The following is a 144,179-nucleotide window of genomic DNA, read 5'->3' on the forward strand; positions in this document are numbered from 1 at the left end:
GATTCGAATTGCTAGTCCCACTAAGATGGGTAGCTACCTTAGAAACAAACAATCAAAGCAATTTGAGATTTCCTTTAAGTGTAATAGATAAGAGGGAAGAAAAGAGGACCAACCTGGATCTTCTGCTTGGATCCTTGCTTGATTTCTCTTTCCCTTGATAGAATTTTCCACTTCTCTCCTACTTGTCCCGCTTCAAAGAGTACCTGTAGAGTCAAAGTAACAGAAAACCATCAAAGCATATCTATCTAAAACATCATAAACAATGAAAAATCAGAAACACATTGACCATACAATTGCATTCATAAACAATAAGATTCACAAATACACGATTATATGGAGGAAAACTCAAAGAACTTTATTAATAGTAGAAGAGAGGATTACAACCCAGCTGTCTGATCTAGCATCATCCTCCCAGCATAGAAGCCCTCTTCACCTCATGAAAAGCAAGATCACCCAACAATACAATGTCTTTTCTCATATATAAACCAACAGCACTTCCTTACAAATTACAAAATTCTAGCCCCCAGAACTCTCAGATGAGGGATCCATTTATAGATGTCTTGCAAGGGTGTGAGTCAGCGCTAGGTTTTTTATTAGTGTCATTCCATTGATAGTTCTTGGTTTCACTTGGAGGTTTCATTGATCTCTTACTCATCCCTAGGCGAATTCAGAGAGGCAAGTGTCACAAGAGAAGTTTCTGGAAGATTCCATGATCATCCACTAAGCAAATTGTCTCTGCCATTTGTCTATTCTCGCTCATCGCACCCAAAAGAAGGTTCTTTCAGTATGCATCGCACCTGGCTAGTGTGGCAGCTAGTATGCATTGCACCTTGACCATGGAGCAGTCAGTATGGTCCAGTTTTGGCCAGTTCTGAGTGGTTTTTCAGGTGGAACTTCTGGGAAATGATGTAATCAGTTGACCATGATCCTTTAGGGTATGAAACAACACTTTTAGGGACCAAAGAGCCCTTGGTTTATGGACATATGAGTTTGGGGTTACAGTGCCCAAATATGTCTATAACACATGGCAAGAGATATTGACATGAATTTGAAGAAGGCTCAAGTTGAGTTTTCCCTTGGATGCATTAGGAGCCATGGGGATTGAGCCATGGTGCTTGTTGCTAGTCTAGCGCTTTTGGTCTGTTTGTAATATTTGTACTTGATTGTGGTTTTGTTTACGTCTTGTGTAAGGCCTTGCCACTTTGTTTGTGGTGTTGTATTGTTGTTGTTGTTCTGTGGTTTTCTTCTTGGTTGCTTTTGGTTCTTACCTTTTATGTTTTCAGTCTTGGGAATTGGTTGGGAAAGATGGAAGTTAATGGAGCTTGGGAGAGTTGTGTGGTACCCAATAGGTAATGTAAGACATAGATGAAGCTCTGTGCATGAGTAAGCACAACAGAAGGTAAGAATATGATAGTCGGTTGGACTAGCTGGGTCCATTCTAGTAAATGGACGGTGGGAGTAATGTCATGAGAAAGGTAAACAAAAAGGTAAAGTAAATGGGTCTGAGGCATCAGACTATGTTGGGAACAACTATTCTTAATGTTGGACATGTTTTACATGAATAAAGGAATTTCTCTTAACCCTTGACCTTGATATCTGCTAATTATGTTATGATCATGATTATGTTGATGTTTATATATTTATACATAAAGGTGTGTACGTATGTCATGTTTAAAATGGTCATTACGGATCATGATTATTAACGCTAACATTTATGTGTATACATATGTATGTATGCATATCATTATCTGACATGATCATGATTGTTTATGCTAATGTTTACGTATATGTATGTATGTCTCCATGTATCTATGTCACTGTTTGATAAATCATCAAGAATAGCTCTTGTGGCAGAATGATTTCTTATGAAGGAAAATGGCATGAAGAATTTTTTGTCTATGAGGAATCAAGTGGGAAGAGTAGTCGTGAGAAATGTACGAGGTTAGTATCATGTGGTTATGATTTGATATTATGTGATTATATTATGTCTATGTTATGGATAGGTTATATCAAGGGATACAGCCATGAAATGAAAGTAGTGTGGTCTCCAACATGCTGGGACAAACATAGATAAGACACTGGAAGCAAGGTTGTTTGGTAAATACAATTTGGTTTTGGACGTGTGGTACTATTGTTGTGCACATGTTGTATATGTTGTACATGTTGCATCTATGACATTGTGTGCATACGGTGTTGTGTATACATAATGTGTGTACATGTTGCTTATGCAACATTATGTACATGATGGTACATATAGTGTTGTGTGAATATTGCATATGCAGTGTTGGGTATAGATGGTGTTATGTAGATGTTGGATATTCGGTAATATGTACATATTGTACTATGCGCATGATGTGTCTACGACATTGTGTGCATATGGTGCTCTGTGCATGTTGGATATGCAGTGTTGTGTATAGATGATGCTATGTACATGTTGGATATGGAGTTCTATGTACATACAATGTTCTATGCATGTTTTACATGTGGTGCTATGTACATATGGTGTGGTGTGCATGATTGTACAAGTGGTGTTGTGTGCATGTTGTGTTGTGTACATGTTGTACAAGTGGAGTTGTGTTCAGGTGGTGTTGTGTACATGTGGTGTTGCATACATATCTTGCATGTGGTACTATGTAAATGTGGTATTGTGCACACATTGTAAAAGTGGTGCAGTGTACATGTGGCATTGTGTACATGTTGTGTAGGTGGTGCAGTGTATGGGTGGTACTGTGTACAAGTTGTACATATGGTACTGGTGTACATGTGGTATTATGTGCATGTCATACATGTTGTGTTATGGGCATGTGGTACTATTTATGTTCATTGTGTAGTCATGGTATCGTGACATGTGTATTCCTTGTGTTGTACGCCAGGTGTAAGTACATGTATTGTGTGGCATTGCACATCGGGTATATATGTATGAGTTGTATTTTATATCGGGTGTATGTGTATGCATTTTATGGTCTCGCATGTTGTGTGTAGATGTATGTCATGTGATGTACATTATGTACATATATGTGTTGTGTTTTGTCGTACACCAGACGTATGTATTGTGTTGTGTTGTACATTGGGTGTAGATGCATGTATTGCATGGTGTTGTATGTCATGTGCGGTGGTATGAGTGTTATGCACACATGGTTAAGGGGAAGCCTCCTATAAATCTTCCTCATTATTAGATTTAGATTAGGGTTATAGAACGAAAGATTCTTCCTATGTTCCACTTGATCCACGTAAGAATCGGAAAGTGATTGATGTTTGGCAACAAAAGGTTGAACATATACTTGATCCTGATACTTATGAAATGGAAAGGGTACTACACGGGTTGACTCTTTTGATTAAGAATAATATCTGTAGCTACTGTTGTCTTGCCGGTCTGTCTATCCCCAATAATTAATTCTCGCTGCAGCTCCTCCAGTAGATATTGATGGTATTCGTGAACCTGTTTCTGGTTCTCTTCTTTATGGAAACAATATTATCTCCGGTGCCATTATTCCTACCTCTGTAGCAGAATTGGGTGTTTTTCTAGTGTGGCAACCGATCCAGAGTGCATACGTAATAAAGACAAAGGCAAAAGTAAGAATCAATGAAGGTCAAGTATCGGTATTGTATTCTAATTTTATTATGCATGTGATTTATCATTTTGGTTTATGATGATTACATGTGATCTATGATTAAGGTTTATGATGGTTACATGTGATTTGTGATTCTAACCTATGATGGTTGTGTTTTGATCTAACCTGATGTGATATGTTTATACATGATGATCTGGTCAAATATGTTAGTTTTACTTGTTGTGAGAAGAAGCGAAAAAGATTGCAAATGCACCTTATTGACAAGCTACCAATGAGGTATGCTTTGAAGTTATTTCAATTTATTTTAAATCTAATGGAAGGTAGTGCTTTGTATAGGAAGCACATAAATTCTAGTTGGGTGATTGAAATAGACTATAAGAATTGGAACATGTAGCAATATGTTGGTAAACCACTTCAAGAACAGGGCTATTTTGGGACACTGGTACCCAGTAGTGTCCATTGATTACCATGAGAATGCTATGGCTGGTATGATGGTTTTGACACAGGTATATGCCTTGGTTGTTTGATCTTTCGATGCTATGAAGCCTTAGCAAGGGATGGATCGCCCAGGGTAGGGGATGTCGGGGAACTTGGAAGGTGAGTGACTGCATGAAAGGGATTGACCAGATTTCTCGAGGGACTCTGTAGCAGAGAAGGGAAGGTTGGGGATGGATTTGTTTTGAACATTGTCATTGCCGGATGGAATCAGATGCACATTGGGAGTGTACCCTGGAATAATGAGTCAGTAACTATTCACTGAGAGGACAAATGGTGCAGGATTATAGCTTTGGACACTAGATAGAGATTTGACATTGCAGTGGATTTTGAACTTCCTGGGAAGGAGGTGAATCTTGGTATTACTTTGAGGGTGGATGTGTGAACCTCTGGATTCCCTTGTTAATTGATACGGGCATCCTATTCTCTTATTTGTTGGTTTGGCAAATGTGCATATGTGTATATGTGGTTATTGTAAATACCATAATGAGTTGTGTTATAAAGCTCTAGTATGCGGTATTGTTGTTATCTAGTCATGATGTTTTTCTTTTGAGCAGGTCATTCAATATAAATATTGCAATGAGTTGTGTTATAAAGCTCCATGGTTAGTATTTTTTTGTTTTCAATAGTCTTGTTGGTTATAGGTGTCATTTAACATCAAGGATGGTGTCCCCCAAGGGGGAGGGTTCTGTAACAACCCTGGTGAAAATTCCATATAAAAATATATAAGACCACAGTTGATGGGACACTTATCCAAGATGAATGTTGGGTAGGACATCCTAGGGGGTGTTCATTTGGTTGTTATGGCTAAGTAAATTAGGAAAGGCTAAGGCTAATGCTTTGGAAAGGAAAAATGGCATTTTGGCACAATTAATTATGAAAATAAAGGAAATTAGGAGAAAATGAAGGTGAAATGTCATAGGTTGCATGTGAGGAGGCAATTGAAGGAAAATAATGAAAATTGAAGATAATAGAGGCCTCATTGATAAAAATGCTTCTAAGGATCAGTGGGCAAGCTTGGCCAATGTAACCTTTTGCCAGTTTAGCTTCAGAGATCTTTCATTATTCTCTCTCTCTCTCTCATACTCTTGGACACTTAGAGTTTTCTTGGAGAATTTTGGCATTGGAGAAATAAAGGAAAAGAAGGCAAGAGGAAACAAAGATCAAGCGGGGAAAGGAAGGATCAAGCAGTTATAACAGGCTTCATTGCACATATCAGCTTGCATGTGTATTTTCCTTGCTAGATTTGTCATTCATGGGATGGCATGTGTCTCTTTTCTACCATGGAATGGTTTTTTCTAGGTGTGACAGTATTTTCAGCCTAGCCTTGTCATTTCCTGATAGCTTTGATGAGATGGGTTCTCTCATTCAATTTATGTGGGATGGATGGATCAGACTCGAATTTGAGTGGGGTGGATCTCCGAATAGACAAACACATGGTGTAGTGGTCCCTAAACCAAACTGACGATGCACAAAGCCACTGGCCTAGTAACCCTTCAACCAGACTGTGGGTTGCAGTAAAGCCAGATTGTGTGCCTCGGTGGGCCTAGGAATCCTTACCGATGAATGGCGGGATATATAGTAAAGCCAAGAGGTGGATTTTCTCTACGTTGCACCTAGTGATTCCATGATGGAATGCGTAGTAAAGCCTAGAGATTATATCTCAGTGTAGGGCCTAGTGATCCTTGGATCAGACTGTGGATGCATGGTAAGGACTAAGAGACTAGGAGGCACTCAAACTCCTCACGATGTAGGCAGAGAAATCTGATGGCATCCACATTAATTGGGGTTTTTGATGTGTTCTATGAGTCCCACATTCATGCTTGGAATATGTCACAGGGGTGATTGGCTGAAGAGAGACTTGTCTCATCCAATATATAGTCGAGTGGAACGTGTTAGTCCCATCTCCAGTTGGTTCATTGCATTCATTAATGAGAAATTCATTGCCTTTATTTTCATGTGTAAATGTATCGATGTATATGTGGATTTTGATAGCTGATATGTTTATCATGTATTTTTATTCCTATTATGTTGGTTTTATGTACATTTTATGATAGCAGATGTGTATGGCTCTCAGCATGTTTTTACTTGTATATGAATGGATAATGTGTTTATGACCTGATAGAGGATATTGTAGTAAATGACATGAAGGAACAATGGTTCATAGTGATTCTCAGATAACTATGAGATCCCTACACTTAATTACGTTGTTTACACCTATAGGTTACATGTTGATGATATGTTTGACGAAATGCTTGTCATGGCTAGTAGGGGTTTGGTTATGGTTTTTTTCAGTTTATTTCTTTTGCTTCATTTTTTCCCTATATTTTAACTGATTCTAAGCTATCACTCCATTCTGGGCAGTGGCCTGGGCTCTAGGACTGAAAAAGTATCTTAAATCCTGGGGTCGTTGGCACATAATTGGAAATTTTGGCTTTGGTAGCTTGCAGGCAAGCCTATGAGAGTGACTTTAGGTTGTTGCTCACTCCCTTGCCCATAACATGAGAGTGACTATGGCCTAAGAGATCCAGAACAATAGTGACACCCAGGGACAGGTTATTTGAGTGGATGACATCTCTCCTAAGGGTTCTGTTGTGGATGTTGGATGATTTTGTGTGATGCTCAGTCAATTCCACTTCCTTAAGCTCACATAGGAGGTTGAATCTAATCATAGTAGCCTCTCGTCTCATGTTTACTCGAGTTGGCATGGTTACTTGGGTGGAAGTGGGAGGAGGGTGTTATAATCAAGCAGTTTGGGGACATCATAGAATAGTACCAAGCTTGGCATCAATACGTGACCAAGAAGCATCAAGTGGAGGTTTTCGAGTTGGTCTTGCCCCAAACTTCAGAGTCATAGTGTTTTGTATTTTTAGGTTGTATCTAGCATATTTTGTCTCACATCGATACATGTGGAAAATGTATATTATTTGTAAATATGTTGTAAGTGAAATTCCAAGTGTCATTAGTGGAATATCAACAATCACTATGTAATGTAAACAATTATTTGTAAAGAATTTGAAGTGTCATGAGGGAAGTCAAAGAGTCACAAAGGGGAATGTCAAGTGTCACCCCACCCCTTGTTATAAATAGAACTACATAACCCATAGTACGGGCTTTTGGGAGCCAAGCTTCTAGCTAAGCATTGTTTAGAGAAGGCTTGGAGAGTATTGTGACGAACCTTGGCTTCTCCACATCATAGAGCGAGTACATCTCTTTGGAGGAGTAGGTGATGTTGACTGTACTATTCCACTATTGGGGCTAGAGGTTGTTAATGGTGTATGTATGAATGGAAATTTCACTTAATAACATAACTGAGCCAAAATGTTTTCATGCATATGTTGTTATCGTAGTTCAATTATTCTGGTTACTTTAGTAATGTATCTTATTTAACTTATGCATTTGTGTATGAACTATTTTGAATGAAATTGTATGAGTCTTGTTGAAGATGTGTTGTTGTATTAACCTGTCACTTTGGATTGTGGACTATTCCGTTTCCAGCCTATAATGTCATTCTGCTCGTGTGTTCCTTTCAGGTTGCATACTATTACATGCTTCTATGGGACACACCTCATTTTTCCCTTTGTGTGTTAGAACCCCCATACATCTCATTTGACTCGCAGCAATGTCACACACTTTCTTCCGACAAAGTTATCATACTTACCTCTATCCGCTAGCGTGGTCAAGGCACTACATTACTACCCATTTTTGGGACTCCTACTCCAAATGGTCTGAGGTCTAGTTGGGACTTCTTACTAGGGATATCCCTTGACATGTTGGTGGTTACTGCACCATCAAAAACTTCTAACAAGTCTCCGAAGCACATTGCAGAACTTAAGACATTGGCATAGAGACTCAGATAGTGAGTGCAGGCAGAGGAGACGCTTGGAGTGGAAAGACTAGTAGAGCCTACACTTGCAGCGTGGATAGCATTGATACCTGCCAGAGCCCTATAGTTGGACTCCGTTGAGGTATAGTAGCAAGCCAAAGAGTGGAGGTACATGAAAGTGAACATCAAAATACTGCCACTTCAAAGATTACAAAAGCTACATCAAGAGATCATAGATGAGTGAAAGAAGTGAAAAAATCTCACTTCAAAGTTAAAAATTTAGGTAGAGAGAGAGCGATCTTCACTGAAGAAAAATCTCAACGAGGCAATCTAGGAGAGGGATTAGGTAGTACAACAACAATAGAAGCTGGAGGAGGTGGTCGAAGCAACATGATTCCAGACAGTGTGTTCCGAGAAGAGGAACTAGTGGAGGATAAGGTCGTAAAGCTCGACCTTGCAGTTAAAGGATATAAGGATAAGATCGCAGATGTGCAATTTACATATGAGATGAAGATCTTTGAGCTATAGATGAAGCTACAACCAACCACACTAAAGGAAGTATGAGAGCAGAGGGAGGCCGACCTGACGGATGTAGTGGTTGGAATCTCCGTAGTAGTGGAAGATTGTGGGAAGCTATTGGATAAGAGCTTACAGATTTGGACTTCACTGCAGGAAGATCCAAATGCATAGAAACTACATGAGGATATTTAGCAGAAGCAACAATAGTTGGAGGAGATTCGAGAAACTGTGAAGACCTTACCAATATAACAAAAGCTCGCAAAGTTCAATGAGGGGCATTCCTTCGTGAAGAAGATAGAGGAACTGAGGAAGGAAGAGTAGACTCTAATAGAGAGAACTAATCCATGGCAGGATGAGGCTCTCCAACTATCCCAAGTAGTGGATGAGAAGCTTCAAGATCTTCGACAAAGAGAGACAAAAATGATGTAGAAGGCTACGGAACCAGTGACAGAAGCATTATTGGGTTGTGTTAGGTTGGGCGGACCTACCTATGGTTTTTTGCATGGTTTTCGCACATGGTTTTGGATGCGATGGTTTTCAGTCCATGGTATTGGATGCTTCGGCATGTATAAATATGTATTGTAACATTGAAAGAAAATAATGAAAAATTAATCTGGTAGTCTTGGTTTTGGGATCCAAGGGAAAATCTCTGTGTATATGTGTTTTATGTGTTATGCTCTCACATTGTTTATTCTCTGTGTTTTAGAATTCATATGCAGGTAATTTCTGTACAGGGTTAAAACCTACAAGCATTGCTAGAGGAAGTGGGCAATGAAGAGAAGTGGGTCACAAACATTCTGCAGCAATTCAACAATGCCTACAATATCATTGTAGTGAATATTAAAGGCAAATTGGTTGGGTGACTTAGGACGAGTCACATGTGAGTGTTGGGGGTTTGTTGGGCGTAGTCCAACTTGGCCTAGATTTTCGCAAAGACTTTGCATTTTGTGGGGTGGAGTGCGCAATAGAGTGCATAGTGTATCAACAGAGCACATTTTGAGGAATTAAATATACTGCACAGTGTTGTAAGGGCTTCAGGGTGGGTTGAAGCCCCTCCTTTTTGTAAAAGCGTGCTATTTTGTAAGGGATCAATGGTTTTTGGGGCATAGTTACTTGTTTTAAGGAGTCCATGGTATTTGGACCATGGTATTTTGATGATGTAACCCTAGAATGTAATAATATATATAGGATAAAATAATAAGATGAGAATCAATCAGTGTTATGGATGAATTATTGTGATCTGTAATTTGGTAACAAAGGAGAGGCTCTGCAGTTGAGTACGCAAAGGTAGGGAAAGGAGTCTGCAGGTGAGTGTGCAAACAACCTGCAGCCAAGTGTGCAGGCCAAGAACTGTTTGGTTTTCAAAGATTCATTATATTAAGAAACAATTCTTGTGGATATAGCCCTACACTGGGGTGAACCATGGTACATTGGTGTTTTGATGTGTATATTTTCTTGTTATATGTTGTAGAGTAGTTACAATATTTACTTTAGCACAGTGATAGTTTATGATTTTGTATGGCATCTTTAAGTGATTAATCTAATGTGGCAAAGTGATTTATAGTGATAAGAATAAGATACCATAATAATAACACATCTCTTAATCCTTCAAGACTACATAAAGTTGGTTCTGCATCCTCCCATAATCACTTTAGGTGAGACTATGATCTGCTTGAAGGTCATTGCCGAAAGGGCCAGTGATCAAGGGTTTTGTTGGTGCACAACATAGATTAAACCTGGGTCAACCCAAGTCACACCAACATGTCTTGATATTTGGAACATGTGGTGGACATGTGTAAACAGTTGCAGGAAAAATGCTTCGTATTAGTGTGACAAGGTAACAATTGATGTGTTTATATAACTAACAGTTGGGTGATGTGACAGTACATAGTAAGCTTCGATTGCAACAAGGTAAAAATGTAAAATAAAGGAATTTGACAAGAATTCCTTTGGCTATGTTTGGAAACCCTAATTCCAACCGAATGAGTGCTTTGCATACCGAAAGTCTTCTCAACCTTGATTTTGTTGAATTGAGGGTTCTGTGATCCATATCAAGTTCATGAGAAAAAAAATTTCAGCATAAATCACATGATAAATCATTTTTTGTCGTGTTTCGAACCAACCAATGTGGTTCATCATCAGGACAAGTTGAAGAATCAGATCTAGGCTGCATGTTAAATAGTTAGAGTAGAACCTCCAACGGCTATATTTGACCAGGCAACGGTTATATTTAATTGGTAGGCTAGACCTGCTAACAGCTATATTTGACTAGGAAACGGCTAGTCGGACTGGATAAGGGACAGGGATAGGAAAGCATAACTATATTTAAATAATATATTTAAGTAAAATAAATAAATATTTAGTTAGTTAACTAGGTAAAATATTAAATAAATAATTAATTTTTTTTTTTTTTTTTTTGCTTGTTAAGACTAACCTACATACCCACGGGGATTTGAACCGATGACCTATCGCAAGGAGTGCCTTAACAAGGCACCCATTCACCGTCAATCCAAAGCCCCGTGGGCAAATAAATAATTAATTATTAAATTAATACCTTTATTAAATTAAAAAGGTTTAAATTTATATAATTAAATAGTTAATGAGAAGTTAGTTTGTAAATAAAGTAACATATGAACTATACATAAGAGTTATATAATTAAATATTTCATATTTATTTAAATATTTAGTTAATTAATAGTAAGTTTTATATTTAATTACCTGATTGTTGTTAGATCTATTTCTTAATAGAGTATAATAAGAATAATCTTTTTATGTTTTAATTTTTGAATAAATTATTAGGAATTTACTATCCAATATCATTATTATTAATATTATTTAATTTATTTATTTCTATTTTTATTTTTATTATTATTTTTTATATAAATTAATAAGCCATAGAACATATTATCATTTTAAATTTAATCCTAAATGTAGATTAAATTTCAATATCAAAATAATTATTATTTTTCTTTTCCATAATTAAGTTAAATTTTGTAAATACATAATTGTTTAAAATAAATTTAAATAATAAAGCCTTCAACTATATAAACTAACCCACTAGAAGAGGATTATCAAGGAAGAAAACCAAAGAGGATTAAATAACTATGGCAAAAGAGAGCAAGTTAAAGGATAACAAGGGGGGGAAACTATCACAAAGGAAAATATGATTAAGAAAATAAAAGAGGGAGGGGAGGAAGGGAAGGATACGGCTAGGATGTGACGGCAGGAACCCAATAGCTACTTATCTTCCAACCGTCCTCTCTATTGAGATTGGTAGGCCTTTTCTCAATTTCAAGGGTTTCCCTAAATTTTCGGTGATGGAACTGCGAAACTCTAGCAATAACATTGGCCTCTTCGATACAAACATGATGTTTGGTCTTCCGCACTAGCAGAGCATGCTGAGAAGACCAAACATCATGTTTGTATCGAAGAAGCCAATGTTATTGCTAGAGTTTCGCAGTTCCATCACTAAAAATTTAGGGAAGCCCTTGAAATTGAGAAAAGGCCTAGCAATCTCAATAGAGAGGATGGTTGGAAGATAAGTAGCTGTTGGGTTCCTACCCTCACATCCTAGCTGTATCCTTCCCTTCCTCCCCTCCCTCTTTTATTTGCTTGATCATATTTTCCTTTGAGAAAGTTTTTTTTTTTTTTGCCCCCTTGTTATCCTTTAACCTGCTCTCTTTTGCCATAGTTATTTAATCCTCTTTGGTTTTCTTCCTTGATAATCCTCTTCTAGTGGGTTAGTTTATATAGTTGAAGGCTTTATTATTTAAATTTATTTTAAACAATTATGTATTTACAAAATTTAGCTTAATTATGGAAAAGAAAAATAATAATTATTTTGATATTGAAATTCAATCTACATTTAGGCTTAAATTTAAAATGATAATTTGTTCTATGACTTATTAATTTTTATACTAAAAAATAATACAAATAGAAATAGAAATAAATTAATTAAATAATATTAATAATAATGATATTGGATAGTAAATTCCTAATAATTTATTCAAAAATTAGAACATAAAAAGATTATTCTTATTATACTCTATTAAGAAATAGATCTAACAACAATCAGGTAATTAAATATAAAACTTACTATTAATTAAATAAATATGAAATATTTAATTATATAACTCTTATGTATAGTTCATATGTTACCTTATTTACAAACTAACTTCCCATTAACTATTTAATTATATAAATTTAAACCTTTTTAATTTAATAAAGGTATTAATTTAATAATTATTTATTTATTTAATATTTTACCTAGTTAACTAACTAAATATTTATTTATTTTACTTAAATATATTATTTAAATATAGTTATGCTTTCCTATCCCTGTCCCTTATCTAGTCCGACTAGCCATTTCCCAGTCAAATATATCTGTTAGCAGGTCTAGCCTACCAATTAAATATAGTCGTTGCCTAGTCAAATATAGCCATTGGAGGTTCTGCTCTGACTATTTAACATGCAGCCTAGATCTGATTCTTAAACTTGTCCTGACGATGAACCACACTGGTTGGTTCAAAACATGTCGACAAATGATTTATCATGTGATTTACGCTGAAAAACTTTTTCTCATGAACCTTGATTTTGTCTAACATTAGGCAGATATGTGCTAGATTCATGAACATGTACTTGACAGGTATGCTAGCTAGTCTCTAGTTACAGGTGGATCTGTCAAGGGAATTGGAGTCCCTGGAGAGATGGCGTGGATGTGTTCAGTTGCAAGAAACGTGATTGGCACAACAAGGTAAGGTAACTAGTGTATTGTTATGTTTATTTATGCACTAATATTCATGTGTTGATGGAAGTATCATGCAAGGGATTGAATGGAAAAGAGGTTTCCATGAAATCTCGAAGAAGGCTCAGCTTGAGATTTCCCTTGGAAGCACTAGGAACCATGAGGATTGAGTCACGGTGTCTATTGTTAGTCTTATTCCTTTTGTCTTTTGTGATTTTTTATGCTTTATTGTGGCTTTGTTTATGTCTAGTGCAAGGCCTTGCCACTTTGTTTGTGGTGTCGTAGTGTTATTGTTTTCATGGTTTTCTTCTTGTTTGTTTCTTGTTCTTGCATTTTAAGTTTTGAGTCTTGGGAATTGGTAGGGAAAGAGGAAAGTTAATGGAGTTTGGTGAGAGCTATGTGGTACTTGATAGATAAGGTAAGACTTGGATGAATCTCGGTGCATGTATAAGGGAAGTTCAAGGCAAGAGTATGATAGCCAGTTGGACTCGTTAGGTCCATTGGTGTAAAAAGACGATGGCAAGAAAGTCATGGGAAAGGTAATCACGAAAGGTAAGGTGAATGGATTTGAGGCATCATATGCCTTGGCTATGTTGCGAAATGATGTTCTTAATGTTGTGCACGTGTTTCATGCATAAAGGGAGTTCTCTTAACGTTGACCTTATGATATCTAGTAATTATGTTGTGATCATGATTATGCTAATGATTATATATGTATACATCTATGTATGTATGTATGTATGTCATGTCTAATAGGGTCATCATGGATCCTGGTTGTTATTGCTAATATTTATATGTATATATATGTAACTATGTATGTCGTTGTCTGACAGGATCATGATTGGTTTATGCTAATGTTTATGTATATGTATTTGTGTATCTATGTGTCTATGTCACTGTGCAGCAGGGTTGTCAAGATCATTCTTGTGGAGGAAAGATTGCTTATGTAGTTGAATGACAAGATGAGGTTCCTGGTCTTATGGGGAATCAAGTGGGGAGAGTAGTCCTGAAAAATATATGAGGTTAGTATCATGTGGATATGAATTGATATTATATGCATGTATTATGCCTATGTTTATGTTATGATAAGTAACGCTGAAGGATACATCAGTGAAATGAAAGCAGTGTGGTCTGCGACATGCTAGGATAAGCATGGATGAGAGACAATGGAAGCAAGCTTGCTTAGTAGAGGCAATGTGGTTTGGATGTGTGGTACTATTTTGTGCATATGTTATATATGTTGTACATGTTGCACTTGTGATGTTGTGCGCATGCATTGATGTTATAGTGTGTTCTTTGTGCAATGTTATGTATAGGGTGGTGCAGATAGTGTTGTACAAATGTTGTATATGAAGTGCTGGGTATATATGGTGTTATGTACATGTTGGATATGCGGTGTTGTGTACATATTGTATTGTGTGCATGATGGATATGCAGTGTTGTGTGCATATGGTGTTGTGTGCACCTTGGATATGCAATGTTGTGCACATAGGGTGTTATGTACATGTTGTATATGAACTGTAATGTACATATCATGTTGTGTGCATTTTGTACATGTGGTGCTATGTACATATGGTGTTGTGTGCATGATTGTACAGGTGGTGTTGTAAGCATGTGGTGATGTCTGCGTGTTGTGCATTTGGTGCTATGTGAAAGTGGTGTTGTGTACATGTTGTGCATATGGTGTTCTATACATGTGGTGTTCTGTACATGCCGTGCATGTGGTCTTGTGTACATATGGAATTTTTTACACCTTGTATAGGTGGTATGATGTACATGTGGCATTGCGTACATGTTGTATAGGTGGCGTTGTGTACATGTGATGTTATGTACATGTCATGCAGGTGGTGCGGTGTATAGGTGATACTGTGTACATGTTGCACATGTGGTACTAGTGTACGTGTGATGTTGTGTACATGTCATGTAGGTGGTGCAGTGTATAGGTGATACTGTGTACATGTTGTACATGTGGTACTAGTGTACATTTGGTATTATGTGCATGTCATACATGTTGTGTTGTGTACATGTGGTACTACATATGTGCATTGTATTGTCGTGCTATCGTGACATGTGTATGCATTTTGTTGTAGTCTGTGTATGTATGTGTATTGTGTTGCACACCGAATGTAGAAGTATGTATGTGTTGTGTTGTACAGTGGATGTAGGTGTATGTATGTATTGTGTTTTTTCATACACCGGATGTAGGAATATGTATTGTGTTGTGTCGTACACTGGGTGTAGGTGTATGTGTTGCATGTCAGGTGTAGGTGCATTTATTGCATGGTGTGGTATGTTGTGTGTGGGTGTATGTGTGGGATGCACACTATGGGTATGTGCACATGGTTGAGTAGAAGGCATTGGATGTTGTCAAGTGTGTCAACTGATTCAGAGTGTGTACGGAATAAGGATAGATGTAGAAACTAAGTATTGATTAAAGGATAAGTATCAATATTTTACTTCAATTTTATTATGCATGTGATTTATGATTTTGGTATATGATGATTACATGTGATCTATGATTCTGCCTTATTATGGTTACATGTAATTTATGATTTTCATCTACGATGGTTGTGTTTTGAACTAACTGGATGTGATATGTTTATACATGATGATTTTATCAAAGATGCTAGTTGACTTGTTGTGGTAGGAAGTAAACATGATTGCAAGTGTACCTTATTGATGAACTACCAATGAGGCATGATGTGAATATATTTCAATTTATTTTAAAACTAATGGAAGTTATGTGCTTAGTACAGGAAGCACAATGCTCGGTTGGATGATTGAAACGGATTCCAAGGGTTAGCAACAACAACAAAAGAAATTAGAACAAGCAACAATATGCTAGTAAATCTTTCAGGAGTAGGGCCAGTGTGAAACACTGGTACCCAATTTTGTCCATTGATTTCCATAAGCATGATATGACAAGTACGATGGTTTGAAGGTAGGGATATGCCTTGATTTTTGTATCTTCCGATGTGAGGAAGAATTTCCAAGGGATGGACTACCTAGGATGGGGGTTCCAGTGGAACTTGGAAAGTGTGTGACTACACAGAAGGGGAGACCGATTTCTCGAGGGACTGTGTAGCAGAGAAGGGAAGGTCGAGAATATATTTTTTTTGGTCATCAGCATTACCAGATGGAATCAAATGCACATTGGACTGTGCCCTAGAATAATGGGTCAGTAACTGTTCACTAAAAGGAAAAGTGGCACTAGATTGTAGCACTGGACATTGGATGGTTTTGACTTTGACAGTAGATTCTGAACTTCTTGGGAAGGAGGTGGCTCTTGGTATTGCTTTTAGGATGGAGGTGTGAGCCTCTAGATTCCCTTATTGGGGATGCATGCATCATATCCTTCTGTTTTCTAGTTGAGAAAATGTGTATATGCGTATATGTGTATATTATTGTAAATATTGTATCAAGCTAGTTTATAAAGCTCCATAGATAGTATGGTTATTTTTGGTTGAAGAAAATGTGTATAAGTATATGTGGTTATTATAAATATTGTAATTATTTGTGTTATAAAGCTCCTGTAAACAGTATGTTTGTCATGTTTCAACATATGATCATTATAAATACTACAACGAGCTATGTTATAAAGCTCCATGGGAAGTATGTTTTATTTTCAGTAGTTTTGTTGGTTATAGGTGTTGTTGAACATTGAGGATAGTGTTCCTCCAAGGGGGAGGGTTCTGTAACAACCTTAGTTAAAAATCCATGTAAAAATATATAAGACCACAGTTGATGGGACACATATTCCAATCTTAAGGGTGGGCCCTAGTGGGTGCTCACTTCAGTTATTATGGATAAGGAAATTGGAAAGTTAAAATGGAAAAGGATTTGGAAAGGCATAAGGTATTAATTGTCATTTTATTTATGAAAATAACAGAAATTAGGAGAAAAGGGAGGTGAAATGTCACAAGTTGCATGTGAGGAGGAAAATGAAGGAAAATAATGGAAAATGAAGAAAATAGAGGCCTCCTTCATAAAAAGGCTTCTTAGGATCAGAGTGTAAGCTTGGTCAATTTAGTTTTGGAGCTCTCTCATTATTCTCTCTCTCTCTCTCTCTCTCTCTCTCTCTCTCTTGGACACTTAGAGTTTTCTTGGACCACTTTGGAATTGTAGAAAGAAAGGAAAAGAAGGCAAGAGGAAACAAAGATCAAGCAGGGAAAGGAAGGATCAAGCAGCTACATCAGGATTCTTTGCATGTATCTATTTGCATATTTTCCCTGCTAGATTTGGCATGCATGTTGTTTCATGTGGTTGTTTTCTGTCATGGCATGGGTTTTTCTAGGTGTAATAGTTTTATCAGCCTAGCCTTGCCATTTCCTAATAGCCTTGATGAGATGGGTTCTCATACTTTGGTTGAGCTAGATTTCCATGTGGATTCGAAGTTGAGTGGGGTGGATCTTTGAAACGAAAAACAAATGGCCTAGTGGTCCCTGAACTGGACTATGGATCATGGTAAATCCACTGGCCTAGTAACACCTGATCCAGACTGTGGGTTGCAGTAAATTCAATATTGTGTGCCTCGGTGGGCCTAGGCATCCTTTCCAGTGAATGGAAGGATATATGGTAAAGATAAGAGGAGGATTTCCCTTTGTTGGGCCTAGTAGTCCCAAGATGGGACGTACGGTAAAGTCTGGAGAGTCAATCTCTATGTAGGGATTAGTGATCCCTGGATCAAACTGTGGATTACGGTAAAGCCTAAGAGACTAGGAGGTGCTCAAATTCCTTACAGTGTAGGTGGAGAACTTTGGTAGCATCCATGCTTGTTTGGTTCTTTTCGGTTGGTTATTAGTCCCACATTCATGCTTGGAATATGGCACGAGGGTGATTGGCTGAAGAGATGTTTGGCTTAGCCAATCTATGGTAAGGTGGAACATGGTAATCCCATCCTCGATTGGTTTCTATATTCATTAATGAGAAATTAATTCCCTTGGTTTTCACGTGTAAATGTATTGGTTTATATGTGGATTTTACGGCTAATATATTTATGGTACTAATGTTGTTACTATGCTCGCTAAATGAATGTTTTATAACAACAACTATGTGTGGATCTTAGTATGTTTTTACTTGTAAATGAATGGACAATGTATCTATGACCTAATAGATGATAATGAAAGAAATGGAGTTAACAAAACAAGACCTTATAGACCTCCCTTGGGTGCTATAGGATCCCCAAGACCAACCCACCCCTCCAGGTGTTCGTCTCCTGAGATGACTCTCTTTTTGAATGACCTATAGCAACAGTCACTCCCTTTCCAAGGAATGTATTCGATTGTAATCCTCTAGTGGCACTGATAAGCCTACCTCCATGCGACTATGGACATTTCCAGTCAATTCTATGCCAGTGACCCTCAATTCTGAGCCACTTTTCTAGGCCATTACTCAGGCCTCTGCCTAGAACTCAGTGAAGCTTCTAGAGATGAAACATGACATAGAAACAAAGATTATGAACAAAAAATTGAACCAGGACTTGACCTAACCTCTCCCAACCGGGACTGACATTTTGTTAAACACATGGTGTACATGCAAACTACAGGTCATGGAATGCAAATCTAAACATAATGATATGAAAACTTATCTGAGGATAAATAAGAAGGAACAATGCATTCACCCAATAGTTGTCATAAAACCGATTAGGTCTTGGGTTCATTATCTAGACATTCATAAATATAATTTTGCTAAGATCCATACTTAGATGTGTCAATTAACCATGCTTATAACTAGCATATCACAAGATAAATAACAATGAGAGAATATCCATGAAAGCCACATAATAACAAGTACATTTACTCATCAAAAGAAACAAGAACTTATATCTTATTAACCATATGCAAAAGAAAACCAACTCAGGGACTTCCACGTACCTCTTGACCATAGATTTGGCTGATCCAAATCTTTCTTTTATCCAATCACCCCTATGCCATATTCCAAGCATGAATGTGGGATCCCATGGGATAAAACCATCCATAAACAACCAAGGGAATCAATAGGTTAAACCACCTCCACCATCACCATACCATGATCACACCTAAACTGATCCTAAGATCACAAAACCAAACCAAGATTGGATGCCTCAGAATTCCTTCACTATCCCTTGAGGAATTTTCCTGTGTCCAGCCACATGTTGAGGGCTTCCTAGAGAAAACCAACTCCATCCCCAACCCTTGGGATTTTCCTGAGACCACTTTACCCAGATCCAAAACCTTCTAGAAATCCAAAGCTTGTTGGCTATGTGGGGCTTGACCCAGGTTCAATAGTGAGTTTAGCCAAGCAAATCCCAGCGTTGTCTCAATGAAGGTTATGGAAGTGCACGATCCTAACCCAGGCACTGTACTACCCCGCACGGTGTTTGATTCTTCGCAACCCATGTGCTCCTTGATGAACACAATATTATCCCGATCCCAACCTTTTATGTGCTAATATATTAGTGCTTTAACTTAGTTTGTGTGAGCCCAATGTTATTATTACTTATTTACTTTCAGATAAGTGCGTGTAACCCAAAACACATATAATGCATAAAGATAAAAAACTTATAGAAATCTAGATCTACAAATAGATGCACAATGTTTTGAATCAACTTATCTTTATTAATCAACCTTTTTAAGTTTAGTACATTATAGACCCGACTTTGCCTTGTGCACTCAACTGTAGGGGTCCATGCACTCAACTGCGGACTCTACCAGGCCTTTGTGCACTCAGCTGAAGAGCCTCTACCTACTACTACGACCCAATACACTTCAGATTCACTATTATCTTCTAACCCTGCCTTTGCATCTCTCTATTACTTGTCTATCCAACCAAACTTGAGACTCTACACTTAGAGCCTCGATCTATTTATACAATCCCATGGTCCATGGACCATGGGTAGGCTAACACACTTTTCATTAAATTATATTATTTTAGGGCGGACAACCCTAGAATCTCACGCTTCGCGCCATATTTTGCGGGGTCTTTACATTACATTGACCAAAATTCGGGCTTTAAGACCGAAAAACTTGCTATGGGGGGATCCGTTGCCCAACAGGCCCCCAACACAATCATCGTGACTCGTCCTAAGTCACTCAACTAGTGTGATGATCTTCATGTGGAGTCCATCCAACATCTTCTGCACTTCGCTTATGTCCGCAGTAAATTCTTCCACTGTCCACTATACCAGTTGTACGCGTATCTCCGATGTGTCGTTGTCAAGGGAAATTCCTTGCTTTAGTGCATATATACCCTGCATTTGTGCCAGCTTTCCCCTGATCTTAGCAGTGATCGTGAATGCTTCCTCAAGCCAAGGTTGGATGTGTGCTTTAAGCACTGCTTCTTTCTTACGTGCGACATCCACCTGTTCCTTTAGAGCCTAGGCCTCCTTCATCTTGGCCAATCGCTGAGTAAGGGTGACCATCTGCGCAGTCCCCCAAACATTGTCATAGGCCTGCTGCAACTCCCACACTTCTGTCTCTAGATGTTGTATAGTTGGGTCTTCCTGCAGTGAAGTGAGCATGAAGAGTGACTGATCTAACAAGCCCGTGCAATCCTATATGGCATGCTCTATTACTTCCAACCCCGATTGAATGGCACGGTGGTGCTGCTCTCTGACTTCCGGGGGTGTAGGGGGTTGCGCCTTCAGCCACAGTTCCACAATCTGCAAGTTGAGGTCCAGCTGGATCCTCATTGCTTCCTCCTTTGCCTCGTAGACTCCACTGGCCAATTTGTGGATCCACATTCTCACTGGTAGGTCTGTCGCAATATCTAGCTCGGGAACACGATGACATGCTTCCTCGACTATCTACTCCAGCTGCTGATTTTGCGCTACTACTTCATCACATTGGAGTCTTAGTTGCTCGATGTTGATTCGTTATTCACTAGGCATCTGTACTTCACGTCCTTCCCTAGTGCCAAGCTCTCTTGTTGCTCCGTCCTATAGCTAGTATAATATCTCTCGCAGAAGGGCAGCCAAGTTTAGGGCAAGTCCCTTGATCCGGTCCATGTTGTCCACTGTCAATGCTCCTTGTTGTCTAAATGGGATATCTTATCATGAACAGTGACCCCAACGGTCACTTCCCAATCTACCTGCACGATAGCATGGCCTCCCATGCACGGGCACGACCTTTGGGACCGACTGACCCTGCGCGCAGTCCTCCTATCGTGTTGCTTCCATACAGACTCTTTTATAGTCCCGCACTCTCTTCCAACTGCTTGGAGCACTGAGACTATGCTTTCTATGGATAGTCAAGTGGTTACTCCACCCGTGCGAGGCTTCCTTACATCTTCCAGCCTATTCCGCGGGTACCTCGCAATTACCCTGACGTTAGTCAGCACTTCGCGTTCTTCTTTACACGGTGTGCTCCCCTGATTCCTTTGTCTAGTGAGGTGCGGCCACAGCCATGGTAGCAAAGCCACAAATTCTTCTAATGCAGTAGTATGGCTGCCTACCTTTTGTTCTGTCAGGCTTAGTTTCTCGGCGTGGCCTACCTGTGTGATTTCGGTTTCTAGTTTGTTGATTTCTTCATCCAAGATCCTACTTTTCTTCCTCAGTCATACTCAATCTTCTTCGAGTTCACGAATTTTCAAGTGCCCTTGCCGAATGGCTTCCTAAATTTGCATATGTTTGACCCCGCGCGGCTGCATAATTCCTTGTCTTGGTCCCTGTAAATTATTCCAATTATGTGAGGATTCCTTCCTCCCAAACCTATGGCCTCGACTCTGCCTGTCATCTTTAGGATCATCTCTGTGCTTAGATTCTTGTACATGGCCCTAGAGGCCCATCGAACCACTGGTACGTGTTGGTCCCAATCAGTCCGTCTGGCCTGGTGAACCTTGTTCAAGATCCCGCATACCCTCTTGAATGCTTCTATGTGGAACTTTTGCGGTGTGAGTCGCTTTTCCTGCTGCTGCAGCTAGTTCCGAGTGTCAATCCATAGTCTAGAGTGTGTGGTTGTGGACAGCACAGCCCACGTTTATACCCATCAACACAGGTGAACGCGCAAACTTCTCTATCCTAGCCGCCCGATTTTTGTTCGGCGCTGGGGGCTTCCAACTCATAATTGCATCTACCTTTTACCTTCGCGCCAGCTTACCATGGTCTCTTGACATGTACTCCATCCCTGTACAGGTGTCACGCACAGTATCCCTTCCAGTGCAGCGTACCGCTGCTGTTCTAGTACTACGCTTTCAACTTTGTCCAAGAATTTATCCATCATTGTCACTTCATCATGTGTTGGTACTTCCCTTGCCTCTATTGTCACACGACGGAGTGATCTAGTAATCATGTTGCAATTTAGCATTGCCACCTCATGCAACTGGTTCTGTCAGCATTCTACTTCCTCGTCTGAATCCGAAGTACAGGAACTGTCGCGCTCCCACGAGATTCTTCTATCTGTAGTCGGGTTCACCTAATCCTGGTCCTGCGCAGTTATCTGGTAAATGCAATCCAGCGGGGTTCAATGTAGCACACTCCTTCGAATGGTTCTAACAGGACTACTACGAGTAGTGATTTCTTCTCGAATATCATCTTCCTCTTCTTTAGGTTGATGATTTCATTCATATCATTTGCCCAGTCTATTCTTAACAACGCGGGATAAGGATTATTTTCATCGACAATCTCTATTAATTCAAAGTCCATTTGTGTGCTCGTGCCTTTGATATCAACTATTACGCCTTGCAATCTCCCCATGGGCATAATCTTATGTTAGTTCACCATGCGTAATTGAATAGGGGACAACTGCAACGCGGGCCTGCCCATGCATTCCTAGGTTTGCTTAGGTAGCACATTCGCGTCTAACCCTAGGTCCACGATTACCTGATCCATTTTGTATTCCCCAATCTACGTCATCAATCTCATTTCCCTCCCAGTGCACAATGTATTCTTTCCCAATTTTCGGACTACGCGTGGTTCTCCTAACCCCGCGCACCGAGTGATCAGTGCTTGTAGTCCTTTAAATACCTTATTGTTGCACAACAGCTTCATGCATGTCTCCAAAAAGGTAGTAAGCATGGAAGGATCCATTTCCGGCTCTGGTTGGTCCTTACTACCTGAAGTGGAGGCTTCTGTGAAGCTCTTCTTAGCTTCCATAAACATCTCCTTTGCGTGTTCCAAGTCAAACTTAGGTTCCTTTGTAGGAGCCTTGCGAACCCATGTATCTTCCTCAGGCTGCTTCCCCTTATCTTCCTCTTTGGTCGCGCCACTTTTGAGCATCATGTTCACATTGGGATCAACTTCGTGGGGTTCAAATTTCATCATTTGGATATTCTAAGTCGAGAGAGACTGGAGTACCCCTTTCTCGCGCATCTGTGTGATCAACGTAGGACAATCTAACATTTCATGATCAAAATGATCACAATATGAAAAATACATTCTCATCGAGTTAGTACAATCGTGGGCATAGGGCCCTAGTCCCCCATAATTGTAGCAAATCAACTATCTGTGGCCCCTTCCTAGTCCCATTCCTCCTCGTCCTCAACCTTGCCCCTAAAATCCAGCATGCAGCATCCCCACAGATGGGTCTAGGGCTCACGTTTCTATCTGCATCCTATAGGTTGGGGTCCAATCCATCATTATCTTGTATCTACGACAAGTGCGCTCGTTGTGTCCTACCAACCTACAAAAATTACAAAATAGTTGATGTGGAGTTTATGTATACTTCTGCAGCAAGTGACAGTTGTCTGTCGTGTGTTTCCCTCCTATCTGATAGATTGTGCACCATAACACTGGTGTCACACTCGACCCTACCTGTGCTTCTGGTCTCAATGTCATTGGTCCCCCTCCTACCAAGTAGTTCACGAATACTAGATAGTGATCCTTGTCATGACCCTGACCTTTACATTTTATACACCATACTTCTTCACGTGCCTCTGGCCATGGTGCCCTATCTTGCTTCAAACTCTGCATCTCCAAGCATAGATTTTGTAGTTGCGCATGGATTTATTGAACTCCCAACCCAGGGTCTTGTATCAGGGTCTCATGCAACCTCATCGCCATTTCCAATGCTTCGGCCTGGGTTGAAAGCTTCTGTTGTGACAGCGCCATCCTCAGGTGCAGTGTCAAGGATGCCACAAACCATGTGCGATGTTGCATGTCTGTGAGCGTCATATTAGCCTTGCGGATCATACTCTTCAGTCGTTGATCCAAATCCCAGGGGTTCTCACCGAGGAGCATCGCAATCTCTTTAAACCCAATGATTGACTGTGTCTTCGACTTCAGTTGGCTAAATTCTTTTTTCAATGCATTCTGGATCTTTGTTATCCCTGCATTTGGGTGGTCGTTAGAGTGCTTAATATACCATGTCAATGCGTGATCCTGCATCGCGCTCATCAGCGTAGCCTTCTTAATGTTGTCATCTGTGACCCCCTGCGCTTCCCATACTACTCTTACCACGAACCAGAATGGGTCTGGATCCTCATTCCCTACTCCTCTGAATACAAGTAGCTTGATCGCGTTTGCCATGCTGAATTGAGGGGTTAGTGGAGGTGGAGTGGGTGGAGATGGAGGGGAGGGAGGTGAAGCGGGTGGTGGTGTGGGTGGAGGTGGTAACTGCGGAATATGCTGCTTTATCAACCGGACCACACTTCTCGAAGAGAACCGAGCGAGCTCTTCCTCGCTCTCTCGCGACGGTGAAATTAATGGACTGTTTTCTAATTCCCCGCTACCTTTGTAGATTTTTCCACTCCACATCGTTCCAAACATTAATGTATTCACATGACCCGCTTTTCACATAACAACATCTTAATCCAGGTATTCAAAGATTTAATATACTTACCTTGCAGTCCTTTGAGAAAATGTCATTTTGCTTCGCTGTAGCTCATGGTTGTGTCTATCGCGAACTCAGTGATGAATCCCCCTATTATCCAGTCGAGCCAGTGGTCCACAGCTCTCGCAATCTTGTCTTCTGATGCCTCTAGTCTGCACACTAATTCCAGAGTCCACACTATGGGTTGGTCAAGCTTACACCTTCCCTGGCTATCAGCTAATCTTGCAATCCACTCATATAGCTCAGAAGGAAAGGATGCGAAGAAAATCTCGTGGATTTCTATATATACGTACCGATCCAACCACCTTTTCTCAGATACTTGCAGAGTTTTGTTTTCCTGTGTCACGAACTCGTGAACCTTTTTGTCCAACCACTCTTCAATTTCCTTCTTTGTTGGGTTCCACTGGCACGACATCAGACATCCCTTAGGTAGATCATGGTCCAGGAAATCGAACCATTTGTTGGCTATGTGGGGCTTGACCCAAGTTCAGCAGTGAGTTTAGCCAAGAAAATCCCGATACTACCTGCCCTTTCGGCAATAGTCCATAGAGCGCGGACTGACGTCTCACCCGAGGTAGTACGGGAGGGTGCTGGAACTAGGTTTCTGCACCCTAGGGATGTCTCGATGAGGGTTATGGAAGTGCATGATCCTAACCCATGCGCTATGATGCCCTGCACAGCTTTTGATTCTTCAAAACCCGTGCGCTCCTTGATGAACACAATATTATCTTGATCCTGACCTTTTCTGTGCTAATATATTAGTGCTTTAACTTAGTTTGTGTGAGCCCAATGTTCCTATTACTTATTTTCTTATGCGCATAACCAAAAACACATATAATGCATAAAGATAAACAACTTTTAGAAATCCACATCTACAAATAGATACACAATGTTCCGAATCAACTTATCTTTATTAATCAACCTTTTTAAGTTCTGTACATTACAAACCCGACTTCACCCTGTGCATTTAGCTACAAGGGTCTACGCACTTAGCTGCAAACTCCACCAGGCCTCTGCGCACTTAGCTGCAGAGCCTCTACCTACTACTATTACCCAATACACTTTAGAGTCACTACTATCTTCTAACCCTGCCTTCACATCTCTCTATTACTTGACTATCCAACCAAACTTGAGACTCTACACTTAGAGCCTCACTCTATTTATACAATCCCATGGTCCGTGGACCATGGGTAGGCTGACACACTTTACATTAAATTATATTATTTTAGGGCGGACAACCCTAGACTCTCGTGCTCTGTGCCCATATTTTATGGGGTCTTTACATTACATTGACAAAAACGCGGGCTTTAAGCCCCAAAAACTTGCTATGGGGGGATCCGCTGCCCAACAAATCTCAATCAATAAATAATCCCATCACACCATGGCTATCCGGAAATGGAAGGCAATGCTAAAACCACTGTCAAAACCCCACAATATCCATTCCAGTGACAACAAATAGACCAAACATACACATGCATATACCATGCATGCAAACCCAGCTAGAAAATCATACAGGCAACATGTTTCCTACAAGTATTCTTGTTGAAGCTACTTGATCCAAGATTTCCTTTCTTGGTCCTTGCTTTCCTTTGCCTTCCTTATCCTTCCTTTTCTTGATTGATCTCCTTCTCTTCTTGGTGCTCTTCTCCTCTTTGAGACTAACTCTAAAACTAAATTAAAAAAGGCTACCAATTGATGCAATGATGTCTTTTTATTCTTGACGCCTCTAATTTCTTCATTTTCCTTAATTTTCCTTCAATTTCCTCCTCACATGAAACGTGTACCTTTCACCTCCCTTTTCTCCTAATTTCCTTTATTTTCATAGAAATATGCCAATTAATGCCTCTTTTACTTTTCAAAGCCTTTAACCATGGCTTTGCCAATTTTCCTTAACCATAAAAAAAACAAGTTATTCCCAATAGATATTTTTCCCAACATTCAACTTGGAATACATGTCCCATGAAGTTGGTCTTATTTTTCCTTTAATTACCTTAATTATTGTTGGCTTAATTTGGGTTGACCCACGTTCAATTTTTACTGTGCACCAACAAAACCCTCAAACACTGGCCCCTTCAAAAATGACCTGCAAGCAAGTCGCAGTCTCACCCAAAGTGACTATGGAAGGTTGCAGAACTAGGTTTGTGTAGCCTTGAGGAATACTACGATGTGGAAATTTTGTATTTTCTTATGATTTAACAATTATGAACTACTTCGCACTTATATATTACTTTGCAAAATTACATTCATTACTTGAACATACCATAAAATCCATAAACTTCATAGTACTGAAATAAGGTGTAGATAATAAGAAAATTACCACATGAAGACACATATTTTACCGTGGTTCATCCAAATGTGGGACTACATCCACAAGAACCATTTCTTATAATAGATAATTTGGTACAACAAATAGTTCTTCACCTGCGCACAGAGTTGCAGGTTGTCTGTGCACTAAGCTGCAGACCCAGGCCTCCACGAAATCAACTTTGGAGCCTTTCCCTTTTCCCCGAAGTACAGATTGGAAAGATACAACCATACAACACAGACCATGATCTAACACGCCTTCCTTATTTATTATTCATTCCTATATATACTATTACATTCAGGGATTACATTGGTACATTACCATGGTACCAATATCATGGTTTCCAAAATACAAGGGACTATGGTCTAAAATCATTCAATTTTTACAATATTATATTCTTTTACAAAAAGGAAGGGGCTTTGCTATGAAGCCCCTATAATGTGCAGTGAATTTTTTGTGTGGTCCTCATTGTATTCCGTTGCTCTGCTGCGTGGTCCACTTCGTACTCTACGACATCCTTTCTACTGCGTGCTCCACAAAATTTAGATTCTTTGCCTAAAATATGGCCAAGTTGGGTTGTGCCCAACAAGCCCCCAACACTCACATGTGACTCATCCTGAGTCACACAGTTTCTTTGCCTATGATCTTGTCTACAATTTTATTGTATGCCTTGTTGAATTGTTGTGGAATCTCTTCCAACTACTTTTCCTCGATGCACACTTCTTATAATAGTGCTTCTGTGGCATGTTCTGCAGCCTTCTTTGCCAATTCTATCTCCCTTTGTTGAAGTTGTTGAAGCTTGTCATCCACTGCTTGTGATAGCTGTAGGTCCTCATATTTCCAAGGCTGAGTCCTTTCTATCAAACGTTTCTCCTCCTTCTTCAACTTTTCAATTTTCTTTTGTAGCTCCTTTGACTCATTAATTTTTGTGAGCCTATTTGATATTGGTAAATTCTTTGCAGTTGCTTGACTCTCCTCCAATTGATTCTGCTTTTTCTGCATCTCCTCTTGTAATTTCCAAAAATTTGGATCTTCCTGCAGCGAAGTTCAAATTTGCATGCTCTCATCCAATCATTTTCCATAGTCTGCCAATGTTGCGGAGATGTTTTCCATCCCACTCTTTAAGTTAATCTCCCTCTGTTCACTTACTTCTGATGGCATGGTTTGTTGCAACTTCATTTACAGCTCACTGATCTGCATCTCATACTTGAATTGTACTACGGAAATTTTATCCTTTTGCTCCTTAACTGCAAGGTCGAGCTTCACGACTGTTAGGGTCCTATAATAATAGGGTTCATAATTTTGAATTGACTATGTTAAGTCTTGTAATATTGTACATACCTTTTCTTTTCTGCAAATTTTTTCCATATTAAATTAAAAAATGTAAAGAGGTATGTCCTAAAAGAAATATCAAAGGACGAAAAGAATAAGAAAAGATCAAAAAAGTCAAAAAATATGAACCCCAAACAAAAACAAATCATGAAAGTGTGCAAGTCCAAGTGCCACTAATTTTTACTTTACTATGCAAAATAATGGTTGTGTGCAGCTTCTCATAAATGCCACAACCCATGATAGTCAAACTATTTAATCTTGACTATTTCATGCTTTAAATTTAATGTTTATAGATAGAGAGTGTTGACCTAGCCAAACTGTTTAATCTTGGCAGATCAGCCATTAGGTAGAGAAATAAAATGTGCTCACAAGCTTAATCTAAGCCATTGGAAGATATAATTTTAGAATTAGATAGTTTAATTTTCAAAATGAAAAGGAAAGAAAGGCTCTGCTAGCTTAAATGCACCCAATAAAGTGAAGAAAAAATGTTACGATAAGTAAAGGGTAAGTAGAAGAAAGGTTGCAAAAGTACAAAGTTGATTGAAGCATAATCACATTTTTCATGCTTAATGTTATGTCTCAATGTGCAGGAGTAGTTATGGAAGTGAAAACATGTTCACAATCTAGTTTACTTAACTTCCCCTCATTTCATTTCACCGCCCACTACATATTTACTAATTTCCCCATTATCCCATCATTTCTTGTTAAAATACCCTTTTTCCCTTCATTTTCACCCTTGCCCCTTCATTTCACACATTTTCCTAGAAAATTACCCTCCAAAGGTCATTTCCCAAATCAAAACCCATTTTCCCTAGTGTGAAACCCATTCCCCTTTGAAAAATTCATTTTCCCCTTGTAATTTCCCTATTTTGCCTAAAAAACCCACTAGAACCCCCATTGTCCTAAGTTTAAATTCCCCCCCCGCATTACTTATTAACTCTGCCATTCATGCAAAATCCTGACAAAACCCTTTAAAACCCATAAAACCCCTTTTACCCTAAGTTTTGTTTACCCCCGCATTTATTAACTAACCTCCGCAAAATCACCTTTTCCCGATATAAATCCCTTTCAACCCACCCCCTCGATGCAGTTAACAAACCCCCGCCTCATTTAACCCTGGTCCCATGGTATTAAACCCCGGTCATTATAAATTAACCCGCACCACTTATTCATTAAAAAATTATAAAGTTAAAAGTAATTATTCCCCGGGCCACGCTAATCCCCACTCCTGTGCCCTTCGTGCAACTCCGTCGCGCGATAGCCATTAGATCTTGCACCCCCAGATCTAACGGCACATAGCCATATCGCGCGCTCCCGATGTCCGACCGTTAAGGGCCCGAGAGCACGCGAGATTCATGGTTTTGCTCGGGCCCCTTGCAGTTACGTGGCAGCATTTTGTTAACTCGCGTGCTCTCCATAAAATACCGCCCTTCGCTCAAAATTGGTGTGATGGCCTCCTAACTTGCCTCCCCGCATAATCCAAAACCATCACTGTTCATTATATGAATTTCCGCGCCAAATTCAAAAAGTTACCCATTGAAAGCCAAAGACCCTCGTTTTCACTCCTTTGTCCATTTACATAATGAAACCTACCAAACCCTTTCGGCACCACCCTGAACCTTTGCAACCCTATTTGACCTCTGATTACCATCAAAACACTGCCACAACTCCTTCCATAGACATCTATGTTCAATAAAGCCATGAATTGCCTTCCCTACCAACCTGTGTTTTAGTAATAATTGTTGTATTTTTTAGGTGATTAGAAGACCAGAAAGCTTGGATAAACAGTTTTGATACTAGTCACAAAATTTGTTTACTCCAAGCTTCAAAATGAAATCTATTCAAAAGCCTAGATTTAGAAGAAAAAGACAATTAACACAGTAATGGTTAAAACAGAGAAGAAATCATTTACATAAAGAAATACAGTTAAAATACTAAATAGAGGAGTGCATAGAGCATACAGTTAAAAGAGAAACAGATCAAACAAATTGAAATATGATCAATATCCACTACCAAATGTTGATACATATGAAAAACTAAATAATTTATTGTTGAAATACATAGAAAAAAGTTGAAATGTACAGTAAAAGTTAAAAGCATATAAGGATATTGACAGGTTAGCAAGGTCAAAGTGTATCAGATTAAAGTGTATCAGGTGAAATTTCATAAGTGAATATGACATCCAGCGTGAAGACCAAATAGCCAAGTAGCTTAAAGGGCAAAAGATCATACATCAAAGCCAGTAGAACCTAAATAACAGGGACAACAAGCAGCAGTTCAATAATTGTCTCTATCTTCTTGCATGAAGATATTTCTTTTTCCTAGATTAGTTCTCAATACAGTTTGAGATATTTTGTAAATTCCTTTTGTATAAATACTTCATAGTTCGAATTATTTTGGGTGGATTACTATACAGTTGTAGAGTTATTTTGATCTTTAACCTAAGGGCAATTGTACCAGTTTCAAGTCAATAGACTGGAGTAAGTAATAAAAGCATTGCACTGCAGGATTCATGAGATGAGCTATTTGCAGTGAAGTATCTTCTTTATGTGATTTTGTTATCTTCTTATGTTTTCATAAACTTAATTGTAATTCCAAATTTGAATGTATTAACTGGAAATATAACTTAGAACTTGTTAAAGTACACTCTATTTTCCATAGTTAGTCATTTTTATGTTTTCCTCTGATATCCAGATTTGAGAACACTTAATTTCTCTCCCATCCCGATTTACCTCTTGCATTCCTTCCAGAATATGGCCTAAGGAACCCTTAATTTCTCCTTGGATCCGATTAGAAACCACTTCACCCTCCAGCCTTTGAGATCTGTAATGACTCACCTATCTTGTCCTATAGACACTGTTTTAAAAGCTTGATCCAGTCCAGTTTGTTTGATATTGACTCCATAGCCCAATGGTAAAAGAAAACCTCTATTCATCTAGTAAGTGACCTCACCACCCAAATTCAAACCAAAACCCAAGTGAAACCATAACTAGCTTAAAATTAATTAAATAAAACAAAGTTAAATCATAAAGAGAGAGCCCTCTCTGAGATTAGGAAGGCTAGGTCATGATCTCCAAAAGTGGTTTATGGTTACCCCAGTGATTTCTTTCTTTAACCTTGGGAAAATTACTGAGCCCTAACATAATGGCGACCATACTGGGGAAGAGAACATTTTCCTTAGAAAGATTATATAAAGATCAGATCTGATCTCTGATGGTGGACAGTGATCAGACACACAAAGGTTAAAATCATCCACCTGGAAACTCCATCTCTAGATCAATTTCACAATCAAGACTCCACTGGAGAAATGAACCTGAAAGAACAATATGGGAAGATCAGGCTTCTAACTTGGATTGTTATCCAAGACATCATGCTCTATCTCATCAAGAAGGTTTTTCAATGTATATTGTATTTTGAAAAAGATCTTAGATTAATTTTTATTATTTTCCTTTGAAGATTGTAAATACAAATTCTCCTTATCCATTTGAGAAGCTTTCTTCTAAATCTTATGATGATCAATTTCCAATTGAGAGGCCTCAAACAGCCAAGACTAACCTTACAAACCCTGTACATATTCCTATACCTTGTAAAGTTCCTAATAGGTATAAACCACTCATCTTACCTCCTATACTCCATGATTTCCCTCATAACTATTACAAATATCTCCCCAATTTTGATGGAGAGAATGGTATCACTGCCAAAAAACATATTCAAGGCTTTGATAATTATTTGGACCTATTTGAGATTGATGAAGATGATGTTGGAATTAGGCTTTTTACTCTTTCTTTGCAAAGTAGAGTAAAGAGTTGGTTCAAGAATCTACCTATGGCAAGCATCTCAAATTTCCAACAGTAAGTCAAATTGTTCCTTGATAGATGGATAATCAAAGTCAATCCTTTTGTGATCATAGAAGAATATAATCAATTGAAAAGACAGCCAAATGAAACAACACAACAATTTTCTAACATATTTAATCAAATCTATTATTCAATGCCATCAAATATAAGACCTCCTCCTGATTCAGCTCTCTTGCATTATCTAAAAGCATTTGATCCAGAAATAGAATTTCAGCTAAGACTAAACTCAACAACTCTTGAATAGATGCAGAACATTGTAGTAGATGTAGAAGTTAATCTACAAATTAGAAGAGAAAATTTGAATACAGAAGCAGAGAAGAACAACATTGCAGAGGTAAAACTCAACATTTTGGTAAGAAAAATACAGGAAAGGATATAGAAGATCACCATGAAAGATAAATTTTTTGTTCAAAATCACCATGACCTATTTATTTCACAAAAGGAAAAGATTGATAGCCATGAACAAATTCTTGCTAATTCCAACTACCATAGATCAGAAATTGGATTTATAGATCAATATGTGGAAGAGGAATCTACTGATCTAATGTGTATGTTTGATGAAATTCCTTCTTTTGGTGATTTGCCTAAGTATGATCAGTATGATGATAATTATGTTCTCCAAACTCAAGCTAACTCAACAGAGCAATCAAGAGCTAGTTTGGAGGATGAGGAAATTCAGTTTCAGCAAATTAAATATAGTGATCAGCCTATACATATCAGATATGAGAATGAGAAAGGAAGTGCAGGAACTTTGGTAATAAGTGAAGGATCTTTTCCTCTTTGTTTTGCTTCATTTCAATTCATCAGAGAAAACTTTAAAGAAATAAAAAATCAGCAGTCTTCAGGTATTTTCATTAACAACAAAGAAGACAATGGAACTCTTAATCAAGATTCTTCAGTTTCACAACTATAGTTATTAAATTTCATTGAAACACCTTATCAAATAATACAGGAAAGTTCTATACCACTATGTTTTGAATCATTTCAAGTTTTAAAGGAAATGTGGTATAAAAACTCTAAAGAAAAGGATGAGCATCTTGTAGAAACCTATGAAGTTTCATTCAAACCTATATGAAATAAGTTGCAACAATCCTTCCAAGTTTTTTATGACCCAATAGCTGATATATTAGATGATGGATGCAATCAAAAAATTTCTCCATTAACTAACTATGAGATTCAGGATCAAGATGATAAAGGCTTCATCAGTCAAACATTTCAATCAGTAGAAATATCATCACAAAGCTTATGTGAAAATATGCTGGGGGATAGAGATAAAAATGACATTTCAGTTTCATGGCAAGGAGGCCATTCAGAAAAATTGTACAGTTGCTTAAATAACTTCAAAAATAGTGTGTATATTTTGGAGGATCCTTTCGTACAATTTTTAGAGTCAACAAAGGAAATCAAGTATTTCCTTATCTTCTCATTTATTGACAAGGTTATATTGGGCTGTATAATTTCAGTTTTAATCACAAACAAGCACAAGCAACAAAATCCACCAAAGTATATCATGCTTGAATGGTTGCATTGGCTGTTTGATTTTACCTAACCAGCAGTTGGACAACTGATTAGAGTAAGTAGGTAGGATTTCAGTTTTTCAGCAACCAGTTTATTTCATATCAGATTTCAGTGCAACATGTGTCAGATTTTAGTTTACAAAAAAGGTTAAGATTACATTTTACATGGTAACTTTAGTCACACTTCAAAGGCTACTGGCCTTATAGTTCTTGACATTTCACTAGGAAATGTCATCCCCATGTGGAGCCACTATTAGGGTCCTATATTAATAGGATTCATAATTTTGAAGTGACTATGTTAAGTCTTTTAATATTGTACATACCTTTGATTTTCTGCAATGTTTTCCATATTAAATTAAAAAATGTAAAGAGGTATGTCCTAAAAGAAATATCAAAGGACAAAAAAAATAAGAAAAGATAAAAAAAGTCAAAAAATATGAACCCCAAACAAAAAAAGATCATGAAAGTGTGATATTGGTTGTGTGCAACTTCTCATAAATGCCACAACCCATGATAGTCAAACTGTTTAATCTTGACTATTTCATACTTTATATTTCATGTTTATAGATAGAGAATAAAGATCTAGCCAAACTATTTAATCTTGGCAGATCAGTCGTTAGGTAGAAAAATAAAATGTGCTCACAAGCTTAATCTGAGCCATTGGAAGATATAAGGTTAGAATTAGATAGTTTACTTTTCAAAAGAAAAAGGAAAGAAAGGCTCTGCTAGCCTAAATGCACCCAGTAAAGTGAAGAAAAATTGTTAGGGTAAGTAAAGGGTAAGTAGAAGAAAGGTTGTAGAAGTACAAAGTTGATTGAAGCATAAGCACATTTTTCATGCTTAATGTTATGTTTCAATGTGTAGGAGTAGTGATGGAAGTGAAAAGATGTTCATAATATGGTTTACTTAACTTCCCCTCATTTCATTTCACCCCCCACTACATACTTACTAATTTACCCATTATTCCATCATTTCTTGTTAAAAATACCCTTTTTCCCTTCATTTTCACCCTTGCCCCTTGGTTTCACACATTGTCCTAGAAAATTACCCTCTAAAAGTCATTTCCCAAATCAAAACCCATTTCCTTAGTGTGAAATCCATTCCCCTTTGAAAAAATCATTTTCCCCTTATAATTTCCCTATTTTAACTAAAAAAGCCACTAAAACCCCCCTTGTCCTAAGTTTAAATTCCCCCCCCCCACATTACTTATTAACTCTGCCATTCATGAAAAATCCCGACAAAACCCTTTAAAACCCATTTTACCCTAAGTTTTGTTTATCCCCCGCATTTCTTAACTAACCTCACAAAATCACCTTTTCCCGATATAAATCCCTTTCAACCCACCCCCCTGGTGCAGTTAAAAAACCCCTGCCTCATTTAACCCTATTCCATGGTATTAAATGCCGCTCATTATAAATTAACCCGTACCACTTATTAATTAAAAGATTATCAAGTTAAGTGTAATTATTCCCCGGGCCCCACTAATCCCCGCCCCTGTGCCCTACGTGCAACTCCGCCACGTGATAGCCATTACATCTTGCACCCCCAGATCTAATGGTGCATAGCCATAACGCACGCTCCCGATGTCCGACCGTTAAGGGCCTGAGAGCATGCAAGATTCATGGTTTTGCTTAGGCCCCTTGCAGTTACGTGGTAGCATTTCGTTAACTCACAAGCTCTTCATAAAATACAGCCCTTTGCTCAAAAGTGGTGCGATGGCCTCCTAAACCACCTCCCCACATAAGCCAAAACCATCACTATTCATTATATGAAGTTCCGTGCCAAATTCAAAAAGTTACTCATTAAAAGCCAAAGACCCTTGTTTTCACTCCTTTTGCCCGTTTACACAGTGAAACATACCAAACCCTTCTGGTGCCACCCTGACCCTCTACAACCCTATTTGACCTCTAATTACCTTCAAAATGCTACCACGACTCCTTCCACATACAACCCAGTTCAATAAATCCATCAATTGCCTTCCCTGCCAACCTGTGTTTTATTAATAATTGTTGTATTTTGCAGGTGATTAGAAGACCAGAAAGCTTGGATAAACAATTTTGATACTAGTCACAAAACTTGTTTACTCCAAGCTTCAAAAGGAAATCTATTCAAAAGCCTAGATTCAGAAGAAAAAGACAATTAACATAGTAATGGTTAAAATAGAGAAGAAATCATTCACATAAAGAAATACAGTTAAAAGAATGAACAGAGAAGTGGACAGAGCATACAGTTAGAAGACGAAAAGATCAAACAAACGGAAAGATGATCAATATCCACTACCAGATGCTGATATATATGAAAAACTAAATAATTTACTGTTGAAATACACAATAAAAATTTGAAATGTACATTAAAAGTAAAAAACATAGTAAAGGATATTGACAAGCCAACAAGGTCAAAGTGTATCAGATTAAAGTGTATCAGGTGAATTTTCATAAGTGAATATGACATCCAACATGAAGATCAAACAGCCAAGCAACTTAAATGGAAAAAGATCAGACATCAAAGCTAGCAGAACCTAAATAACAGGGACAACAAGCAGCAGTTCAATAGTTGTCTCTATCTTCTTGCATGAAGATATTTTTTCTTCCTAGATTAGTTATCAACATAGTTTGAGATATTTTGTAAATTCCTTTTGTATAAATACTTCATAGTTTGAAGTATTGTGGGTGGATTACTATACATTTGTAGAGTTATTTTGATCTTGAACCTAAGGGTGATTGTACCAATTTCAAGTCAACAGACTAGAGCAAGTAATAAAAGCATTGCACTGCAGGATTCATTAGATGAGCTATTTGCAGTGAAGTATCTTATTTATGTGATTTTGTTACCTTCTTATGTTTTCATAAACTTAATTGTAATTCCAAATTTGAATGTATTAACTGGAAATATAACTCAAAACTTGTTAAAGTACACTCTATTTTCCATAGTTAGTCATTTTTTATGTTTTCCTTTGATATCCAAATTTTAGAACCCTTAATTGCTCTCCTATCCCGGTTGACCTCTTTCATTCCTTCCATAATGCAGCCTAAGGAACCCTTAATTACTCCCTGGATCTAATTAGAAACCACTTCACCCTCCAGCCTTTGAGATCTGTAATGACTCACCTATCTTGCCCTGTAGACATTGTTTTAAAAGCTTGATCCAGTACAGTTTGTCTGATATTAACTCCATAGCCCAATGGTAAAAGAAAACCTATGTTCATCTAAGTAAGTGATTGCACCACCCAAATTCAAACCAAAACCCAAGTGCAACCATAACTAGCGTAAAATTAATTAACTAAAACAAATTGAAATCATAAAGAGAGAGCCCTCTCTGAGATTAGGAAGGCTAGATCCTGGTCTCCAAAAGTGGTTTGTGGTTACCTCGGTGATTTCTTTCTTTAACCTTGGGAAAATTACTGAGCCCTAACAATGACGTTGCCTTTTTCTAATTCATCCTCGTGGACATCCATGTTTGGAACTTCCCTGCAAGTGGCTTCAACCACCTCTTTCAGTCTCTTTTGTTGTTGCTCTTCCAGTTCCTTATCCTTGATGGCCTGGTTGACTTGTTTGCAACGTGCTCTTGTTCTATCTAAATGTTTAAGTGTGAGTTGTGTTGTTCACACTCCTTCAGCTCATTTTTGATACCTTGGTGCAATTCATGTAAGACCGGAGTGGGTAGTGCTGCCATGCTCATATTGACATGGTCCCAAGCTTTTGCCTGTTGTTTGACTTCGACAGAGTCAAACTGTAGAGCTCTGGTAAGTATTTGCATTATCCTCACCCTGAATTTTGTTTCTATCAGTATTTCTTGATGGTGTCCTTGGCATATCTATGCAGGTGATCTGGATGTTTGTGCCCAAATCTTCAGCTCTGCAATACTCTGCTGCACACCTATGATAAGCTTTCCATAACGATCTTCCACCCTATTCCAGGATTCCATTGTTATTTCCTAAACCTTGTCTCCGATTTGATCCAGGTCACCTTCAGTGAGAACCATTGGTGTGATATATTTTGATTTATCAACCTTATGTTTCTTTATGCTCTTAATGGTAGATTTTCCTTGGCTCTTTCTTTTCTTTGTGGTAGTTTTCTTTGTTTCTGCATTTTCTATCTCCTTAGTCATATCCTTGCCTCCTTGAGGATCCTCCTCATGGTGTTCTTCTTTGCAATGTTCTTCTTCCTCTTCCTCTTCCTCTTCCTCTACTTCATGCTCCTTGTCTTTTCAATTGGCTTCGCCATGGTGCGAAGTGTCCAACTCTTCTTCTTCTGTTGCGTTGTCTCATGCTTCCTCCAGCGAAGTCATCCATTATGTGGGCCATGCCTATATTACTTCTACCAGATCATCTTCGTTGACCATATATGGTTATGCATTTCATTCCTTCCTCGTGTCTTTGCGCGCTTGTATGTATAATTTATGAAAAACCAACTTCAACCTTGCCACAAGGTTGTACTTTTTATGCAAACTCAGCGAAAGGTGCGGATGCTAGTTTACTAACATGTTTAGATCCATTTGATATAATATAAAAAAATATTATAATTTCCTTCACTCATGATGCTTGAGTGGTATGCCGAAGCGAATCATACCTCACAGCCTCATATACATATATTTTATGAGAGGAAACTGTGTATCCTCTGACTCCTTCCATGCCAACAATGTTATGATCAAAATTAGCCATGCGTAGTGAAAATATGTACCTTTCTCCTGGACCTCACGATATTCGTCCATGAATTCCTTGCATAAGTATCTAGCCCAATTATATTGGACTCTATTTGTGCACTAAGTAGCTAAATACACCACCGATGTAGGAAATTCATTTACGTGGCACTTCCTCATGATCTTTTCGGAAAAAATATGTGTTGCGCAACGGACTACTTGGTCATTGATTGAGTTTATGTCGTAGCCTCTTTTTTCTTTGATAAGCTTGTACTTCTTCATATTCTCCACAAAAGTGTGGTCTTTATCCTTTCCCGTGAACTCTTCCATGGGGTTCCACCCTTGGTATGGTAATCTTGTGATTCTCTAGATCAACATTTGGTCTATAGATAGAACATGGATGAAAATTGCTTCAATTAATTATGGAAAACAATCTTTACATTATGCAGACAAACACTTAACTCCAACAAGTAGGAAAAGTGATCCATAAGCTATAATCTGCATGATGCTACATTGGGATAAACTTCGCCTCCCTTCCATGTGTTCTCTCTGTGCCTGTGTGTGGTTATGCTATTAATGGATTAATTAACTGACTAATTCCCCACTCCAAGAAATTTCTAAGCTTCCATATAGGCATCGATTTATAATTTGGGGCTTTTAACAGCCAATCAAAATACAAGAGGAGCAAATTATGAATCTTAACAATTTTCCAGGAATAAAATTGGGTTTGTAACTAAATGTCAAAATAGGAATTGTTTCTCACAAGTCGATCCTCTTTTCCTAGAATGATGTTTTGGGTATAAAGTGTGATTTGACTAATCAATTTCCTCCACTTAGCAGTAGTCACGATGCCCCACAATTGATCTCATGAAGCTTGAGTCTGAGTGATGGCATGTCGAGCATTGTAATCAATGGTCTAACATGAATGGATGATTATATACAAAAACATAAACATGTATATTTAAATCATATTACACACTGTCCACAGGGGCTCTCCACGCGTCATCCTGGAAGCAAAGTGTTGACATGAAAGAGAGGCTCCCCACCATATGGTACCCAGATCTTTTCATGAGCTCTGTTGCAAACCCGTTCAATCTCAATCGCACTTGTCTTGATACCACCTAGATTCATCATGTCATCAAATCTATCTCTTGCATTGACTTTCACAGGAAGTGAATCCACTGTTGGCTTTATCACAAGTCGGTTTACATTCACTAGTCTCCACATTCCAAAGCTTAACAACCTCCTCAATACCACATATAAGCAGCAGTTTATCATCAGGGCTCCAAGCAACAAATGAAACTAGTTTTTGGTGTGCATTTAATTTATGTTTCATGGAGAAAGAATCTACTTCTATTATCTCCCAAATTATTGTAGAACAATATTTTGATGCAAAAGCCAAATATTCCCATTGTTTGAAAACTGTAGAAACCACACTTCACTTTATGTGACTCTAACACCTGTAATGTCATTGTAGGAATTTGAACTTGTCCACATTGATGATTAGTATATAGAGAAAGGGTTGAATCCAAGGAGTTGTGAAAAATGCATGCTTCGCATTGCACATTAAGGGATTGCTCCACTAGATGTTACAGCCTCTTTTTCGGGATCGTTATAGAAGGTGGTAATAATTGTAGAATTTCTTGAAAAACTTTCATTCATTGACTGGACTTTGGATTCCCCTGCTTTGAATAACCAAGATCCTCGCACCATGAAGGAAACACAATGCAAGATGGCATCCACGGAGAATGGTATTTGATGCTGCAGCAGCCAATTTCCTTCTATATTTGGAGTCAAACATGATTTTAACTTGTTCTAATTCCGAAAAATTATATTGGAGCAGTATAACATAACTATACACAAATTCTAGTGCAGGAATGTGAGTGTAGTTCAGGAATCCTTTAGAGTGCAAGTAGCCATAAAATGGTGCAGGAATCTATTGCATGGTACAGATAGGTAAATGCAGGTCCATAGCCTATATAAGAGCATGATTACATCAATTTTAAACCTGCAAAAAACAAACCTTTATTAATAATGTTTTAATCCTGATAAAACAATGGAAGTAACATATACTCTTGAAAATAATCATTTAGCCAAACAACAACATGAGAGATTTCGAGTAAAAATTAGACAAAACGAAGGCCCAACATCCCCCCATGTTGACCATCTTTCATGTCCTCATGCAAGGAAATTAGGTATTATTTCTCCCTTCCAAAAAGAAAAATTAAAACATTTATAGGCATTCATAATGATGTTCCTGCAATTTTGTGTGATCACATTTTCTGCACTAGATAAAGCTTGCTCTAAAAATAGAGACTCTATTGGACTCTTTATTTGTTTAGACTGTTTTCCAGAAGATCTCACACAAAGGTTGCCATAGAAATACTAAGTTGCAAGGATGGTGTTATTACTCAAATAAAATAGCGAAATTTTAAGATTTTCAAAAAAATATCTCGGAGGCATCCCTAATCATAAGTTACACTTTAATATCCTCATTGTAAATATGACCAACATGATTTAAAAGCCATGGTGTTAAAAGTAAACATAGTAACACCTTCCCACAGTGACCATTTTACCATTATCCATGTATAGTTGAAGCTCCTCTTGTCTAGGCACAGTGAATTACTTACACTAAGGGTCCCACTTCCATAAAAAATCATTCCAGAAAGATAGAACTCCAAGGCATAACACTAGAAGGATTTTAAATCCATTCTCGAAGAGATTTATAATGAGTTCAAGGAAGGGAAAAAACAATCAAGTAAATTATAGTGTAGAATTAACTTTAATACCACAGCCATGGCACTGATGCCAGTAGGCATCTATAGCCTCAAGAGGGATACCTTCTAACCTCATGAAATGCTTGTGTCCCACCTATTAGATATAGATTCAGAGTTATTTAAGAGCATTTACTTTTTTTCTCTTTTTTTAAAAGTTAATTGAAGGTCATTGTCCTATCTTGGTAACCAGCTAATGACAGTGTCATTCACAAGAACTAACAAGAATGAACAAGTTGACTCGCGATGAGACCTCTTGTCTTCCAGCTTCTTCAACTAAAAGCCATTACCCTGGCTTGGTGACCACTGTGGTAATTCCATTCTCGTTAGGACCCATGATCAGAGTAGGTTGGCTCGCAATGAGACCTCCTATCCCTCAATTAATTTGTTTATGTTTTTTAGAAAATAATATGATTATGATTAACCTCAGATAGGTTACTTAATAGGTGGGGAAGAATATCTACTCCTTAAGAGTGCAAGATGGCATGAACAATTTTTAATTACTACTCTTTACTGGTTGGTCATGCTACCCTAAAGACTTATTTAAAAACCATCTAAGATAATGACTAAAATAATGCCTTGAGTTGGTCATGCCAGGGTTCTTTATGAAAGCTTATTAGAGTTTTGTAGGCGTGGTTCACCATGAGAGGTTTTTCATCAGTCCCTTCAAAGAGGGACTTGGAAATATTTTCTAGATGGTGATTTGTTAGAATAGGAGAGAAGTATTATATGTAACTTATAACAATACCCTTCACCGACATATTGATCAACAATCAAAGTCACTTTTAAAATATGAGGCATTAAGTGTAAAGTTCTTCTGACAAGTCTTACCATGAGAGTGCATAATAATATAAATTTCAAAAGCTATGCTTTTAGGGAATCACAAGTTCAAGAGTGTTGTTATACATCTTTATTCATTATTCTCATATTACCCTACCCTATTTTTGAAGAGAGAAATATCACCTTTAAGTGTAGGCATACTTTCAATGAAGCCATGTGTGTAACAAAATTTTGATTATACTCACACTTAGTTTTAAAGAATAAACTTCAAGACATACCAAAGCATGAGAAACCAATTACTTCAATTGACATAGTACCAAGAGTTTCTGAATGATGAGGAAATAAGGTGGGTTGATGACTACTCAAAACCAGGATTCAATGGAATCCACATATTTATGATTCTCCAACTGATGCAAGTCTTCCACAGTTTGATAATCTCTCTCCTAGAGGCACAAAGAATCTAGTGAAAGAAAAAAGATAAATCCCTCAAGTTCATGCTCAAATACCTGGTTTTCAAATTGACAAGAATTGTTGAGAGAGATTCTAGGGTTTTGGGCTTCGTCAACATTTTGAGAACAAGTTCCAATGAATGATTGCTCCTCTAGTGGTATTTAAATTATATCTTCCTTGGGTAAATGTTCTACGGTAATGGGGGAAGTTTCCAAATTTATTCCCTTTCCCAACATGGAAGATGTGACATTTTGTTTGATAATGGGAAGAATAGGTCTTTCAAACTGTTGCACAACCTAATGGTTTAGATTAGGGTTTAAGGTATGGTTTGGGCTATGTTTTTGGTTAAGGCTTGGACTAAGCTTTGGATTTGGATTAGGATTAAGCTTTGGACTAGGGTTAGATCTAGGTTTTGGATTAGGACTAGGGTTAGGGCTAGGGTATGGATTAGGGCTAGGTCTAGGGTATCGATTAGGGTATGGACTAGGGTTAGCGTATGGATTAGGGTTTGGGTTAGGTAGGGTATGGATTAGGGCTAGGTCTAGGTTATCGATTAGGGTATGGACTAGGGTTAGCGTATGGATTAGGGTTTGCGTTAGGACTAGGGTATGGATTAGGGCTAGGGCAAGGATTAAGGTAAGGTTACACATGGAGCTGGGACCATGGAGGAGGATGAATTTATGGTGCATTGGAAAGAAATTATGGTTGTTGTTGATGCTCAAGTGATTATATTTGCATGGGATATTTCCCTAGAGAGAAGGATCCAAATGATTCTTGAGGCCATGGAGATATCTGGCTCAAGGATGAGGGCCAAGGAGAGGGCCACTACGACCATGAAGCAAGGTATTCAATTAGTGGAGGATTAAAAGTTTGCCATGAAACTACAGGATTATAAAATTGTTGAGGAACCTTATCAGGATAATAAACATTATTCCAAGTATCAAATGGTGATGGGTTTTGAGTTATAGCTAGTAGTCAATTTGATTCCTTACTTGATTTCCTAAGTGCCTTTAGTAATCCTAGTAGTGATGGGAAATGTTCTGTTGAATGGTCCTCTTCAAAAATTTTGCAAACCTTCAAGCTATTAAGTGGACACTTTCCAAGGATGTGTTTCTTTCTACAGTTGGTGCAAAAGATAAGAAGTGGTTCGTCATCCTTCGTTTGTTTCTCCTACAAATCATCCAATTTTGAAATCAAATATTTAATAATATTATTTTTATGTTCAAGCAAATTATTAAATTCTGCACTTTTTAATTCTTCATTGGATGAGTTGTATGTCTCTGTAGCAGCATCAAAACTCCTCATTGAATGATTCCTCAAAATACCATTTTCCTATTTTTAACAAGCCAATTGGTACATTTGTTAGCACATGAATAGTGTATATATATATATATATATATATATATATATATATATAGATATATATATATATATATATATATATATATATATATATATATATATAGATAGATAGATAGATAGATAGATATATATATATATATATATATATATATATATATATATATATATATATATATATATATATATATATATATATATATATATATATATATATATATATATATAGGGTGGGGATTTCTTACAACATGAGAGAAAATGAGAAACCTTAAAGCAACAGTGCAGGAAAGAAATAAATTCAAAGAACATAAAATTGTAAGAGAAACTAGGTGAAGCAAAAAAACCAAATGCATCAAGTCACCAAGGTTAATCCCCTAAGCGCCTGCCCGGAAACGACACAAAAATGTTGGGTGTAGTATAGGGTCTATAAATGTACCAAGATTTAATTTTCAATCCGGATATTCTGTGAACTTCGAGGCGTATCACTGGAAATTCCAGAGAGAGTCCCTAGCAACCTACAAAACAAATTCTAGTCCAACTTGCGCAATAAATGAAATCCTGCACTTAAAAGGGAACTAGAGAAAACACCAATCCAAGCAATCAAAATCATGCGAGAAATAAAATCAATCCTGCACTGAAATGAAATCCTAATTATGGGCAAACATAAGGTAAATCTGAACTAGAAACCAAGCGGTGCCCACACAACATCAAAAAGACTTTAAATGCTGGGATGAATTCAAAAGAAATTAAAAAAAAAAAAAAAAAAACATTCTAAGTCTGCACTAATTCTGCTGCATCTACCTCTATGTAAAACCAACCTGCAATCATCAGCAAACATAACAAACAAATTTACTGTATAAATAAAATTATGAAAGAAATAGATTTAATATAGATTCTCTCGCCTTCCTTGTCCCTAGAAATAAATCTTGTAAAATTGTCCAGAAGTTTAAAGGAAACTACAATGGAAAATAAACATTATCGTTTTTTAAACATGAGGCAGTTTCCTTTTCATAAATGTCAGCTCTGCAAGCATCATGATTTAAAATGATGGAAATATATATGTGATCTCTGCTTCTGAGTAATATATGGTTTCTTGTAAGCATAGATTGAATGATTGCATTAATACCTCGAAACCATAAACACTTCAGTTGATCTCAGGTTCTAGAATATAAATTAAATGGATCTGGATCAATTCAAAGGATTCAATTTGCACATTACAGCTCATAAAGGCAGAGTATCAATGCATAAGCCGATCTTGTAAATTCAAAAAATCTGAAGGGAATCAATCTTTATTCAATATAAAGAAATATTTCGAGTGCAAGGACAATTTTTAATGCAGCAAATCAAATCAATCTTGTAGTCGAAAGGAAAACATTGCAACAGATTTAATAATACCAATTTGAAGAAGGAATGAGACTAGAAATAGTTAAATCCTGCGATGTGAATTTCACACACAGAAAATAATAGTTTAAATAAAATTTAATCTAAAAGATGCAGAGCAGTGTCGAGCTAGTCTGGCAGCCAACCCAGCCAGCTCGCACCCTCTATGAGCAACCTCGTTCACATAATAATTAAAATCATTAAATGAAACAAATATATAGACAGAGCGTGGATGAAAATTGCTTCAATTAATTCTGGAAAATAATCTTTACATTATGCAGACAAACACTTAACTCCAGCAAGCAGGAGAAGTGATCCATAAGCTATAATCTGCGTGATGCTACATTGGAACCAACTTCTCCTCCATTTTGTATGTTCCCTTTGTGCCTATGTGTGCTTATGCTATCAACGGATTAATTGAATGACTAATTCCCTGCTCCAAGAAATTTCTAAGCTTACATATAGGCATCGAATTACAATTTGGGGCTTTTAATAGCCAATTAAAATACAAGAGGTGTAGATTATGAATATTAACAATTTTCTAGGAATTAAATTGGGTTTGTAACTAAATATCGAAATAGGAATTGTTTCTCGAAATTCGTTCCTATTTTCCTGGAATGATGTTATGGGTAGAAAGTGTGATCTAACTAATCAATTTCCTCCACTCAACAGTAGTCACAACACCCCATGATTGATCTCATGAAGATTAAGTCTGATTGATGGCATGTCGGGCATTGTAATCAATGGTCTAGCATGAATGGATGATTATATATAGAAACATAAACATGTAGTTTTAAATCTTATTACACATTTTCCATGGGGACCCTCCATGCGTCATCCTGGAAGCAAAGTGATGACATGAACGAGAGGCTCCCCACCATATGGTACCTAGATCTCTTCATGAGCTCTGTTGCAAACCCATTCAATCTCAATCGCACTTGTCTTGATACCACCCAGATTCATCGTGTCATCAAATATGTCTCTTGCATTGACTTTCACAGGAATTGAATCCACTGTTGGCTTTATCATAGGTCGGTTTACATTCGCCGGTCTCAACATTCCAAAGCTTAACAACCTCCTCAATACTGCATGTAAGTAGCAGTTTATCATCAAGGCTCAAAGCAACAAATGAAACTAGTTTCTAGTGTGCACTTAATCTATGTCTCATGGAGAAAGAATCTGCTTCGGTTATCTCCCAAATTATTGCAGAACAATATTTTGATGAAGAAGCCAAATACTTCCCATTTCTTGAAAACTGCAGAAACCACACTTCATTTTATTTGACTCAAACACCTTTAATGTTGTTGTAGGAATTTGGTCTCGTCCACATTGATGATTAGTATATAGAGAAAGGATCGGATCCAAGGAGTTGTGAAAAATGCATGCTTCTTGCTGCACATTAAGGGATTGCTCCATTAGATGTTCTAGCCTCTTTTCCGGGATCATTATAGAATGTGGTAATAATTGTTGAATTTCTTTCAAAACTTTCATCTGTTGACTATACTTTGCATTCCCCTGCTTTGAATATCCAAGCTCCTCGCACTATGAAGGAAACACAATACAAGGTGTCATCCACAGAGAATGGTATATAATGTTGCAGTAGCCAATTCCCTTCTATATTTGGAGGCTTTTAACTTGTTCTAATTATGGCAAATTATATTGGAGTAGTATAACATAATCGTACACAACTTCTAGTGCAAGAATGTGAGGGTAGTCCAGCAATCCTTTAGAGTGCAGGCAGCCATAAAAGGGTGCAGGAATCCATTGCATGGCACAGGCAGGTAAATGCAGGTCGATAGCCTATATAAAAGCATGATTACATGAATTTTAAACCTGCAACAGACAAACCTTTATTAATAATGTTTTAATCCTAATAAAACAAGTGAAGTAATGAATACTCTCAAAAATAATCATTTATCCAAACACCAGCATGAGATATTTCGAGTATAAATAAGACAAAATGGAGGCCCAACATGAATCTGCTGCAAGTATCTGTCTGGTGCGAACTGAGGTTACTTCTTGCGGTCATTAAAATCACATTCTGTAAATTTGAGTTGCAAAATTTTTCCTAAAATCTCTCCTAAAAATGACACAACTTCTGGCAATAGTGGTGTAAATGTCCCATACTTCACATCTTTGGAATCCTTTACTAGTTTGGCAGTTGGCTTCCTTGGCAGGATATATAAGGGCATACACGAGATGAACATTGTGCCACATTACGCTGCCTTTATTTCCTCTACTTCTTCTTCAATATTGACTTGCTCATGTTGCTTCTGAGGTTTCACAGGTTTGGCAAGCTTCTTGTATTGTTTTTTCTTGTTTCTTTCTTCTTTGGTTTGCTTCATCCTTGGTGATTATCGTTGTTTCTATAGCGACGGTGCTTCTATTATAGGTCATGCTACTGCGGGTGTTTCAACTGCTCGTGCAGACATATCAGCGGCTTCCATGACTCTGGAAAATCCCTGCTCATGAAAATTCCACACAATCTCACCCCAAGATCGCTCAAATGACATACACAAAGAAGTCTCCTGCAACTTATTCGTACTATTAATCGCTCGAGCTCTCAATTCAGCAAAGTTCTTAATGTGACCGAGAGTCTACTATTTATAACAATTCTGGCCTTCGAACCTCATCATTAGATTTGATTTGGTCCCAATTATGTTCAGATTTCGTCATTAATTGCATATCCACCCTCAAAATCTGCCATCTTGTCGTCTTAAATGCAACTTTGCACATATTGTTTCCCTTTTAAAGGTCATATTTCTACTTTTCCAGTGAACTTCGACACATTCCATATTGTAGCGCTCTTTTGTCTTACATTGCAACTTCCTTTGAACTTTGACATATTCCAGACTAGAGCGAAGTACTTTCTTCGTCGAAGCTTGTTCTACAACATAGTTTATAGTCTGGTGCCCACTTTCAACTGCACTAAGACTTTCCTTCTTTCTTATTCCGGACAAAGTTGTAGGGGCAGGGTTGTCCCTGTGGAACTTCAACCTACTTCCATTTACTTTTCCCTGAATTAATTCTCCATTTAACTTTTCTAACTACATTACGTACTTAATAACATATGGGCCTAACTAGTGTGTTTTGAATTTCCCTAGGAAATTTACAAACTTACTGTCATAGAGGAGAACAATGTCTCCTACCTAGAACTTATTTTGCTTAATGTGTCTATCATGCCAAGCCTTTTCTCTCACTTTTTGTACTTGTTGATGAAATCCTCCTACAAAATTGTCTTCTTCTAGAGAAAGTAAGTGTGACATCCTTTCTTCCATTATGTCAGGGTCTACCATATTTGTAAAAGGTTTAATTCTTAGGCTAGGGACAATTTATTCCATGGGCATCACAGCTTCTTTCCCATAAACCAACCTAAAGGGTGTCTGACCCATCAACGTTTTTCATGTAGTCTTATAAGTCCATAATACTACTAGAATCCTAAGATCCCGATCATCCTATTTACATTACATATCTTGGCCAATGCATTCTCCAAAATTTTATTGAATTCTTCCATAGTTCTATTTGCCTGAGGATGATAAGGAGGGATCTTTTGGTGATAAACCTGAAATTTCTCAATTAATTCTTTGATGGTCTTATTCAAGAAATCTGACCCATGGTCACTTATCAATATCTTTGTGAACCCAAATCTAGACAATATGTATTCAAAGGTGAACTTCACAACATTTTTGTGCTGCAATCCTTCACTGACTATGCTTCGGCCCACCTTGTCAAATAATCAGTCGTAATGATCATATACCTCACACCAATCCTTTTCCTAGTGGATTGATAGGTCCGACAAAATAAATAGCCCATTTATCAAAACCCTGCAATGTTACTTATGGCGTTAGTGGCATTTCATCTCTTCTTGAAGGTTTTCTTTTTCTTTGGCAGACATCACAAGCTCGATAGTACTCCTTTGCATCTTTGTGTAGAGTAGGCCACCATAATCCTACTGTTAAAATTTTATGCGCAGTAGCTTTCCCTGCATAATGTCCACCAACTCTACAACTATGAGCTTCTGTTAAAATTATCTGTCTTTTGTGCTCAGGAACATACCTGCATAGTATTTCATCTAGTCCCATCTTATACAAATGTTTTGTGATTAGTGAAAAAATTGTTGCCTTAACCACCAATTCTATCTTTTACTACGTAGTGTATTCTGAAGGGGCCATCCTATGGTTAAGAAGTGAATAATATCAACAAAGTGATCATATTCTATCATGATCGCAAACAAATGTGAAGATTATCCTCTATATTCGTTGGTTCTTTCCCTATTTCCAACCTTGACAAATGATCAGGTCCAACGTATAGTCTTCCTGGCTTATCAACAACTTCAAAGTCATACTCTGAATAATAATAGCCATCTGCAAAATTTTCCTCCTAAAATAGGCTTATTGACCAAATATTTTAGTGCAGAGTGATTTGTGAACATCTTGAAATGTGATCCCAACAAATAACATCTAAACTTTTGTAAAGCATATACCATAGCCAGTCCTACCCTTTCTGTATTTGTATAGTTCTTTTCTTTTTTATATAGTTTCCTACTTGCAAAATCTATAGGGTGATCTATTTTTGCTGCACCAAGTTGTGCCCATACCCCTCCTAAATCTATGCATGAAGCATCCACATGAACATGAAATTCCTTATTCCAATCTAGGAATACCAATATAGGAGAAGTTACCATATTTAATTTTAGTGTGTCGAGGCTCTTTTGACATTATTCATTCAAAAGGAATGTTACATATTTTTTAGTAGCTTTTCTATAGTCGTAGTGATCCGTGCATATCCTTTGATATATTATCTTTTATGTCCCAATGTGGTGCGAAGTTGTCTTACTGTCTTTGGTGGAGGTAAATTCACAATAATAGAAATCTTCTCAATATCCACTATCAATCCTTGTTTGTGTTAACCTCACTCTCACATTAAAAACAATGTGTCCCAGCAATATACCAAAAGGTACACAAAATATGCAATTTTTGATATTCATAGAAATCTGATACTGCCTGCATGTGTCGAGCAACAGTCTTAAGCTTGCGACATGTTTCTTCAATAACCCAAATATTGTCCAATCATCAAAGTATACTTCTAATAACTTGTGAATATATTCAAGCTGCAACCACCACTCTTGAAAATATGGTAGGGGCATTCTTCAGTCCAAAAGGCATCATTTTATACTGATATAAACCCCATTCTGTAGTGAAGGTGGTTTATGTCGATCCTCTGGTGCAATTCTAATCTGATGATATCCTGAAAATCCATCTATAAATGAATAGGCTTCTTGACCTCCTACATTGTCCAATACTTCATTAGTGAAAGGAGTATGGAATGGGTCATGTAGACATGCATCATTTAACTTCCTTAAATCAACACAAATCCTGATTTCTCCTTATGTTTTCTTGTCTTGTACCACCATAGTACTTACCCACTTTGATTCTTCCACAAGTTCAATGATTCCAGCTGATATCATTTTGTCAAGTTCTCTCTTCACTTTTTATTTGTACTTTGGATTCAGTCTATAAGGCCTTTGTTTAATGGGCTTTGGATAAAGCTTTAGAGGAATTTTCATAACTCCTGAATCTCCTACAATGTCTTTCATATCTGAAAACTTAGTGGGAAATAACTTCTTATATTCAGGCAGAAGATTTGTCACTTTGTTGATTCTTTCTTCATCCCAATAATCTCCTAACATTGCAAACTTTGGCTCCTCTTCTGATCCTATATTCACCTTATTTTTCTTCAATGGCTTTGTTATATCAGGCATTTATAATTTAGGTCCATTCACTTCGTGGTAGCCTACATATTCTGCTATGTCAATATTATGAGGGTCTTCATCTTCTTCTACAGTGATGTTGTAGCATTCCAATGCATTTTGTAGTTGCGCAGCCCAATCAGGTTGCCAAGTGAGTGGAATTTAGTTCTCAACAATCTTCTCTTTAACTCTCTGAAAGGTTGAATCGATATATGGACAATCATCTTCAAAGCTAAATGTCAATATAAACCCATCAACCATCTCTACCCAGTTCGTAGTACCATGTCAAAGTTCTGTTTCCAGGTACCAATTTTGAGGAATTGTCTCCAATGTATGGATGAACCCATGCACCCATTCTTCTCATGGAATCTCCCTCCATGTTGTCATGTAGAGATGGATGTGCTCTCTAGGATCAATTTGACCATCATATTTATCTGCCAACTTTATTTCTACCTGACCAAACCTTATCCATATCAACCTTCAACATTCTTGCCAAGTTCCTATATTCTTCTTATGTGTACCCCACCATCTAGCAAGAGTAGCTCTTAGGGCTATATCCAGAGCTAACAATATTTGACATTTTGGTACTTGTTCTTCATATTCTTCAAGAAAAGTATTTATATCACCAAAACCATCATAGAAAGGTAAGTCACATACCTCAGTTTTCATACAGCGAAATGCTTTAGAAACTCTTGCACATTTCCTTTTAGATACTTCATGTAACCTGCTTTTCCAATCTTCCAATTCTTCTTCTGAATATGAAGCACATGAACTATCATGCTCTCAACTCAACTTGCCTTCAGTAGGTTAACACATTCTTGCTCTTTTGTTGGCATCTGATAGATGTTATCTATATCAGTTGTGTTGTACTCTTCTTTAACTGGTTCAATAGACCTTGCTCCTTCTAATGGATCCAAGGGAACAATCACTTTCATATTATTTCTTTCGAATATCATTTTCCTCTTCTTTGAATTGATTATAGCCATGTTGGAAAATGGCCAATCCAGTCCAAGTAATGCAGGATAGGGGTTACTTTCATCCACAATTTTTATTTCTTCAAAATCAGTAGTAGTGCACACCCCTTCAATGTCTACTATAATGCCTAATAATCTTCCTAGAGGAACAATCTTTTGTTGATTTGCCATTCTTAGCTGAATAGGTGACCATTGTAACTTCGATTTACCCATTAACTCCCATGTTTTCTTTGTCAGGACATTAGCTTCAGATCGCATATATAAAATAACTTGGTCCATATCATATTCTCCTATGTGTGCACTAAGCCTCATTTCCTTTCTAGTTCTCTTTTGTCTATGTAAATTGTTAACTTTACATATCTCACTTCACAATACTTCTTTAGATGCACGGGAATTCAATGATTCTTGAAGTCCTTATACAACTCTTTGATCTTGCAACAATTTCATACAAGTTTGAAGAAAAGATTTTAAAGTATCTACCTTATATGTTGCATCTTGTTCCTGTATTGTTAGAGCTTGGCCTTGTGTCAAAGATGATACACCGCAACTATTCTTTTGATTCTGTTGTGTGCTAGATGTCGAAGCTCCTGCATCCATAAAGCTTCACTTCACTTCCATAAATACTTATTTTTCCTTTTGAATATCAAACACAGGGGATTTTTCAGTAGTCTTTCTAACCCATGTAGCTTCAGCTTCCTTCTTTCCATCTGCTTTATCATTTCCAGTCGTAGCTCCACTCCTTGTTACAATATTAATGCGAGGTTCATCAGTCCTTGGTTCCGCAGTCATCATCTAAATGTTCTATGTCGGCTGTTGATTTTTATTTTCTTGTATTTTTTCCATAAGTATCGTATATTCTTCAATTACATTATCAAATGATTTGCAATACTTACATGCCATAGTAGGATTCTGACAATCTCTCGCAAAGTGACTTGCCTAGCCATAGTTATAGCAGATAATTTGTCCTCGACCTCGACAAGATCTACCACCTCAACCTCTTCCTTAATAGCCACTTCGACCACCACGTTGTCCATGTTCCGCATGTCCATGTTCTTCAACTTACATTCTATAAGAATCAATACTGTGCTATATCATCAATTCCTAAGCTTGATAGTTGTTCTCATCATACCTACTGATTTGCGGAATTTGCAATATAAGTTTCATGGAGTCTAGACATACTTCTGTAATATGTAGCAATCTTTTGCGCAATGTTCACCTCTAGTTTTACATATCTCACACCATAAGTTGGATCCAACATCCAAAGTATTCGGTGCTCCACTAGCCATGTTGTTTCCGAAGAGAGGGCATTGTTCTTTAGAATGGCCTTCTGATTCGTATTTTGTACACCACACTTCTTCTCTTACTTCCTTACTTTTCTTCATATCTTGTATCTGTAGAGACAAATTTTCCATCTCACTTTGGATCTGCTGCATACCTACACTGGTATCCCCTATAGGTGAAGCTTCCAATTTCATTGCAATTTCTAAAGCTTTGGCTTGAGTTTCTATCTTATGTTGCGACAAAGGAAATCTTATATGTGGAAGAAGTGCAACTATAAACCATTATTTACATTGTTACGGAGCTATTTTGAAGCTCAACTAATACAATAATATCTTGAATCTTTAATCAAATTATCAAACAGACTCAGTAGACTTTTGGTTGATTCCTTTTAATTTTCTGATACACCGCGACTCGGATTTTGGCTTCTTAAATTCTTTTACCAGTGATGTTTTAATGACTACAAATGATATGATCTAATTGCTTGAATACTTCATGTACCACGTCATTTCTCTATCTCATAATGTCGTGACAACTTGTGCTTTATTTATAGTTTCGGCATGGACCTGCTTCGTTGTCCATACTTCTTCGAATAAAAACCAAAAATTCTATTGATCCGATCATCCAATCCCTTTAAAGACAGGTAGCTTAATATCATCAGCCATAGATCTTCTTGGAGGGGGAGGGGGAGGGGGTGGGGGAGGGGAAGTTGTAAGGGAGGGTGTTGGGGGGTAGGGGGTGTAGGTGGCATAGGGGGATGGAAAAACCAAAAGCACCCTAATTACTACTTGATTCTAGCCTCGGTGAACTTTTAGGCCAGAAAGGTGAATACTGTGGAGTTACTTTAGGGTTCTCAGGGTGGTTTTCTTCACTTTCACAAGTCTCACTTAAAAGAGGGCTATAGTCAGTTTTTATAAAAGTATTTGGATCTTGACCATGAGATATCTTCCTAGTGCCTATTCTATATCTTTTTCCACCCTTTGTTGTTCCATTTTCTTCTTCATATCTTCTACCAAACATAAGTAACTAATAATTTGACTGAATTCGTAAAATCCCCTTTTCACACAATATCATTTTAATCCAGAGTTTTAGAGATCTCAAGAAATTACCTCGTGATCCTTTCAAAAATTTGTGTTCTGCTTTTTTATAGGACACAATCAAGTCTACCGAAAACTCAATAATGAATCCTCCCAAGATGCCATCAATCCAAAAGTGAACAGATCTTGAGATCCTATTGTCGGTGTTCTTGAGTCGTTGTATCAATTCAGGAGTCCACTCCTTCAGTTCGTCTCCTTTAAAACAATTTTTTCTCTCAGTCAACCTTGAAATCCACTCGTACAGCTCCACATGAAATGAATCAAAGAAAATTTTTTACTAATATTTAAAAATATACTTCTCCAACCACCTTTCAGCTAACAGACGAGGGCTTCTATTTTGTTGTTCTACAAATTCTCATTCTTTCTTTTCTACCCACTCTTGGATTTATTTCTTCGACGGATGCCACATAAACAATTCCCTCAAACAGATCCTGATCCCAGAAACAAAACCATTTGCTGCCTTAATTTGTGCTGACACAGGTTCGATTCTTTCCTGCTAACCAACAAAACCCTCAATCATTGGCCCTTTTGGCAATGACCTACAAGCATGTCACAGTCTCACTCAAAGTGACTATGGGAGGCTACAAAACAAGGTTTTTGCTGCGATGTGGAAATTTTGTATTTTATTATGATTTAACAGTTATGAACTACTTCTCACTTATATATTACTTCACATAGTTATATTCATTACTTAAACATATCATAAACATCCATAAACTTCACAGTACTGAAATAAAGTGCAAATAATAAGAAAATCAACACATGAAGACACAAAGTTTGTCGTGGCTCATCCAAATTTGGGACTACATCCATGAGAATTTTTTATTATAATAGATAATTGGATATAAAAAATAGTGAATCTTCACCTATGCACACAACTGCAAGTTGTCTGTGCACTAAGCTGTAGACAGTCTACGCACTACGTTGTAGACCCAGGTCTCCGTTCACTCATTTGCAGAGCCTCACCCTTTTCTTTGAAGTACAAATCATAAAGATACAACCATACATCACAAATATCGATCTAACATGCCTTCCTTCTTTATTATTCATCCCTATATATACTATAACATTGAGGAATTACATCACTACATTACCATGGACCCAATACTATGGTTTCCAAAATACAAGGGACTATGGTCCAAAACCATTCACCTTTTACAATATTATATTCTTTTACAAAAAGGGAGGGGATTTGTCATGAAGCCCATATACGATGCGGTGATTTTGTTGTGTGGTCCTCATTATGCTCCACTGCTCTGCTACACGGTCCACTTCATACTCTGCGGCATTCTTTCTACTACGTACTCCACAAAATTTAGATTCTTTGCCCAATATCTAGCCAAGTTTGGCTGCGCCCAACAATTACATGGAATTTTAGCCTGGGGTTATTAGAGTTGAGTAAGGATTTGATGGTGAGTGATAGTGAGTTAGAGCAGGTTGCATTGTGTGAGTATGCTTCAGGTCCATTAATGAGCTTGATTGCTTCAGTATATGAGATCTAATGGCACCAATATGAGCAGATCTATTTTTTGAAGCATAGGATTGATTCATATCTCTAGATTTCATATTAGTGATGCAGAGAGTTGTAGAAGAGTTTCGTATTGGTGGAGATCTTGGTATAGCTCCATATCAGTGACTCTCAAATATATTTTTGCAGGAGTTGCAGATGCATTTGGCACATAGCCATAGTGTCTTATGTTGTTGATTGTATTATGCATGATTCATATTTCGGTTTAAGGGTTTGGAATGATTTTTATTTTAGCTATTGGTGATATTATTCAGATTTTTTTGGATGGATTGCGGCCACTATTTTTCTTGTGTGAGAGCATATGATTGTGGTGATTTTTTATTTGATGAGATTGTATTGCTGTTAGATTTTGTATATCAAAGATGAATTGAGTTGAGTAGAAAATCTTGGGATCCTTTTTGAAAATAGATGAAAGGAGGTCTACATAGAGTAGAGGAGAAGTGACTTCATGGATGTGGAGCAGTGATTGTGAAGTTTCATAAAAAGGAACAGTTTCTTAATCCAATGGCAGTTGGATAGTCCAATCGAAATTGGGCGAGGATCAATTGATTGTGGTGGCTTTCAGCAAATGGTAATCTATATATCTATGGGGAACATAGTCTTCCGAGTTGATCAGTAAAATTGAGTCTCCATGTTGATCAGAGTAAGCTGATTGTATATGAGGTCAAGTCTCCTAACTGATGGGATTCAATCATCTATGTAAAAGACATATTTTCTTTAATAGAAGATTCAGAGCAGTGTAGTAGCAACAAGGGTGGTTTTTTATTTGGTAAAAGGTTTTCCACTAGATATCATGAGTCTTATGTGTTGATGTTTTCTTGTGTTCTTGTTCATGGTTACGTTGCTTATAAGGTGTATTTGTTGACTATTATTTATGCATAGATATGTAAACGTTTAATGAGTTGCTGCTAATTAGTCTCTGTGACTAAGAAAAGTAAATAAAAGGGAAAATTTGGTAATAAGGAGCATTATTGACTTACCCGCACCCCTCTCATTAGTTCTCAAATTTTTCCAACAACTGGTATCAGAGTAGGGCTCTTTGTTTCACCTTAATCCCTAGAGTAGATATGGGGTTTGTTGGTGAAAATATGATTATTTTTTTTAGAATGGGAAAGAACAAGAGGAAACAATTTCATAAAAGGAATGGACTTCAAAATAAGGAAGCTCAACCACAAGAGTTTCATCTTCCTAGTGCAAGTGGTTCAATAAATAATGTGCAAAACACAAAAGATCAAGAACCAAAGGTATTGCAACAAAATGAATCCAAAGGTATAATTGTCAATGATTTTCTTTTGGGAGACAAATTTGAGGATTCAGATTTTGATCATGATGAATTTCCTAGAGGAGATGAGAATGGTATTAAGGTTCTTAGAGATGATATTTTTAAACTAATAGTTGCATGCAAGGATCACAAAAAATTATTGCAGATTTGTGATGATAAGGAGGCCAAGTTCAAGGAAGATATTTTCTTCTTAAAGATTAACTTGTCAGAATCAGAAAGAGTTGAGGAAGGTATGAGGAAGAAGTACCAAGAGAAGGTAGAAGAGGTTGAGAGATTAGAAGTTGAAGTGAATTCCTTGAGAAAGCATCGAAATATGGAGAAGAGTACCCTCACCTTGGATAATTTGCTTGAGATCCAAGATCACCATTGGATAAATTTGGTCTTGGATGTCAAAAGGGAGAGTCTAGTTTGCATGCAGGTGAAATTACCAAAGAAGAACCAAAGAAACCGTAACAAACAATACCAGTAGCAAGAGTGAGAACCAAGGAAACAAGAAGTAGAATCAGCAGTTGATGAAGTTGCAAAACCAACAACAACAAAGAATAAAATCTCAAGGAGCTCCTATATTCAGAGTTTTTTTTGCTCCTAGAGATGATTGTGGAACCTCTATTAGATTTCAAAGGAAGCAATGTCCTTTTGTTCCTTTGATGCATGAGGTACAAATAAACAACTGTCACAAGTATGGGCGTGCTGCTATTAATTTCCAGAGAAAAATGTTTATATCAAACCATCAAATTTGCATCAATTTCAGCAACCAAGGAGATTGGTCAATAAGTATAATCATGGTTTTTATTGTTATTGTTACTCATGTCACTTGTTTGGCCATAAGGCATCTGATTGCATATCTAACCAATGGGGGAGAAACACATTTCTTGCAAGTTTTAGATGTAGCATGAATAGCATGAGATCTAATCCTCTTGCTACATATCTTAGCCATGTGGAGTGCTACAGATATCATAACTTTGACCATATTGCAAGAGACTATTTGTTGCCCCACTACTCAAGAAAAAATCGACAAAAGAAGCCAAAGAAAATAGGACCTAGCAAAAAACCAGTGAAGGGAGAAAAGAAGAAGCCAAAGACCATGTGGAGAAAGGAGTAGCAACTCTTCAAGTAGTGAAGAGCATCCCCTCCTGTAGTCCATGATTATTTCTTGCATATTTACAATAGGATTGCATATTTCATGAGAGGTGCATAACCTCAGGGGGGGCTTATGGTAACTTGATGAGTATAAGACGTTGCAGCAGCATATGATGAGTTCATTTGAGCCTCATGCACTTCTAGGTCCACAGGATCAGTAGGTCTACTGGAGGTGTATTGAGCTCAGGGGGAGCTATGCATGGTATGAGGTTTACATGTGATATTCGGCATATTCCTCATTTTTTCACTTAGATATTTGTAGGTTCTTTATATATTTTTCCTGAGTGTAATTGGTACCTTTTTTTTTAGTTGTATATATGTTTTTGGTTTCAGTGACAAGTTGGTTGAAAAGATGGTACAACCATACAAAGAAGGAGATCATTGGTACATATGCATATAGATGACATGAGACATGGACCAACTATGTATGACCTGTCATATGATAATTATTACAACCATGTATTTTTTATTGGCTTAACATTTTATGTTGGCTGAGAGTCATGTCTTTAGTGAGTTGAGTCATCATGGTGCTAGGAAATTTTACGGAGTCATTTTGCAGCCACTTTAATGGGATAATGATGATGTAACAATAATGATATGTCATGTATTTGAGTCATTGGTACATAGGATATGATTATAGAATCTATGTATTTAATTGATACATCCATGTAAAATGATCATGAACCGATGTACTTATGTTGTACAATATTTGGGTCATTTAGTCATGAGTCAAGGGGGCATGTTATGGTCATATATGAGAGAATCTATGAGGTTTTGTATCACTCCTATAAGCCATGTATTTATCAATGAATATGTCACTTGATTCATGGTCATGTGGAGTATCGATCCATATGGTGCTTCTATTTGTCAAAAGGAAGCATTACTTGCAGTCAAAGCATCTCAATGCAACGTGGATTGATTTTGGAGATGACACATGTTCAGGGGGGGCATTTATTTTCTCTTATTTACTTCATCCATACATTGTTGGAATTATGATTTTCTTGGAAGTGTTCATGGTATGCCTTATACTTGTTATGATGATTGGTGGTCATTGATGTTGTTGCTATGTGGAGAGGGTTGGTTGATGCTTATGTGCATATTGTTGCTCATTGATGCTTGTATGTTTGCCTTATCTTGGCATATTGACACTTGCTTCTAGAGGTTGTTGTTATCAGGAAATCTATTGTCTATGCAGAGCTGCTAGTCCCACTAAGACTGGTAGCTATCTTAGAAACAAACAAACTAAAACTACTTTCGTTTTCCTTCATGAGAAGTAGATAAGAGGGGAACAAAGGAGACCAACCTCTGTCTTGCGCTTGGTTCCTTGCTTGATTCCTCTCCCTTCTGATAGATCTTTGCCACTCGCTTCCTCGTCTACCCAACTTCAAAGAGCACCTGTGGAATCAAACCAACATAACACTATCCAAGAACAGAGATCTACTATCATAAACAATATAGGACTAGATATATATTGACCACAGAAATGCATATATCATCAATCATACAAGAATGTGGAGGAAAACTTGAATAGCTTTATTAATAATCAAGAATAGAAAAGAGGATTACAACCAATTGTTCTGACCCAACATCATCCTCTCAGCAAGAAAGCCCTTCTTCATCTCATGAAAAGCTTAGATCACCCAACACTATGATGTTACACCAAGAAACCAGCAGCACTTCCTTACAGGATACAAAATTCCAACCCCTGAATCTCTAGGATGAGGGATCCATATATAGATGTTTGCAACGGGGGTGATTCAGCCTCTGATATTTGATTAGTTTCCTCTCTCTGATAGTTCTTGATTCTACTTGGAGATTGATGATCTCTTACTCATCCCTGGGCGAATGCAGAGAGGCAAGTGTCACAGGAGAAGTTTCTGGAAGATTCCATGATCTTCCACCTCGCAAATTGACCCTGCCATTTGTCCACTCTCGCCCATCGCACCCCATAGAATGGATTTTCAGTATGCATCGCACCTCCCATGTACATTTAGGTGGGATGCAGTGCACTTTGACCATGGAGCAAGTGAGATGGTCTAGTTTTGACCAGTTCTGAGTAGTTTTTCATGGAGAACTTCCGGGAGATGATGTAATCAACTGACCTTGTTCTTTTAGGGGTCGGAACAACACTTTTAGGGACTTATGATCCCTTGGTTTATGGACATTTATGATTGGGGTTGCAGTGCCCAAAAATGTCTATAACAGTTGCCCCCTAAAGCATGAGGTCGCTAATATTTTAATGTCGGGTGAAATGCTTTATCATGAGGATCTGAAGTTTTTTTGAGCTGTAAGGCGACCTGTAATAAGATACAATACAATACATTATCTTTATAATATTTTCATGATCCAGCTGAGGCGGGCATTCCCATGCTCAACTTTATAAATTCATTTTCATGTACATAAGACAGACAATCGTCTGTGTGCAGGCTAATGATTCTGGAGACAAAGACGGTTGACTTGTAAGCCTCCGCGAATGAAGGGGTCTCAATTGACTTTCTTCCACGATTGCGGATTACTCGACCAACTAAAAATCAAGGGGAAATATGTTTCCGAATTAAATGAATTTTAGACGCTTTGACATAACTTGTTTTTTCAATTTTTATTGTCGAGAAAAAACAAAAGATGACTCTAGTCGCCTTCGATTTTTAATGAGCTTGAAGTGACAAGTGCTCAGATGGACCTTTTCCTTTAAGGAGTCTGAAAAGGAATGAAAGAGACTACTCTGGAAATCTAGACAGAGGGATTACCAAACCAATTGCAAACTGCAGAATACTTTTTAAGGTACGGTAGTCAATCTTCCCGAATGTTGTGTTCAGTGCATTGCAATCGATAGGGCGGCAGACACGGCTTCCTATGGATAAAGGATAAAGCCTATTGTGGTCTCCCAATATATACTCGACGATATGTGGGAGCACAAGTCCATACTGGCACTTATCGTCTCAAAGTGGAGGAATCACCCAACCAACAATGAAAACAACAGTTACGAGGCTTTACGACGCAGGAATACGTCTCTAGCCTAGACTTCTAAATGTTGTGCGTTAGGCTCCAAAGTGTTTTTAGATTCATTAAATTTATTTTACAGTTGATATTGCTTAAGAAATTTACCTTTCAGGTTCACCGCGTGATGTAGATATACAATTCCTAAAATGCAATCAAAGATTATAAACAATCGTTTAATCGTCTTTTTGCAATGAAAATCCTAGCTACTAAAGAAAGAGAGATGATATTCTTTCAACATAGAGCAGAGAGCAGACACTATATGCACAGTCCTAAATCAAACCAACAAACAGTCTAAATGCAAATGCACATGCATGTATTTGTTTTCAGCCTTCTTAATGTGTGAATGATAAAAAGAAAGCTAATTGCAAATCTGAATTATTTTTCAAAGCAACGTTACTAACAAGTTTCTTTTCAAGACAAAATGAAGATAATGACGACACTTTGTTATTTGGAATCAAAAACTTGCTTTCGACACTTGAGAAAATACTTATTCAAATCAAATACAAGAGTAACAGTGTAATCGACTATTAAGAACAATTGGATTCTCTTCTATGACTGAAAATGACACTTGTGACACTTCCAAATCCAGAAACGACAGTTCAATTACGCTACTTCTTTGTAAAAGAGAACTGAAAATGGCTCACAATACATAAAAACATTTATAGTTCTTTGCACAATGGAGGTGGAATAATGGCAAGGAAGGGAGTTTCCAACAGAGGTATACTGACTACAGACAGCAAAACTCCTGAATAGAGCTGAAAAGAGTGAAAAAAACCAAAGTCTGGAGGCAAAATTAGCCCTTTCTGATCAGCGCACCTGTTACACAGGGATTCTAGTATGCATCCCACCTACAGAACACGGGAAGTGCGATGCATACTGATATCCTTGAAGAGAGGGTGCGATGGTACAGTGCGAGACTTTTGATCCAGTTCTTGATCACAGTTTGCAGCACAGTTTAGGGATTTAGGCCGAGCAAGTGATAATCAGTAATTAAATCACAGGGGTAGATCTAAGGAGGTTACTAGAGCCACCACAAGGGAAATTAGAGTGTTTGTAAATCGATTATTCAGTTCATAAAAAAAAACCCAGAGATAGACTGAAGCAGCATTGATCTACTTTGCACTTGCATAGCAAATGCAGTTCGAAGGCTAGCTGGCTTGACTTCAGGCTCCATCTGTAAGTTTATAAAGCAAACAAATATAGACAAACAAACAATCTATTCGCTCCCCAGTGGAGTCGTCATTTAGTTATCGGGAAATCTAGTGTCAATGCAGAGCTGCTAGTCCCACTAAGACTGGTAGCTATCTTAGAGACAAACAAACTAAAACTACTTTCGTTTTCCTTTATTAGAAGTAGATAAGAGGGGAACAAAGGAGACCAACCTCTGTCTTGCGCTTGGTTCCTTTCTTGATTCCTCTCCCTTCTGATAGATCTTTGCCACTCGCTTCCTCGTCTACCCAGCTTCAAAGAGCACCTATGGAATCAAAGCAGCATAACACTATCCAAGAACAGAGATCTACTGTCATAAACAATATAGGACCAGATATATATTGACCACACAAATGCATATATCATCAATCATACAAGAATGTGGAGGAAAACTTGAATAGCTTTATTAATAATCAAGTATAGCAAAGAGGATTACATCCAATTGTTCTGACCCAGCATCATCCTCTCAGCAAGAAAGCCCTTCTTCACCTCACGAAAGCTTAGATCACCCAACACTATGATGTTACACCAAGAAACTAGCAGCACTTCCTTACAAGATACAAAATTCCAGCCCCTGGATCTCTAGGATGAGGGATCCATATATAGATGTTTGCAAGGGTGGTGAGTCAGCCTCTGAGATTTGATTAGTGTCCTCTCTCTGGTAGTTCTTGATTCCACTTGGAGATTGATGATCTCTTACTCACCCTTGGGCGAATGCAGAGAGGCAAGTGTCACAGGAGAAGATTCTGGAAGATTCCATGATCTTCCACCTTGCAAATTGACCCTGCCATTTCTCCACTCTTGCCCATCGCACCCCATAGAAGGGCTTTTCAGTATGCATCGCACCTCCCATGTGCATTTAGGTGGGATGCAGCACACTTTGACCATGGAGCAGGTGAGATGGTCCAGTTTTGACCAATTCTGAGTAGTTTTTCATGTAGAACTTCTGGGAGATGATGTAATCAGCTGACCTTGTTCTTTTAGGGGTCGGAACAACACTTTTAGGGACTTAGGAGCCCTTGGTTTATGGACATTTATGATTGGTGTTGCAGTGCCCAAAAATGTCTATAACAGTTGTTGGTTGTCTTGTTTCTCTTATGATGATTGGCACATTTTCTACTCATTGTTGCTGATGATGAGGAGGCATGGATGTTAGTTGATATGCATTATATTTCAGCCATGTAGAGATCATTTTCTCCAATATTTGTGCTACAGTTTTTTTCCTTATCATATGGAGTCGCCCCTTTGCCATTGATGTCAAAGGGTGAATGATACAGGAGATTGGTCTAAAGGTTGTGTTTGGTTGCCATCAAAGCCAAAAGGGAGGTGTTTGGAATTATGGTGTGCATGGTTCTAGCTAGCTGATGTTGCTATTGGTTCATAATGGCATCTAGCTCATGTTGGCATTGATGTCAACCCTATGTAGCCTAGCTTATGTTTGGGTGCCTTCATTGTAGCATGGTTTCAACTGGGGGAGTTGACATTGAGTTGATTGTGTTGGCATTGATGTCAACCTTATGAGGTCATGCACTTATCTCAACCTATGATGATTTAGATTGTTGATGGAGAAGTTGGTTTAATTTGGCATGTGTTGGAATTGATATTGATCCTATGATGATGGCACACTTGATGAATTGTTGTTGTGTGTTGGCCTTATGTTGGTGATGGAGATGTGCTATAGGATATTGTAGGTCTGTCGAAGATGTCGCAACTTGTGTAGATGTTTGTGGCGAGTAAAGGACTTGTTGATAGTTTTTCAACCCTATGTTTGTTTGCCTTTTAGGTCAACTTAGCAGTGACACTTGGGTTACTTGTTTCATGGTTATTAGAGGCTTGTAATGGGTTTTCAAAGGTTGTACAATGTTAGGACATGACCCCCCAAGTAGATAAATAAGTCCTGGAAGTTTGGAGATGATCAGATACAAGATCTGGGCTGCAAAACTCTTGAGAAAACTTAGTCTTGAGAGGCATGCACAGGTCGTCTGAAGGAAACCCACATATAAGCAAGTTTAATGAAGGAAATTCATGTATACATCTTAAAATTGAATTTATCAGTATTCCTTGTGAAAATCAGGGAAAAATCGGCATGGTGATTCGTGAAAGCTTCTAAATTAATTAGTTAAGGTAGGAAATGATTGAATAAGTCCTCCATTGGGTGTGAACACCTTTATTACACAAGTAGTGATATTATTGGATTGGTTTGGTCCAATTTGTTCACCTTTGATCTGAGCCCACAGGTCAATTTCGCCCTCCATGTTTATACATTTGATTTTGGAGCTAAGGATTTGATGGTGAGTGATAGTGAGTTAGAGAAAGTTGCATTGTGTGAGTATGCTTCAAAGGCTTTAGTAAGCTTGATTTCTTTGGTGTATGAGATATAATAGTAGAAATATCAACATATCTATTTTCAGAAGCATAATATTGATTCACATGTCTATATTCCATATCAGTAATGCAGAGAGTTGTAGTAGAGTTTGGTATTTGTGGAGAGCCTTGTATAGCTCCATATTAGTGACCCACATTTGTTTTTGCAGGAGTTGATGATGCATTTGGCACATAGCCATAATGTCTTATGTTGTTGATTGTATTATTAAACATTCATATTTTGGTGTGAGAGTTTGTTATGATTTTTATTTTAGTTCTTGGTGATATTATTCAGTTTTTGTTGGATGGATTATGACCACTATTTTTCTTGTGTGAATGCATATGCCTATGGTGATTTTTTATTTGATGCGATTGTCTTGCCGCTAGAGTTTGTACTGTAGAGTTGAATCTAGTTGAGCAGAAAGTCTTGGGATCCGGTTTGAAAATAGATGAAAGGTTATCTGCATAGCGTAGAGGAGTAGTGACTTCATGGATGTGGAGCAGTGATTGTGAAGTTTCAGTAAAAGGAACATTTTCTCAATCCAATGGTAGTTCGATAGTCCAATCAGAGTTGGGCGAGGATCGATTGAACGTGGTGGCTTTCAGTGGATGGTAGTCCATACTTCCATGGAGAACATAGTCTTCCAAGATAATTAGTAGAATCGAGTCTCTAGGCTGATCAGAGTCAATTTATTGTATACAAGGTCTAGTCTCCTTATTGATTGGATTCATTCATCTATGTAAAATACATATTTTTCTTAATAAAAGATTCAGAGCACCACAACAACAGTAAGGGTGGTTTTTTTCCCAGTGAATGGTTTTCAACCAAATATCTTGTGTCTCATGTGTTGATGCTATTTTGTGTTATTTTTCATGGTTATGTTGCTCATATGGTGTATTTGGTGCTTATGATTTATGCATAGATCTGCAAATTTTTAAGAAGTTGCTTCTAATTATTGTGTGTGATTTAGTAACATAAATGAAAGGAAAAATTTGGTAATAAGACACATTTGTGATTCACTGATACATCCATGTAAAATGCTCATGAACTGATGTACTTATGTTGTACTATATTTGGGTCATTTAGTCATGAGTCAAGAGGGTATGTTATGGTCATATATGAGAGAATGTATGATATTTTGTATCACTCCTATAAGCCATGTATTTGTCAATGAATATGTCTCTTGATTCATGGTCATGTGGAGTCTCGGTCCATATGGTGCTTCTATTTATCAAAAGGAAGCATTGCTTGCAGCAAAAGCATCTCAATGCAATGTGGATTTATTTTGGAGATGGCACGTGTTCAGGGGAAGCATTTATTTTCTCTTATTTACTTCAGCCATACATTGTTGGAATTATGATTTTCTTGGAGGTGTTCATAGTATGCCTCATACTTGTTATGATGATTGGTGGTTATTGATGTTGTTGCTATGTGGAGAGAGTTGGTTGATGCTCATGTGCATATTGTTGCACATTATTTATTGTTGCTCATTGATGCTTGTAGGTTTGCCTTATTTTGGCATATTGACGCTTGCTCTAGAGGTTGTTAGTTGTCATGTTTCTCTTATGATGAGGAGGCATGGATGTTAGTTGATATGCATTATATTTCAGCCATGTAGATATCATTTTCTCCAATATTTGTGCTACAGTTTGTTGCCTTATTAGATGGAGCTGTCCCTTTGCCATTGATGTCAAAGGGGGAGCGATACAAGATATTGTTCTAAAGGTTGTGTGTGGTTGCCATCAAAGCCAAAGGGGAGGGGTTTGGAATTATGGTGTGCGTGGTTCTAGCTAGCTGATGTTGCTATTGGTTCATGATGGCAGCTAGCTCATGTTGGCATTCATGTCAACCCTATGCCGCCTAGCTTATGTTTTGGTGCCTTCATTGTAGCATGGTTTCAAATGGGGGAGTTGACATTGAGTTGATTGTGTTGCCATTGATGTCAACCTTATGAGGTCATGCACTTATGTCAACCTATGATGATTTAGATTGTTGATGGAGAAGTTGGTTTAATTTGGTATGTGTTGGAATTTATATTGATCCTATGATGATGGCACACTTGATGAACTGTTGCAATGTGTTGGCCTTATGGTTTTGATGGAGATGTGCTACAGGATATTGCAGGTCTGTCAGAGATGTTGCAACGTTTGTAGATGTTTGTGGAGAGTAAAGGACTTGTTCATAGTTTTGTCAACCCTATGTTTGTTGGCCTTTTAGGTCAAATTGGCAGTGTTGGGTTACTTGTTCCATGGTTATTAGAGGCTTGTAATGGGTTTTCATAGGCTCTACAATGTTAGGACATGCCCCCCCAAGTAGATAAATAAGTCCTGGAAGTTTGGAGATGATCAGATGCAAGGTCTGGGCTGCAAAACTCTTGAGAAAACTTAGTCTTGAGAGGCATGCCAGGTCGTCTGAAGGAAACCCACATATAAGCAAGTTTAATGAAGGAAATTCATGTATACATCTTAAAAGTGAATTTATCAGTATTCCTCGTGAAAATCAGGAAAAATTCGGCATGGTGATTCGTGAAAGCTTCTAAATTAATTAGTTAAGGTAGGAAATGATTGAATAAGTCCTCCACTGGGTGTGAACACCTTTATTACACAAGTAGTGATATTATTGGATTGATTTGGTCCAATTTTTTCACCTTTGATCTGAGCCCACAGGTCAATTTTTCCCTCCATGTTTATATATTTGATTTTGGATCTAAGGATTTGATGGTGAGTGATAGTGAGTTAGAGAAAGTTGCATTGTGTGAGTATTCCTCAAAGGCATTAGTGAGCTTGATTTCTTTGGTGTATGAGATATAATAGTAGAAATATAAACATATCTATTTTCAGAAGCATAATATCGATTCACATCTCTAGATTTCATATCAGTAATGCAGAGAGTTGTAGTAGAGTTTGGTATTGGTGGAGAGCCTTGTATAGCTCCATATTAGTGACCCACATTTGTTTTTGCAGGAGTTGATGATGCATTTGGCACATAGCCATAATGTCTTATGTTGTTGATTGTATTATGAAACATTCATATTTTGGTGTGAGGGTTTGTTATGATTTTTATTTTAGTTGTTGGTGATATTATTCAGTTTTTGTTGGATGGATTATGACCACTATTTTTCTTGTGTGAATGCATATGACTATGGTGATTTTTTATTTGATGCGAATGTCTTGCCGCTAGAGTTTGTACTGCAGAGTTGAATCTAGTTGAGCAGAAAGTCTTGGGATCCAGTTTGAAAATAGATGAAAGGAGATCTGCATAGAGTAGAGGAGTAGTGACTTCATGGATGTGGAGCAGTGATTGTGAAGTTTCAGTAAAAGGAACAATTTCTCAATCCAATGGTAGTTCGATAGTCCAATCAGAGTTGGGAGAGGATCGATTGATTCTGGTGGCTTTTAGTGGATGTTATTCGTAGTTCTGTGGAGAACATAGTCTTCCAAGCTAATTAGTAGAATCGAGTCTCCAGGCTAATCACAGTCAATTTATTGTATATGAGGTCTAGTATCCTTATTGATTGGATTCATTCATCCATGTAAAATACATATTTTTCTTAATAAAAGATTCAGAGCACCACAACAGCAGTAAGGGTGGTTTTTTTCCCGGTGAATGGTTTTCAACCAGATATCTTGTGTATCATGTGTTGATGCTATTTTGTGTTATTTTTCATAGTTATGTTGCTCATATGGTGTATTTGGTGCTTATGATTTATGCATAGATCTGGAAATTTTTAATGAGTTGCTTCTAATTAGTGTGTGTGATTCAGTAAAGTAAATGAAAGGAAAAATTTGGTAATAACACACACTTGTGATTCACCACCCCTCCTCCCTCCACCCCCCACCCCTCTCAGTAGTACTCAAAGGTTTCCAACAATTGGTATCAAAGCGGGGCTCTTGGTTGCAGCTTGATCACTGGAGAGTATATTTGGGGATTGTTGGCTGATTTTTTTTATTTTTTATTTTTTTCAGAATGGGCAAGAACAAGAGGAAACAGTTTCAGAAAAGGAATGGCATTAAAAATAAGGACGCTCAAACACAAGAGTCTCATCTTCCTAGTGCAAGCAGTTCAAAAAATAATGTGTATAAATCAGAAGATCAAGAAGAAAAGGTATTGCAGCAAAATGAATCCAAATTTATAATTGTTAATGATTTTCTTTTGTGTTACAATTTTGAGGATTCGGAATTTGATCATGTTGAATTTCCTAGTGGAGATGAGAATGATAGTAAGGTTCTTAGAGCTGATATTTCTAAACTAACAGCTGCATTTAAGAGTCAAGAAATTATTGTATATTTTTTATGATAAGGAGGCCAAGCTCAAGGAAGATATTATCAATGTAAAGATTAAGTTGGAAGAAATAGAAAGAGTTGAAGAAGGTATGAGGAAGAAATACCAAGAGAAGGTAGAAGAGGTTGAGAGATTATAAGTTGAAGTGACTTCCTTGAGAAAATAATGAAAGATAGAGAAGAGTATTGTGGCCTTTGATAGTTTTCTTGAGATTAAAATATCACCATTGGAAAAATGTGATCTTGGATTTCAAAAGGATGAGTCTAGTTTTCATGCAGATGAAATTACCAAAGAATAACCTAGGAAACTTGTAGCAAACAATACCACCAGCAAGAGTAAGAATGAAGGAAATAAGAAGCATAACCAGCAGTCGATCATGCAACAAAACTAGCAGCAGTTAATCCAAGTGGCTCTAGAAATAGAAGTGGCCTTGAAAGTGATCAAAAATAAAAGTCATCATATGGAATTGAAACTAGGACCATATCGTAGTGCTCATCACACTAATTCCAATTATTTGAATGACACTCAAATACGAGTTTGTATGCTCAAGATATAGCCAGTCAAAGTTCTAGTCAAACTAGGCCAAGTGGTAGTCATTAAAGAGCCAAAAATTTGACGAAGGGACGGCGGATGGAAAACGACAGTCATAAAGGGAGAATTTGTTGCCTATTTAATTCGTCTAGTGGCCCTTAAAAACCAGATCTGAAATTTTAATGGTTATGTTATAAAATATATAGATATATATATATATATATATAGATATATATATATATATATATATATATTAGGGGTGGTTAGCCGCCGCCACTTCCATGCGCCCCCCCCCCCAACAACCCCAACAACAATGTTTTAAACATATATAATTGTGGTTTGGGGCCACGGTTACATGTACCCCATCCACCCATATATCAACCACATAATGACGATGCATGTTAAGAGACTAGTGGGGTTTGAACCCGCCTGACCCATGTGGGCCGGCCCGCCAATGAGCAACCCCAAATAAAAAAAACTCTAGTTATCACAAATTCTGATGGTTTCAAAATTCACACTACCAACCAAATCCCAAACCGTTGACACTATATTTAAATATATACCGAGTATTGCAAAACTGTTCCGAACTATGAATGGGGAGCGACAGGTTTTGAACTCAGTCTGCCCCCAATACATTTGCCTACACTAGCAACAAGCCAACGACCCGCCTTTGAAAGCTCTGTTTGTCACACATATAAAAACCTTTAACATTTTTCATTCAACCAGTGGTGGTGGAACCGAGACAGAGTGGAACATTATGCAGGTGAAACTAGCAGCACACAGGCCGAAACCGCGCTGAGGTAGGCACAGACACCGATAAAGATTCTAAAGGAATATTGGGAGAATATTCTTGGAGTGAATATTGAGGGAATCTAAAGATTCCTTGGAGCTCCAAAGGTAACTTTCTCATAATATGGTCAATTTTATGGTCGTTTGACACAATTTCGCTCCATGAATCCAATGATGATGTCTGTTTCTGCATCTGAGCTTTGCATTTTTTGTCCATGATAGAAATTGGTAGGTAGAAGGGTCATTTATGTAAAGTTTTTTTTATCAATGATTGTCATTGATGTCAACCCAAGTAGTACCAAGGCTACCCTGATCTTGCATGGGAATTTTGACTTGAAAACTTATCTTATTGTGAGACAAGGATCTTCTGGATGGATTCTACTCATTGAGATGTTTCCGTTGATGTATGGTATGCCTCCTAGTTCTTCACGGTTTGAGAGTTATTTGCATTTGAAGTCGAAAACCCCCATTAGTCGACTAAAACCCCTTGGGTAGAACCATAAGTTGTATAATGGTTCTTTATCATCCTTGGCAGGAGAGTTTTTTTTTTTTTTTTTGACACCCATAGGACATATGTAAAAACCAAACCTTATAACTAAAAGATAAGTGGTTCTTTCTTAGGTGATATATTAATAATTTATTAAAATGTCGAGCAAATTCAAATAATCTTAAATATCCTAAATAACCTCTAAATCTTCCAATGTTCATATTTACAAGTCCCTTCCAGTTAAACCTTAGTCTATAAAAGAGATAACATACATCATTCTCCATGATGTACTCAATATGACTTATTCGTAAGATTAACTCTAAAATTTATTTTGGTCATCCCTGAGGAAGTAACGCAGATCATTAGTAAGGGATAGGGTTTGATCTTTATGAAAGTTTAATTTTGCCAGAGACTCGTTTGAGTGCAGAACATCATATTTTTTCAAGAAATAAAATGTGCAACACAAAAGAGAAGAGTGAGCATTTTTTTTTTTTTTTGGCTCACTTAACAGGTTGAATCTAAGCTTAGATATGCAGGGCACTGTTAGCGCCTAAATCTGCCTTAGGCTGAAGGAAGGCAAAATTCAGAGTAACCAAAAACCACGCTCAGCCTCGTAGCTAGCCCTACGAGGACAGGAGAGGGCTCTCTCATGGTCACGCTTAGTGAAAAATAGACGAACACGGTCTAAGAGTGACTTAAAATGGATACTGATTTTAGGATAGGTAAATAAATATGAAAGGAGTATTCTGATGAATGACTGAGTTTTCTGGGATGTATGGGACCAAGGAACCGCATGAGCAGAGAATTTAGTTCAAAGATGCAGATTATTTTGTGAGGCAAGACAGGTTGAAAGTCTAGAAATTAAATTTGAAATAACATGAAATGGAGAGACTGTTTAAGAGGGTGAAAAGGACATAAATACATGAATCCTTTTCAATAGAAGAAAACATAGAACGTGAAAACTTTCCCAAGGCAGAGCAGTAAAACTGAATTCTACCTTTTCTTACTTAGAAGCTTTCACTGGAAATGAATATGAATGGACTATGAAACATAACGAAATACATATGAAACAAAAAGAAAATACATTTGCTAAACTCATGCCACAGGAATCTCATGAACCAGAGATACAATCTTTCATTAATTCTCTGTTAAAATGTACAGTGAGTGACTGGGTTTCTCTCCCACAGTTTCCCGGAAATTCCAACCAAAAAAAAATGACTCTCAATACAATAAATAAGCTTTTCCATGAGAAAGTCGATCAACCCAGGAAATGAAGATCCAACCATCAACAGTTACATTTAATTTTCTGTGAGGACCAATTAGAAAAAAGCAAACATGAGCGTAGATGTTTTGGGTGGTTGTTCGCCTTCATTTGGCCACTTGGATAGAAGCCAAAAATATTTTTTAAACTTTGCCTTTGATGCCAGGAAAAATGTATTGTAAATGAGCTAGCCCACTTCGAGAAAATTGCAAATTGAAATTTCGCGGAGCGGAAGTGATTTTGGCCTTTGGGTCTTTGTGCGTCGTGCCAAAAATTGTATGCATGGCGCCACTTTGGAGTTGGTTTTGAGGCACTTTCTGAAGTCCAAATTGAGCCCAAGTGTGCTTGTTGGAAAGCCCTGCCTGTCTACTTTCCAACCCAAGTGCAATTTCTGAATTTGGTGCCCATTTTCCCCTCCAAAACTTCAATCTCCCAAGACTTCTTCCTGTGTGTCAAAATAGGGGCAGAGAGATCACTTTTTGGGTGCTTTTGACCTCTTGAGGACTCAAAACTGGCCCAAACTTCTTGGCCATGCACCAACAGTCATGATTTTCCATAGCAAATCTAAAAATATAAATTTCTTGCAATTTAGAGCTCCCTAGCATAAGCGCGCGACAGGTGGCGCAACGCACAGGGAAAAAAACCTGTTTTTTATACACAAGATTTCAAAATGCAAAAATGTGCTCCAAATTTCTTGAAATTTTGGCTGTACCTTCTCTATCACATGTCGTGTTGGACCAAAGAAGACTCAGCCAAGATTTGGAGCCGATCTTGCTCTTTTTGCCTCTTTTGTCTTTTTGTCACCTTCCTCAATTTCGCCTTTAGGCTCCTGATTCTCACTTTGGAGCTCATGTTTCGGGACATGTAATGGTGAGTCATGCACCTCAGCATTGCTTTTTCCCTCTTAGCCTTCTCCAACGGCTGCTCCAAGTGAACGTTCACTTCTCTAAAACATACTCTCGGTCCTCATCTCTTTGCTCCTATAGGTCTACCTCGTGCTGCCACAATGTGTTGCTGGTTTTCCTTGCTCAGTTGCAACTCTATCTCAACTTACCACTCCTCAAGTTGTTTGTTCCTCTACTCCAGGTATTTCATATTCCATTTGGCTCTCCAATATTAGGCATGCCGGTAGCTAATGAAATAAAGTCTGGTGTAAGTGTGAAAGTAACACCGGCCAAAGTAACTTGAGCACCATGCAAATGTAGAAAAAATAGGCGAGCCAACTCATGGTGGAATGGAACATTTGCAACCTTTTCACAAAACTCATAGCATGACTGAAATTGAAAACAAGAGACGGCAAAAGGGCAGGCCTGCAATTCTGTGAGGGTAGTCGGTTCTTCTCTAACATGTCTGCCACTTTTGTGAGACCTCGGAGTTGCACGTTCTTTCATGGGTGGGTCACTATGAGTTTCCTCCTCATAATCGGATGAATGATCAGATGACATAATTGATGCTATGAAAACTGCTTGGAGAAATGAATGCTAGTCGCAAGACTGTTTGGACTGCTGTTGTAATATGTTTGAAATTGCTGTCCTGTAATGCAATATAGTTGGATTTCAGGAAAATCCATGCAAGGAATGAGAAAATTGGTGAAAATAGGGATTCATTTTAATCATCATTAATGAACTGAAGCTGAAGAGCCAACTGTTTGCCAACGTTGCATTTTCCACCCAAACGACCGATGGAGAGGTCTGGGGACTAAAAACTTGCCCAAATTTCTTGGCCATGCACCATCAGTCATGAGTTTTCATGCCAAATCCAAAAATATAAAATTTTTTCAATTTATAGCTCCCTAGCATAAGCGCACTCCACGTGCGCGGCGCATAGGGAAGTGGCGCGGTGCAATGGGCTTGAGGAGTAGCGCATAGAGCCTGTGCGTAGCGCTTTTTACATGAGACGTTTGGAGGCCTTCTTGGTGTCCAAATTGGGCGCAGGATAGCTCATTCGAAATGTCGTCGAGTCTACCTTCCAACCCAGCCATAATTTTTCAATTTGAAGTTCATTTTCCCTATCAAAAATCAAATCTCCCAATACTAGTCAAAATGTGCCAAATGAAGCTGCCTCAAGGCAGAGTGCTGTTGCAGTCAATGTTTTAAGGTATTCCTCTACTTCAAATTGAGCTCATGATAGCTCATTGGAAATATATTTGTGTCTAGTTATCATTTTACTGATCAAGAAAGTCATTTGGCTAACCAAGCTAGGATTAAAATTGATTTTCCAAAGGTCACTTCAGAGGTGCATCAATTCTCCCGAGGCAATTATATTTTTGACATTTCTCTAAAACCATGACACCTGTGTAAAAAGTGAAGGAGGTTTTTCTTCTTTTGTGTATTTTGGACAAACACCTCTCTCATTTTTCCAAAATTCATCTTTTATTGCTCATAAACATCATTGGAGTAAAACCTATCCCGATGTGTGGAACAAGAGATTTGTCGAAATGAAGCGAAATGAAGGGGATAAGCGGCTTCTAAATTTTTGGGAAAATTATTGGAAATAGGGAGGGATGTTAAGAAGCAATGGAAAGTGGAATTTCAAATATTGAGTGAGGGGAAGGGGTCCAAAAAGGGAAAACACAGGTCCAACCTAGAAAATTGCCAGGTTGTAGCAAGAAACTAGGGTTTGTGCAAAAATGAGGAATTTGGGGGATCTCAGTGATGGGAAGTGTTTGATAAGGTACTTTAAGGATAGGGGAAGGTGTATGAACATCAGGATACAAGTTTTGCCGATGATTTGACCATCCAAGAGAAAATGCCTTCAAAACCCTAGGAGAGGGAAATGACCTTACCTAGGCACAACTGAAGCATGAACAAGGTGTAAAATGACCCAGTGGAACTTGAAATGATAATGACAACCCTCTGAATGATGGTACACTCAGCTGAATGGTGACATGGACCGACATTTGGACAACTTTGACAGGAATAAAAGCAAACCCTAGATCTAATGCCTAGTGACCAAATTTTGCTTGAAGACTTACTGAAATGACAAAATTTGACCTTGACACTCTGAGACCACTTTGTAAGAGCATATTTGATCACTAGAGGAAGGCTGCAAAGACTAACACTAACATTGGCTCCAATGGGGATGGTAGCTCCAGCTCCTTGGAGGTGCCAAGAACTGCAGATCTTTGGGTGAGCAGACAGTGCCTTCGTCCATTGGGCTATGGAATCAAAACACGGAAACTAACATTATGCAGACGGACTCTAACTGAAGACTCAAACTGACAGCTGATTATTGATTGCACGGAAATTGTCTCTGATGAACTGACATGAATCAAAGCAAAAAGGTAAAGATCCTTCACCTACTTCCCAATTTGTTGCACTTTCCTCGTCATTGTCATAGCTGATATGTAATTGTTGGTCACTGTACTCGAGCTGCTGTAAGTGAACTTCCTCACCCCACAAACTGGCTGTTGGTTTGTCTGCAAGATTAGCTTCTGTTTGGAGAACATAATCATCATCATTATACTGATCAAACTGAGGAAAATCGTCAGTATAAAACACATCATCAAGCATACATGTCATATCAACACATCTTCCTCAAGATGATCTACAAAACAATCCTGATGACAACTGAGATAAGAAACAATATGTTTTGGATCAGCCACTTGTTCATGAATTTCATTTTCATTTTTTGCAGTCATTTTCCGCACCATCTCTTCTAATGCACTCACCAAAATGTCAAGCTTTTCCTCTGAAGGTGTATTTTTCTCTGGATCCACGTTTTTCATCTCTTCTTCTTTCAACCTTGCCCTTCTGATCAGTAAATGAGCCTCTACATTTACTGCATTGTTCTGCATCTCTTCAAGTGTTGCGACATTCTTTTCTCTCAGCTGAAACTCCATTTCCGGATCAAAGGCACCCGAGTAGTGCAAGAGAGTAGATCTAGGAGGGGGTCTTATATCAACCGGCATTGAATAATAAACTTGATTAAATCTGGCTGAAAACTGTTGTACTGTCTCCCCTGGCAGTCTTTTCAGCTGATTATACTCTTCTACGATAAGGAAAAGGTTATGTCTGATCCTCCACTTGTCAAGAAAAACTTTGATGAACTGTTGTAAATCTATGATGCTCGCATCAGGAAGGGCTTTGAACCAACTCTTAACTTTGCCTCACAAAGAAAGAGCGAAAAGCCTTATACTGACATCTTCTTCATCAATTTCAAAAAGGTCTAGAAAAGTCTCAACATTCTACACATGTTGCTCAGCATTGACATTCTTACATTCACCGTCAAATCTAGGCAAGTATAGATCATAGTTTTGGGGGAAAGCATGAAGAACAGAAGGTAAAACAAGAGGTTTATACCTATCTGGGATTATAACAGCTGTGGGAATATATACAAGAGCTATAGGATCAATTTTGTTTTCTTTGGGCTCATCACTTTGCAGAGAATCATCATAAGATGTAGGAAAAGTAAGGAGGCTAGGATCAAAGGGAAACTTAGTATTTATGCTTTTTGAATTTGTTGATTGAAGATTTTGATCACCTTTATCATACAACAAGTTCTGAAAAACTTTCACGACAACTTCAAGAACAGCAAAGAAGTAATTCACAAGAAAGCAGAGTAGGTTCTGAATACCATTCCACTTTGGATACCCGAACTTTGTGTAAGATCCTTCCATTTTCGCAGAGAAATAGTTAGTCCTCCGGTGAGTCACCATAAAGCACTGACTGCTAGATTCTTCAGTGAATGGAGTCGCTAAGTGAATGATTTCAGTTGTCTTCTGTCTGATCGTTGTCCACCATCAACCATCAGATCTGAACTTGAGATATGTACTGGTGCAAGATAATCTACAAGTAAACCATTTTCGTCCCCAGTGGAGTCGCCACTATGTTAGCACCTAAATCTGCCTTAGGCTGAAGGAAGGCAAAATTCAGGGTAACCACAAACCACGCTCAGCCTCGTAGCTAGCCCTACGAGGATGGGAGAGGGCTCTCTCCTGGTCACGCTCAGTGAAAAATAGATGAACAGGGTCTGGGAGTGACTTCAAATGGATATTGATTTTAGGCTAGGTAAATAAATATGAAAGGAGTATTCTAATGAATGACTGAATTTTCTGGGATGTATGGGACCAAGGAACAGCATGAGTAGAGTATTTAACTCAAAGACGCAGATTATTTCGTGAGGCAAGACAGGTCGAAAGTCTAGCAATTAAATTTGAAATAACATGAAATGGAGAGACTGTTTAAGAGGGTGAAAAGGGCATAAATACATGAATCCTTTTCAACAAAAAAAAACACAGAACGTGAAAACTTTCCCAAGGCAAAGCAGTAAAACTGAATTCTACCTTTTCTTACTTAGAAGCTTTCACTGGAAATGAATATGAATGGACTATGAAACATAACGAAATACATATGAAACAAAAAGAAAATACATTTTCTAAACTCACGCCACAGGAATCTCATGAACCAGAGCTACAATCTTTCATTAATTCTCTGTCAAAATATACAGTGAGTGACTGGGTTTCTCTCCCACAGTTTCCCAGAAATTCCAACCAAAAAATGAAATGACTCTCAATACAATAAATAAGCTTTTCCATGAGAAATTTGATCAACCCAAGAAATGAAGAGCCAACCATCAGCAATTACATTTAATTTTCTGTGAGGACCAATTAGAAAAAGGCAAACATGAGCGTAGATTTTTTGGGTGACTGTTCGCCTTCATTTGGCCACTTGGATAGAAGCCAAAAATGTTGTTTAAAATTTGCCTTTGATGCCAGGAAAAATGTATTGTAAATGAGTGGGCCCACTTGGAGAAAATTGCAAATCGAAATTTCACGGAGCGGAAGTGATTTTGGCCTTTGGGTTTGTGTGCACCGCACCAAAAACTGTATGCGTCGTGCCACTTTGGAGCTGGATTTGAGGCACTTTCTGAAGTCCAAGTTGAGCCCAAGTGTGCTTGTTGGAAAGCCCTGCCTGTCTACTTTCCAACCCAAGTAGAATTTCTGAATTTGGTGCCCATTTGCCCCTCCAAAACTGCAATCTCCCAAGACTGCTTCCTGTGTGTCAAAATAGGGGCAGAGAGGTCACTTTTTGGGTGTTTTTGACCTCCTGAGGACTCAAAACTAGCCCAAACTTCTTGGCCATGCACCAACAATGATTATTTTCCATGGCAAATCCAAAAAATAATTTTTTTTCAATTTAGAGCTCCCGAGCATAAGCACGCGCCGGATGGCGCGGCGCACAGGGAAAAAAACCTATTTTTTATACACAAAATTTCAAAATGCAAAAATGTGCTCCAAATTTCTTGAAATTTGGGTTGTACCTTCTCTATCACATGTCGTGTTGGACCAAAGAAGCCTCGGCCAAGATTCAGAGCTGATCTTGCTCTTTTTGCCTCTTTTGTCTTTTTGTCACCTTCCTCAATTTCGCCTTTAGGCTCCTGATTCTTGCTTTGGAGCTCATGTTTCGGGCCATGTAATGGAGAGTCATGCACCTTAGCATTGCTTTTTCCCTCTTAGCCTTCTCCAACAGCTGCTCCAAGTGAACGTTCACTTTCTCTAAAACATACTCCCAGTCCTCATCTCTTTGCTCCTGTGGGTCTACCTCGTGTTGCCACGATGTGTTGTCGCTTTTCCTTGCTCAGTTGCAACTCTATCTCAGCTTGCCACTCCTCAAGTTGTTTGTTCCTCTGCTCCAAGTATTTTGTATTCCATTTGGCTCTCCAATATTAGGCATGCCGGTAGCTAATGAAATAGAGTCCGGTGTAAGTGTGAAAGTAACACCGCCCAAAGTAACTTGAGCACCATGAAAATGTAGAACAAATAGGAGAGCCAACTCATGGTGGAATGGAACATTTGTAACCTTTTCACAAAACTCATAGCATGGCTGAAACCGAAAACATGAGACGGCAAAAGGGCAGGCCTGTAATTCTGTGAGGGTAGCCAGTTCTTCTCTAACATGTCTGCCATTTTTGTGAGGCCTCCGGGGTGCACGTTCTTCCATGGGTGGGTCACTATGAGTTTCCTCCTCATAATCGGATGAATGATCAGAAGACATAATTGATGCTATGAAAACTGCTTGGAGAAATGAATGCTAGTCGCAAGACTGTTTGGACTGTTGTTGTAATATGTTTGAAATTGTTGTGTTGTAATGCAATATAGTTGGATTTCTGGAAAATCCATGCAAGGAATGAGAAAATTGGTGAAAATAGGGAGTTGTTTTAATCATCATTAATGAACTGAAGCTAAATAGCCAACTGTTTTCGAGCGTTGCATTTTCCACCCAAACGACCGATGGAGAGGTCTGGGGACTCAAAACTTGCCCAAATTTCTTGGCCATGCACCATCAGTCATGATTTTTCATCCCAAATAAAAAAATATATTTTTTTTTCAATTTAGAGCTCCCTAGCATAAGCGTGCGCCACATGCGCGGCGCATAGGTAAGTGGCACGGCGCACTGGGCTTGAGGCGTGGCGCATAGAGCCTGTGCGTGGCACTTTTTGTAGGAGACGTTTGGAGGCTTTCCAGATGTCCAAATTGGGTGCAAGATAGCGCGTTAGAAAGGTACTCGAGTCTACTTTCCAACCCAACCATAATTTTTCAATTTATAATTTATTTTCTTTGTCAAAAATCAAATCTCCCAAGATTGGTCAAAATGTGCCAAATGAAGCTGCCTCAAGGCAGAGTGCTGTTGCAGTCAACTTTTGAAGGTGTTCCTCAACTTCAAATTGAGATCATGATAGCTAATTGGAAATATCTTTGTGTCTAGCTATCATTTTACTCATCAAGAAAGTCATTTGGCTAACCAAGCTAGGAGAAAATTTGATTTTCCCAAGGTCACTTCAAAGGTGCATCAATTCTCCCAAGGCAATTATATTTTTGACATTTCTATAAAACCATGACACCTGTGTAAAACGTGAAGGAGGTTTTTCTTCCGTGGTTTATTTTGGACAAAAACCTCTCTAATGTTTCCCAACTTCATCTTTTATTGCTCAAAAACATCATTGGAGTAAAACCTATCCCGATGTGTGGAACAAGAGATTTGTCGAAATGAAGCGAAATGAAGGGGATAAGCGGCTTCTAAATTCTTGAGAAAATTCTTGGAAATAGGGAGGGATGCTAAGAAGCAAGGGAAAGTGGAATTTCAAATATTGAGTGAAGGGAAGGGGTCCAAAAAGGCAAAACACAGGTCCAACCTAGAAAATTGCCAGGTTATAGCAAGAAACTAGGTTTGTGCGAAAATGAGGAATTTGGGGGATCTCAGTGATGGGAAGTGTTTGATAAGGTACTTTAAGGATAGGGGAAGGTGTATGAACATCAGGATACAAGTTTTACCGATGATTTGACCATCCAAGAGAAATTGCCTTCAAAACCCTAGGAGAGGGAAATGACCTTACCTAGGCACAACTGAAACATGAACAAGGTGTAAAATGACCCAGTGGAACTTGACATGATAATGAAAACCCTCTGAATGATGGTACACTCAGCTGAACGGTGACATGGACCGACATTTGGACAACTTTGACAGGAATAAAAGAAAACCCTAGATCTAATGCCTAGTGACCAAATTTTTCTTGAAGACTTACTGAAATGACAAAATTTGACCTTGACACTCTGAGACCAATTTGTAAGAGCATATTTGATCATTAGAGGAAGGCTGCAAAGACTGACACTAACATTGGCTCCAATGGCGATGGTAGCTCCAGCTCCTTGGAGGTGCCAAGAACTGCAGATCTTTGGGTGAGCAGACAGTGCCTTCGTCCATTGGGCTATCGAATCAAAACACAGAAACTGACATTATGCAAACGGACTCTGACGGAAGACTCAAACTGAAAACCATAATACATGACTAAATCCTAACTAAGAAACTTGAAAGATGCTCATATTTGAGCTTATTCAGCAAACCTACCCTAATTACTCTTTCCACCACCCGATCAAGTGAGATGGAACAGCCAATGCAACCAGGTAAGTATCATGGCTGATATTTGATTTCTTCCCAAGTGCTTTCTGATGCGCAGGAAAGGGGAAGAATCGAAAGGAAACTCCCATGGAAACTTGGAATCAAGTTCACTGCTGACAAACTTGCAAAGCATGAAATGGCTGGATAACTTCACGAATACTGCAAAAGGATCTTCATAAGCATCGCCATTGATTTCCATTAACACATTACTATTCTGGTCCAAGTAATCTTCATATCTGGATATTAAAATTTTCCTCACATCTGTGCTGTCTTTCTTTGGTGATAGCAGTAGGCTGTCAAAAGGATCCTGACTTTCATGAAGAACCAAACTTTGTTGCTGATTCCAAACAGAACCAAAGCCTCCTTTATCAATCTCCTCATATGACTGCAAACTTTGATCTGAGCTTTGTAATGAAAAATCCATTAAACAAGACAATGAAGGTGGCCTTGGAATCATATTATTATCAACATTCTCTTTTGTCACATGGTTGGCTGATGGAGAAGAATTTCTACAGCAAACAGAATCTAACACATGAGCAAACAGATCATCAAAAACTTGAGGGTACTGCTGCGATGTATCTATTGAAACTGTATGACATCCTATTGGCAGTTCATCTTTTTCTTTAGAGATATTACGAAGATTTTGCCTTATAAACTGAAATATTTCGAAACAAAAGGGTATAGAATCCTCTTGCATCATTAGGTCATGTACTTCAGCTGCCACACCTTCATCTATAATCTGACCTTCAATTGTGTTTGGTGGCTGCGAATCTGGTGCTAGAGAGGGTTTTATATCCAAAATGATTTTGTCACTCATTTCAAGGGAAGATTTCTTATTAACAACTTGCTCAAGAATTTCGCCATCTGTCTCATCCTCAATATTAGAACTGAGAGATTGTTGATTTCCTATAGGCTACTCATTTGAAAATTTACTATGCAATTTACCTCTCGAAAACTGAAATGATTCAAAACAGAAAGGTAAGGAATCTTCTTATATCATTTGATGGCATGTGTCAACTTCCATGTCCTCATCCGCAACATGAAAACTAATGGCATTTGGGGGCTGGAAATCTGAATATGAGAAGTCTGGCACTGAGTTTTCGTTGCCCTCAAGAGGCTCCAAATCAAGACTAGTCGACCGCTAATTTTTGATTGCACGGAAATTGTCTCTGATGAACTGACATGAATCAAAGCAAAAAGGTAAAGATCCTTCACCTACTTCCCAATTTGTTGCACTTTCCTCGTCATTGTCATAGCTGATATGTATTGGTTGGTCACTGTACTCGAGCTGCTGTAAGTGAACTTCCTCATCCCACAAACTGGCTGTTGGTTTGTCTACAAGATTAGCTTCTGTTTGGAGAACATAATCATCATCATCATACTGATCAAACTGAGGCAAATCGTCAGTATAAAACACATCATCAAGCATACATGTCATATCAACACGTCTTTCTTCCTCAAGATGATCTACAAAACAATCCTTATGACAACTGAGATAAGAAATAATATGTTTTGGATCAGCCACTTGTTCATGAATGTCATTTTTTTTTTTTGCAGTCATTTTCTGCACCATCTCTTCTAATGCACTCACCAAAATGTCAAGCTTTTCCTCTGAAGGTGTAGTTTTCTCTGGATCCACGTTTTTCATCTCTTCTTCTTTCAACCTTGCCCTTCTGATCAGTAAATGAGCCTCTACATTTACTGCATTGTTCTGCATCTCTTCAAGTGTTGCGACATTCTTTTCTCTCAGCTAAAACTCCATTTCCGGATCAAATGCACCCGGGTAGTGCAAGAGAGTAGATCTAGGAGGGGGTCTTATATCAACCGGCATTGAATAATAAACTTGATTAAATCTGGCTGAAAACTGTTGTACTGTCTCCCCTTGCAGTGTTTTCAGTTGATTATACTCTTCTACGATAAGGAAAAGGTTATGTCCGATCCTCCACTTGTCAAGAAAAACTTTGATGAACTGTTGTAATTCTGTGATGCTCGCATCAGGCAAGGCTTTGAACCAACTCTTCACTTTGCCTCGCAAAGAAAGAGCAAAAAGCCTTATACTGACATCTTCTTCATCAATTTCAAAAAGGTCTAGAAAAGTCTCAACATTTTGCACATGTTGCTCAGCATTGACATTCTCACATTCACCGTCAAATCTTGGCAAGTATAGATCATAGTTTTTGGGGAAAGCATGAAGAACAGAATGTAAAACAAGAGGTTTATACCTATCTGGGATTATAACAGCTGTAGGAATATATACAAGAGCTATAGGATCAGTTTTGTTTTCCTTAGGCTCATCACTTTACAGAGAATCATCATAAGATGTAGGAAAAGTAAGGAGGCCAGGATCAAAGGGAAACTTAGTATTTATGCTTTTTGAATGGGTCGATTGAAGATTTTGATCACCTTTATCATACAACAAGTTCTGAAAAACTTTCAGGACAGCTTCAAGAACATCAAAGAAGTAATTCACAAGAAAGCAGAGTAGGTCTTGAATACCATTCCACTTTGGATACCCGAACTTTGTGTAAGATCCTTCCATTTTGGCAGAGAAAGAGTTAGTCCTCTAGTGGAGTCACCATGAAGCACTGACTGTTGGATTCTTCAGTGAATGGAGTCGCCAGGTGAATGATTTCAGTCGTCTTCTGTCTAATCGTTGTCCACCATCAACCATCAGATCTGAACTTAAGATATGTAGTAGGGCAAGACAATCTACAAGTAAACCATTTCCGTCCCCAATGGAGTCGCCACTATGTTAGCACCTAAATCTGCCTTAGGCTGAAGGAAGGCAAAATTCAGGGTAACCACAAACCATGCTCAGCCTCGTAGCTAGCCCTACGAGGATGGGAGAGGGCTCTCTCCTGGTCACACTCAGTGAAAAATAGACGAACAGGGTCTGAGAGTGACTTAAAATGGATACTGAGTTTAGGCTAGGTAAATAAATATGAAAGGAGTATTCTGATGAATGACTGAGTTTTCTAGGATGTATGGGACCAAGGAACATCATGAGTAGAGCATTTAACTCAAAGACACTGATTATTTCGTGAGGCAAGGTAGGTCGAAAGTCTAGCAATTAAATTTGAAATAACATGAAATGGAGAGACTGTTTAAGAGGGTGAAAAGGGCATAAATACATGAATCCTTTTCAATAGAAGAAAACATAGAACGTGAAAACTTTCCCAAGGTAGAGCAGTAAAACTAAATTCTACCTTTTCTTACTTAGAAGCTTTCACTGGAAATGAATATGAATGGACTATGAAACATAACGAAATACATATGAAACAAAAAGAAAATACATTTGCTAAACTCACGCCACAAGAATCTCACGAACCAGAGCTACAATCTTTCATTATTTCTCTGTCAAAATGTACAGTGAGTGACTCGGTTTCTCTCCCACAGTTTCCCAGAAATTCCAACCAAAAAACAAAATGACTCTCAATACAATAAATAAGCTTTGCCATGAGAAATTCGATCAACCCAGGAAATGAAGATCCAACCATCAACAGTTAAATTTAATTTTCTGTGAGGACCAATTAGAAAAAAGCAAACATGAGCGTAGATTTTTTGGGTGGATGTTCACCTTCATTGGGCCACTTGGATAGAAGCCAAAAATGTTTTTTAAACTTTGCCTTTGATGCACGGAAAAATGTATTGTAAATGAGCGGGCCCACTTGGAGAAAATTGCGAATCGAAATTTCGCAGAGTGGAAGTGATTTTGGCCTTTGGGTCTCTGTGCGCCGCGCCAAAAACTGTATGCGTCGCGCCAATTTGGAGCTGGTTTTGAGGCACTTTCGGAAGTCCAAATTGAGCGCAAGTGTGCTTGTTGGAAAGCCCTGCTTGTCTACTTTCCAACGCAAGTAAAATTTCTGAATTTGGTGCCCATTTACCCCTCCAAAATTGCAATCTCCCAATACTGCTTCCTATGTGTCAAAATAGGGGCAGAGAGGTCACTTTTTGGGTGTTTTTGACCTCCTGAGGACTCAAAACTGGTCCAAACTTCTTGGCCATGCACCAACAGTGATGATTTTCCATGGAAAATCTAAAGATATAATTTTTTTGCAATTTAGAGCTCCCTAGCATAAGTGCGCGCCAGGTGGCGCGGCGCACAGGGAAAAAAACCTGTTTTTTGTACACAAAATGCAAAAATGCAAAAATGTGCTCCAAATTTCTTGAAATTTTGGTTGTACCTTCTCTATCACATGTCGTGCTGGACCAAAGAAGCCTCGACCAAGATTCGGAGCCGATATTTCTCTTTTTGCCTCTTTTGTCTTTTTGTCACCTTCCTCAATTTCGTTTTTAGGCTCCTGATTCTCGCTTTGGAACTCATGTTTCGGGCCATGTAATGGTGAGTCATGCACCTCAGCATTGATTTTTCCCTCTTAGCCTTCTCCAACAGCTGCTCCAATTGAACGTTCACTTTCTCTAAAACATACTCCTGGTCCTCATCTCTTTGCTCCTATAGGTCTACCTCGTGCTGCCACGATGTGTTGTCGGTTTTCCTTGCTCAGTTGCAACTCTATCTCAGCTTGCCACTCCTCAAGTTGTTTGTTCCTCTACTCCAGGTATTTCATATTCCATTTGGCTCTCCAATATTAGGCATGCCAGTAGCTAATGAAATAGAGTCCGGTGTAAGTGTGAAAGTAACACCGGCCAAAGTAACTTGAGCGCCATGAAAATGTAGAACAAATAGGCGGGCCAACTCGTGGTGGAATGGAACATTTGCAACCTTTTCACAAAACTCATAGCATGACTGAAACCAAAAACAAGAGACGGCAAAAGGGCAAGCCTGCAATTCTGTGAGGGTAGCTCGTTCTTCTCTAACATGTCTGCCACTTTTGTGAGGCCTCTGGGGTGCATTTTCTTCCGTGGGTGGGTCACTATGAATTTCCTCATAATCAGATGAATGATCAGATGACATAATTGATGCTATGAAAACTGCTTGGAGAAATGAATGTTGGTCGCAAGACTGTTTGGACTTCTGTTGTAATATGTTTGAAATTGCTGTGTTGTAATGCAATATAGTTGGATTTCTGGAAAATCCATGCAAGAAATGAGAAAATTGGTGAAAATAGGGAGTCATTTTAATCATCATTAATGAACTGAAGCTGAAGAGCCAATTGTTTGCCAGCGTTGCATTTTCCACCCAAATGACCGATGGAGAGGTCTGGGGACTCAAAACTTGCGCAAATTTCTTGGCCATGCACCATCAGTCATGATTTTGTATGCCAAATCCAAAAATATAAAAAATTTTCAATTTAGATCTCCCTAGCATAAGCGCGTGCCACGTGCGTGGTGCATAGGGAAGTGGCGCGACGCACTGGGCTTGAGGCGCGGAGCATAGAGCCTGTGCGTAGCGCGTTTTGAAGGAGACTTTTGGAGGCCGTCCCGGTGTCCAAATTGGACATAGGATAGCTCGTTAGAAAGGTATTTGAGTCTAATTTCTAACCAAACTAGAATATTTTAATTTGGAGTTCATTTTCCCTACCAAAAATCAAATCTCTGAAGACTGGTCAAAATGTGCCAAGTGAAGCTGCCTCAAGGCAGAGGGCTGTTGTAGTCAACTTTTGAAGGTGTTCCTCAACTCCAAATTGAGCTCATGATAGCTCATTGGAAATATATTTGTGTCTCGTTATCATTTTACTCATCAAGAAAGTCATTTGGCTAACCAAGCTAAGAGAAAAATTGATTTTCCCAAGGTCACTTCAGAGGTGCATCAATTCTCCTGAGGCAATTATATTTTTTACATTTCTATAAAACCATGACACCGGTGTAAAAAGTGAAGGAGGTTTTTCTTCCATGGCTTATTTTGGACAAAAACCTCTCTCATTTTTCCCAAATTCATCTTTTATTGCTCAGAAACATCATTGGAGTAAAACCTATCCCGATGTGTGGAACAAGAGATTTGTCGAAATGAAGCGAAATGAAGGGGATAAGCGGCTTCTAAATTCTTGGGAAAATTCTTGGAAATAGGGAGGGATGTTAAGAATCAAGGGAAAGTGGAATTTAAAAGATTGAGTGAGGGGAAGGGGTGCAAAAAGGCAAAACACAGGTCCAACCTAGAAAATTGCCAGGTTGTAGCAAGAAACTAGGGTTTGTGCGAAAATGAGGAATTTGGGGGATCTCAGTGATGGGAAGTGTTTTATAAGGTACTTTAAGGATAGGGGAAGGTGTATGAACATCAGGATACAATTTTTTCCGATGATTTTACCGTCCAAGAGAAATTGCCTTCAAAACCATAGGAGAGGGAAATGACCTTACCTAGGCGCAACTGAAGCATGAACAAGGTGTAAAATGACCCAGTGGAACTTAACATGATAATGACAACCCTCTAAATGATGGTACACTCAGCTGAATGGTGACATGGACCGACATTTGGACAACTTTGACAGGAATAAAAGAAAACCCTAGATCTAATGCCTAGTGACCAAATTTTGCTTGAAGACTTATTGAAATGACAAAATTTGACCTTGACACTCCGAGACCACTTTGTAAGAGCATATTTGATCACTGGAGGAAGGCTACAAAGACTAACACTAACAGGAAAAAATCACACATCCCCGAGATCGTGAGCCAATATGGTGTGTCATGAAAGGTGTATGGTTCTTGCTTTGTGGTGCTATTCTCTGCTGCATACATTAACACACTTCTTTTATAACACGGTGGTGATATCTACGACGTAGACTGGGTCACAGTATTTCTCGTCCATTTGACCAGATAAGCAAAGTCACAAGTCTAGGCATAAAATAATGATGAACAAGTAGATATATATGGAGCAATGATGGTATACAAAATAGTGAGAAATACATACGAAGCAGTGATATGAGCAATATACATTTTGAAGTTTGATTGGACCAATAGCAGACCGAGAGCTGGTTTGTCTATACTAATTGATTTGCAATTTTCATCTCATAATAAAACTCTCTGCATTTTGAAGGTTATGGAATATTGTAGTCCTGCGGCTAGAGTTTTACAATGACAAATTGAATTGAAAATCTTTGTGGAAGTTGCATGGACTTCAAGCTTGAAAATAGTTTTGGAACGGCCCTAGTTAGTAGATCAAATCATCTATCATATAAAGGACTCCAATCAAGAGAATGTTGATTGTTGTCTGAATATATCCAGTTGACTATGCTCAAAAGCCTATAATACAACTTCGTGAAGTTTCGGATCTCTGAAAGAGGAATTTTTAACACTGCAAACCTGATCCATTTATATCACAATGACTTCAAGAGAAAACGGTGAATGATTTTCGTTGAAGAGTATTCATATTTATATGTGCCTAAAACTTGCAATCGAGCCAACATATAAGGGTTACCTTGAAGCATCTGTTGTACAGGAATTTTTGAGTATATCTATGATGCATTCAAAAGATCACTGCAGCTACCAAGGACCACACATCCAAAATAAATGGTAAGTCTTCTACAAAAGGTACATTCAATCAGTATTTACATTTTAAATTTTGAATTTTTCTCGAACATATGTTTTGCAGGACAGTGTAAGTATTTTGTTTGTGTATTGGTTTTGGTCTTGTTCATTAATGCATGTGCAAGAAGGAGGACAGTTTAGGAAAACTCAGACACATACTAGAAGGACGTGCAGCACCAAAGCACCATTACTTGAAGCAAGCACGATAGTATCTAGCAGCTGCATGTGATGCAAGAAGTCGAGTCAAGTCAAGCGTCAGTTCTTGTCAAGAGTCGATATTGTAAAAGATAGAATCAATCTGCCTAGAGCTGAAGAGGCATTGTTGTGAGGTATAGGAGTCATTGTTGGGATGATGTCATGGTTGGGTTGCAATTCATAGTGTGATTGGGTGTTTGGTGAAGTACAAGAAAATCATTCTAAATCATATTTTATTGTGGATCATTGTCCCTCGTATGGGATTAGACACTCTTGTCTCATTTTTTATCATTATAGGGTGGCAGGGAGGTGCTAGGCAGGTGCATGAAGTCCCCTACAGGTTGGAGCCTTTGAACACTTCAGGCTGGTAGGTTGGTCTAGGATGTTGGGGCATCCATTCGGTTGACTACTAAAGAAACTAGGGCATTGGGGCATCCTTCCAGTGGGAGCTAGAGAAGAATTTTTTTCTAGAATTATAGGAAGTTGTAACTTTCACTTTAGTTGGGGCTAGAGATTAAAGAATTTATTAGAAAAGTGTTCGATGGTTTTTGACCTGGAGGGGGTTTTCAAACTAAAATTTTTATGCCTACTGTGTTTTATAGTTTACTGTTGTTACTAGATAAACATTAATAATAATTCAATATTAACTAATTCTCTAAAAATATTGAAAAGTGTTAATTGCTAAGGAATACTGTTTCACCACCCCCCCCCCCCCCCCCCCCCCTTAGTATTTCCAAAAATTTGTTTCAAAGCTTGGTTCCTTTAATAACAGTGTAACAACTGGAAGGCAATCATGGAATATACTAAGAATATAATTCCTTTTTTCAATGGAAATAACTATGCACTTTGGAGTGGAAGAATGCAGGTTCATTTGCTGGCACAAGGATACAAAGTATGGGAAATCGTTGACAAGGGCTTCACACCGACCTCAGATGAACAAGGTAAGAAAAATATGGTATATGATGCAAATGCTAAAGATATTATTATTAGTGGGCTTATCGAAACTATCTATCTTAAGGTCTTGAGTTTCAAAAATGCTAAAGAGGTATGGGGCAAGCTTGAAAATATATATGCAGGTGACTCAAAGGTGAAAGAAGCAAAGCTTCAAATTTACAGGGAAAAATTTGAGCAACTCAAAATGAAGGAAGATGAAAATATTGTTGCATATTTTCAACTTGTTGATGAAACAAAAAACACATTAGAAGGTTTGGGAGAACCTGTCAACACAAGAATTGTTGTCAGAAAGATCCTCATGACCTTGTCAGCAAGATTCAACCTATTATCACTCAGAATTTTCCCTAGAAGTTATCAGAAGAAGGAAAAGACTGAGGTAACCACAAACCAATACTTTAAGTATAGGCTCTAGCCAACCTATGACTCAGAGAGGGCTCTCTCTATATGATTTAGCTTTATTTGCTGGGATTTTAGGCTAGTTCTTAAAGTTCAGGGGGCTTTGATTTATATTGAAGGTTGGATGGTGGAATCCTTAAAACAGATGGATAGAATGATGCCACTGGACTATTGGGCTATGGAGTCAAAGAAGGGCGGTAGAACAATTAACTCATTAAAGGGATTGTTCAAAGGGCAAGCTAGCAGAGTGAAGTGCAGGTCTTTGGGCTGGATGGTTGAAATGGTCTTAACCAGGGTGGGAGAGAATTTAAGAATTATCAGACCAGGATTAAAATGAAAAACAGGGGATAATCATGACCAAAGGGCAATTAAGAATCCTTTGCTATAGATCAGAGGGGGACTACCTAAATTAAAGAGAAATCAAGAATTCCTTAACTCAGATAATTAGCAGAAAACATTAAAATGTATAATAGTTTAAAACAGAGTGCAATGAAGCAAATTCTGAGATACCATTCCATATTATGGCATTCAGATTTCAGATACATCAAAGATTATGGAAAAAGTTTTAAAGAAAGATAACAACAAAATAGAAAATACTTGTCTGTACTTCACACTACACATGAATCCTGTGAAATGTCTTATCTTTATTCATTAATCTAGCTTGTTGGCCCAAGCAGTGATACAATAGTTTACAGTCTTTTGATCAAGAAAGTCTACAGAAATGTCTAAGAATCCACACTTCATACTTCAAATTGTGAAGTATTTATACAAAAAGAATTATTACAAAATATCTCAAACTAACTTGAGATTTAATCTAGGAAATACAAATATCTTCTTGCAAGAAGATAGAGATAGCTAATGAATTGTTTCATGCTGTCCCTTTTTATGTGGTACTACTTGCTTTTATGGTTGGACTTGTATCCCTTTATGCTGGCTTGCAGTTGTGGTGTTTCACGCTGGAATCTTCTTCAACTTTTATCTTTCACCTGATACTCTTTGACCCCGATACTCTTTGACCTTGCTGCCCTATTTTCATTTGTTTACCTGGCTGCCAATTTTCACTGTAGAGTGACTTTTTACTGTAAATTTCTCATAGAAAATCAATCATCTTCTCCCACCATTCTACATTAGGTAATTTAAAATTCATCATCCTTCTATAGATCTCATCGGTTTTAGTATACTTGGAAAAATTAGGCTTGGTGAGGAATAAATGTTTTATCTCATGTTCAAGGAAAAACAAGTTCTCAAATGTGTCGTACAAAACTTTGCCTATTGGCAGGGCTTTTATTAATGAAGTGCTAGCTTGTTCCTTAGCCAACTGCCTAAGTCTATTTCCATAGTCCAACTATGTCATGAGTTTATCATTGATAACCAAAAGGACTGGGCAGCCCTTTCTCCCTCAAAATTTGGAATTTAGCCATGAACCTACCAATGGCTAACTACATGTTGTGGAAATTTTCTTCTAAGTTAAGCATCAGGTTTCTTTTGGAAAGGACTTTCTTTATTTCCAAAATGGTTTCAGTCATGTCCTCTATGTCTAGCTCATGAAGTTCATACCTGTTCTTGTTATTGAGGAAATGGATGAGTCTATTGGCATCCTCTGGCATGTCTCCCAACTCATCCTTTACTTTCTAGATAGCTTTTGTAGCTATCTTTATTAGTTCTGTTTGTTCAAAAATAACTTGAACTGATGGCCAAATATCATTGACAGAGTGAATGATATTGGTCCATAACAGTTCCTTAGTTTGCCCAAGGGGTTTCTTGAGTGTTAAGTCTTTCTCTAAAACTTTGACCCTTTCACTCATCATGTTTTCTTTTTGTGCTTCTTCCTTTTGCATAATTTGTGCAAGTTTATAATCAGTCTCTAAAATTGTCGCCTTTTCTCTCAGCCTGTTCATTTCTGTAGCCTGGATAGACATATCTTCCATGGCTCTAACCAATTCTACTACTTTCTCTCCTAATGCATCTGTGGTTGTTGTAGATTCCGTTGTTACTGGCAATGTTGTAGCAGGTGGAGCTGTTGGTGCCAATGAAACTGCCAGTGTAGAAGGGACTGATGTAGATACTCTTGGGATGACATCTATAGAAGTTTTGGTCAAGTCGCTTTTCTTTAATTGAATTAAAGTATCCAACTCCTTTTCTGTCTCCTTTAATTGATCATTCAGCTTTGGGACCAAGTCCATAAACTCCTCATGTCTGGTTTGGCTCTCTAAGACTTCTAGAGTTTGAGGATGTTGCAGCTGGGGTATTTTTAATTGCCTCTTAAGTGCAGCAATATCATCATTTTTCTTCTTTATAAGCTGCTCTGTAGCTTTTATATCCTTGGGATCATGTCCTAATTCAATTAGTAAGTCCTCTAAGGACTTGATTCTTGTGTCCTTGGCCTATGAGGAGGCCTTCTCTAACTAAAATTGTGTCGAGATGTTGTTTAAAGAGTTTTGTAGTTGATGAGCAGCTATGGCTTTACCTGTCAGGGTGGAGTATATCATCTCTTCAGCCTGTTTGTGCAGTTCAATCTGGTCTATGGGATGAATATCCCTTTCCAACACCTCAAAGTCAACCTTTTTGAAATCATATGCTGTCTTGGGCTGCTGAGCTGTAGGTTTGATGAAAGACATATGCAGCTTTCCCTCTTTAATGTCAAAGGCTGACATTAGTCTTGCTTGATTGGTGGGAGTTAGCTTTAGGTACTGAGCATATGTTTTGGCCTTAAGCCTCTCATTTCTCACTTCGATTTCCTTGTACCTCTCTTTTATGTCCTAGTCTTTATCAGCAGGCCTACTGAAGGAAGATACTTCCACACTAAGCTGCCTTCCCAACATCTAAGTTTGTGTTGTGAAAGGCTCTTGCATGCCTTCAAATGGAGTAGTGGGGCTACTTCTTTCTACCTCTATGTTGGTAACATGTTCTTATTATTCTATGTATTCCCTTTCAGAGGCCAGATTGAGCCTTTGCCTCTTGCTTGTTTCCTGTTGCAAATTAGAGGTGTCCATTCCTGAAGTGTAAGCTCCCTTTTGGTTTCTTTTTGGAATTTTCTCCTCATTTTGAGGGGTTTGCATGACTGGAGGGGTACTCATGGCTCTTTCTTGCTCTTCTGGTACCTACAAAAAAGAGCTCTCATCAAGCTGCTTTTCCAAATCAATCAGAGCATTTTTTACATCTACTCTTGTGTTGTCTCTGTCTACTAAAGTACCTTCCACCCATTCTGTTTGATTAGCATATGCCTCTATTTCTGGTATGGGGTGGTGGATGAAAGGTCCTAGCTTGACCTTTTGTCTTTTCTTGGTAATGAATTATAAAGGGTCGTATCTCCATACAAAACTCCTTTGGAATTTCATTCTTTGCAGGATTAGGTCTGCCTCTTTCCCTGCCTCTTTGGAATTGCATATGAAGGGACCTAATTGATATTTTATTTTGAAATATGCCTTCTTCTTGGCATTGACGAAGTTGACTTCATCTGCATTGATTATTTGTCTGTAATATTCTAAGGCAAACAACCTCATAGGGAGATATCTTGGCAACTTATATGGTGTGAGCAGGCAACCATATATTCTATTTTTGTGTGGTTTTGGTAAAGGTACCAATCACCCACTTTGGTTTGCTTGGAAAGCTGGAGGACTCTCTTTATCTCTGGGCTTATCCTAGGTAGAGGATTCCCAATAAGCATGGTCATGACTGGATGCACAAAAGAATCTATAAAGTCTGGGTATGTATATGGTGACCCAAACTCATGGAAAAGTGGGGTCCAAAAAATAACAAATCTGGGCTGGCCCTAGTGTCAAGATTCTGGAAGGTAAAGGGAAACTTTTCTGACTAATAATACAGAAACAGATGGTATAATACAGAGGAGTATTTGAACACCCTCTCATTTCCCATTCTTGTGAACTTCTCATGCATTCTATCAGCTATGAATGTTGAAAAGTCATATATGATTGCAGGAGGTTGTCTTGGGGTATAAATGGACATGAAAGCAAGAATAATTTCATCAATGAACTCACTTGTGGTGTAACCCAAAATGCATGATATCATGGCTACAATATTCTAGCCCCATGGAGAGAAAAAAGCTGATAGATATGGAGGGGAGTCCTTAGGGATGTGTTCTTCCTCTCTAATGAAGGTTTGGAATAACTGGGCCAATTTTGCAAGGCTTAGCTTAGGATACTGGTCCAACAAGTCTCCAATTGAGAGTGGAGTTAGGTTTGGCCCTGGTTGGAACTGCAACATTTCATTAATGGACTCAGCTTTGATAGTGAGTAGGACCTTCTGGTCATGAGACATTATGTTTCTATGGCTGAGGACATAGCATGTATAGCACATATGAACAATTTCTAGAAAGATGTGAACTTGGGGGAACTGGTATTTGGGTAAATTTGACTCCCACAGGCCAATATCATCAACATGGGTGAAGTATTTGTCCCTACTTTGACAATCCACTTTGAGCAGTGGGTCTAGGGTAATAGTATCTTTTATTTGGAAGTCCCTTTCAGCCAGGGGAAGGTGGTCCAGGTCTAGGTGTGGAGTGGTAATGGGTCTTATGTCCATGGCGATAAGGGCAGCCATAATTTGTGGATTTGAATTATGCTCAGGGGTTTCAGTAAAGGTTCTTGGGAATTTTAGAGGGTTTAGGTAAACAATTTCTTAAAATTGGTAGTATTTTTACTTAATTTCTGAATTTAAAATACTGCACAGGTCATAGGTTTCGAAGGTAATAGGTATTTCGTGGTGAAATACTTGGAATTGGGCAATTTGGATCTAAAATGGTTGGTTCATGACAACTGCAGCGGTTGGTGTAGTCCTGGTATGGTCTTAAAAGGTTGGTTGGCTGTGTGCAACGTCTTCTGGAGCTGAATTGGAAGTCTGTGGTAAATTTAAATGTTTACAGTGGTCGCAATGGTTTACACAGCTTACGAAGAGAATGTGCAGAAAAAAAGAACAAAAGAGAGCTTCACGGCTTTTATAGAAAAACGGTTAATTTTTGGAAGGTTCACCTTCGGATGAATAGTGACGGCTTTTTGGTTAAATGGGGGAAGCAGTTTTGGAGGTCCATCGCACTGCTTTTGTGGTTCAGATGGTATTTGGGAGGGGTTGCCCGACTCCATACATTGTTTGACACATAACATCGGGGGTTGGGAGGAAAACCACTTTATCGGGCGCGGCCAATATGATTATGGGCCGTTGTATGTGGGGAAGGGATGATCAACAATGGTTAGGAGGCAAAGCTATGCAATGAGAAATGAGGGGAATTGATGGGGGGCCCAGGGATTTAATTATGGTGGTTTCGGGATTAGTTTAGGGACTAATCCAAGGTTAAGTGATCGGGCCAGTATTTGATGAGGGATTAGGGAGTCAGACGATGTTAACAATGGGATTAACTTAAATTTATCAGGATTAGGTAAATAATTAAGATTATTCAGGATATGGGCGACTTATATAGTTTTTATGAAAACCAAGGGTGAGGGTATTTTATATAGGGAATTAATTTAATACATGATAATGGGGATTTCAGGGAATTTATATAATAATATTAGAAATTAATATCAAATTGTGATGGCAGAGTGGGTTTTTCCTTGGTACAAGGGTAAAGTAAACATTCACGCACTTATCTTTATACTTTAGGAAAAATTCTTTTTTGTGGGTTTTTGAGTGAAAGGGGATTTACATGGGGGTTGCCACTTTTCCTAGGTAAATGATGTCAACCATAGGAAAGTGAGATTTTATTAGGGAAATGAGGGGAAATGACGGGGGGTGAATTTTTTATGAAGGGGGTTCTGGTACTTGTCCTACCTAAGTCATTAAGCCGAGGGTCTGGTCCCTCCAAAAGTCAGAGAAATTATCTGAGCCTTTTGACTTGTAGGTTTTAATTACTAGAACTTATTTATGGGCAGTTAGTGAAGTAAGGGGGTAAAATGAATGAGGGGATGTTAAATAAACCATATTGTGAGCCATTGTCTTTGCATATTTGAAATATGCATTTTAAACCATCACATAATTGCTTTTGTGAAATCACATAATATCTCTGCAACCTTTCTACTACTTACCTATTTGCTCATCCTACCATTTATTCTTCACTTTATTTGGGTGCATTTAGGCTAGCAAACCCTTATCAATATTTTCTTTTCTTTACATAGCAAACTATCTAATTATAACCTTATATCATCCAAGGGCTCAGATTAAACTGATGAGCTCCTTTTATTTACTCTACCTATCTAATGATCTGCCAAGATTACACTGTTTGGCCAGATTTTATTCTCCAACTAGAAACATAAAATTTAAATTATGAAATAGCCAAGTTTAAACAATTTGACTATCATGGATTGTGGCATGAGTAATAAGCTGCACACAATCATTTATTATGCATAAAGTAAATAGTAATGGCATTTTGACTTGCTCACTTTCATGGTCTCTTTTTGTCTTTTGGGGTTCATATATTTTCATTTTTTGGACCTTTTCTTATTCTTTTTGTCCTCAGTTTATTCTTTTAGGACATACCCTATTTACAATTTTTAATTTTTTTATATGGAAAACATTTGCAGAAAGCAAATGTATGTACAATATTACAAGGCTTAATCTTAGTCATCCAAAATTATGACTCCTATTTGTATAGGAACCTAACAGTGGCTCCAGTTGGGGCTGGAATTTTCTAGTGAAATGTCAAGAAATTTGTAGATCAATTGCCTTTGAATTGTTGTTGAGGTTACCTTGCAAAATTTTCTTCTATGTCTCTGCATTATTAATACTTATGACAGTGAATATTTCAAAGCTTAGGGCCTTCTCTTTGCGCTTCAACTTCAAAAAATCACCATCCAATCCAAACTAGACTTCTGAAAATAAAATATGTACAATGGGAAATAAAAATTAGTAGTTAGGTTCAAAATAGTTTTTGAGCATTCGACAATTCACTGGTCCACCTTTTGCTTCTGTACCATCCATTTCCCTTAGGAAGAAAGCATTATTACCTCTGAAATCATAAATGACATATGGGCCCTTCCATAGGAAATCAAATTTCCCATGTTTACCTTTATCTTCCCTCCTTGAATCCCACATTAGGACTTTGTCACAAAGGTAGAAGTCTTCAGCCTTGGTTCTCTTATCAAAAATATTTTTAATCCTTTCATGTACAACTTGAGACTTGATATATACCTCTTCCCTAGTTTGTTGAAGATGAATTGTTTGGTTGATTCTTCTTTGGATACTATTTGGTTCAACCTACAATTCTTGAAGCAACTTCATCACTCGTGTTCCCGAGGATGGAAAAATAGCTTCCATCCCATAAACTAGTTGATAGGGAGAAGTACCAATTGATTTCTTTGTGGTTAGTCTATCTACCCATAAGGCACTGACTAGCTTTTTGTTCCATGTTTTCTTATTGTCCTCAAGTAACTTCTTGATGATGTTTACCAGGATTTTGTTTGAGGATTCTGCCAATCCATTTCCTTGAGGATAATAGGTTGTGGAATGGCCCAGGGTTATATGATACTTACTGCAGAAATCTATCATTCTTTTGGATTTAAAGGTTGCTTCATTTTCAGTAATGAGCTTAGTTGGACATCCAAATCTTGATAGAATATTGGTTTCAAGGAAGGTTATGATAACAGTGTCTGTGGCCTGCCTTGAAGGTATGGCCTCTATCCATTTTGTGAATTAGTCTGTGGCTGTGAGGATCCATTTGTGTTGGGTAGAGGAGGGTGGGTGCATTTCCCTAATGAAGTCTAAACCCCATTGTTGAAAAGGTATTTCATCATAGATTGGCTTGAGGGGTAAACGTAAAAGCTTTTTCTTTCCATCAAAAATTTTACATTTGTGACAGGAGGTCACATATTTCTTGACATTTGAAAACAAAGTTGGCCAGTAGAAACCAGCTTTAATAATTTTATCTACAATGGTCTTCCAATAAAGGTTTCCTCCACAGTCACCTGTGTGAAATTCTTGTAACACCTTGTCAGCTTCATCATTTAACAAGCAATTTAGAAGAATACCTTATGATCTCTCCAAAAAAAAGCATTGTCTAATATACAAAACTTTAAGGATTTCATCTTCAATAATCTTCTTTTAGTCCTAGATAATTCAAGAGGAGCTTGTAAATTCAGTAAAACATAAATGATATCAGCATACCAAGGTGATTCAACAAAGGCCTGGTTTATTAGTGGAGTCGCCATCTCCTCTTCATTATCTAGTTCTGCAATAAAGTTTATATCCAAGGCCTGACAGTTCGATTCAGCCATGAGCTTGGCTAAACCTTGGCCCTTGATTAACTTAGTTGGTTTGATTTCTATTATCACATTCTAAAATAGTAGCAATCCACTTTCCCCTCTTTCCATATAGACCATCCTGAGTTAGGATGTGTTATAGCTCTGATGCCACTTGTTATAGATCTAACCCAGAAATATAAGATAATGCAAATATACTCAGAAATAATAAGATAGAAATAGATAGAAATGATTCACTTTATTGATATCAAAACCCTTAAGGTAGGGCAACACCATACATTCACTCCTTAAGGAAGGAGAACACTCCACAAGCCATATGCTTGTTCATACAATAATCCTTGACACCTCTCCATGTGGAGTCTCTAGCCTCTATATAGGCCTCATACATACAATACCATGGGTAATTACCATGGTTCCCTCATATCATCGAACTAATACCATGCGCCCATTACATTATTACTAACTACTTGTGGTCCCTTACATGATATGGGTTAACCACCTTATTTATTACTATGGCCCATCCCATTATTACATTATTACCTTGGATACCTCCCTTTGTACCCCATATTATCCCCCCTAGGTATATAACAGGATGTCTTTCACTACTGCATTAGGAACATAGGCTACTGTATGAGAATATAAGATGTATACCCTAAAATCCTTGATGGCTTTTAACAAAGAAAAGGCTTGTTTTTCCATTATGTTATATTTTAAGGGGGCATCTCTCAGGGCTTTGCTAAAGAAAGTAATAGGTTATTCATAGCCCTGGTCATTTTTCTACAGTAGAACTGCAGCAATTGTATGCTCAGAAGAAAAGGAACATAAGATGAAATCTCTGTCAAATATAGGACTAATTAACATTGGTGTTTTAGTTAAGGCCAGTTTAATGCCTTCAAAGGATTTCTTAGCCTCAACAGTCCATTTTATGGTTGAATCTTTTTTCAGCATATTGTTTAGTGATCTGATTAATTCTGCTAGATTAGATATAAATCTTCTAAGAAAAATAATTTTTCCTAAGAAAGCTTGTAATTCTCTAATGTTCCTTGGATGTTGTATCTGTAAGATGGCTTCTATTCTAGCAGGGTCTATTCTTATGCCATCTTTTGAAATTATATGACCTAATAACTTCCCTTCTTCTAACTCAAACAAAGACTTCTTGGGGTTCAAGGAAATTCCATACTTCCTGCATTTCAGAAAAACTTGCCTTAGATGATCCAAATGTTGATTGTCTAATCTGAAAATACAATAATGTCATCTAGATATATCACAAGGAAGTCATGAATTTCTTTGGCAAAGGCAATATCCATAGCCCTCTGGAAATTAGCTCCTGCATTCATCAATCCAAAAGGCATTTTCACATACATGAATGTGCCCCAAGGGGTGTTAAAGGCAGTTTTGGGTTGGTCATCTAGATGCACTAAGATCTGATTGTAACCAGAAAACCCATCCAACAGTGAGATTATGGTTGCTCCAACTACCCTTTGTAAAATGTGATCCATTTTGGGGAGAAGGTAATTGTCTTTTAGTGACACTTTGTTCAGGTTTCTGAGATCCACATAAAGTCTAATCTCACCAATTTTCTTCCTAGTTGGTACCAAGTTTGAGACCCAATCAGAAAATCTGATTGGTGCATTTATTTTGGCATCATACATTCTCTGAATTTCCTTTTCAATTGCAGGTAATAAGACAAGATTAATCCTTCTAAGTTTTTGTTTAAAAGGCTTTTGATTTTCTTTTATAGGAATTGTGTGTTGTATGATATTGGTGTCGTAGGGTTTGAGGTTTGTTGGCATTATGATACATATGTTGTACTTGATGGCAACCCACTCATCTCAGATGATAAATTATAGTGCAGCAAAGTTCAAGCACTTATATGCAGAGAAAAGTTTATTTCATGTAGAGAAAAGTTCATGCACTTTTATGCAGAGAAAAATTTATTTCATGTAGAGAAAAGTTCACGCACTTTTATGGAGAGAAAAGTTTATTTCATGTAGAGAAAAGTTCATGCACTTTCATGCAGAGAAAAGTCCCTTTCATGAAGAGAAAAGTTCACTATGTCTCAGCTACACGGAATTCTAACTATGTCTCAGCTACACGGAATTCTAACTGCTTATGAAATGAGAAAAGGAGGTCCATCAGATAGGAGAGAAGCTACTTTTAAGGCTTCAGGCAAAGGAGACTACTATGAATCAAGTCACGTGCCAGAAGAAGAAGAAGAATCAAATTTTGTCAGAAATCTTCAACGGGGTACTGGAAGGTTCAGAGGTAAGCTACCTTTTAAATGCTTTGCTTATGGAAGAGTAGGTCATTATGCTGCCAAATGTCCTCATAAGGATAAGATTGACAAAGGAAAGGAACCTGCCAGATGGAACAAGAATCAGAATGCAAATAAGAAAAGCTACTACACTCATGAAGACAGTGATGGTCTATCAAATAGTGATGAAGATGAATGAGGTAATGACTATAAACTTTTAATGGCATTTGAAGATGATGATTACATGGATGCTATAGATGTGGATAGTTTTTGTGAAGAGATTTCTAGACTTAAGAAATGTATAGAAGAAAAGAATATGATCATTGATACTCTACAATTTCAAATTGATGAAAAAGACAAATATCTTGAAAAGTTAGAAGGTGAAATTGTTGGCCTTAGAAAAGAATTTGAGAAAACAAAGGCTATTAATCTTAAGTTTATCAAAGGATCTGAAACTCTGGATGAGATCATCAATGTACAGCATTCTCCGCTAAACAAGACAGGTCTGGGGTATAATGGAGAAACATCTCAAGCATCCACCTCAAAGAGTTATCTTGATGCAGCAAGAAGGAATGAGCAAAAGCACAATGGAGATCACCAGGTAAAGCAGGGACGAATTACATCAAGAACAAACAAAGACTATCAGGTAAACCAGGGGCAATCTGTCTTAAGGATGAACAAAAGCTATAACCAACCACAGGTAAAATCTTCTAAATTTGCTTCAAGAATGGATGACAATAGAAATTACAATCATTTGGCCGGTAGATTTGATAATCGCAGAAGTTTCTTCAATGGGCAATGTTTCTCTTGCCATAACTTTGGTCACAAAGTAGCTCAATGTGTTGCATATAAAACAATCATGACTAGAGAAGCTCAAAAACAAAGAAGTATGATTGGGATTACAAAAAGGACCTATAACAACTTTTCGGCTCTTGAAAAAGAAGTTGAATGTTCTATTTGCAATAACTTTGGTCATGAAGATTCTGAATGCAGGAGCAGGTTTTAGCAGACAAAGGAACAAGCCTCAAGCACCAGAACATGGAGAATAAAGGAACCACAAACAGAAAGATGTGGGATAGCATTTTATGCAGAACGACAAGAAAATCTATGGTACATTGACAGTGGATGTTCGAAACATATGACAGGTGATAAAGAAAAACTTGAATCATATTCTGCTTTAGAAAAGGGAAAGAAAGTCTCTTTTGGAAATGATACTCCTGCAGCTATAAAAGGAAAAGGCACTACTCAGTTAAAAGAAAAGGTCAAAGCTGGAAATGTTTTGTATGTTGATGGATTGAAGCATAATCTTCTAAGTGTCAGCCAGATGTGTGATCAAGGAACCGAGGTGATATTTAGATCAAACGGATGTCGTGTTCGTGATCTTGATACAGGTGAAACAGTGATCAAAGGTAGAAGAACTCCAAATAATCTATACATATTTGAAGAAGGACAACAACAATTCTATTTGAGCAAGGATGATGAACACTGGTTATGGCACCGGAGGTTGGGGCATCTAAGTTTTTCACAAATAAGGAAAGCATGCAAATATCAGGCAGTTCGTGGTCTTCCAGATATCAAAATTCCAGACACCACCATATGCAAATCATGTCAGTTTGGAAAGCAAACCAGAACTAACTTTCCAGAGAAGGAAGGATCAGCTAGCATGCCTCTTGAGCTAGTCCACACAGATGTATGTGGTCCATTTAGGAAAAGGACACCCCAAGGAGAAGAATACTTGATATTATTCATTGACGATTTCTCCAGGTTTGTTTGGTTAGGACTTATGAAGCACAAAGAGAAGCATTCGAGAAATTCAAATCCTTCAAAGCCTTGGTTGAAAATGAATCAGGTTACAAAATTAAGTGCCTCAGGTCTGACAGAGGTCGGGAGTTTACCTCAAATGAATTTTTCGATTTTTGTGAAGAACATGGGATAAGAAGAGAATTCTCTACAGCTAGAACTCCTCAGCAAAATGGAGTGGTGGAAAGGATGAACATAACAGTCCAACAAATGGCTCGTGCTATGCTGGATGAGTCTGGAACTCCCGCAACTTTCTGGGGTGAAGCCGCATATGCTGCGGTTGTTATTCTCAATAAAACAAATGTCCAAGTGAACAACACTCAAACTCCTCATGAGCTCTAGTATGGTGAGACTCCTTCGGTAAAGCACTTCAAAATCTTTGGGAGCAAATGCTATATTAAGAATACTGATGAGCAACTTGCAAACTTGAACCTAGAGCAGATGAAGGCATTCTTCTTGGTTATTCTCCACACAGCAAAGCATATAAGTGCTACAATAAAAGACTTGGAAGAATTGTTGACAGCATTGATGTAGTGGTTGATGAAAAGGGATACATTCCTAGGCAAGTAAATCATGAAAATATCGAAGAAGATGAAGACTACCCTCAAAGATAGAATGATGAAGAAGAAGAACCTCAAGAAGCACCAGAGGAACAGATAATGATAGAAGAGAAGACTCCATCCCGGTACGTTCAGAAGAATCATCCAGAATCTCAGATTTTGGGGCAGAAAGAAGCAGGTGTACAAACAAGAAGAACAATTGTAGAAGCTTCAAGCTATTTGGCATTACTCTCCTCCACTGAACCACAAAATGTAAAAGAGGCATGCAAAGATGAATGTTGAGTCAAAGCAATGGATGAAGAACTTGAGCAGATCGAAAAGAACAACACTTGGGAGTTGGTTCCTAGACCAAAGGATAAGAATGTTATAGGGACAAAATGGGTATTCAAAAATAAGTTGAATGAAAATGTGGAAGTAATTAGAAACAAGGCAAGACTTGTTTGTAAAGGTTATGCGCAGCAAGAAGGAATAGATTTTGAGGAAACTTTTGCTCCTGTTGCAAGACTTGAGGCCATCCGAATGTTCCTTACTCTCTCAAGCTTTCAAAAGTTCAAAGTATTTCAAATGGACGTGAAATCAGCCTTTCTGAATGGAGACTTAGAAGAAGAAGTATACATTGAGCAGCCAGATGGTTTCATTCTTGGAAATGATCCAAATCTTGTATGCAGACTGAAAAAGGCTCTTTATGGTCTTAAACAAGCTCCAAGGGCTTGGTACTATCGTTTGGACAAATATCTTCATCAACAAGGTTTTTCAAAAGGATCAGCAGATAGCAATCTTTATATAAAAATTGAAAATGACAAATTGCTAATGCTTGTTGTGTATGTAGATGACATTATCTTTGGCAGCAATGAAGAATCTATGAGTCAAAGCTTTGCCTTGGTGATGCAGAAAGAATTCGAAATGTCCTTGCTTGGAGAATTGACATATTTTCTTGGCCTGCAAATCCAACAAAAGGAAGGAGGGATCTTCTTGTCTCAAACCAAGTATCTCAAGCAGATTTTGAAGAAATATGGCATGGAAAATGCAAAACCAGTATGTACACCCATGGTCACAGGATGTAGCCTCAGTGCAAATGATGAATCAACAGCAGTACATCAACCAATCTACAGATCTATGATTGGAAGTCTACTTTATTTGACAGGTACCCGACCAGACATCATGCATGCAGTGGGAATAGTTGGAAGATTTCAGGCAAATCCAAAGGAAACTCATCTTCAGGCAGTAAAGAGAATCTTCAAATATCTTCAAGGGACTCAAAATTATGGCTTATGGTATCCTAGAGATACAGATCTCACACTTCATGCTTATACTGATGCAGATTGGGCCGGAAGCGTGGATGACAGGAAGAGCACAAGTGGTGGTGCATTCTTTATGGGTTCCAGATTAGTATCTTGGTTCAGCAAGAAACAGAGTTCGATTGCCTTGTCTACAGCTGAAGCAGAATATGTTGCTGTTGCATCTTGCTGCACTCAACTCCTTTGGATGATGCAGACCTTGCAGGATTTTCAAATCACTTGTACACCACCCATCTCCATCTTATGTGATAATACAAGTGCAATCAGCATTTCAAAGAACCCAGTCATGCATTCAAAAGCCAAGCACATACCAATCAAGTATCACTTTCTCCGGGAACAAGTGCTTGAACAAAAGGTCAAGTTGGAGTATGTTCCTTCTAAGGAACAGGTTGCTGATATACTCACCAAACCATTGCCTAGGGAGACCTTTGAATACCTCAGGAAAAAGCTGGGGGTTGTTGATGCATCATCTTGTTGTTGAATCTCTTCTGATTGTTGGTTGTACGCAAGGTTCATCTGAAGTATATGCGTACATGTGTTGGGTTTCGGATTGGTCAAAGATCGAATGGCACAGGTTCAGGGGGAGCATATCATGCATTGTTGGCATTATGGAGGAAGTACAGAAGGATATCATGGATGCTGGTCTGAATATTGCTGCAATACGTCTCTATCTCTTTCATGGTCATTTATGGTGTTTGATGGATTATGGTTCTTCTTTGCAGATCTGGTTTATAGTCAGGGGGAGCATGTTCTTAGGGGGAGCATAACCCTTTGCCCTTGATGTCAAAGGGGGAGAGTGATTGGTTGTTGTTGCCATCAAGTCCAAAGGGGGAGATTGTTGGCATTATGATACATATGTTGTACTTGATGGCAACCCACTCATCTTAGATGATAAATTATAGTGCAGCAAAGTTCACGCACTTATATGCAGAGAAAAGTTTATTTCATGTAGAGAAAAGTTCACGCACTTTTATGCAGAGAAAAGTTTATTTCATATAGAGAAAAGTTCACGCACTTTTATGCAGAGAAAAGTTTATTTCATGTAGAGAAAAGTTCATGCACTTTCATGCAAAGAAAAGTCCCTTTCATGAAGAGAAAAGTTCACGCACTTATATGCAGAGAAAAGTTTATTTCATGTAGAGAAAAGTTCACGCACTTTTATGCAGAGAAAAGTTTATTTCATGTAGAGAAAAGTTCATGCACTTTTATGCAGAGAAAAGTTTATTTCATGTAGAGAAAAGTTCACGCACTTTCATGCAGAGAAAAGTCCCTTTCATGAAGAGAAAAGTTCACGCACTTTCATGGTTGGCTCATGGTATTAGTCCGACAGTTTTTGATCCTATGGTTTTGGTCCGTGGTATTGCATCCAAAAGTGTTGATCTCACGCACTTTCATGGTTGGTTCATGGTATTAGTCCTATAGTTTTTTATCCTATGGTTTTGGCTCGTGGTATTGCATCCAAAAGTGTTGATCTCACGCACTTTCATGGTTGGTTCATGGTATTAGTCCAACAGTTTTTTGATCCTATGGTTTTGGACCGTGGTATTGTGGAAGGCCTAAGACTATAAAAGAGGAAGGAGATCATTTGGCAAAGCATCATCGAATAAATTGAATATCTAATAAGTGCTAGATCTGAAATATTTGTGATTGGGTTATGGTGCAGATCTGGATCTGAATGAAGGAGGAACCTTAGCGCATAAAGAAGGATAAGTTCTATTGATGGGTCATAATCTTTATGCTTGAATAATAGTATCTTTGCATGATTTTGATCTGTTATATGAGGCGCATGCTTGATCTATAAATCTGACAATCTGGGTTAATTAGTGTCTGAATATTTGAAAGAAGGAATTATCCTTTATAGATCTGCACGCAGGTTTCAGGTTGTTGAAGTAGCGTATATCTTTAAATTATGATCTAGCTGCCTCTGTCTATTGCTGCAGTATTCTGGGTTCAGAATTTGGTGTGTGGTTACTGTTACTGTGTTCTGGGTACAGTTGTCAGAGAAGTGTTTACTTGATTCAGTGCTAATTGGGAAAAGGAGATTGTTTGATGCAGATATACTTGATGATTGATTGATGTTCATGGATCCAGTCTGAAAATTTATGAAACGTAGTTCCTGGAAGAAAGAGAAGGTTGTAGCCTTCAGTAGGCCAGCACCTACGTACTAGTATCTTGGCTAGTACAAGAGCTAAGGGGGTTGTATCTCCCTTCCAGGAGAAGCTGGAGAATGAGAGAGGGTTGTAGCTCTCTGCAGGTTGTAGCCTGCGTACTGGTAAAGGACTGCACCAGTACAAAATCATTGTAAAAGGAGTTTCTAATTGAAAGAAGATAGAGACATATTGCAGCAGGTGGTTTTCACCCACATTGGGTTTCCACCTTATATCTGGTGTTCTTTTGTGTGACTATTTTCTTTTCTTGTTCCTGCTCATTATTTTATGATACTGACATACAAAGTAATGATCAATATTTGAAGAATTATTCAAAGTATAAATAAGGAAGATAGATTGAAAAGAATTTGATAATACTGATTCACCCCCCCTCTCAGTATTATTTCCAACAATTGGTATCAGAGCAGGTCCTTCTGAAGAAGCTTGATCGCTTGAAGGAAGATCTAACATCATGAGCAACTACGAGAGGGAAGCATCAATCAGGCCACCGATTTTTGATGGAACAAACTTCGTATATTGGAAGGTAAGAGTTACTGCCTATCTTCAATCTTTGGGTACAGAAGTATGGGACATTATAGAAACAGGGTATACTTTTCCATCAGCTACTCCTACAGATTCAGCTGAGAAGAAGAAATATGAAACAAATGCAAAGGCGGTTAATACTCTTCTAGGATGTCTATCTCAATCTGAATTCGTGAAGGTTATGCAATATAAATCCGCAAAAGAAATATGGGACAAGATTGTTTTGAGCTACGAAGGAGATGAACAGGTAAAACGTGCAAAACTTCAAACCCTCAGGATTCAGTATGAGAATCTCAAAATGTATAATGATGAAAGTGTGGCTAACTATTTCCTTCAGGTAGATGAGATTGTTAATTGTATGAAAAACTTGGGTGAAGAAATAAAAGAGGCTGTTGTGGTTGAAAAAGTCCTAAGATCATTGTCCCCCAAGTTTGAATCTAAAGTGTCTGCAATAGAAGAAAAGGAAAATCTACGAACTCTTACTATGTCTCAGCTACACGGAATTCTAACTGCTTATGAAATGAGAAAAGGAGGTCCATCAGACAGGAGAGAAGCTGCTTTTAAGGCTTCAGGCAAAGGAGACTACTATGAATCAAGTCACGTGCCAGAAGAAGAAGAAGAATCAAATTTTGTCAGAAATCTTCAACGGGGTACTGGAAGGTTCAGAGGTAAGCTACCTTTTAAATGCTTTGCTTGTGGAAGAGTAGGTCATTATGCTGCCAAATGTCCTCATAAGGATAAGATTGACAAAGGAAAGGAACCTGCCAGATGGAACAAGAAACAGAATGCAAATAAGAAAAGCTACTACACTCATGAAGACAGTGATGGTCTATCAAATAGTGATGAAGATGAACGAGGTAATGACTATAAACTTTTAATGGCATTTGAAGATGATGATTACATGGATGCTATAGATGTGGATAGTTTTTATGAAGAGATTTCTAGACTTAAGACATGTATAGAAGAAAAGAATATGATCATTGATACTCTACAATTTCAAATTGATGAAAAAGAAAAATATCTTGAAAAGTTAGAAGGTGAAATTGTTGGCCTTAGAAAAGAAATTGAGAAAACAAAGGCTATTAATCTTAAGTTTTTCAAAGGATCTGAAACTCTGGGATCATCAATGTACAGCGTTCTCCGCTAAACAAGACAGGTCTGGGGTATAATGGAGAAACATCTCAAGCATCCACCTCAAAGAGTTATCTTGATGCAGCAAGAAGGAATGAGCAAAAGCACAATGGAGATCACCAGGTAAAGCAGGGACGAATTACATCAAGAACAAACAAAGACTATCAGGTAAATCAGGGGCAATCTGTCTTAAGGATGAACAAAAGCTACAACCAGCCACAGGTAAAATCTTCTCAATTTGCTTCAAGAATGGATGACAATAGAAATTACAATCATTTGGCCGGTAGATTTGATAATCGCAAAAGTTTCTTCAATGGGCAATGTTTCTCTTGCCATAACTTTGGTCACAAAGCAGCTCAATGTGTTGCATATAAAACAATCATGACTAGAGAAGCTCAAAAACAAAGAAGTATGATCGGGATTACAAAAAGGACCTATAACAACTTTTCGGCTCTTGAAAATGAAGTTGAATGTTCTATTTGCAATAACTTTGGTCATGAAGATTCTGAATGCAGGAGCAGGTTTCAGCAGACAAAGGAACAAGCCTCAAGCACCAGAACATGGAGAATAAAGGAACCACAAACAGAAAGATGTGGGATAGCATTTTATGCAGAAGGACAAGAAAATCTATGGTACATTGACAGTGGCTGTTCAAAACATATGACAGGTGATAAATAAAAACTTGAATCATATTCTGCTTTAGAAAAGGGAAAGAAAGTCTCTTTTGGAAATGATACTCCAGCAGCTATAAAAGGAAAAGGCATTGCTCAGTTAAAAGAAAAGGTCAAAGCTGGAAATGTTTTGTATGTTGATGGATTGAAGCATAATCTTCTAAGTGTCAGCCAGATGTGTGATCAAGGAACCGAGGTGATATTTAGATCAAACGGATGTCGTGTTCGTGATCTTGATACAGGTGAAACAGTGATCAAAGGTAGAAGAACTCCAAATAATCTATACATATTTGAAGAAGGACAACAACAATGCTATTTGAGCAAGGATGATGAACACTGGTTATGGCACCGGAGGTTGGGGCATCTAAGTTTTTCACAAATAAGGAAAGCATGCAAATATCAGGCAGTTCGTGGTCTTCCAGATATCAAAATTCCAGACAACACCATATGCAAATCATGTCAGTTTGGAAAGCAAACCAGAACTAACTTTCCAGAGAAGGAAGGATCAGCTAGCATGCCTCTTGAGCTAGTCCATACAGATGTATGTGGTCCATTTAGGAAAAGGACACCTCGAGGAGAAGAATACTTGATATTATTCATTGACGATTTCTCCAGGTTTGTTTGGTTAGGACTTATGAAGCACAAAGACGAAGCATTCGAGAAATTCAAATCCTTCAAAGCCTTGGTTGAAAATGAATCAGGTTACAAAATTAAGTGCCTCAAGTCTGACAGAGGTGGGGAGTTTACCTCAAATGAATTTTTCGATTTCTGTGAAGAACATGGGATAAGAAGAGAATTCTCTACAGCTAGAACTCCTCAGCAAAATGGAGTGGTGGAAAGGATGAACAAAACAGTCCAACAAATGGCTCGTGCTATGCTGGATGAGTCTGGAACTCCCGCAACTTTCTGGGGTGAAGCCGCATATGCTGCGGTTGTTATTCTCAACAAAACAAATGTCCGAGTGAACAGCACTCAAACTCCTCATGAGCTCTGGTATGGTGAGACTCCTTCGGTAAAGCACTTCAAAATCTTTGGGAGCAAATGCTATATTAAGAATACTGATGAGCAACTTGGCAAACTTGAACCTAGAGCAGATGAAGGCATTCTTCTTGGTTATTCTCCACACAGCAAAGCATATAAGTGCTACAATAAAAGACTTGGAAGAATTGTTGACAGCATTGATGTAGTGGTTGATGAAAAGGGATACATTCCTAGGCAAGTAAATCATGAAAATATCGAAGAAGATGAAGACTACCCTCAAAGACAGAATGATGAAGAAGAAGAACCTCAAGAAGCACCATAGGAACAGATAAGGATAGAAGAGAAGACTCCATCCTGGTACGTTTAGAAGAATCATCCAGAATCTCAGATTTTGGGGCAGAAAGAAGCAGGTGTACAAACAAGAAGAACAATTGCAGAAGCTTCAAGCTATTTGGCATTACTCTCCTCCACTGAACCACAAAATGTAAAAGAGGCATGCAAAGATGAATGTTGGGTCAAAGCAATGGATGAAGAACTTGAGCAGATCGAAAAGAAAAACACTTGGGAGTTGGTTCCTAGACCAAAGGATAAGAATGTTATAGGGACAAAATGGGTCTTCAAAAATAAGTTGAATGAAAATGGGGAAGTAATTAGAAACAAGGCAAGACTTGTTTGTAAAGGGTATGCGCAGCAAGAAGGAATAGATTTTGAGGAAACTTTTGCTCCTGTTGCAAGACTTGAGGCCATCCGAATGTTCCTTGCTCTCTCAAGCTTTCAAAAGTTCAAAGTATTTCAAATGGACGTGAAATCAGCCTTTCTGAATGGAGACTTAGAAGAAGAAGTATACATTGAGCAGCCGATGGTTTCATTCTTGGAAATGATCCAAATCTTGTATGCAGACTGAAAAAGGCTCTCTATGGTCTTAAACAAGCTCCAAGGGCTTGGTACTATCATTTGGACAAATATCTTCATCAACAAGGTTTTTCAAAAGGATCAGCAGATAGCAATCTTTATATAAAAATTGAAAATGACAAATTGCTAATACTTGTTGTGTATGTAGATGACATTATCTTTGGCAGCAATGAAGAATCTATGAGTCAAAGCTTTGCCTTGGTGATGCAGAAAGAATTCGAAATGTCCTTGCTTGGAGAATTGACATATTTTCTTGGCCTGCAAATCCAACAAAAGGAAGGAGGGATCTTCTTGTCTCAAACCAAGTATCTCAAGCAGATTTTGAAGAAATATGGCATGGAAAATGCAAAACCAGTATGTACACCCATGGTCACAGGATGTAGCCTCAGTGCAAATGATGAATCAGCAGCAGTACATCAACCAACCTACAGATCTATGATTGGAAGTCTACTTTATTTGACAGGTACCCGACCAGACATCATGCATGCAGTGGGAATAGTTGGAAGATTTCAGGCAAATCCAAAGGAAACTCATCTTCAGACAGTAAAGAGAATCTTCAAATATCTTCAAGGGACTCAAAATTATGGCTTATGGTATCCTAGAGATACAGATCTCACACTTCATGCTTATACTGATGCAAATTGGGCCGGAAGCGTGGATGACAGGAAGAGCACAAGTGGTGGTGCATTCTTTATGGGTTCCAGATTAGTATCTTGGTTCAGCAAGAAACAGAGTTCGATTGCCTTGTCTACAGCTGAAGCAGAATATGTTGCTGCTGCATCTTGCTGCACTCAACTCCTTTGGATGATGCAAACCTTGCAGGATTTTCAAATCACTTGTACACCACCCATCTCCATCTTATGTGATAATACAAGTGCAATCAGCATTTCAAAGAACCCAGTCATGCATTCAAAAACCAATCACATACCAATCAAGTATCACTTTCTCCGGGAACAAGTGCTTGAACAAAAGGTCAAGTTGGAGTATGTTCCTTCTAAGGAACAGGTTGCTGATATACTCACCAAACCATTGCCTAGGGAGACCTTTGAATACCTCAGGCAAAAGCTGGGGGTTATTGATGCATCATCTTGTTGTTGAATATCTTCTGATTGTTGGTTGTACACAAGGTTCATCTAAAGTATATGCGTACATGTGCTGGGTTGCAGATTGGTCAAAGATCGAATGGCACAGGTTCAGGGGGAGCTTATCATGCATTGTTGGCATTATGGAGGAAGTACAGAAGGAGATCATGGATGCTGGTCTGAATATTGTTGCAATACGTCTCTATCTCTTTCATGGTAATTTATGGTGTTTGATGGATTATGGTTCTTCTTTGCAGATCTGGTTTATAGTCAAGGGGAGCATGTTCTTAGTGGGAGCATAACCCTTTGCCCTTGATGTCAAAGGGGGAGAGTGATTGGTTGTTGTTGCCATCAAGTCCAAAGGGGGAGATTGTTGGCATTATGATACATATGTTGTACTTGATGGCAACCCACTCATCTCAGATGATAAATTATAGTGCAGCAAAGTTCACGCACTTATATGCAGAGAAAAGTTTATTTCATGTAGAGAAACGTTCACGCACTTTTATGCAGAGAAAAGTTTATTTCATGTAGAGAAAAGTTCACGCACTTTTATGCAGAGAAAAGTTTATTTCATGTAGAGAAAATTTCATGCACTTTCATGCAGAGAAAAGTCCCTTTCATGAAGAGAAAAGTTCACGCACTTATATGCAGAGAAACGTTTATTTCATGTAGAGAAAAGTTCACGCACTTTTATGCAGAGAAAAGTTCACGCACTTTTATGCTGAGAAAAGTTTATTTCATGTAGAGAAAATTTCACGCACTTTCATGCAGAGAAAAGTCCCTTTCATGAAGAGAAAAGTTCACGCACTTTCATGGTTGGCTCATGGTATTAGTCCGACAGTTTTTGATCCTATGGTTTTGGTCCGTGGTATTGCATCCAAAAGTGTTGATCTCACGCACTTTCATGGTTGGTTCATGGTATTAGTCCTATAGTTTTTCATCCTATGGTTTTGGCTCGTGGTATTGCATCCAAAAGTGTTGATCTCACACACTTTCATGGTTGGTTCATGGTATTAGTCCAACAGTTTTTTGATCCTATGGTTTTGGACCATGGTATTGTGGAAGGCCTAAGACTATAAAAGAGGAAGGAGATCATTTGGCAAAGCATCATCGAATAAATTGAATATCTAATAAGTGCTAGATCTGAAATATTTGTGATTGGGTTATGGTGCAGATCTGGATCTGAATGAAGGAGGAACCTTAGCGCATAAAGAAGGATAAGTTCTATTGATGGGTCATAATCTTTATGCTTGAATAATAGTATCTTTGCATGATTTTGATCTGTTATATGAGGCGCATCCTTGATCTATAAATCTGACAATCTGGGTTAATTAGTGTCTGAATATTTGAAAGAAGGAATTATCCTTTATAGATCTGCACGCAGGTTTCAGGTTGTTGAAGTAGCGTATATCTTTAAATTATGATCTAGCTGCCTCTGTCTATTGCTGCAGTATTCTGGGTTCAGAATTTGGTGTGTGGTTACTGTTACTGTGTTCTGGGTACAGCTGTCAGAGAAGTGTTTACTTGATTCAGTGCTAATTGGGAAAAGGAGATTGTTTGATGCAGATATACTTGATGATTGATTGATGTTCATGGATCCGGTCTGAAAATTTATGAAACGTGGTTCCTGGAAGAAAGAGAAGGTTGTAGCCTTCAGTAGGCCAGCACCTACGTACTAGTATCTTGGCTAGTACAAGAGCTAAGGGGGTTGTATCTCCCTTCCAGGAGAAGCTAGAGAACGAGAGAGGGTTGTAGCTCTCTGCAGGTTGTAGCCTGCATACTGGTAAAGGACTGCACCAGTACAAAATCATTGTAAAAGGAGTTTCTAATTGAAAGAAGATAGAGACATATTGCAGCAGGTGGTTTTCACCCACATTGGGTTTCCACCTTATATCTGGTGTTCTTTTGTGTGACTATTTGCTTTTCTTGTTCCTGCTCATTATTTTATGATACTGACATACAAAGTAATGATCAATATTTGAAGAATTATTCAAAGTATAAATAAGGAAGATAGATTGAAAAGAATTTGATAATACTGATTCACCCCCCCCCCCCCCCCCCTCTCAATATTATTTCCAACAAGGTCCTCATAACTCCAAGCAAAGACATTGAAATTCTTTTAATAATTCAATGTATTTCACTTTTTTAGTTCGAGGTAATGATTTCGAAAATTTGATCAGCTTTGGATTTTCATCAGTGCCTATATTACATCTCTCTATATCAGATTTCAAAGGTTCCACTTTAGGTTTCCTAGGAACATCATTTGAATCAAACAAATCTTCAAAAGGGGTTAATCCCTTAGGTAAGAAATTATCTTTGAAATTAATTACTTCAGTATCTTCGTTAATTATTTCATCAATCTCAACTTGCTCTAGGTTTTGTACATCTGACTTAGTAAATTTAGTAGGATGAAATCTATCTATTTATTCCCCTTCTATCTTATTTATTTCTATCTCATTTTTAGTCTTAGTATCTATTGATATATCAGTATCTATATTGTTATTTACAAATTCTTCTCTTGAGATTAAGAAGTTATTTATCTCTCTGTCATTAGAAAAGATTTTCTAGTTCTTCAAATTATCTGGAATTGCAGGTCTATGCCTAACTTCGGCAATGTACTGATGGTTAGGCTGGAAAGGTAACTTGCAGGTGCTGGCAAACATTGTGAAACTATGAGCCTGCATATTATGTTTTCTAGGAATTACTGAAAGCTTGGTTTCTAAGGAAGTGTTAAGTATTTCTACAATAGTTCCTCTATAAAAACATAATCTAGGGTCCTTTGTCATATATACAGAATCAATCTGTTTTATAACTAGTTCAAAGTCTCCCATGACAGAAACTCTTTTAGCTCCTATACTCCTAACTAATTTAAGACCTAGAATTAGTGCTTCATACTCGGCCATATTGTTAGTACATTTAAAATTCAGCCCATATGCATGGCCTTCTGAGTGATTATTCTCCAATTTGTATATCCATACTCCTGCCCCTACTCCAAACTTATTGACTGACCCGTCAAACTCAAGGTTCCATAATATCTCATGCTCATAATTTTCACTATCTGGTGCAACAAATTTTTCCCCGTTTAGAGCAGTTTGGCCACCTTGTTTCTTTGAAAGTTCTAAAGTTTAGTTAGTTTCATTTTGTATAGAAACTACAATTTCTTTTGGTTCTACATTAACACTGTCTAAAAAAGTTTCTTGTGTTTGATCAGCATTATACAGAATAAAAGAACCAATGTCTGAATGCATGGAGTAGATTGGAAAGTTTTGAGGCTGATCCTGGCTACTTACCATGTATTTCATTAAGGTTTCTTGGTACAATTTCTTAGGTTGTCCAAAAATAGAGATTGTTGCATATGACATATCAAGTTGTAAATATCCCTGGAGTTTGGCTCCCCAAGATCTGGATAGCAGCATGCCATATTTTGGTGGGATGTCAGCAACCACAATATCCATAAGGATGCTTTTCGCAGGATATTGAACTAAGGTAACACACAGGTCCCAGACACTTTACTTGACTTGAGTCAAATGAGAATAAGTCCTTGTAAGGTCTTGTAATGTCTAGGTTTTACTTCTCCATTACCGATTTGGGAATTAAGTTGTGGGAGGAACCAGAATCCAACATTGCATTATGTAAAATTTTATCATGGATGCTAAGGATGATGTAAAAAGGTGGAACTCCTCCTTCTAGGGGTTTTCCATTAACATCTGGACCAAATATAAGTTCTGGTCGGTCATCAAACAAGTTAACGGAATCCTCATTTTCAGTAATGTTTAAAGTCTAGTTTATTTGTGACTTGTAAGTTACATTCTTGATTATTTCTGTTAAAGGGACTGAAATCTTTAGCTTAGCTACCTCTGCTCCCAGATTGAATGGCAAAAGGGCTTTTTCTGCTTGAGGGTTTTGAATTTTCATAGCTGGGATTTGAGTAGGATGATCTTCTTTTTCTTTATTGGGGACCTCAAAGTGGATGGTTGATCATCAAAAGGTTGATTAGAGGTTATATCTATAATAGTGGGGCTAGAAGGATTCTGGTTTTATCTAGGGAGAATCTAGAGGATTTTTGAAACATGGGCTTCTTTGATTTTCTTGGGTTGATTTTGCACTATTTTCTTTGTTTGGTCAGGGACATCAGTGTTCTTTCTATTCCTCAAGTTATACTATTTATGCACTTCAAATATGGTAGAATCATATCCTTGTTTATAATCAAATGACTCTCTGGACTGGATTTGCAATTGCTACAGCATATGCAGTTCTCACTCATCTTAGATTAGGAAAACAATATCCTAATCATCTAATCCCATTAAATTGATTTTTGTATCTTGTTCTAGATCTTTTGGCTGGAATTTTTCTACGTAATTTTCTTGAAAAGGAAGCTTGATATTCTGATCAGGTCCATTTTTCCCAGTGTTTTGGTTTTTTCTAAAATTTGGGTTTCTAACTGGGGTTGCTTGTTGGTTATCCCCTTGAAGTTTCCTCTCCATATTGTCTATCCTATCCTTTAGTTTCTCCATACATTTGGCTAAACCATCTATTTTGAGATCAGATGATGAAGCTTCATCTTTTGCAGTTCCACTCCTTTCATTCCTAACTCTAGCTCTTTTGGCTAACAAATTAGCTTCTACACTAACTGCTACACTTTGGATTTCCTCTAAGGTTGGGGGGTTTCTTTCCCTGAGTTGGTATGCCATGTCCATGTCAAAACCATCAGAAAACTTTATTAATGCTAAATCAGGTGGGGGTCTAAGGTTAACTAGAATTTCATTGTATATATTATTGAATCTAGTGCAGTAGTCTTGTACAGTTTCATTAGGTCCTCTCCTAATATTTTCATACTCTGAAAGGATCTATAAGGGGTTCTTTTTATTTTCCCATCTATTTAAAAAAAAATTCATAAAACATATCTAAACTATCAATACTATTAGCAGGTAACCCTCTAAACCATTTCCTAACATCACCAACTAAAGTTTGGGCAAATAGTCTCATTTGAACATCACCAATATCAATTTCATGTAGTTCAAAATAATCTGTCATCTTATTGACATGGTTTTGTGCAGTGTAGCGTCCTATGCCATCAAATTGAACAATTTTACTTTGGTAGTCTGCTGGCATAGCACCAAGTGGGGCGGGTAGAACAAGGGAAGCATATATATTTTCCATGGCCAAGTTGGGAGTGGCTAAGATGTGGGGTTGAGGTACTTGGAGATGATGCAGTAGTGGATGATGAACTAGGAGTGGTAGGGGGTGAATGAATAATGTTAGGTTGGTAAGGGTGCAAAGGTATGAATGAGGGCGAATAATGGACTTAAAAAGTTGAAGGGAACAATGGTGAACTAAGAGTAGTGGAAAATTGTTCAAAAAGCTCAGGGATCTTAGCAGTACTAAGGGATGATTGTGGAGAATTCAGAATGTATTCATCAATTGACTAGTTGGCCTTTTGGACTTTAAGGTCTACAATGAAATCAGGGTCTAGAAAAGTATCATATATTTCACTTTCAGACTTTGCTTTAAATAATGACAAATCAAATTTCTCGTCAAAAGGAAGATCTTCTAAAAACAACCACTCATCAGGACATGAATTAGCATTAACTAAGGATGTGTGACTAGCTGAACTTTCTTCTTTTCAGGTTTTCTTAAAATCAGGTTGGGATTATCAACTACTAGGGCAAGGTTTGGATCTAGGTTAGCCCTAGTATAATGAGTTCTCCTTGAAGCCAGAATTTCAAAATTTTTGAACTGTTTTTGTGATATTTTTGAAAATAACTTCTAATAAATTACTTTAAGAGCCTCAAAATATAAATTTAACAATTTCTCAAAGCTTTATTAGGACTAAGGGTTTGATCCCCAGTAGGGTGGCCACTATGTTATCACTCAGAATTTTCCCTAGAAGTTATCAGAAGAAGGAAAAGACTGAGGTAACCACAAACCAATATTTTAAGTATAGGATCTAGCCAACCAATGAGTCAGAGAGGGCTCTCTCTTAATGATTTAGCTTTATTTGTTGGGATTTTAGGCTAGTTCTTAAAGTTTAGGGAGTTTTGATTTATATTGAAGGTTGGATGGTGGAATCCCTAAAACAGATGGATAGAATGATGTCTCTAGACTATTGGGCTATGGAGTCAAAGAAGGGCGGCAGAACTGGAATTAGCTCTTTAAAGGGAGTGTTCAAAGGGCAAGCTAGCAGTGTGAAGTGTAGGTCTTTGCACTAGATGGTTGAAATGGTATTAACCAGGGTGGGAGAGCATTTAAGAATTCTCAGACCAAGATTAAAATGAAGAACAGGGGATAATCATGAGAAAAGGGCAATTAAGAATCATTTTCTATAGATCAGAGGGGGACTACCTATACTAAGGAGCAATCAAGAATTCCTTAACTCAGATAATTAGCAAAAAACATTAAAATGGATAATAGTTTAAAACAAAGTGCAATGAAGAAAATTCTGAGATATCATTCCATATTATGGCATTCAAATTTGTCTATACTTCGCACTACACATGAATCCTGTGAAATGTCTTATCTTTATTCATTAATCCAGCTTGTTGGCCGAAGTAGTGATACAATAGTTTCCCATCTTTTGATCAAGAAAGTCTAGAAATGTCTAAGAATCCACACTTAATACTTCGAATTGTGAAGTATTTATACAAAAAGAATTATTACAAAATATCTCAAACTAACTTGATATTTAATCTAGGAAATACAAATATCTTCTTGCAAGAAGATAGAGACAGCTAATGAACTATTTCATGTTGTCCCTTTTTATGTGGTATTGTTGGCTTTTATGGTTGGATTTTTAGCCCTTTATGCTGGCTTGCAGTTATGGTGTTTCACGTTGGAATCTTCTTCAACTTTTACCTTTCACCTGATACTCTTTGACCCCGATACTCTTTAACCTTTCTACCCTATTTTCATCTATTTACCTTGCTGCCAATTTTTACCATAGAGTGACTTTTTACTGTAAATTTCTCACAGTAAATCAATCATCTTCTCCCGCCATTCTACATCATGTAATTTGACATTCATCATCCTTCTATAGATCTCATCAGCTTCAGTATACTTGGCAAAATTGGGCTTGGTGAGGAATAAATGTTTTATCTCATGTTCAAGGAAAAACAAGTTCTCAAATGTGTCGTACAAAACTTTGCCTATGAGGAGGCCTTCTCTAACTGAAATTGGGCCTGATGAGCCTCATAAATGGGTATTATATGGGCTCATTTTACCTCCTAACCTAGTCAAATCAACCCTTCCCTTAGTTTATTGTATGATTTTCTGATTATATTTATGCTTATGGAGTGAGTTGAGTTAGTTATGATGCCATGTGGTCTAACATGTGTTTAATGCAGATTATTGATGAATTTCAAGGTCAAAGTCAAGGATCCAGTGGAAAAATGGCAGCAATAACTCAAAGTGGAAAAAGGAGAGGACTTATAGGAGGGAACCCCCCTCATTTATTACTCCTCACTTCAAATTCCCCTTCATTCAGCTCAGAGTACAAGCAGCCAAATCATGCACTAGAAGGCAGTCGAGCAAGTGGAGGATGACTGATGATTATCTCAAGTTTCGGGAGCCAATGCTCCCTGATTTTAAGGAAGTTGTTGGTAGCTTCATTTGTATAAGTAGAGAGGCCTAGGGCCTCACTAGAGTCAAATTTTTGTTGGATTTTTGTTGGATTTTTTCTTATGTAAACTCTGCTCCAACTTTGAGCTTATTATTTTTGTGACAGTTTCATGTAATCTTGCTATTGTTTTGATAATAAATATGGAATCATTTTTGAGCTAGCACTGAGTTACCTTAGAGGGATAAAGCCCTTGGGTTAGGGCCCAATCCAAGAAGCCAAGCTCCTCTTTACTTGTATTTGTATGCTTTATTTTTGTTTGTAGATTTAGTTGTTGTTAGATGTATTTCTTTTATGGTTAAGAATAGGTTGCTTTTGATGATTCAATAGTTTTCTTCCATTTGTGCTTTCTATAGCAAATGAAAAAGTGATCAGAAATGACTCAAATGGCTAGCAACAGTGCCTTGGTCTCTCTTCCTCCCTTTGGGATCATGAGTTGAGGCAAAGACCCTCTTGCTGCCCCAAAAACATAGATTTTCCTCATTCATAGGACTTCTAGTGTTTGCAGCTTTTTAGTAGGTTAATAGTCTAGTTTTGCTTTGCTTCAGATCTTCTTCATCATGCTCACTTCTTTATTTGCAATATTATTCTTTCATGCTTTCCTTTCTTGCAGCATTTCTCAGCATTTCCTTTCATAGATCATAGTTTAGACTAGTTTGATACAAAACTATGTTTTCCTAGATGCACTCATTTCATTGTTTGTTTGATCTTATTGGTTGAATGTCAGTTCCTATGTAGCACGTCTCTTCTAGCAGCAGGCAAGCTTATCATCCATCACATCCCCCATCTGATCCATGTCCTACAGGTTGCCCAAACCTCGCCTCAATTCTGCCTTAGTTTCCTGCATTTTCCATAGAGCTTCTTCCTCTCTCCTTGAGCAAACCCAATCATCTTCCTCTCTCCCAGTGATTTATGGTAGACCTTAGGCACCCTAACACCTTATTACAACCTCCATCCACCTTCTTTACCCACTCTCACACCCTCAAAATAGTGAAAACTGCTCTCGGCCTCCTGCTATAGTTGCCCTATTTTCCTCCTGTAGATTTCTTGTGTCCTACTATAGATTTTCCTGTAGGATTTATTTTGAATGCTGAGTGTAGGAAAAGCCTCGAGAAGGCCACCTAAGACCTCCTAGGACCCATCCACACCATCCTACATCCTCTCAAGTCCCAAAACCACCCTCCAACACCACCTATTCTTTGCCACATTTACACACAATAAATTACATCCATGTCAAATTCACATAAAAATCCAAAAACATGTTTTTTGCTTATTTACTTCCAGAAATAGCTTAGTTAGATGTTTTTTACTTCCTTGAGTAGGTAATAGCATTCCTTTCATGGTTTTCATAGTGCTTTCTGTAAAATTAAGATTAGTTGGTTAATTAGGGTTTACTAGGTTTGCTTTACATCTCAGTCTTTCTCCTTTCTACAGTTAGAATAGTGTCTGTAGAGTAATCTTTCTTTCCTCTCATCACCTATAGAGCTTCTTCTAGAATCCATAGAAGTTGGCTTGAGCTCCTAGTGATCTTGCGCCGGCTGACCAAGTGACAACCTGTAGTAAGAACTAGTACTTGTGAATACAACACCGACGCTTCCAAGTTTGTTACAAACTACCAGGTTGATAAGAGTAAAGTAGGCATCCCAGGAGTTGTAGCATTATTGTTGCAATACTGGTGCTCACCAGTGCCGAGATGTTTTTTAAAGAGTTTTGTACTTAATAAGAAGTTATGGCTTTACCTGTCAGGGTGGAGTATATCATCACTCCAGCATGTTTGTGTAGTTCAATCCGGTCTATGGGATGAATATCCCTTGCCAAAACTTCAAAGTCAACTTTTTGAAATCAGATGTTGTCTTGGGTTGTTGAGCTGTAGGTTTGATGAAAGACATATGCAGCTTTACCTCTTTAATGTCAAAGGCTGACATTAGTCTTGTTTGATTGGTGGGAGTCAGCTTTAGGTACTGAGCATATGTTTAGGGCTTAAGCCTCTCATTTCTCACTTTGATTTCCTTGTACCTATATTTTATGTCCTGGTCCTTATCAGTAGGCCTACTGAAGGAAGATACTTCCACACTAAGCTGCCTTTCCAACATTTGAGTCTGTGATGTGGAAGGCTCTTTCATGCATTTAGATGGAGTACAGGGCCTAATTCTTTTTACCTTTGCATTGGTAACCTGTGCTGATTCTTTTGTGTATTCCTTTTCAGAGGTCGGATTGAGCCTTTGCCTCTTGCTTGTTTCCTGCTGCAAATTAGAGTGTCCATTCCTGAAGTGGAAGCTCCCTCTTGGTTTCTTTTTGGAATTTTCTCCTCATCCTGAGGGGTCTACATGACTGGAGGGGTACTCATGGCTCTTTCTTGCTCTTCTGGTACTTGCAGAAAAGAGCTCTCATAAAGTTGCTTTTCCAAATCAATCAAAGCATTTTTTACATCTACTCTTGTGTTGTCTCTATCTACTAAAGTACCTTCCACCCATTCTGTTTGATTAGCATATGCCTCTATTTCTGGTATGGGGTTGTGGATGAAAGGTCCTAGCTTGACCTTTTATCTTTTCTTGGTAATGAATTCTAAAGGGTCGTATCTCCTTACAAAACTCCTTTAGAATTTCATTCTTTGTAGGATTAGGTCTGCCTCTTTCCCTACCTCTTTGGAATTGCATATGAAGGGACCTAATTGATCTTTGATTTTTAAATAGGCCTTCTTCTTGGCATTGATGAAGTTGACTTCATCTGCATTGATGATTTTTCTGTAATATTCTAAGGTAAAAAACCTCATAGGGAGGTATCTTGGCAACTTATATGGTGCGAGCAGGCAACCATATATTCTGATTTTTGTCTGGTTTTGGTAAAGGTACCAATCACCCACTTTGGTTTGCTTGGAAAGCTAGAGGACTCTCTTTATATCTAGGCTTATTCTAGGTGGAGGATTCCCAGTAAGCATGGTCATGAATGGATGCACAAAAGAATCTATAAAGTCTGAGTATGTGTATGGTGACCCAAACTCATGGAAAAGTGGGGTCCAAAATATAACAAATCTGGGCTGGCCCCTGGTGTCAAGCTTCTGGAGGGTAAAGGGAAACTTTTCTGACTGATAATATAGAAACAGATGGTATAATACAGAGGAGTATTTGAACACCCTCTCATTTCCCATTCTTGTGAACTGCTCATGCATTCTATCAGCTATGAATGTGGCAAAGTCATATATGGTTGCAGGGGGTTGTGCTGGGGTATAAATGGACATGAAAGCAAGAATAATTTCATCAATGAACTCACTTGTGGTGTAACCTAAAACACATGATACCATGGCTACAATGTTTTGGTCCCATGGAGAGAAAAAATATGATACATATGGAGGGGAGTCCTTAGGGATGTGCTCTTCCTCTCTAATGAAAGTTTCGAATAACTGGGCCAATTTTGCAGGGCTTAGCTTAGGATACTGGTCCAACAGGTCTCCAATTGAGAGTGGAGTTAGGTTTGGCCCTGGTTGTAACTGCAGCATTTCATTAATGGACTTAGTTGTGATAGTGAATAGTACCTTATGGCCATGAGACATTATGGTTCTATGGATGGGGACGTAGAAAGTATAGCACATATGAACCATTTATGGAAAGATGTGAACTTGGGGGAACTAGTATATAGGCAAATTTGATTCCCACAGGCTAATATCATCGACATGGTTGAGGTATCTATCCCTACTTTGACAATGCACTTTGAGCAGGGGCTCTAGGGCAATAGTATCTTTCATTTGGAAGTCCCTGCCAGCCAGGGGAAGGTGGTATAGGTCTAGGTGTGGAGTGGTAATGGGCCTTACATCCATGGCGATAGGGGAAACCATAAATTCTAGATTTGAATTATGCTGGGGGGTTTCAACAAAGGTTCTTGGGAATTTAGAGGGTTTAGGTAAACAATTTCTTAAAATTAGCAGTGTTTTAACTTAATTTCGGAATTTAAAATACTGCACAGGACATAGGTTTCAAAAATTTTCAAGGGTAAGAGGTATTTCGTGGTGAAATACCTGGGATTGGGTGATTTGACTCTGAAATTGCTGGTTCACGGCAGCTGCAGCGGTTGGCGTAGTCCTCGTTTTGTCTGAAATGGTTGGCTGGCTGTCTGCAGTGTCTTTTGGAGCTGAATTGGAAGTCTGTGGGTAATTTCAATGTTTATAGTGGTTGCAATGGTTTACACAGCTTATGAAGAGAATGCACATAAAAAAGAACAAAAGAGGGTTTCACGACTTTTAAAGAAAAACAGTTAATTTTTTGCGGGTTCAACTTCAAATGAATAATGACAGTGTTTCGGTTAAATGGGGGAAGCAGTTTTGGAGGACCATCGCACCAATTTTGTGGTGCGGGCAGTATTCGGGATGTGTCACCCGATTCCATACATCATTTGACACGTAGCATCGGGGGTTGGGAGGAAAACCACTTTATCGGGTGGCTATTGTTCAGTCATTGGGCGCGACCGATATGATTATGGGCTATTGGATGTGGGGAAGGGATGATCAACAGTGGTCAGGAGGCAAAGCTGCAGAGTGGGAAATGAGGGGAATTGATGGGGGGCCCAGGGATTTAATTATGGCGGTTTCGGGATTACTTTAGGGACTAATCCATGGTTAAGTAATCAGGCCAGTTTTTGATGAGGGATTAGGGAGTCGGATGATGTTAAAACTGGGATTAACTTAAATTTACCGGGATTAGGTAAATAAGTAAGATTATTCAGGATATGGGCAACTTATATAGTTTTTATGAAAACTAAGGGTGAGGGTATTTTATATAGGGAATTAACTTAATACGGGATAATGGAGATTTTGGGGAATTTATATAATAATATTAGAAATTAATATGAAATTGCGATGGCGGAGTGGGTTTTTCCTTGGTACAAGGGTAAAGTAAACATTCCCGCACTTAGCTTTATATTTTAGGAAAAATACTCTTTTGTGGGTTTTTGAGTGAAAAAAGAGATTTACATGAGGGTTCCCACTTTTCCTAGTGTTGGTCACTTTAATTGCTTATTAATTCAAACAACTAAGTGCTACATAAATTGTCAACCCAGGGAAGTCTGTTTATTTCAAAGGCAACTACACACTGTATGTGCTCAATTTCAAAAGCAATAAGAGTTGTAGTAATAAGTAAACTAGTCACACCTTTCTCTAAGAAAACTGAAGCTCCACTCTGAGTTACAGCAAAAACAATCTATTGCAAACATTTACCAAGGAATGCTCAAATTCATTAAAAGATTAATCTAATGAAAAGGGATCAATCTACAATGGAAAGCATTAGCTATGATGTAATAAAGAATAGGACCCTATTCCCAAAGCAGGAATCTTCAGCACATGTTTCTGATTACCATGCTCGCCAACTCACTCTGTAAACTCAATTGCCGATAAAACACTCATGAACTAACTGTAAATGAATTTGATAATGCAGCAATCAATTAGAAAAATAGAGTTTAGCAACAATGCATAAGCACATTCAGTAAACAGATCTTTTAACAAGGTATGGATAGGAAACACACTGTAGAAATATAATGGGTGAATCTTGTGATGAAGGTGGTCCCTGTCCTTCGCACAAGATTCCCCAGGAAACGAGAACTAGTAGGAAATGTTCAGAACAGTGTTTTATTCATCCATCAATATGTGATGTTACAAAAAGATTCTAGTTCTTTTCCTTCAGCTAGACCTTCCCGCAGTCTATCCGTCCCCTTCTAATGTAGATGTCCCTTCTAATGTAAATGTCTCCTCTTTTTAAAGAGGAGACATCTATTACAATTGATTACATTGTAAGTCCTATCTTTAACCCAATATACCAAAATAGGGAAATCAGTTTTCCCATTAACAAAATGTTGTTACAATGGTTATGGTAATGCTGACTTTGGAATGTGATCGTTACAACCAATGTAGCAGCTCCTTCGATGATCTTCTTCTGTTGCTGTCGAATCTAGAATGCAAATCATGGCTGCTTCAGCAACGGGATTTGCTCCTTGTTCTAACTGTTACAACAACATAACCTGTAATGATAACCCTGCAGTCTTCCAGGCTGTTTCAGCAACGTAGACTACAATGATAACTGTTTCAGCAACTATCCGTTTCAATCAATAAATTATGAAGGTAATGTAATTATATGTAAAATAAATTAAACATATAGTAATGAGAAGAAATATTGTATACCTTTTGGAAAAATGGATTAAAGCAGTAACATGGACTTTAAATATAGATTATAAAAGGATGACATAATAGCAAAATATATGGTCAAAAAGGGACAATGTGAGGTCCTAACACCTGGGTAAATGATGTCAACCATAGGAAAGTGAGATTTTATTAGGGAAACGAGGGGAAATGACAGGGGGTGAATTGTCTATGAAGGGGGTTCTGGTACTTGTCCCCCCAAGTAATTAAGCCGAGGGTCTGGTCCCTCAAAAAGTCAGAGAAATTATCTGAGCCTTTTGACTTGTAGGTTTTAAGTACTAGAACTTATTTATGGGTAGTTAGTGAAGTAAGGGGGTAAAATGAATGAGGGGATGTTAAATAAACCATATATTGAGCCATTGTCTTTGCATATTTGAAAGATGCATTTTAAACCATCACATAAGTGCTTTTGTGAAATCACATGATATATTTGCAACCTTTCTACTACTTACCCATTTACTCATCCTACCATTTTTTCTTCACTTTATTTGGGTGCATTTAGGCTAGCAAACCCTTATCAATATTTTATTTTCTTTACATAGAAAACTATCTAATTCTAACCTTATATCATCCGAGGGCTCAATTAAACTGATCAGCTCCTTTTATTTAATCTACCTATCTAATGATCTGCCAAGATTACATTGTTTGGCCAGATTTTATTCTCTAACTAGAAACATAAAATTTAAAGCATGAAATAGCCAAGTTTAAACAATTTGGCTATCATGGATTGTGGCATGAGTAACAAGTTTCACACAATCATTTATTATGCATAAAGTAAATAGTAGTGGAATTTTGAATTGCTCACTTTCATGGTCTCTTTTTGTCTTTTGGGGTTCATATATTTTCATTTTTTGGAGCTTTTCTTATTCTTTTTGTCCTCTGTTTATTCTTTTAGGACATACCCTCTTTACATTTTTTAATATGGAAAACATTTGCAGAAAGCAAACGTATGTACAATATTACAAGGCTTAATCTTAGTCATCCAAAAGTATGACTCCTATTGGTATAGGAACCTAACATAACCAAAAGGTATTTGTCTTGCAACATAGATCGGATCTGACCAATCTTAGCATAGATGAATTGCATGGAATTTTCACGGCATATGAAATGAGGATTGGAGAAGAGGATGGTACATCTCACTTAGAAACAACATTTTCCGCATCCAAGAAGACTAGTAAGGACAAGCAGACTCCGAAAGAGAGAACTTTCAATTGTAAAGATAAAGAAAAGGAAGAAGACAAAGAACAATCTTTAGATAAATAATTTGCCTACCTCACAAAAAATATGAGAACAGATACGGGAAAATTCAAAGGTAAACTTCCATTGATATGTTTTGATTGTGGTGAGGTTGGGAATTTTGCAGCCAAGTGTCCTCATAAAAATGAGGCTGTTATAAAAGGAAAGAAAGGTCCTAGGAAGTTTAACAAGTAAGGCAAGAAGAAATGGGTTAAGAAGAGTTTCTTATCCAAGGAAGATAGCTTCTCATCCGATGAAGACAATGATGATGAAGAAGAAACCAACGAAAGAGTATTTTTTTATGGCCAAACACAATAAGCAAGAGGCATCTGAAAAAGAAGGAAACAAAGAAGAAAAGATGACTGAGGTTGAATTTCAAAATGAAGTAATCAGGGTTATCAAAGATATCAAGGCTGAGAAGAAGCACGTCAACACTCTTGAAGATGACTTACAGATAGAAAGGGAATAGGTCCTAAATCTTAAAATCAAGGTTGAAGAATACAAACAAATTGAAGAATCGCTCAGGAAAGAATTAAAGGAAAGAAGAAAGGAAAGAGAAGCATTGGAAACTGAAATAGTCTCTCTATGAAAGGAAGTAAAAAATGGAAAACTCTTCAAAACTACGCTAGGAACTCAAAGGAATTGGATGAACTCATCACTAATCAGCGATTATGCAGTGACAAGACTGGTCTTGGTTAAAAGAAAATTCTAAAAAGGAGTCAAGTCCTTCTATGACAACAAAACATGATGGATATACAAAATCTACGAAGTAGGCAGACCTCCCAACTAAATCAAGAGATCAAGGCTCGCAGGAAGAATCATCCATCAAATCAAAATAATCATCCATCAAATAAAATCATCCGCAACATAAATGAAGGAATCAGAACCAAAAGAAGTCGACAACTTTGTTCATCATAGAGAGCCCACTTTGCTCTTTTAGAAACTTTTGAGTCCAATAATTTTGAGGAAGCTAGTCAAGATGAACATTCGGTAACAACTATGAATGAAGAACTCGATCAAATTGAGAAGAACGACACCTAGGAATTGGTTCCATGACCAAAGGATAAAAATGTTATTGGAACTAAATGGATCTTCAGAAAATTTTTGAATGAGGACGGACATGTTACTAGGAATAAGGGAAGATTAGTTTGCAAAGGATATGCACAAGCAAAAGGAATTGGTTTTGAAGAAACATTTTCTGTTGCTGCCAAAATGGAAGCTATCGGGATGTTTCTTGCTTATGCATGCTCAAGAAAAATCAAGGTGTACCAAATGGATGTTAAGTCAACCTTTCAAAATGGTGAATTGGACATAGAATTTTACATTTAACAACCAAAAGGTTTTCTACTCTCTGACAAGGAATACTACATCTGCATATTATAGAAGGCACTATATGGTCTCATGCAAGATCCTAGGGCTTGGTATGCTTGTCTTGATGGATATCTACATCAAGAAATGAAGCGTTGTGAACAATATCTATGTGAAAGTGGATCAAGATAACCTAATGTTTATCTAGGTATATGTGGATGATATAATATTTGGAAAAAATGATGAGAAATTAAGTAAAAACTTTGCCACAAAGATGCAAAGTGAGTTTTAAATGTCTCTACTTGGCAAGCTAGCATACTTTTTAGGGATTTAGATATCACAGAAGGATAAAGGAATATTTATATAGCAAACCAAGTACATCAAGGAAATGCTCAAGAAATTCAAGATGGAAGATTGCAATCCTGTCCTTAGCCCAATGGTAACAGGTTGCAATTTAAGCTTAGAAGATTCGTCAAAGGATGTGGACTAGAGGTTGTATAGATCTATGATTGGCATTATTCTATATGTGACATCTTCTCGCCCAGAGGTAATGCAAGCAGTTGGAAAAGTAGCAAGATTCCAAGCGGCACCAAAATAATCTCGTATTATTTTCATCAAAAGAATTCTTCCATATCTTAAGGGTGCATTGGAATATGGTTTATGGTATCCCAAAGGAAATGATCTAGTTATCCAAGCTTATAGAAATGTGGATTGGGCAAGAAGTTTTCATGATCGTAAGAGTACAAGTGGAGCAGCATTCTATCTAGGTGGTTTCTTTGTTTCATGGTTAAGTAAAAAGCAGTCTTCAATCTCGTTATACACAGTGAAAGAAAAATATATCGCAGCGGCAACTTGTTGTACTCAATTTCTATGGATGAGGCAAACTTTGAAATATCTTCAAGTCAAGTATGGAGGATTTACGCAGTGCATTATATTAGATATCATTTTTGGGATTCAACTGCGTTAAGTAAGTCATTCAAACGTATGACCATTTCCATGAGAGGTAGTCGTAACTGACTAATTTCTCATGATTTTTTGAATAGTTCACTTAGCACTCATTGCATCGGGTGATGCTCACAGGTAGTGAAATGTGGAGAACGAATCACATAGCATCAATCATCACTTCCGGGGCTTGCACCCGGTAACCAGGACTTCCCAGGAGGTCACCCATCCCAGAACTCCTCTGGCTCAAGCGCGCTTAACTGTGGAGTTTTTCCCACAATCAAACCCACTTAGCTAAGTGGGTTTGATTGTGGGAAAAACTCCACAGTTAAGCGCGCTTGAGCCAGAGGAGTTCTGGGATGGGTGACCTCCTGGGAAGTCCTGGTTACCGGGTGCAAGCCCCGGAAGTGATGATTGATGCTATGTGATTCGTTCTCCACATTTCACTAGTTTCAATCCCACTTCTTCACCCCTGTGAGCATCACCCGATGCAATGAGTGCTAAGTGAACTATTCAAAAAATCATGAGAAATTAGTCAGTTACGACTACCTCTCATGGAAATGGTCATACGTTTGAATGACTTACTTAACGCAGTTGAATCCCAAAAATGATATCTAATCTTCAAGTCAAGTTTGATGAGCCTATTCCCATCTTCTAGGATAACACCAGTGCCATTACTATCTCCAAGAATCATGTGATGCATTCTAAAACAAAGCACATTTTGATCAAATATCATTTTCTTAGAGAGCAGGTCGCCAAAAAGAATATCAAGCTTGAATATGTTGGGACAAATCAACAAATTTCTAACATATTTACCAAACCATTACCTCATGAAGAATTTGAGTATCTTTGCCAAAAACTTGGGATTCTCCCAAGTTCTCATTAGACTCTTTCTATTATCTACCTAAGTAGAAAGGGGGAGTGGAGGTGTGTACAGGACCACAGGATGGAAATTTGTCAGGGGGAGTTAAAATTTGCCATTGGTGACAAAGGGGTAGAGAAGGCAGTAGGCAAAGGAGTCAAGGATCGTAGGGAGAGTACTTTTGTTGCCATCAATGCCAAAGAGGGATATTTTTTATCAGTGGTTGTCATTGATGTCAACCCAAATAGCACTAGGGTCTACCCCGATCTTTTATGGGAATTTTGACTTGACAACTCATCCTATTCTGAGTAAAGTATCTTCTAGATGGATTCTACTCATCGATATGTTTCTGTTGATATATGGTAGGCCTCCTAGTTCTTCACGGTTTGAGGTTTATTTGAGTTTGAAGTCAAAAACCCCCATTAGTGCGCTAAAACCCCTTGGGTAGGACCATAAGTTGTATAAGGGTTCCTTGTAATCCTTGGTAGGAGAATTATTTTTTATTTTTCACACCCATAGGGGATATGTAAAAACCAAACCTCTTAACTAAAAGATTAGTGGTTATTTCTTAGGTGATATATTAATACTTATTAAAATGTTAAGAAAATTCAAATAATCTTAAATATCCTAAATAACCTCTAAATATTCCAACGTTCATATTCACAAGCCTGTTCCAATTAAACTTTAGTCTGTAAAAGAGATAATATACATCATTCTCCATGATGTACTCAATATGACTTATCTGTAATATTACCTCTGAAATTATTTTCAATCATCCCTGAGGAAGTAATGCAGATCATTAGTAAGGGACAACGTTTGATCTTTTTGAAAGTTTAATTTTGCTAGAGACTCGTTTGAGTGAAAAACCTCATATTTTTTCATGAAATCAAATGCGCAGCACAGAAGATAAGGGTGAGCTTTTCTTTTTGTATTTTTATTGTTTGCTTTGCTTAACAGGTCAAATCTAAGCTCAAATATGCAAGGCACAACCCACATATCCCCGAGATCATGAGCCAATATGGTATGACATGAAAGGTGTATGGTTTTGGCTTTGTGGTGCTATTCTCTGTTGCATACATTAACACGCTTCTTTTATAATGCAGTGGTGATATCTGCAGCATTGACTGGGTCACATTATTTCTAGGTCATTTAATCAGATAAGAAAATTCATAGGTCCAGATATAAAACAATGATGAACAAGTAGATATATATAGAGCAGTGATCCTTATAGTATACAAAACAGTGAGAAATACATACGAACCAGTGATCTGATAAATATATGTTATGAAGTTTGATGGGACCATTAGCATACTGAGAGTTGGTTTGTCTATACTAATTGAGTTGTAATGTTAATCTCAGAATAGGTTTCTTTGTGTTTTGAAGCTTATGAAGTATTGCAGTCCTGCGATTAGATTTTTACAGTGACAAATTGAATTGACAATCTCTATGGAAGTTGCAAGGACTTCGATCTTGAAAATAGTTTTGGAATAGGCCTAGTTAGAAGATCAAATCTTCTATCATATACAAAAATCCAATCAAGAGAATGTGGATTGTTGTTTGAATCTCTCTGGTTGACTGTGCTCAAAAGACTAGAATACAACTCTGTGAAGTTTCAGATCTCCGAAAGAGGAACCGTTAACACTACAAACCTGATGCATTTATATGACAGTGACTTCAAGAGAAAATGGTGAATTTTTTTTTTGAAAACTATTAATATTTATAAGTGCTTGAAACCTTCAATCGAGCCAATAAATAAGGGTTACCTTGAAGCATCCAGTTCACATGAATTTTTGAGTATATCTACAATGCATTCAAAAGATCATTGTAGCTATCAAGGACCACACATCCATAGTCAATGGTAAGTCTACTATAGCAAGGTACATCCAATCAGTATTTACATTTTAAATTTTAAGTTTTTCTCTGACATATGTTTTGAAGGACAATGTATGTATTTTGTTTGTGTATTGGTTTGGGTCTTGTTCATTAAGGCATGTGCAAGAAGGAGGATAGTTTAGGACAAATCAAACACATACTAGAAGGACATGCAGCACCAAAGTACCATTACTTGAAGCAACCACGATAGTATCTCAGCCACTGCATTTGATCCAAGAAGTCGAATCAACTCAAGCATCAGTTCTTGTCAAGAGTCAGTATTGTAAAAGATCGTCATTGTAAAATTCTAAAAGAGTCATTATTGTAAAAGAGTTAATCTTCCTAGAGCTGAAGAGGAATTGTTGGGAGGTATAGTAGTCATTATTGGGATGATTTCATGGTTTGGTTGTAGGTCATAGTGTAATTGGGTGTCCATTCAAGTACAAGACAATCATTGTAAATCATATTGTATTGTGGATTATTGTCCCTAGTACAGGAGTCCGCACTCTTGTCTCATTTCTTGGCATTATAGGGTGGTAGGGAGGTGCTAGGCAGGTGCATAAATTTTCCTACAGGCTGGAGCCTATGAACACTTCAGGGTGGTAGGTTGGTCTAGAATGTTGGGGCATCCATCGAGTTGACTACTGAAGAAACTAGGGCTTTGGGGCATCCTTCCAATGGGAGCTAGAGAAGAATGATTTTCTATAATTATAGGAATTTGTAACTTTCATTTCAGTTATGGTTGACAATTAAAGAAATGATTAGAAAAGTGTACAGTGGTTTTTGACGTAGAGGGGGTTTACAAAGTAAAATTGTTGTGCCTACTATGTTTTATCATTTACTGTTGCCACTAGATAAACATTAATAATAATTGAAGATTAACTAATTCTCTGAAAATATTTAAAAGTGCTAATTGCTAAGGAATACAGATTCACCCCTCCCCCCTCTCTTAGTATTTCCAACAAAGTTGATTGTAATTCATTTTTTTTCCATTTAATGAAAGAAGACCTCCCCACTTTGAGCAGGGCCCAGAGACGTAACCCACATTGGGTGAACTCTGTAATCAAATCGTTTGTGTGCCTTTGATCTCATGATTTCTTTATGATATCCTCTTATTTTCAATGTGTTTAGGTTACTTGGTTGACATGCACTTTTATATGCAATTTTGTATACATCTTTGAATTTAAAGATCTGGATCAAGTTTGGTATTAGAAAATTTCTTCTTGATGAGAGTTGCATGAGTTAATTCTAACTAGGAACATGCTCCAAAGAGGAGAATGAAAACTCAAATCCTTTGATTCCCAAGCAGGACATGCACCACAAAGAAGGAACATGGTAGATGAGGAAGCTTGAATGGAGGAAAAGTGAAATTATCGTAAGATATTCTTCACCATGGAAGAGAAAGTTGACAAGTTGTTTGCAGAATATGAGAATACAATCAAGGTTGAGAAGAAATAACTAGATGACTATGCGTCGGTAAATCATGAATTTGGAAGAGGAGAGCCTCCTGAACTTCCCTCTCCATCCTCTAGTGATAGTTCTTCTTCGTCTTCTTCTCATCACTCTAACAGGCATCATAGGAATGCATCTAAGAAGCCATTTTTTAAGCTAGATGTAACCGTTGACTTGCTCATATATAATGGAGAATGTAATGCTGAGAAACTAAAAAATTGTATTAGACATATCGGGGTTTGATGATGGATTTAGCAAATCGAGGAAGATGAGGCCAAGATACAATTAGCATCTCTTCGGTTGAGTGGCACTGCTTTTGTCTAGTGGGAGAGCAAGTTGCAAAAAGGAAACAAAAAATTGGGTAATCTCCGTTTTTCTTGGTCCAAATTTGTTTTTGCATTAAAAGATCAGTTCTATCCTTTGTGTTATCAACAAAAGTATTTAATGGAATGGCAATATTTAAGGCAAGGAAAGGGTCAAAATGTACAACGCTTCACATAAGAGTTTAGAAAACAAGCATTGAATTTGGGCATTTCACTTGATTCACCTGAAACTGTAACAAAGTATATTGGTGCTTTACATAGTTACATCAGGAATTCTTTGTTATTATTTGAGCCTACTAGTATTGATGCAGCCAGTTTGAAGGCCATTCACCTTGAAATAATGGGCAAGAATGATAAATAAGAGAAACCAAATAAATCATCTTTCAAACCTTATAATGTAAAGTTCAAAGGAAAAAGAAATGGAAAGGACAAGAAGGCAACTACAACCAAGAAGGAGGAAGAAGCAAAGCCCTCTTGCATACATTATAAGAAGGAAGTCCATGATGATGAACATTGTTGGAAATTGCATCCAAATTTGAAACCAAAGAGATTTGGGGAAGAACAAGAAAAAGACAGTGGCAAATGCATCGTAGGACCTTGGAACCAATTCTGGTGACGAGACACAAATCACAACAATGGGCATACAAGTTACGCTTTCTCTTCATGCTAATGAAAATTCTGAATTACATGCAAGTACAAGTTCCTCAAATGAGTCTCTTACTAATGAAAGAAAGAAGACTGAATTGTTCCACATTAGAGTCATAATGAGACATACTAAAATGGAAACCTTGTTTGATTCAGGTTCACAAGAAAATTTTATTTCAGAATCCTTGGTTAATAATTTAGGACTAGAGACCATGCCTCATCCGAAGCCATACCCTCTTAGTTGGGCATGTGATAAACCCAAGTTACATGTGACCAAGTAGTGTAGAGATAGATTTGTGATTGCATCCAAACTAGTAGATGAGGTTGATCTTGATGTTGTAACCTTGGATATCTATGGTATTGCATTAGGGAGTCCATATTTGTATGACAGGAAAGAATTTTTCTTTTTCCATGAAAACAAGTACCATCTCACGAAAGATGAAGTGGAATACATTATTCGAGCTCACCGTGCCAAAAATCAGTGCTAGTCTCGTAAGTGTAGGTTAGATTAAGAGATTGATCACTTCCAACAAAGGGTGCATTCTCATAGTTCTGAAAGCAAAATATGCAAAGACATCTGAAGCTTTCCAAGGTTGTATGAAATTGTCTCTAACTATTATTGGATTTTTCAGGAACCAAGTGGGTTGCCTCCAAAACGTGAGATCCAACATGAGACTCACTTGCGGCAAGATCCTCCTTTACCCAACATTGGTATGTACAAGTTGTCATCTATTGAGATGGAGGAGAGAAAGAAGTAGGTACAGGAATTGTTGAACCAAGGGGTCATAAGGCCAGGTTCTTCTCCAAGTGGTTCACCTATCATGGTGGTGTTGAAGAAGGATGGAATATGGAGGATGTACACGGACTACAAGGTACTCAACAAAATAAAGGTGAAGAATCAGTCTCCTCTCCCTTGCCTTCATGATTTGTTAGATCAATTTAAAAACGTTGTGTTTTTCACAAAACTGGACTTGTGCAGTGGTTATCATCAGGTCAGGGTTGCAGAATAGGATGTATGGAATACTGCATTCAAGACAAAACAGGGGTTGTTTGAATGGCTGGTGATGCCATTTAGACTATGAAATGCTCTGACCACATTCATGAGGGTGATGAATGATATTTTCATACCTTTTCTTGATGATTTTGTACTTGTGTATCTTGATGACATTCTTGTTTTCAGTAGGACATGGGAAGATCATGTGAGTCATGTTAAAAAGGTGCTTGATGTTTTGCAAAAAGAAAAATTGTATGTCAAAATTTCTAAGTGTGAATTTGTTAAGACCTATTTGGTTTATTTGGGTGACATTGTTGGAGGTGGACAGTTAAAAATAGATCCTTCTAAAGTAGATTTGATTGTAAAGTGGCCTAAATCCACCAATGTTATAGAGGTTCATAGCTTTTTGGGTGCAGTACAATACTAGAGAAGGTCCATTGCTAACTTCTCCATCATTGCATCCCCCTTACATGTATTGACATGTGTGAAGAAAACCTCTCAGTGGAGAGGAAATAAAAAGAAATCCTTTGACACACTGAAAGAGAAGATGAGTATCGCACCAGTTTTGGCCTTACCTAACCTACAACAATATTTTGAGATCGAGACAGATGCCAGTGGGTACACCATGGGAGCAGTATTGATGCATCAAGGGAAACATGTATGTTACCATTCAGAGACATTCTCCCAACCTGTTGTGAACTATCCCACATACAACAAGGAGTTGTATGCCTTGGTCCAAAGCATGAAGAAGTGGAAACACTATTTGATTGGCAAGGAGACCATCATTCACATAGATCACCAACCCTTGCAATGCCTTCAATCGTAGAAGAAGATTCAACAAGAACGTCATTTCAGATGGATGGGATTCCTCCAACAGTTTCACTTGGTAATAAAAAAGAAGAAGGGAACTAGCAACAAAGTGGCAGATATGCTTTCTTGCCCTCCCATTTCTACATCTATAGTTTTGCAAAATGCTTCTTTGTCTTTTGAAAGTTATGTTGAATAGGATGTTGATGATGATGATTTTAAGGAGATTTATGAAAATCTGACACATGGATCCCAAGTCGATAATTACCATTTGCAGGGAAAGTTGTTGTACCACCTTGGAAAACTTTGTATCCCCACCAATGAAAGAATACATGTAATCAGAGAGGCACATACCTTTGTTGTGTCAGGTCATTTTGGTGTAAGGAAAACTTTGTGTCATTTGCATAGGCTGTGTTATTGGCCTCATGTGGAATTAGGGGAATTTTGAAGTCTAAAATGGGCCTCCTAAGGAAATTATAAAATAATGGTGGAAATAATCAAATAAGATTAGATTACATCATCAAATGTTTTAGGGAAAAAATAAAAAACTACTTTTTCAACTCATATTTTCAACTTATCTCCCTATGGATTTACTCAAATTTCAAGCGAGAATACTCGTTGGATGCATAATTTTATTCCTCATTCAAGGAGTACCCATGTTGCATACTTTTGATGGACCCTACTACACAAAAAATGAGAAATACATTAAAAACGTTATTGCAATCATATTTTTTCATGTATTTCTCATTTTTCGTGTAGCAGAGACCATCGAAAGTATGTAGAATGGGTAGTGCTTGGGTGAGAAATAAAATTATGCATCAAATGAGTGCTCCCGCTCAAAATTTGAGTAAACCCATAGGGAGATAAGTTGAAAATATGAGTTGAAAAAGTAGTTCTATTATTTTATTACTTTTTAATATTTTAACTTTTTTACCCCAAAAATGGTGAATCATCCCCCATGGTTGACATCATCATATTGAATCCTATTGGTTCTTATAAATTTTATTTTGGTTGTACCATTTTCTTAGGAGGCCCATTTTAGACCTCAAAAGTTCTGTAATGCTCAATACGTAACATGATGTGTGTTGTGTTCAGTTAGCAAGCCCACTAATAGAAAATTGGGGATCTACACACCACTTCCTATTCCGAGTTATCCATGGAAAAGTGTGTCAATGGATTTTGTAGGCGATTGGCCTTTGTCTAGGAGAGGTCATGACTATTTGTATGTCATTGTGCATCGATTTAGAAAAATGTGTGTCTTAATACGTTGTAAAAAAACAGGTCACTACAAATCAAAATTCTCATCCGTTCTTCCAATTTGTATGGTTCCACTTTAGGTTGCCCAAATCCATTGTGTCTAACCAAGACTCTCTCTTTCTTGGAGATTTTTGGACAAGTTTGTGGAGAATAATGGACACCAAGTTAAGAGGAGAATGGCATTTTATCCGCAGACTGACGAACAAATTGAGGTTTTCAACCGCATAGTGATACATTTAAATTGATACTATTGTGGAAATCATCCCAAGTTGTGGGATGAGCATATTCCTTATGTACAACATGCATACAACCGGGTTGTGGATCCATCTACTCATAGCTCACCTTTTGAGACATGCTTTGGATATGTGCCAAAGGATCCCTTAGACATGGTCTTTGGGAGAGATGAAGATTCTTGTGGGCAAGATGATAGCGACAAAGAGAGGAAGTTCATTCAGTGGATTCCGATGATTCACCGAGAAGTCCAGGAGCAGTTGGAGAAAATTCAAGCTCAGTGCAAAGATCAACATGATAAGCACCGATTCGATCACCAATTCTAGGTTGGAGACAAAGTGTGGCTCCGCATCAACAAAGACATAATGAAAGGGGAAGGAAATAAGTTGAGACCAATCTGATATGTACCATTCACCATATTAGAGAATATTGGAAACAATGCTTTTTGTCTCGATTTTCTAGCATACATGTAGATGTACTCAGTGGTGAACATTGAAAAATTGAAGCTTTATGAGCCTTTGTTAATCATCGACACCTAAGGGGTTGGACAAGTTCCTACCGTGGATGACTTTTCACCTGAATACTTGGACAAGCTACCAAAGGACATCATTCTTGACAGGAAGACCAAGAATTCACAATGGGGAGATGTGGAGTACCTTCGTATTGGTTTCAAAGGAATGAATCCAAGTAAGGCATGATGGATTGAAAAGGAGAAAGTGAGGGAGAAATTCACTCACTGTTGTCTTGATGGGGCCTGACCCAGGTTCAGAAGTGTTTTAGCCATACAAATCCCAAAACTACTGGCCCTTTCGCCAACAGTCCACGGAGAGCGAACTGAGGTCTCACCCAAGGTAGTATGGGAGGGTGCTGGAACCAGGTTTCTGCACCCTAGGGATGTCTTAATGAGATCTGGAAAGGTCACGAACCGATCCTACGCACCTGTGCAATTCCATGCAGCTGTCTGACCTTCGCGTAGCTCTGCACAAAGCACGAAGGGGCACTATCTAGATCCTCTAACCTTACTATGCTATTATTATAGATTTGAGTTAATTTTGTGGGCCTAGTAATCTTTATGAATCATTCAATAGTTATAACCAGTGCACGCAACCATAAACTTGTAAAGAGATGCATAAACATATACCAGAAGCATAAACAAACAGATCTGTGAATAGATGCACAATATTTCAAAATCAACTTAGCTTTTATTATCTTTTTGTTCCAGTACAATCCAATTCCACCCTGTGCACTCAGCTGCAAGGGTCTGCACACACAGCTGTGGACTCTACCAGGCCTCTGTGCACACAGCTGCAGAGCCTCTTACTACTACTACAACCCAAGACTCGGACTTACAGACTCAGAGCGAATATCGCATTCAAAAACCCATATCCCTTAGATCAAATCAAAGCTGCTTTCTACACTTAGAGCCTTGCTCTATTTATACATTCCCATGGTCCACAGACCATGGGTAGGCTGACACATTCTATATTAAATTACATTATTTGAGGGCGGACAACCCTTTGACTTGATTCATTACAACTCGCACTCCATGCACTTCGCAGAGCCTTTACAATACCATTACCCAAAATTGCGGGCTTTAAGCCCCAAAATCGTTATGCAGGGGATCCGCTACCCAATAGGCCCCCAACACAAACATCGTGACTCACCCCGAGTCACTCGGTTGGTGTGGTGATCTTCGCGCGAAGTTCATCCAACAACCGCTGTGCTTCGCTTACGTCCGCAACACATTCTTCCACTGTCTGCTGTACCCATTGTGCGCGTATCTCCGATCCTTCATTGTCAGGTGCAATTCCTTGTCTGAGTGCATATAAGCGCTACATATGTGCTAGCTTTCCCTCGATCTTGGCAGTGACCGTGAATGCTTCCTCTAGCCAAGGCTGGATGCGTTCCTTAAGCACTGCTTCTTTCTGCTGCGCGGCGTCCACTTGTGCCTTGAGAGCCTGGGCCTCCCTCATCTTAGCCAACTGTTGAGTAAGGGAAACCATCTTTGCGGTCCCCCAGACATTGTCATAGACCTGCGGTAACTCCCGTGCTTCTGTTTCTAGCCGCTGTAATGTTGGGTCCTCCTGCAATGAAGTAAGCATGACGAGTGACTGATCTAACAAGCCTGTGCACTCCTGTATGGCATGCTCTATTGCTGCCAGCCCTGATTGAATGGCACAGTGCCGCTATTCTCTTTCCTTCGATGGTGTAGAGGGTTGCGCCTTCAGCCTCATCTCTATGATCTACAAGTTGAGGTCAAACTGGATCCTCGTTGCCTCCTACTTCGCCTCGCAGAATCCACTGGCCAATTTGTGGATCCATATACCCGCTAGTAAGTCTGCTGCAATCTCTAGTTCAGGAACGCGGCAACATGCTTCCTCGATGATTTTCTTCAACTGTTGAGTCTGTCCTACTGCGTCATCGTATTGGAGGCTCAGCTTCTCAATATTTATTCATTGTTCACTGAGCATCTATATTGTGCATCCTTCCCTAGCGCGGAGCACTATCGTCCCTCCATCCTGCAGCTGGTATAATATCTCTCGCAAAATGGCAACCAAGTTTAGTCCACGTCCCTTGAGCTCACCTACAGTGGCTCTATCCTCTGCGTTGTCCACTGTCAGTGCTCCTTCTGGCAGCACGATGGTGTTACCCATTTTGTCCCGCAGCAACTGCTCGGTTGCTGATGTAATCGTAACCCTGTAGGCGGCTACCATTCCCTGCTATGGGGGCTGCACCTAAAGTTCCTAGATTTGCATCCAGAGAGCCCCCAACACATTCTGCTGCTCTTTCATTGCCTCCTAGAGCACCTCCCTGGTGACTTCACGAACTATGTCGCCGATGTCAGATAGGTCACCCTCGGTTAGTGTAATAGGCTCCCCCTCCAACTTGGAAGCCTTGGTCTTCTTCTGTGCCCCAATTCATTCTGTCACACGTGGATGCTTCAATCGTGTAGAGGTGGTGCTTGGGTCTACCCTTACATCATACCATCTATCCCCTACCCTGTCGTAGCGGCCTCGGCTGCTGCTGTCTTTTCCACAGGGCCTTTGCTGCGTCCCCAACCACCCGTACTTCTTCAGCTAGTTGTTCGTTCCGCTTTTGTTGTGCTAGTAACTTGGCAGCATCCTTTTGTCATTGGATCTCCATCTCATCGCGCACCCCGAGATCTGGTTCATGCCATTCTGGTGGCCATGTGTCGAGCACCACGAAAACAACGTCATCTATTGCAATGAAGGAGAGTGTGGTCCACTTCTGCTCTGGATCCTTCCGTGCCCTAATATACACATTGTGCATATTGGCTTTAAAGTTTGAAAAACTCTTCAAACTATCGTATACCAAGGTGGATAGGTGCGACTGGTTGTTGATCCATAAGCATTTGCTCACCTCCATAAGTACCCAGAAGATCATGATTTCCTAGATTCGTGTGACATCCTTCGTTGCCCATAGCGACGCATATTTTGCTGCCTCATGCCAATCTTGGTCAAGGGGAGGAAACTAACTATCCTCAAGCAATTCACCTCTAAACAACAGGATGTATAAGAGAAACCATGTGTAGTGGAAGGTCTTACCCTACTCTTGGGAATCCCTATAGTTCGTTAGGAACTCGTTGCAGAGGAACTGCACCCAGCTGAATCGTACCCCTTCTGCATGTTGCTTGGCCAACGCGATGACAATTGCCGATAACTCATTTCCATGGCATTTTCTCATCACTTTTCTCGCCAACAACTGGGTAGCAACGTGGACCCCTTTGTCCTGAATACTAGTGATAACGTAACCCCTCTACTTTTTTTCCAACTTATATTTCTTTTTCATGGCCTCCGCAATCGCCAAGTCTCCACTTGTGCCAGTTAGTTCCATGGGGTCCCGTCCCATACAAGCAAGCCAAGAAATCCTATGAATGAGCTCCACCGTGATGGATATGGGCTCCTCCAGCCACAAGTACCCATCATGCACCAGGCAAAGTAGTTGCTTGATGACAAATATCATGAGTGGGGCCTGATGAAAGAGTGGAATTGATAGGAGGTGGAGTAGCCCAGCCTCCTCCACCCCATGTAGCCATGTCCGTGGCTGTAGTGTTGTAACTACCCCCTCCGTGCTTTGTTCCATCAACTGGCTAGTTTCCAAATGAGGGAACTTCTCGCTATCTGCGAGATCCCAGTCTTCAAACTTCATAGAGGGTATGCAGCCCACAGCTGAACCTTCAAACAGAACTCCTTTGGGGAGGAACGGGGTGTTGAGTGTGCTTCTAACGGCATCCAAATCTTTAGGTACCTTTACCCTCCCTTTCCGCAGAGGGACATACTTGGGCAGCTTTGTTGTGGTGCGTACTGGCTGGATATCTTCTCCCACCTCTTCCTCTGGTTCCATTTCTTCTACAAAGGTCTAAGGATCCTCCTCCTCATCATCTCTTTCAATATTAACCATTTTTCCCTTTTCTTCCATTGACAGTTTGCCGAACCGCGGATTTCGCGGAGACATACGAACCGGTCCTGCTGCCTATGGGTCCTTTTTGGGCCTCGGCATCCGAGGCGATTTAGGGATTTCGGGTGCATCTCCTACCGGTGGTGTAAAACTGTGTGTGGCTCCCTTGGTTGTTAACATTATTCTGATCAGGGAATCTTGTGTATCCTTTGGAATTGCTTCAAACCATGGACTTGCTTTTACAACCTCCATGTTCATCATGTTCATGCCTGCTTGATAACGCAACAACTTAAAAATGTCAAGGGTTGTTTGGTGGAGGGCCACCTATGATTTATAGGCCTTTTTGAATTCAAATTCAACCATTCCCCCCGGATTCAGCTCATTAATGCGAGACTGGCGGCAGATAGTCCCAAATCTCGTTCTGACTTTGTGTCTTAATTGCCTGTCATCCGCTCCTCGGTGTCTTAAATTGGCCATCTTGTCATGAATAGTGACACCAACGGTCATTTACCTGCTTGTCCGTGTAGCAGCGCAGTGCTCTATGCGCAAACGCGACCTGTGCATCAGAATGATCCTACGCGCGACTTCTATGTCACAAAACTCCCATACAGACTCATTTATAGTCCCGCACTCTCTTTCAGCTGCTTGGAGTGTTGAGACTGCACTTCCTACAGATAGTCAGGTGGTCACACTACTGGTGTGAGACTTCAAGTCACCTTTCAATCCAATCCTCGGACCTCCCTTAGTTTCCCTTGTGCCTATCAACACCTCGCGTTCTTCCTTATGCGGTGCACTTCCTTGGTGACTTCATTTGATAAGGTGTCATCGCAACCCTGGTAGTATAGCCAAACACTCTCGGCGACAATCTTATAATGCGGTGGCAGGGTTACCCATGCATGGCCCCATCCTTCTATCAACGCATAATGCCTGTGAGATTTTGGTTTCCAGCTTTCTGATCTCCCCATCCATTAATATGCTTTCCTGCTTTAGTCGTACCCGATTTTCTTCGAGTTCACGAAGCTCAAGGTTCCCTCGCTGAATGGCTTCTTGAATCTGCATCTGTTCATCCTCGCGCGGCTGCATAATTTCTTCGCTTTGGTCCCTACGCGCTATCGCAATTGTAGGAGTGTGAGGATTCTTTCCCAAAGCTATGGCTTTGACTTTGCTCGTCATATTCGGAACCATTTCCGTGCTCAATTTCCTACACATGGCCCCATAGACCCATCAGACCGCTGGCATGCGCAAGTCCCAATCAGTTTGTCACATCTGGTAGACTCTGTTCATGATTCCGCATAGCTTTTTGAATTCTTCGTCATAGACTATTTGTGGGGTGCATCGCCTTCCCTGTTGCCACGTTGGGTTCTGACTTCTGATCCTTAGTCTGGGAGATGCTTGCACAACACACGCCTGCACCCGTCAACACAGGTGGGCACATAGCCTGCTCCATTCTAGATGCCTGGCTCGTGTTCGATGATGGGGACTTACAGATCGTAAGTGCATCCATTTTCTATATTCGTGTCAGTTCCCCATAGCCTTCTGATGTGTACTCCACCATCATGCGGGTGTTGCACGCAATGCCCAGTCCAGCGCATCGTACCACTGCTACTCCAATACTGTGCTTTTGTTGAAGAGTTCATCCACTCCTGTTACCCCATCATAGATTGGTAGTTCCCTTGCTTCGGTCGTCACGCGCCGTAGTGATCTTATCATCATGTTGCAATTCAACATTGTCACTTCATGCAACCGATTCTTCCAGCATTCTATTTCTTCATCTGAATCTGAAGTACAGGAATTGTCACACTCCCATGAGATTCTCCCATATGTGGTCAGGTTCACCCAATCCTGGTCTTGCGTCATTATCCAATAAATGCAATCCAGCTCATCGTCGTTGTCCTCGTCATGCACAGGTGTTACAGGGAAAAGTGTCTATTTAGAACTGCTCTATCCCACTAAGGTGTGACAGCTGCCTTAGAAACAAACAGAGAAAAACTACTTTTGTATTTCCTTTATGAATTATAGATAGAGAGGAATAGAAAGAACCAACCTGTGTCTTGCGCTAATCCTTTGATCCAATCCCTCTCTTCTTTGATAGTCTCCAGCTACTTGCTCCCTTGCATGCCCAGCTTCACAAAGTACCTGTAAGATCACAGAAGAAGAGCACTATACAAAGACATGGATCTATATTCATAAACAACTTAGGATCAGATTTAAGTTAACCATACAAATGTAACAAGCATCAATGATACAAAAGCATGGAGGAGAACTCAAATAGTTTTTATTGATAAACAAGAAAAGATCCAGGAGGAGTTACAACCAGTGGTT

This window comes from Pinus tabuliformis, chromosome 8, assembly GCF_031772625.1.
Source record: "Pinus tabuliformis cultivar Carrire ecotype Pingquan chromosome 8, CPIR1, whole genome shotgun sequence".
Lineage (NCBI taxonomy): Eukaryota > Viridiplantae > Streptophyta > Pinopsida > Pinales > Pinaceae > Pinus > Pinus tabuliformis.